Below are 144,179 nucleotides of genomic sequence, written 5' to 3'. Positions count from 1 at the left end.
GCCTGAAAGGAGGAATGAAAGCTTTTTGTGATGAGTGATTCACATGTCTGTTGTCAGCCTCTCCTCACCCTCCCTAGTAAAGTTGCAGAGCTGCTGCCTTGCACAAGTCCTGCTGAAGCTGTTTTCCTGTGCCTGGTCATGCAGCACATGAGAGCTCTGGGCTGATGTCGCAGGCAAAAGAGGCCTTTATGTTCAAAATCATGCTGCTAGCCTGTTTTGCCCAGAGACCTTAAGGTAGGCAGCAAAACTGTTAATTAGTTAGAAATATTCACAGGCTCCCAGTAAGTGTTTTAAGTTTTATTTGGGTGCTGTGTTACCAGGCTGCTCAGTGAAGGTGAGGTTTCCCTTAAGGCCAATTGATCTCGTGGTGAACTGCCGCCAGATCTGGCCCCTCTTCTGCAGTTCCACAGTCACATCCCCTTTGCCATCCAGCTCTGGCACAGGATGGGCACTCTCTGCAAGAGTAGCTTTCTGCTGGTTTAGTTTCTTTCATGAGCTCAGTGCTCATCTGCCAGGCACCAGAGAAGCATGGTGGGAACGTGAAGCCAGGAGCAGGTAGGGGTAGACAGGACCATTCCCATCAGAAGTCACCGTAAGGTCTCTCTCTGCTCTGGAGATCAAGGTTTATGCCTTTTTTGGTGCATTATTCTGTGCAAAAGGCATGAAAAAAGTCAGAAGAAATCTGCAAAGAATCAGAGAATAGGATGAACCCAGTGCTGCAGTACTTACAGAAAATTAAAAACTACTGGGCTAAGGTTAGGTACTGTGAATTCCAGCACAAATAGAAGGTAAATGGTGTTCACTGCACAGGGAAAAATGAACTTGTATCTTTTGAGTGAATTGCTTTGACAAAAGTTGCTCTTTTTTTCCTTACATTTGGTTAGGTTTCCTTACATTTGTTCAGGTTAAAAAAATGCAATATGAACCACAGTAATGCTTTTCCAAATATTGTGTAAGCTATTTGGTTTACTGCCAAGAGGGCATGTAATGAAAATTAAAAATCTAATGATTACCAAAAAACCCCACTCTCTGCATGCAGTACTACTGGAATTTATTGAAATAAGAAGATACATGAAAAATTATTTATAGATTTTGTGAGGTAATGAAATACAATCAGAAAGACACATGGGGAAATATTTTTATGGAATATGGTAATAATTGAAAACATTTGTGACATTAGCTGAAAGATAAGAAATATTCAAAGAATTATTGAAGGATTTAACACAAGAAAAACATAGACTTAGATTTAAAATGTAATAGTCCACAAATTTAACACATTTAAATATTTTTAAAATATATTCATCTGGAAACAGCCAAAATTGCTGAGAAACTGTGTAGCTCACAAAGACACCAGCCACTTCAAAATTAAAATAAGGTAATGACATAAAATATTTTACACTGTCTCTGTGGTAATGAGAGTAGTTTATTTTTCAGAATTAGAAAGAAACTCTTTGGAACATGATGTTCCTTTGGTAGCAGCACCTGGTGGGCAGGATTTTTTTAATAAGCGGTTACCCCTGTCTTTGGAGTTTATGATTTATTTTGGGGTTTAACAGCAGAATATGCTGGGTCCACTTGGTTTTTCCTGTATTTTAATGACAAGCATGAGAAAATGAGTAGATTCCTGAAAAAGATAAATTAGAGGTAAAACACTGCAAGAAGAAAACTGAGTTTACAATTAAAATTTATTAAATAGGCTAAATTAATTACCAAATCAACATAGCAGGTAATCAAGACAAACTTTGTGGTTGACTCAGGTGAGGATTGTATTGTTTTGCTTTTAGATTTCAACTTCTTCCGCCTACAAACCTACCCAGAATCCTGGCTGATATATTGCATTTGCATCCCAGAAGAAGGATGTTGGTATGTCTTGACTATACAAACTTTACTGAATATAAGAATTGGTACTAGTCTTAAGTATCTGTCAAGAATATTTTTCTAGTTCTTTTCAAGGAAGCACAGATTTATGAGGGCCTTGTATGATAATGCTTTAACATTTATGCCAGAAATTATATAGTACAGGGCTTAATATGTAAGTCGTGTCTTTCCAGAGTGAGATGCTCATATAATTAATGCTTTATATGAGTTTTATGGAAATTTAGACTCCCTCAAATGACAATTCCCAGCTTCTAATACATTGAGCTCACTGATTAGAACTCAAAATCAATGTGATTAGCACAAAGTTTCCAAAAAGATATGCAGAGAAGAGAAGATTTCAACTCCTGGGCCTCCTAGTGTGTGGGTACCTCATTTCAGATGCATGCTAGTAAGTTTTGCTTCTCTGCATGTAGAAATTCAAAGTCTACTTGGCAGTAAAAGGAAAGGAAGGAGAGACACGTATCAGGGACATGCGTGGGACTATCAGTGGTGTTGTCATCATGGTCCTCATAATTTTGTGCTACAAGAGGCATTGGATAAAGTATATGAACAATCCTGAAAGAAAAAAATGGTTCATTTACTTTCCAATGAGTACTCATATTACCTGTGCTTCAAGCTTTGTGTTCCTTCTACCCAAAAATTTGCAAAAAATTCACCACTCTAACCCAAAAGGACAGTGCTCCACCCAGCGAAGTCTACTCCTCAAGCATTAAAATGAGAAAGAGAAGGCTCAAGAGATGTGAATGAAAGTAAAGTCCCTGCAAAGAAGGAATGAAGTAATGTGTGAGATACAAAGGAGACTGGGAAATGGGAAGGTAGACACTGCACTTGCAGGGTGGGCAGTTGCTTACTGGGTAAGTGGGTTCATTGCACATTAAATTCTTGCAATATTATTTTTATTTTTATGTTCCCTTTCCTCAGTATCAACTGACTTACACTGAATGTAAGGAATAGTTATTTATTTTGACATTAGGTACCTTGAGACTTTGGGTCTGACTTGAAATAAATAAATTCACATATGCGGTGTCTCAGTTCTTTGGAGGACCTAAGAGATGAGTCTGTCAAGTTGGGCAGTTCATCAAGAATATCCTGTGTAGGACCTTTGGTCTGACTTTTAGAAACATAGCTAATAAAGCTCAACCCTGAACCCTCACATGTAAATTGTCCTCTGGTCCTTCTGTTAATTTTTCCTTTACAGCCTAAGAAATGAGTCCAGAAAGTAATTTGTAGCCGTTCTGTTTTGACAGAAACAAGATGTGTATGTTCCAGTGAAAAGGTTATCAGCAGGGGGTTGTTAGGTGGTTTTGCAGGAAAAGCTGTCACAATTCCCTGGCTCCCAGCAAGTCTTTTGCTGTTTTCAAAGTTGTTGAACTTCAGAAAAGTGGTAATTAAAATCACTATCTAAAATCTTCTGCTTGTCATTCTTTCCAGGAAAATACTTTCTCTGTTCATGTATCATTTTGTTTTCCTAACTGCACAAGATTTTGACAAATATTTACCTAGCAAGCAAATAGTTAAACATGACTTTTCTTGTAAAACTGGATTTGGTGGCAGTTAAAAACTGACCATTGATGGACACTCAATTCCTTTGTATGGGTCAGTTTGTCAGCCTAAATTCTCTTTGTATCTTCATGTGTGCTCATGTAAAGCAAATACTGCATTTTCTGCTTACATTAAAATATCAAAAGTGTAATGATTTCTTTCTCCCCCGTTCTGAGCTACTGTAGTAATTCTATTAACTGCTAAAAGTCTGGTGGCACTTTGTAGTGCTGTCCTTGCTGGCTTAAGAATACCACATCATACTCATTCGCATTAGCAAGGCTACTCACTTCCTTTTTATATCTAAAATCAGTCAGCTTCTACAAAGAAATCCCTCATTGCACATCTCAAAATGTATTGAACTGGCTAAAAGATAGTCTCAAAAACTTCAAAGTAACAATCCAAGTAGGTAAAGAAAGGCTGCTGAAGTGATGCAACACTAACAGTTTTCTCCTTCAGGATTTACTCAAAGGTAATTCCCAGTACAATGACATGCAGCACTTTTATGGGAGCTTTCTCATGGTGCAGTAGGACAAGAGACACATGCAACCCTTTTCTGTATAGACACTGTAGGTCATATTTCTTGTAGTAAAAAGGATGATAAAAATAATGACAGAAAAGGAAGAAGATTACCTTTGGCAAATAAAAGGGAAACCCTGAAGTGTGTTTATTTGACAGCAAATTCTGGAGGTAAATGAGCTCTCTGCTTTTCCTGTCAATTTCTCTATTTTACTTCTCGCCCCAACCCTTGCTGCTTGGATGCAAATGCTTTCTTCTGTTAGACAAAAAGAGAGCACACTTGGTTTAAAAAAAAATTCTAGGCCATTGTGGGTTTTTTGTGTTTAAACACTTACTTGACTTGGTCTATGGTGGCACAGCTGTCAGTTGTACTTCCTTCTCGCCTCCTGCAATTTTGTTTGATGAAGAGATTCAGGCTCACTCTGTTCAAGAGCTAGCTGGCCTATAGAAAAAAGGGCTCAGAACTTTAATAACTGAGTTACTTACATAAATATTGAAAACACACTGAGCTTCTAGAAGGAAAATATACTACCTTTCCAAAAGAAGTCCAGGATCAAATCCAGTTTCCTGTGCAGGATTGGGGGCCATGCAGCAGAAACAGGGAGCCATCTACTTTAAAATTTCTGTTTCAATTAATAGATGCCCACCAAGTTCCTGCAATCAGTATCTATTTCCTGCCAGCCTATCTGTGTGTCACATCTCATGGAGCTTGTGTGGGAGCAGACTGTGGAGGCCTCCAGTGCTCCTGGATGCTTAGTTCAAGCTGCCATCCTTGGTTTTTCTCACAGTGCCTCAGATTGAATTCCTGGCTGTATTTCCAGAGATTTCTGGAAAATCCTGTTCCTTGAATGTGTCAATTGCACTAGAAATATCTATACATATGTTTTGTGTTCTTTAATGATTACAGACATGTGGGTGACTGTGTGGTTCTGCGACTCCATAGCCAAACTTAAGAGACTGAAAAACACGAATAGATGTAATTGCCATCTTAGTTAAGTTTTATTTAGTCTTTGTCCCCTAACACATGGTAAAAATTACTGGAAAGAAGATTTTGAAACCTGTTAGGAGAAATTATGAAAAGCATGTTAGAGGAATCTAAGTGGCTTAGTGTAAAACAGGAGATACTTAAAGACAATATGAGACTATAGCATTTTTAGAGCCAGTGTGAATGTATGTGGTCAAGGAGTTTTCATACCATTTCCATAAAAATACATTCTAAACTGTTATTTTCTTCCTCAGTTGGCTCATATACTTAGGAAGACTCTCAATTCAGTTCATTGCAGTTCACCTTCAAATCCCAAAGCTGCATTGTTCAACGAGTATTCTCATAAAAGAGAGAGAAAAAAAGAATAAACTGTGATTTATCAGGGACATCAAAATACAGCACATTTTGTGGATATAATGTCAGACTAGACATTGTATCAAGCTGTCCACAGTGGCTTTAGAATGATCTCTACATTTCAAGAATCCTGAAAGAAAAGTTGACTCATTTCCCAGCATAAAGTTAACTTACATCCAAAGTGGTGTTGTGCTGGAGGAATATGACATGCTCATAAAACAAGTGACAAGCAATAAAATTGTTTTCTGAAAGGTACCTAAGTTCAAATGCAAAAGAGAAAGCCACCACAGAGCTCGCTACACCAGTTGTTACTTTGCACATGACTCAGAGAACTATGTGTATGCACCTGGTGTATAAATCCCCATCCAGTGAAATGTGAAGGTAAACCTTAATCCATAATTATAAAGTTTTAACAAGTAAAATATGGTTATAAAGCACCCAGCAGTCAGGGAGGCATGAACCTCTCATGGCATGGCAGAGATGAGTGACTGGGGATGGCAAGAAGAAAGAGAGAGGGAGGAGAGAAACTACAGCAATCACTGTAAAACAGTAACATGTACTTGTAATCTTTAGGATCAACCAGGACCTCATTCTACAACTGCCAGAGGTATTGTGAAAATGCTTTGGAAATTAAGGGCAGAGATATTAAAAATGCTAATTAAACTATTCTCCTTGTTTAAACGGAGCCATTGGAATTATGTTGGCAGAATTAAATAGCGAGTTATTAGAAATAGGTTCACCTTTTAAATAGGCAAAAGCTTTTTCATGCTGAATATATAAACTAGGTCAGCTCTCATTTAAATTCTGTAATGCTTAGAAAAGGATGCCAAAGGGAATGTGATTTATAACTGGATCCATCTGGCAGATCATAGAAAAAAGTTAGTGTTTTAATTACCATTGCTTTGTCAAATCATAAAAATCACAGAAATGTGTAGCGAAAGGGACCTAAAATGAATCTTTTATATGCTCCAGTAATCAAGTAAGATTATACCTCTTCTGAGAGATACTTGGCTGAATCACAATCATCCAGGGCTGGGGATTTTACTATCTTTCTTAAAGCCTGTTAAAGCCTTTTAGGACTTTCTTCTGTGTTAGCCTTAAAAAAGGAAGGTTCTCTCTCATATCTGCCTGATACGTCAATTTCTGAAAATTAAGCTAATTATTTTTTCTTCTAGCTTTCGTAGACACAGAGAACAGCCACAATACTCCTTTATTACTGCAACCTATACAAAAACATCCTTTCCTCAATTATTTTCTAGGCTAGCTGAACCCAGTTATTCGAATTTTTTTTGTAGACCATAGTGCCAACAACCTCTCCAGCTGACTAACCTCCTGTACCTGTCTGACACACCTTTGACAGATTTCCCCACAGTTGATGAAAACCCCTTATAAAAGCCACAATGGTGTATTTCCAGAGCTGTTCTACCTTTGAATATCAGTATGTTCCAGTGGCAGGATCAGGGAGGCTGGAGGTGGACAGAAGCATGATACTCCGTTGCTGCCTTTCCTGTCCTCAGTCTGCCCCTCCACATCCAGCACTGAGAGGTGGTTTCAGCTGAAGGCCACAAGGATGAAGGGCAAGGACTTCTTCCCCTCTTCTCAGTCCTGAGGCTACAGAGTCCCGAGAGAATGGGACAGAAGAAGTAGGGGAAATTAGGTGGCCTTGAGAATTGACAGTGATTTCAAAGGCTGGCTGAACTGAACAGGGCAAGATTCTTCTATCACAGCTCTTACAGTTAGGGTCAGGATGGAAATTTGTGTGACATATACGAGAGGTCAAATGATTGCCTGGGCGTCATCCACAGGTGACAACTAAAAAGTTTAAGTTCTGTGTCCTAGATTCTTATTTTCACAAAGATTATTAAGAAACTGGTACTTAAGGCTTCTCAAACATTTTCCATCTGATGGCATCCTACTAGGTACCTTCAACATTTCTGGTATTCATTGTTCAGGCTGAAATGTGATATCTTTTATTTTGTGAAGGTACTGCTTTAGCTAAGCCAGAATTACTCTGTTTCTAGTGATCATACTATATATGCAAAAAGAAAATACCTTTTCCATCATGAAAAACAAATGTGTGATTGCTCTTACAGAACTCTAATATCACTGGCTAAACAGAAGGAATGAGGTTCACCATACTTGTTATTTTGGGTTAATATTATTCCATTTGACAAAACTGTGAAGATTGAAAGACATTTTTTTCATTTGCGCACACTTCTTAAGAATTGATTCTCTTCCTGTTGTGACACCTTCTAATCCTTTGTCAGTGTTTTATCTTCCAAAAAAAAAAAAAAGAATTTTGGATGGACAAAGATATAGAAGGAAAGAGACTGAGTGACTGGATAGCCACAAGCAGATTTCCTAAGGTTTTCCTAGGGGCTGGAGCATGGAGCTTCTCCACAACATCCCCTTTTCCTCTGCAGCTGGAAGAGGGCACAACTGGGAGAAGGTAGCATGGCCAGACCTGTCTGAATGCTTGTGTGGTGCCTCCAGAGGTGAACTGAGCTTTTCAGACTGACAAACCACCCTCTGGATGAAAAACTTCCAACCTAAACTGCCTCTGACACAACTTCATGCCGTTCCCTTGAGTCCTGTCACTGTCACCACAGAGAAGAGCTCAGTGCCTGACCATCCTCTTGCCCTCACGAGGAAGGTGTAACTGCAATGAGGTCTCTCCTCAGTCTCCTCCAGGCTCAACAGACCAAGTGACCCCAGCTGTTCCTCACGTGGCTTCCCCACAAGACCCTTCACCATCCTTGTGGCCATCCTTGTGGCTTAATGTCCTTTTTATATTGTGGTGCTGGAAACTTGGGCACCCAGTTCTCAAGGTGAGGCTGCAGCACTGCAGAGCAGAACAGGACAACTATGTCCCCTGACCTTCTGGTGCTGTGCCTGATACACCCCAGGACATTTTACTCAGTTCATTGTCATTTCTCTTAAGACACTTTACTGCCTCTGTTATAAATAGTTTTTAGTTTATCTTATTAGTGTTTTTAATTCTTCCCAGCCAAAGAAATAAACCTCACCCCTCTGCATCCTCTCATGAGAAAACAAAACACACCCCAAAACCCCTGTAGCTAGGGGCTTTCATCATTGTAGCTTACTTTATTTTACCTTATTATTTTTTTGAAGAATTTTCTTTAGCGTGTTTTGTGAAATGCTTTGAGATTGCAGAGGGAAAAGTCTTATGTAAGAACTCAGCCTTAAAAGATGCCGAAAATGCTCTGGCCAGTAAAGCACTTAAACAGGTATTTACCTCAAAGTGCATGGGAATACCCCAGGGCATAAATATCTTAAAGCTAAATCCATACTTCTGTGCTTTGTTGGATCAAAACCACAGCTCTCAAATCCTTGCAGGACTGAGCCCTCATGCTTTTTGTTTTTATAGAGTATTTGTTTACTGAGTTTCATAAATCTGACTATTTCACTCAGCACAAATAAAGTGCTAGAGAAAGTTTCCAAGACTGTACTGCCTCACTCTATATCATTTCAGGTCAGTAGAAAGCTTTATTTTTATAAGAATAAGACCAAAACTTCATGGTTTGATAGATTCCTGTGGAAATCCTGTTCATCTATCAGACAGATAATAGATGTACTGAAACTGAACAGTAAATGGTCAGAGTCTGTGTCCTAAAGTTATACACAAATAATAATTCTTGTTGCTTAGCAAAAGCATCCAGAGATGTCCTGTGCATTTCATAAAGAAAGACAGAGGGAAACCCTTCCCTCAAGGCATTTCCCACCTGTATGTATGGCAATGCACCAGGGGAGCATCATGTGTAAACAAGGCTGTGAGAAGGGAAGGGGAAGATGAGCTGGGAATATACCCACACCTTAGGGGCACAGCACAAGCCCTGCAGAAGCACTTATAGCAAACAGCGTCTCTCATGGCAGAAAGAATGAATTAACAGCCTGCCACGTTGGACAAAAGAGGTAAGCCTTCCTTTCTCACTACTTCTCAAAGATGAGAAGGTAGACAATATCATAAAAGGCAATAGATACAAGCGGCAATTAAAAAATAAAGAGGAAGGCAAACTTAGGAGGCACAACAGAATCAGGCTGTGGATTTCTTCCTCGTCTTAGAAAAGCAGAAATAAGAAAACCAAGAAAGTACTCTCTAGTAGGCTTTCCTGCTAGGCTGTGACTGGAGTTCAAGAATATGCCTGCACTTACCCCATACAGAATGCCAAAGCTGTGTGTGATGTCTTGATAAATCATATCAGCGTTGCTGAGGGTTTATTTTTAGCGCAGTGTTAACTATTGCAACTACCTGGATGTACTGTGAGAACTTGCCAATTAACTTCTTAGTAATTATCATTGGTACTTAGCCAATAGTTACACTCATGAACTCCTAATCCACCTTTTACAAGCATTCAGGGTTTTTTTGGTTGAGGGTTGATTGGTTGTTTTTTGGGGTTTCTTAAATCCTTTTCCTTTGTAACCTCTATGTGTGGAAAACTACTGGTCTTTTCTCCTAGTAAGGGTTGTTTCTGCCCTACAAAATAAAAGCTGCAGAACCACAGGCAAGATCAGAAATCAAAAAACTCGAATAACTGAGAAGAAGCTGAATCAAAAGAGTAGGAAAAAATACAGTACATGAGACATGTAATTTTAGATAAAGGAAAAAGTAGTAAGAAAGTAAGTGTATATTAAATATTAGGAAAAAGTTTTTATCAGTCTGTTAAAGAAATAACCATCAAGTGTGCAGAAGAAAATAGTATTCATGAGTTCTAGTTGTTGTAGTCACTCCTTAGACACAAACTCTCTTCTAAATGAAAAAAAATAAATTATTTTTGGCATAGATCTTCAGTTTATCATAATATTGAACATCCAGACAAATCACTCTGCAAGAGATAGATGGCAAGATCTTTCATCTGCATCTTTGCACTCTAAGTCCTGCTATTCGCAACATAATTCGCACTCAAAGGAAATGGAGGTAAACCATGACAAGATTTCTTTTTTCCTGAAGTGCATAGATCTACAACAAGTTTATGGCTACAAGTAGTTTAGGTAGTAGTTATTTCCAGCATTCAAAATGATGACAATTTACTATTCTGCTGAAAAATGAACAGGAACATGCTTCTTGAATTGACACTGTCAAAGATCCTTTTTTGTGTCATAGGGACAATGGCACAGTGACTGTTGCAGCCACTGTATTCTATGTTGATGACAACCCCGTATTTTCACTGTATTAGGTCCTAAAATTCTGGAAGACAGAATTATTTTATTACAAAATACACAAGGTAATTGTAAAATTTCTTAAATTTTTTCAGCTACTAACTTCCTCTTTAAAAGCTAGGCCATGGTTTACCGGTTTATGTTTTTTATATATTCCAGGTCTTGCTTTACTCTTTATGAATTCATACAGTACCCCCTTGTACACATAACCTCTTTGAAGTCCAAAGAAAACTATTAGCACTTAAAAGAGCTTTGGATCTAGCAAACCTGAAATTTAAGTCCTATGAAGTGAAAAGTCCTATGAAGGTAACTGTCACGAGATAGAAAAGAGAAGAACTATGGACATTTTAAAATAAATTCACAGTAAGCATTAGCTCTGCCTTTTTTATATAAAAGAAGTTGCATTTTTTTCTCTCTTCTAAGTTACTTTGCAGTTTGTTTCAGTGGTTAGTAATTAATTTTTTTAAATGACTGTGAGTAATCTACAGGGATACTTCCTCTCCTGGATATCCATGAAGCAAATTACTTTATTCTATTTGTGATCTTTCTGTTTTCCATCGCTTTGAACACAATAAAATGCTGCATTTAATAACAATTAGATTTTCTGCAAATTTCCATGATAACAAGTGATCAATATTTTTTTTTTTGCCAGCAGAGTACATCGATGAGCAAATGCCAGAAGCCAGGCAAGTATGACAAATTACTGCAAAGATCAATTCATTATGATTCATTATGACCATTATGATTCATTGCACAAAAAGTCCTATATTGCCACTGTTGTTTCATTGTTTTGTGAAGCATTGGCTGTGTGCTGTGGACCAGATCCCGATGAAAATTACATCATTAACAAATCTTTTGCTGATTTAGGGAATTTTATGCCCTCTCTTTAATGAGACAAATATGAATGATTGCAGATTAATTTAACAAGCAACCCCAGATCTTCTTCCAAAGTTCCGCTGGTTTGTCTCTTGTCTGGGAGCACAGGCTGCAGCAATGGCTGAGAGATGTGAACCACCTACCCCAGTGGTGGCCGATGCCACCACCCAGAGGGAGTTGCTGAAGGGAGAGGCTGCCGTGCAGACCTCAGGCTGCAGAGGTGCCGAGACCTTTCTCCTGGGGCAGGGACAGTCAGCAGAGCTGCCTGTGAAAGATGTGCCCAGTGGAGGACCTCCTGCTGCAGGTGGCTGAGCTGAGGACGTGGTGAGAGGGCTGCATAATGCCAGGGAGGCTGAGAAGGAGTTGGATAGCTAGGTTTAAGCACAGCCTCAGTCAAACAGCCAAGAATTCCACCAACAGCACACACAGAAGGGAATGAGGGGGCCAATAACGCAGAAGAATGGAAGTTTCCAACAGCAAGGACCTGCAAGAGGAAGAGGCTTCCCCCAAAGCCTGATGTGCCCTTGCAGAACCGCCTCACTGCTTTGCAGGCTGAAAAGGAAAGATTTATCAACTCAGGAGAGGGGATCTGCAAGTGAGCTGGAGAGGAGCTTTTTTACAAGGGCATGTAGTGATAGGACAAAGGGGAATGTCTTTAAACTGAAAGGGGGCAGGTTTAAATTAGATATCAGGAAGAAATACTTTATTGTCAGGGTGGTGAGGCACCAGAAGAGGTTGCCCAGAACAATTGTGGATGTCCCATCCCTAGAAGGGTTCAAGGCCAGGCTGGACGGGGCTTTGAGCAACCAGGTCTAGTTGCTGCCCTTTGGAGAGGTGTTGGAACTAGATAATCTTTAAGGTTCCTTCCAACCTGAGTCATCCTATGATTTTATGTAATATTTTATTCTTGGTCTGAGTTTCAGAAAAAAAGGAAATCTTTATTCCTAACAATGTTCATTGTAAAGATGTATGCCTGTCATGGTACCTTGCAGTGGACAAGATGAAGTGGTGGCAAATAACAATTCTATGCCCAAACTTTTGGGGATTGCAGAATTTCTGTTTTATTTGACAGTGTGACTACAAAGTGCAAGTGAGATTACAAAGTGAAAAAAAGAAGGTATAATAGAGTGAGATTGCTTATGTGTAGATCATAAAGTCCAAAGGAAAATGGCTGTGACTTGTCTGGCAGAGGGATCTGGATTTTTCACCTCTGATTCTTCTGAGAGTATATCTTGGCTGTTTACAATCAACTTCAGATAATTGTGGAAGTAAAACCATGAAAGCATTGAAAAATAATACACATTTATAACAGTAGAAACTTTTTTTTTTGTTTAAAATAGAGATTCATTCTCTCTTTTATGTATGAGAAATACAACATAACCTTTACGGTATTAATACTCTCTGTGAGCTGAATGAATTTCTGAGATTTTACAATCCAATCTGCTAGATAGTTTAGGAATTAAAATTAATGGAAACTGAACCCTCTAAGAAATTTAACACCTGTGTCAGACTCTATTCCTACCTCAAACGAGCTAAGTAATGGAATAGCACTGATGCATTAAATTTCCTATGTGGTTAAGCTTATTGAGAAAAGGTGCGTATGTCAAATATGATGAAATTTTATAATTATTTACAGAAAAAAGCATCTGTATCTCACTTCCATCTTTGTTAGTTTCATATGTTGTGATGCATAGGTGGTGTATCATTGTACCTGTGCCTCTCATGTCCTACCTTGTCCATGCTGCAGCTGGCTGCAGTCCTGTCCCAGCGGCTCCACCTATGTTTGTGTAGACCTTTCAGCAGAGTTCCTTCCACTGCCACAATATTTCCTATGGAATGGGCTTTATCATTTTTCCATTATTTTCAACATTTGCTTGTTGTTCCTGGTAAGAAAAGCAGAAGGTCCAGTTACCATTGCATGTGCTAACTTTGCACACCATTCTTTTATCTTGCCCAAATTCAAATGGAAAGAAATGGTGTGAATAAGAGACACAAAAAGACTGAGTCTGTATCTGATTCAGCCTGCTTTTAAGGCTTTGTCTAGATCTCAGATGTCATATTCCTAAAAGATATCCTCAGTAAAACAGCAAAGACACCCCTGCATGAGATTAACAATTCCAAGATTTCCGCTGTGTGAGGCATGTCAATATTTTCTTATTTGATTTTCTGTCACAAGGAGGAAAGCCAAAACAGAGAAATAGCTAGTGTATTGAAAGTCTATTTACTTTTATATGTGAAATAGCAAACCAGCTACATTTTAACATTTTCTGTTTTAGAAAGCATCTATTTAGCCCCTACAGCCAGCTCACGCCCCTGTGGGAATCATACCTCAGGAATCCATGAGATGTTTTCCTCCTGCAGAACGTCTTCCCTGGTGAGCTGTGGTCTCATCTGCAGCCTTGCCTCTCTGGTACTTCCCAAGCAGGGAGGTTGGCACCAAGTCCAGTGTGATGGGGACTGACCATTTCATGGGCATGTAATGGAAAGTTGAATCAATGCAGAAATGGGATTATGAGCACAGAATTTTGAAATACCTAAGACAGGCATGAAAATTTACTCATGCTATAGGTCATGTGGATTTTCCTGACAGCAATATCTACAGAAAGACTATTCTTTCTGATGGAAAATTTCAATTAGCTCTCACTTTCTTACAGAAAAGTCTCTTATGTTTAATTTTTACTAACGCCTTGATGTTATTTTGTATTACAGCATTACATAGTGTTATGGGGATTTTTGCATCCCAGGTCACATAGCTAAAATACAGACAGATAGCTACAATTGCTCTCTCCTTAGCAGTGCTTGATTGTACTGTAAAAATATATTATTTTAATCATCTTAAGATTTATTAAAAAAAAATGCCTCTCTGCAGTTTAGGCAACAAAACATTTTTGAGGGCAAGCTTGTAAATGATACAAATTCAGAGGGCCACTGAAATCCAAATAAAAAGGGATTAAGTTAAAAGATATGCAAAATTGGATGCTGGGGTTTTGGGTCAAGCCCAAATCTAAATTTAATGAAAATGTTTATGGCTAAACACTGATTTAAAAGTCTTTTAAATGTTTCTTTTAAGGCTGTTTAACATGTACTGTGACTCAAAAGCACTTGAGTCTCAAAAGCACCTAATTTAAAACACACATTTAAGAACTGTTGATATCAAATCGATATATTTTGCAACCGTTAGGTACTTTTCCAGCCATTAAATCATTTTAGTGTTCCTGTCACTTCAGTAATGTGAATCCATCGCACCATGTCTTGGACACTGTCTGTTGCTTGTCTTAGGAACAGAGAAAATGGATCTCTCCAAAGCTGTCTGGAGTCCCATCACTGTGGGATGCTGGCAGCAAGTGCTGTTGAGTAAGCCTACGTAGATTGGGCAGTTCCTCTGAGAGGAGTAGTAGTCATTGAGGGGGAGGAGAGAACAGGTACCACTGGTTGAGAAGGGAGGTGAATGTTTTTTTAGCCAGAAAGATCTCTCAGCAGCCCTGCTGGTCACACATGCCTGGCTCATTTAGAGCAAGTCACCCTGCAGATTTTGAATCAGTGGCATGTCTTCTGTGCTTCACTCTCATTGCTGCTCCTTGCTCTTCTGTTTTAGGTAGATCTACTGTCTTTATTTTCTGTTATTCTACAAAGGGTCTTCTATAGATTTGTGGTAATGAAGATGAAAAAGTAGCAAGCTGCTGGGGAAGTGTAAAGGAAATCTTTTTCTGGATATTCTTCAAACAAGCTTAGCATTACTCCCCAAATAAATGGACTCTGGCAGACTTAGATGCCGTTTCAAGTATGATAACCCACCTCACTCTTACTGCTCATGGCAAAGATATAAATAAGGTCAAGAGGGACTGTGACATGTCAGGGCTCCCTTTGGGAGTGACTACTGTAACATATTAAGGTCATGTCAAGGGCTAAGTGTGAGAAGTAGTGGTGGAATTTACCTAGTGAAATGTGCGCATCTGCATTGAATCTGATCATCCCTGGCTCCCTCTGTGATCAGTGAAAAGAAACAGGCACATCCAGAGCACATCCAGGGCACAGCTCTTCTTGTCCTTGCAGGGACATTCTAACCTACAGCAGATGAATTATGGCAAAACAATGTTTAATTTCCACTCTGACCATTCAGGATAGTGACTTAGGTATACATTTTAATAATCTAAACACTCAAATTACACAGGCAACAAAGCTGACCAGAGAAAAACTCCCTAACTTCTGTAGCTTACCAGCAGTTTCCAAATGTTTTTTCAGTCATATCCCAACTTGTGACTAATCCTCAGCATCTTTTCCCAAAATATCATAAAAGAGAATTTTGGAAGAGCTGAGGTGGTACAATACCTCCTTCTGAAAATAACAAGTTACAGCTCTTTTAAGAAAAATTATGCTTGCAATGAATTCTGGGAGACACTAATTAATTTTTACCTCTTTGTTGGGTTAAGTCATATGGTTTCTCCTACAAAGTGGCAGTAAATAAATGAGCCAAGCTAGGATTTCCAGTCATGTCTTTCTCGTGTGGTTGCTTAGGGCTGCCACTGATTAGCTGAGGAACAGGAGGCTTCCACGTGTCCAGACAAGCCAGATTTCTGACAGATTTTGACAATATGAGCAGGAGTTTAGAAGCTGTAAGGTATCTAGCCTTGGGACAGTCCATAGGACAGGATTTTCATGGAAACAGAGGACTGTTCCTGACAAACAAGTTTGACATTTGGGCACAAGCAGACATAGCGTTTCTTTTTTTCTTTCTGTAAACATTTATTTTCAGAAGAGACTTGGTTTGCTTGCAAACTTGTTGTGAAAGACTGAAAACCTGAAAAAGTTAATGTCTCAAACACTTGGCAGAAGAGCAAAAGAATGTTACAATGCCAACAAGATGACTGGATGCAATTAGAAAAGAAGATCTTGTGGAAGCAAGATAGCACTTTTCTGGGGCCATCTTCCTTATCTTGGGTAACTAAACAAAAAACAAGTCTGAGACAGCATTGTACCCAAGTGTCTCACAAGGAAGAGGCATGTCAAAACCACCAGACATCCTCTGACCCCTTTCTAAAAAGTTTGAAAATGACAAAATTTGCGTCTGTGGGGACCAGTATAAATAACTCAACTCAGAGAGATTGTGTGTGCACCCACCATCTGATGGACCTGGGCCAGACATGACACTGGAACCAACCTTCATCCCTTTCCCTTCCTTTCCCTTTCCCTTCCCCTTTCTTTCCCTTTCTTTCCCTTTCCTTTTTCCCTTCCCCTTCCCCTTCCCGTTCCCGTTCCCCTTCCCTTTCCCCTTCCCCTTTCCCTTTCCCTTCCCCTTTTTACAGGCCACTCAGCCCATCAAAAGGTTTAAGGTTTAAATGTAAAAAAGTCATGAGCAACACGTAGGGAATTCGCACTGTGAGAAAACCCCAGAAGAAATAGGTTGTGTGAGGGATGAATTTTAAGGCAGAAATACCACAGTGTTTCCATGATTGGTAAAGCAAACTCAGATTTAGCAGAAAAATCTGCATGTCACATCAGACTAAAGGGTGCTGCAAAAACATAGAATCAAAAAAAAATTACAAATGAAAATGGCAACATGGTTGGTCTGGATATTTTATCTATTTTTGGTTTTTCAAATTAAACTGGATTTTATGCATTCCCTTATCTGAGAGGCAATGCTGGTGACAGGATGCCTTCCAAAGCATTAAAAGATTAAGCATTGTTAAAAAAGAAATAGTAAACTGTAAAGGCCTCAGGTTCCTTGAATTTCTGGTGAAACAGAAACTTTGCAAGGACTTTCAGGAGCTGCATGATTTTTAGTGTGCAATTACCAGTGGAGTGGCAGTTCAGAAATTGCATATGATGCTCCACTTATGCTTCTTTTGCTGCTCTGGGTGACAGCAGCTGGAATAGCAGTGTGTTGCTCAGGCATCATTAGGTGACAGCCGTGCATGGAGTTCTTAACTGAAAACATGGTAAACCTCTGAGTTCCTTGCTTCAGCTTACTGAAGATAGCAACCATTCATATGGATTCAAAGAGATAATAATTTCATGGAAGGGTAAACTAGTGGTTTCCTAACTACACAGAAACCACATCAGCCTAGGGAGGTCTCTGGAACTGAAAACAGCTGGAAGTTTGGAGCATATTAGAAAGAAATATTGTATATGCATTTCTTGTTCTCAGTGTTTGTTCAGGCACTTGCCAAAAATCCTATCTGAGTACACAGTTGTTCGCAACACATATCTGCATTTCTCATCTCTTTCATATAGTAGTTGATATCCTAACAGCAGGGGGTTTTGCCATTTTTAAGAATGTTTGTGATTTCACAAATGTTAAAACAAGGCAAAATAGTGAGTTCTGGCTGCTGCCAGGATCCTAGAATACATTGCGCTTGGGGGAGTGCTGGTACATTTTTCTGAGCAAAGGGATATTGCCTAAATGTCATTTCAAAGTAAAGTCAATCAAATTAAAATCAATGCAGGTCTTTACTTCTAAGGCTCAGAAGTATTAATATTATTCACACACACACACACAAATTGGAGCAATCACATTCTTGAGTGATAAGGTAATTACAAGACAGAGTTATGATGCAAATAGCTGCTCTCCTCATATAGGTGAAAATTTCAGAATCACAGTCTAAAAGTGTTGAAAAGCTGTTGAAAGCCTTAGAAACCAAGATAGTAAAAGGGAGGTATTTATGCCTGTCAGGGAACTGAAAGAAAGATTTATCTCAAACTAGCAAAAATATCCTGGAAAATAGCGATAATAACAGTAAATTATCAGGAGGGAGTACAGCAACTGTTTCATAAACTCAGTGCCCCGGTTTTGTGTGCAGTGTATGTGTCTGCTGCCGCTTGTGAATTCATGCAGTTTATTTCAAAAAAATCAAGAACAAAAGATTAATTATTGTCTCTATCTGGCATATTAGGCAGCTGAATACGCTTCAGATTTAGAAAGACTTTTCACATTAAAAGTGACTTTAAACATTACAGGAAAATGTTTTTGGTGTTCCTGGGGACTGTAAAGCATTCTGTTCTGAAAGTGAGATACTAATAGAATATATAATTTTTTATATATATATAGCCATTTAGTCAACCTCCAACTTTCGTGTTGAAATCCACGTGAAACCACAATGAAAAATTTATTTTACTTCTTTTGCAGGCTCCAAAATGAAATTATAAATAGACAGACATCAAGGCGTTACGTTCAAAAGAGTAACTAATTACTATTTAAAAAACCTATCTATATAGTTTTAGCATAGAAACTCCTGTAGAGTGACAAATCATAGTTTCAAATTAAGTAAGTTGTCCTGTGACACTGCCTCTGATTGCAGGGCTTTTTGAATTTATGTTTGTTACTTTAATGTCAAATTGAAGAAAAATTGTAATACATACTAAACATTCGTAAATATACACGGATTCTGGCTTTTTGATTTTGTTAGAGGCTGCAGGATCCAGTGAACCTGAGCACCCAGGGGCTTTCTTTTGCTGCCAGCTGACTCTGGGCATTCCTGCAGCTCTGCCTCCCCTGCTATGGCCAGCAGTGACTCTGAGCAGGTTGTGGGAGTTTCCACTTGTTAGTCATCCTCTCATTCTCGCTGGACCTTTGGGATTATAGCATTTAGCTTTTAACCAGGTCACAAATTAAAATAAAAAATCATTCTGACTCCTTCTAAGCCTGTTTTGACAAACTTCAGGCCCTAGAACAAGAAATGTAACTCCGTATGTAATGGACTGTGAACATGCTGGGGAGATCAATCAGTGTCCTAGGAAAGCTGAATGCCTTGGATGCAATGTCTCTCTTAGGTGTACATCCCCTGTGGACTCCAGGCAGTGAAGTAGGTCTCGGGGTGCAAAGGAAGGCCCAGGTTTCAGCTCTACCTGCCATCCAGACATGTGGGGTTAGGGAGGTGCAACCTGCAAAATGACTAATTTATTATAATTATTATGTTGCAATTGCAGCAAAGTTTTGATTAATTTTTCATTTCATTCCTTTTCTACTTCTTGCTTTTCAACCCAGCTTGCAAATGAATCATACGGAATGTAAGAAATAGAAAATCTGCCATTTTTCTTTGCCTCCCAATGCACACACTCTTCAGAGCTGCTGTAGTCTGACATCATTATGACTTTTTTAGCACAAAAATAAAACAACTTTGGAAACATCAATTCGTATTAAGGGAAGTCTCAGTATTTGTTGCTCCTAGTGGATCCTACTGCTCCTGGTCACAGTGCTCCTTAGAGCAGTTTGAATCTTCCACAGCTGCCCCTGGCAATACTCAGCCATGTCAGCCTCTTCTTAACAGCAATGAAAGTGAGAAGTAAAAGCTTTAAAAATAATTGGAATAAGTTTTAAAGTCTAGGAAAATGAAGGAATAAAAATTAGTTAAGGGAAAAAAAATAAAAGTTTAATCATTATCGCACACACGCTTTGCTGCTACAAACACCATCTTCCTGACTGCTGATACTCATGTTGTTCATCAAACAGTGGGCCCAGTAAACAGTAACCAAACAGGATAAAAATCATTATCAATCAGATCCTTAACCTCATCACATCAGGACATGATAAAATAGTCTTCCAAAAAAGGAATAAAATATGAATAGCCTTTTTCCCCCAAGCAAATAATTTGAGAAATATCAATTACATTTTCCAACCTCTCTTTGTGGGAACTGTTAATGTCTTTGATGTTACTCTTTCCATTACATCCCCTTTCAAGCTTCAGAAATATTTAATGCATGAATTCTGCAGAATCTGTTCAGGAAATGGTTTTATTAAATAAATGTGTTTTACTAAGTTCCTAGTCATTTTATGTTCACTTTCTGTCGGTATACTTATAAAAAATTTAACAGTAAAACTCTTTTTGAGTCACTTGAACATCAGTTCAAACTGTCCGCAGAAAGGATTTGAAAGGGAAAAGCAGGCTGAGCAAGAAAGCTGAGTAGGGATTAGGTTGGTGACACCAAGAAATTTGGTCCACCAGCAGGACTTGCAAGGTGTGGATCTGGATTTTGTTGCTGTCAAGACTCAGCCACCACCAGGTATTTATTCTTCACAGAGTCCCTGAAAGCCTAAATCATTCTGGGGAAAGGGGAGATAAATTGCCCCCTTCAAATACAACTCTACCTATAGACCGGCATTCAAAGGCATATTGTGCAGCGGGGAAAGTGGTTCTAAATTGTTCAAATCCACAGTGAAGGTGGAAATATCTATTTCGAGACATTACTGTAAAAATGGTGGTGTGGCTCAGCAGGATCAAGACTTCTCACAGTGGGAAAACACAGTGTAGAGCTACAGGTATGAGAAAATACCCATTCCTGATGGTTTCCACCAAAGCTAAAGCTAAGTGGGATCCCCCTGTGACAGCCAGTCCATGCATAGGTGACTGTAGCACAGATTGACCCAGATGTGCTACTCGCTTTTTTCTCCAGCAAAACTGTCAGTTCAGCTACTTTACACTCCACTCCACTCCACTCCACTCCACTCCACTCCACTCCACTCCACTCCTATAATTTGAAACCAATTTGTATCCATTCCAAACTATTATAGCAAATTTTCCAGCTGGCAACTTCATTAATAAACAGAATAAGCGATTTTATTTACTTCACTCAGTTTAAGGTTTGCCATTGGTACTTAAATCTCAATTGGACAGCTGTTTCTACACATGCCCAGTTTGAAGGAATGGAAGTGGCAGGTGGCAGTAGCAGTAATTCTTGCTTCCATCAGGCTTCCTGCAACTCTAAGTGGTTTTGATTAATGCCTGTGCTTATCACTTTCTATCCAAGATCACTCATGTATCAGAGCAATCTGATTGTGAGAATGAGTAAACAACCATTCCCTTCACCACATAGACAACTCTAAATTCAGGAATAGATGAAATAAGTCATTTTAAGGGCAAGAACATTGGGTTCTTTGTGAGTTTTATGTACACTGCTTGTCACACACTAGGCGTTTATTCTTCCTCAGGGGCAATTCCAAGAGGCAGGCTCTTCAAAAGAGATCTTACTCCGTAATAAAATTTCTGAGAAGACACACATTTGCCCCTCCCACCTCCAGGTCTCATATCCTCATTACAGAGTGTACCACTGGAAAAATTATTCTTTCATCTGCAATGGCTGCTGAACTGGAGGCTGTATGGCCCTTAAATAACTTGCTGCAATAATTCAGTCCATTATTAAAAAGTGTGGTTTTATATGACATTCTCAGGAAGAGACAGGAAAACCTACCAAGATTCAATGGATAACTATTTGGACCTATAAATTTTAAACTAAGACTTTTCAAAAAAGAACACACTTTTCCTCAGCTATACACTTCATATCCTCTGTTTCTCAGATGTATTTATCGCATGATTTTGACAGAATCTAATGCATGAAAAAATCTTCAGTGGAAGAATCACACAGCTTGAAGGCTTTCTGCCTGTCAGTAATCCCTATTATGTTCTGAAGACCCCCATGGCTTCCTCCAACATCTGCCTCCAGAAATAACAATCCTTTTAGATAGAGAATTTTGAAGAGCAATAATCTGAACAGTGGATACAGCCAACTACTTTCATTTTAACAAAACTTCTCACTTTTCAAGGAATATCCTAAATTACTATACTATTGGAAAAAAAAATAGGACTCACTGTCATGACACTTGCACTTCAATGGTACTGTGATTTTACTGGTGTCATTTGAACCTGGGATCAAAGTTTCATTTTATTCATCATGGTTGACACCACTTCCTTTTTCTAGTATAGAGTGAGACTTTCTAACTCAAAGGAAATGCATTAGAAAAGGTAGCTATCTTTATCAAATTCTACCCATGATCCCCTAAGAAGAGCTTCTTTGTGAAAACAGTTTCATGAGCTGTTCAAGAAATTTTCTTCTCTTCAGAAATGCATGTAGTTAGGCAGCAAGATATGCCCATTGTGTCTTGAGCTTTCATGTTCAAGAGATCTTTTCAACATTCTGGTCCTAAAGGCTTTGTGTGTGAATGAATGTTTGAGGTTTAATCCAGTGGCTGAGTTGCCTAAATTTCTGAGTTGCCTAAATTTTCTACCTAAAAATGTCTTGCACAAACTTTGTGATGAATAACAGAATAAAATCAATTGGATTATACCTGCTCGTCAGCTGTACTTTGCACAATGTTCATTTGTATTGAGTTTATACTATTTGAAACTACTGTCACCAAGGGCAAAGGTGGGAGAAGAGGGTCCTCAAAGGGTGATGGCAAGTGGCAGCTGAAACAGAAGGATCAGGGCAATTAGTGCTGCTCAGACTACACAGCCATGCTGCTGTGGCACAGCCGAGAAAGGCAGACTTTTTCAGACTCCATCATCTTGGAAAAGCTTACTAGAACTAATAATAAATCAGGTATCCACTTGTACATAAAAATGAAGTTTTCTTCTTGGTTGTTTTAACAGGTTTTCTTCCACCTCTGGATGCCAAGCCAGAATTTCTAGGTTTCCATGGAGATAATTAAAAAATATTTTTTTTTGGACTTAGCACTTGTTTTAACAAGAAACCTTCCACCTCCAGAAAGTTGGAGCAAGATAATATCTTACACTCATAGAACATGAATCACAATGTACTTAAAATAATATATAAAGATATTACATATTGTATACAGATAAATTAACATTAATGGCACGAAAAAAGTTGTCACTGTATTTTGAAAAAAATGAAAGCATTCAAAATATTATGTTTCAACTTTTTCTTCTGTTTACATTATGTTGCTTCAGCAGAAATGCTTTCACATTGTGCCAGGGGAGGTTTAGACTGAAATTTAGGACAGGTTTCTTCATTGAAAGAGTGGTCAGGTGTTGGAAGAGCCTGTCCAGGGACGTGGTGGACTCACCATCTCTGGAGGTATTTAAAAGATATGTAGATGTGACGCTGAGGGACATGGTTTGGTGGTGGACTTGGCAGTGCTGATCTTAGAAGTCTTTTCCAACCTAAACCATTGTATGATTTGATGTTTCCTGATTATATTATTGATTTTGGTCATGTGGATTATTCTGTAAGTATAAAGTTTGCATTAAAAAGTTATAAACAGTGTGGAAAAAGTAGTTCGAAACTGATATTTGAATGTAACTTATCTAAAACAAGAATAAGGTCAAAAATTGGTATTTTGTCATTAACAAAATTTAAAATGGTACATCCTGACTTTTAAAATGTCATTGAAATGTACAGTCAGCAAAAAAGTAAAAAGAGTTTATGTCAAAAGGAAGTTTTAAAAGAAAAATGTTACAGGATTTTTTTCAATCTCTTGTTCCAACTACAAAGCACATTTTTAAATTGCTTTGAGATACTGGGAGAAAAAAGCTATATATATGTGTATATATATATATATATATATACACATGTATACATACATATACATAATATATGTGTATATATATATATATATGCACATGTACATCAACCAGCATAACAGATTAAACTCAACTCTCCTCTGGGAGTGGGAAAAGCAACTGCCTGAAAACAGTTATATAGAAACAAAATACTGCTTTTTGCTAATAACTAAAGGATACCATCACAGGTTGCCTGGAACCTGTTAATTAGATTTTGGTGCCTCAGTCCCACACACAGACTCAGCAGTGATCAGTCTTCTACAATCCCAAAATCAATAGTTACTCCTATGAATAGTGCAAAAGTCCCATGACAGCTGGGGCTGGGCTGCAGGCATGCTCGTTGTGCATGAAAAATTGAGCAGAACAAAGAAAGAGAAAGGAGATCAGGAGTGGTTTGTGTGCTCTGCATCTTGCTCTAGTAACTAATACCTCATGGTCAAATAGATTATACTATTTATTTTATTTTTCAAAATGTCATAGTATTGTCAGTTAAACAAAGCATTGCTAGGGTAATGTTGGTCTCTCTGGTTTATGATATATGGTTATAAATTGAAAACACAATACTGGTCCGTGACAACCACAAGAAGTAGGGCTCTTGAATCCAGATGAGCAGCTGAAAAGATGACATTTTAATATTGATGGTAGAACCAATTTAGAATCAAATGTGAAAATAAACACAGAGCTGCAAATGGAAAATGTAATTAGAACACAACCTAAGCTAGGAATCAAAGTTAAACACTGTCATAAATAGAGTTTTCTTTCATCATGTCATTATAAACTCCAACCATCTGTTCCTTGACGGCGATGGGAATGCTGTGGCATTAACAAGAAGTTATTCACGGGAGCAAATGGGCTGAAGCAGGGTCTGAGGAGAGGAGGAGGGTTTCTGCTGAGGTTATGGATTAGTAAAAAGAGTTTGCAGAGGATGTGTGCATGTAATGCAAAGAGAAGGGATGAGAGCACAAACTGAACATATATAATTTTTCAACCTTTAGGGCAAGGATGTGCAAAACAGAAAATTCCCTTTGCAACCGAGATGACAATTTTCAGATTTGAAAAAGAACATGGAGGAGGAGGAGAGGAGAAGCATCCCATGTTTGGGGGAATAACTGGCAAAACCTGATGCAGAAATACAATTTTTTTCTGAGCTATTTTTGAGTCAGTCAGGCACCAGATTGGAATTATGAGTGTAAATAAAACAAGGCAGATGTGCAAGGGATTATTCCTGCTGTGAGGCATCCTGAGACTGTGGGATGGCAGGAAAACCTTCCTACCATCAATTATGTGGTGGCACGAAGAAGGGCTGCCGCAGGACAAGCAGAGGTCATGCTGCAGGCTGCAGCATGGTGAACTTCAGCTGCTCAGGAAATACACGATATACCTCGGTGATTGCATTATACAAATAAATTGATACTTGATGTTTTTGCAGTGGAGCTGTAAAAGCTTATCAAGTGGGACATTATTAACCACATAAAGGACATTTGTTGGGGTGTTTCCTGTACTCAGTCTAGTCAGTAGATTTGGCAGCTGCCCTCATTTCCTCCTCATTGCGTTTTTTTTCTGGCGGCAAATTCAATCTGCTCTGTGGCACCGCAGTTGCCATATGCTCCTGGCCTATTATTTCACACCAGTGCATCGTTTGAGATAACAGCAGGCCACACATGAGGAGCCCATGGACTCAGGATACCCCGTGCCTCCTGCTGCCTTTTGCTGAGCCTGTGCAAAGGCAGGGACACAGCTGGGTCACCTTTAGCACAGCTGAGCGATCCAGACTGTCTGTGTGCTAATAAATAATGTTCACAGCCACTTTAAAACTAACAGGAATATTAAACTGAACATTCAATTGCCTGCCTCACTTTCTCAATCACCTCTCCCAGCTCAAGAGATCTAATTGAGATTCTTGCTATCAGATCCACCATTTCTGAAGCCAGTTCTTTGCACAAACTGGATTTATACCCTTTCTCATTAAGCTCATTTTTAGTCCTTCCTCAGATTTCTCTTTCCATAGCCTACTTCTGACCATCCACTCTGCCTTTGTCATCATAATCCAGAAGTATTCCACTAAAATGAAAAAAAACCTAAGCATTTAGGTAAGATCCATGCCTAGAATGTTTTCAAACTTCACCTCTCTCCCCATACTGGTGACCCTCTATATTTTGTTTTCCTCTTTTAATTTATATGACTCAAAAAGCACTTTCTATTCAATGTAACTTTAAAAAATGTAAGGTAATTGCAGGCTATAATTTATCTTACCTTTTGGCAGTCCTTACCTGATGCTGATGCTCCCTGACCTCTGACACTGAAGGTGATTTGAGTTAATTTATGGTCACTTTGCTGTGAAGCAGCCTGGAGTGCTCACACAAATTCAGTGTTTTCAGCACCAGAGGAAATGGCTTCCAGGTGACAATAGCCATTTGAACCACTTTTGGTAGAGCTATGTGAACATGATTGTTAACAGCAGCTGGTGTTTAACAACTTGGTAAATCAGAGGGGTAAGTTTAGGCTGGCACCCTGCAAGAATAGATGAGAAGCAGTACTTTATCTGAATATACTGCCTGCTCTTTAAGGGTCTAAAAATTTAAGCAAAGAAAACTAGAACTCAAAATACGTGGTGACATTGGTAAATACATATTAACTGCATTTCTGACACAATTATTTTTCTTCCTCTAATATCGTACAGTGAATGCTGAAGGAAGCGGCTGCAACAAAGAAGACAGAATGACATATTCTGCTCATTTAATTAAAAATTAGCAAAAGAGATTGGCTTTATCAGTGTCAAAGCAAACATACTAACTCCTGAAGGAAAAATCCTACATTTATCATTTATGGAAAAAGAGAGACACAAGGAAAAATTATGTATTAAATTAGAGCCAAGGACTTTAGGAGTGGCTAGCTGGTCTAACTACAAATTAAACAGTGGTGTTAAATAATTTCTATTTTTATTTATAAAACTCTCTGAGCAGCTGAATTATTTATATGCTGTACTACTGCAGAATGTTATCCAGCCATTTTTCTCAGATGCATATAGAACCCATGCTACACTCTCACATCCCAAATCTGAACACTGTGACAGCTGTCTAACAGTCCTAGCAGATTTTTAGGCATATTCATGTAATAAAGAATATCTCTAGCAACTACAGCTAGAAAAATATCTGCTCCTGTAAAAAAATATTCTTCCAACCAAAAGACCTCTTATCTGTGTTTCTTTCTAGTGCTTCCTCAGCCAAGAAATCTGTGTGTGGTGTTTCAGTTGCACTGTCACTCCCCAGCTTGTGAATCACCATGAACTGCGGATTTTCAAGACTTTATAGGCATCAGGAAGGACATAACAAGAAAAATTAAAGCTTTCATCTGCACAGTTGTAGCAGGGGCTTCCCATGACATTCTGATAAATACAGAGTACCTCAGCATTGTGATGCCTTCACTCATCAATTTTTACAGCATCATTTTGTATATTTAGGTATCTTTTTAGATGCCACAAAAGTTCTTTTTTTTTTTTTTTTTTCCTTTCTGCCCAAGATCGTTTGGGGTAGTTTTTCTCAATTCAGCAGTTAAGCAACTGTTCCATCAATCTCAAGCTAGAAGTCCCCCTGAATAGTCCTTCCTCTCTTTCCCAGGGGTGGGCAGTTCCCAGCTCAGGAGGAAAATGGATACTGCATGTGTTATTTTAGGGACATTCAACATCACATCCTGACATGGCCTTTTGCAAAGAAAATTGTTCTGCATAGTTTATTTTATTACTTTCTGGGATTACTAGTGTGTTCTGAACTAGAAAGCTCAGTCTGTAGTTCAGAAAATGTTAAAATCATTAAAACTATTTTCAACAAGCTCCTGGAAAATGCATTTAACTATGCAAGTAGTGACAGAAATGGTCTTGGACCTGGAAGCTGTGTTCCTAATGAGGCTCCTTGGAGCAGCCATTCCAACAGAAGTGGCTGCCAGCCTTCAGAAAGGGTTGGCTCTCCAAATGCCACTGAGGGAGGCAACCAGCAGACCAAGAGGATGGCAGAAGAGTAACAGCACTTAAGGCAGTGGGGAAAACACTCTTTCAAGATGAGCACAGGATCAGTTTTATTGTGTGGCTGACAGTAGCCATTTCAGAGGTGCTCAGTGAGAACAGCAGGGGGCTTTAGGGGAAATTTGATAGACAAACTATAGGTGGCACTGTGCTAGAGATAAATAAATTAGCCTGGATATGACTTGGAGGAAACTTATGGAGCAGTCAACAGGCTGATCCACAGGCAGATGATCTTTGCAAAGGGCATTTTTACAACCAGACCAGGTTTTAGTCAGCCAGGCCTGAGAGATGGTGCCAATGGGGACAGAATGAGGGACTCATGTTTATTTTGGATGTACATCTGAACTCAGGACAACAGTGCCCCTCATCCCACCTTTCTGTGGATGGGAGAAAGCTGTTCAGCCCATTCATACAGTTCTGGACAACTTCCCCTACAACAGCCTCAGCTATAGATCTTCTGAGCCACTGGGTTTCCAGTTGTCCTGGGAGCCCCAGTCAATTTGTCATATCTACTCTGTTACCCAGGGAAACTATTCTGTTAAGAAGTTTTGATGATCTACTTGATCAACATAGATATAGTCCTGACGTTCCCTCTCTCCCCTCTACTGTTACATTTTTTTCTAGGTGAAATAACCTAATACATGGAAATCAAGCAGCAAAGAGACAAAGAATGACTCCTGTGACCCAGTTCTTTCTTATCTTCCTCCTTTGCTACTCACTCACTCAGAGGCAGATTGAATACTGATCTTTTTCATGTCCATAATTTAGTAACCTGATGTAAATGCCTCTTGTTCTTCAAGACTCGACCTGCAGACAATGTACTGAGAAATGAAAGGACCTCCTTGGTTCTGCCAAGTGTGCAGAGGGATCAAGGTCTTGAATGTGGACAGAACTTAACATTTGTTCAGGTCAAAAATACAAATAACATTTGGAACCTGCATCTCAAGGAGGTGATAAATGCTTGTAAGATCAGAGCTGCAGCTGTTGACTGTAGCTGAATACTACACAATGAGATGAATACTCATCCCAAAGACAATAGAATATTAAGTGAGCCTGAGAAGAACCAGAAGTAGTCCTCGGAATTCAGAAAGTATGAGCATAAAGTAAAAACCATTAAAAATGGAGTTAAATCCCTTAGGCCTTTCAGTGGAGATTTAGATAAAATGAGGGGTTTTTCATCATGCAATGAAAGAAGAAATTTATGGGTAGCTCTGTAATGAGGCAAGGTTTATGGGAAATCCAGGACTGTCACAAAGTGAAAGGGGTGCCCTGTCCCACCTGGGTGCTCAGGAGCCAAAGCAGCCACTCATTGAAGCAGACTCTTTCAGCTCCATAGATGTTACAGGTAGAATCATAGAATGCTTCGGGTTGGAAAGAACCTTACAGATCACCTGCTTCCAACTCCCTGCCATGGACAGGGACACTTCCCGTTAGACCAGGCTGCTCAAAGCCCCACCCAACCTGGCCTTGAACACTACCAGAGATGGGGTATCCAAAACTTCTCTTGGTAACCTGAACCAAGGCTTCACCACCCTCACAGTAAAGAATTTCTTCCCAACATCTAACCTAAATCTACTCTTTCAGTTTGAAGCCACTCCCCCTTCCTATCACTACATGCCCTTGTAAAAATTTCTAGATGTCTGGTGCACAACTGCAGTAATAAGTGTATTTAATTTCAGAAACCAGTCTGTGTTTCAGGAAATAAATAAATGTCAGTGGTTTTTTTTCAACCTTATTTGGATCCATAACCTTTCAATGCTGCCGTGAAGCAGGTTTGAGGGACAACTCACTGACCCACATTCTTGTGGAGGCGTCTGCTCCAGGCTGGGGAAGATGGTGCCATTTCTTGGAGCCATGTCCCTCCTCGTCCAGGACAGAAGGCTCCAAAGACCAAAGGACAGTAGGATGAGGCAAATGAATTGGCAATATCCAGTACTACTGTAGACCTCACCACGCAGGAGTGTAAGGGAACCAAATTGTCGTAGGTAAGGATAACTGTCCTTCAGGAGACTATTGGGTAGAATCGGAAGACTAAGAAGATTTTAAGCACAGAAACCCTGTTTTAGGTTCTGAAGTTGCCCTTCATGTCCCTTCATGGTTTTGAGAACTAGTGTACCTGAAAACTGGTTTGATTTTTGCAGTTTTACCTGCTGGACTAATATAGACGTGGTAGCTTTACCTCGCTCATATAAGCGGGGATTTGTTCCAGGACTCAGAATTATACCAGATGCAAACATGAACTTGCACTTGAGTGCAGTCACGTGCCTTTTTTACACAATAGCCACACTCGTACAAGCAGAATGTTGTTGTCTGGATTAATCCTGCCTTAACACAGTGATGCAGCACGTATTGTGGGGGAGAGCTGTCCTAGCCAGCAGCCACACTAAGCTCTTTTTCCAGCTCAAGTTTTCATCGGCTCACTGAGTCCACAGAGCTGGTGACAGACCCTGCTGAAATGAGAGAGATTCAGTTAAAGCTGTGACATATAGTACTGAAAGAGGTTTTTCTGTGAGTGATCAATTGCTTTGCTTTGAGAGAAAAGGTTTGTGTTTCCTGAGGACAGATGCAGAACAGTTTTTAACATCAGTGAAATCCTGTATGAGCTGAACCTTTGCCACAAGCCTATTAATAGGAAGGAAGGCAGGCAGGCAGGCAAGAAGGCACGAAGGAAGGCAGGAAGGAAGGAAGGAAGGAAGGAAGGAAGGAAGGAAGGAAGGAAGGAAGGAAGGGAAATGTACTGATCCTGTTTGTGTCTGGCAAACCCAGCCAGGAGCAGCAAAGCATTAAAAGCAAATATTCAACTGGAAGTACAGATGCTGAGAGCCCAGGGAGAAGTGTGGTGATTGTGTTCATCATCACCAAGCTCTTCCATGACTCCCTTGGGGTGGTTGCAATGACAACACCAAAGCAGACAAGAATGGTGAAAGAGTGGCAGTTTTAGACCAGCTGAGGAAAAGATGCTTTCTAGAGAATAAAAAAAGCTAATGGGAAAAAGCACTGGCATAATTCCCTGAAAGTGTATTTTATTTATGACATTGCTTAACAAACACAGTACCATTAATAGAATTAATTTAATTGACTCTTTTACTTAAAAAGAGTAATGGACATTAATTATAAATGGTAAATGGCAGAGAATTTATTTGGGGACTTAAAGTAATTCTTAAGAGCTGAGTACAGGTTTATGCATGTTTAGATTTATGTGTAGAAATGGGGAGTCACCTTTGACACTGGAATATGTCACTCTGACTCTTAAATGGCATTATTGTGCTCAGGTCGCAAAACAAAGAATAGTTCAGACTCGTGTTAAAGGTAACTCAGGCAAAGGGCTTTACACACTTCAACAGGATCAACAAATGTAATTAGATTAGCCAAAAAATTGAGTGAACACATTATAAACGATCCCTTAGTAATGTTATATTTCAAGTTTCCTGACTGTTTACATAATAGAGGAGATGCATCCACCATCACAGGGTGAGTCAGCTTCTCGTCTCACTAATGGAGTACATCAGGGTGTAGAAAGGTTCTGGGGAATAACATATTTTGTGCCTGTGATATATTTTAAGATCTATACTAGGAAATATTGCTAAGGACAATTGGTCATTTTAAAAGGAAAAAGGTGGAAATGGAGGGAGGGAAAGATCATTAGAGGTTGGATATAATCGCTTATTTATGCAAAACCAGGAATAGTTGGTAAACATAATCAAACCATGTAAAAATATTGCTCAGTATTCTTTTTCTGAAGTAAAATAATTCTTTACAGCAATATTGGCAAAAGAGAGCCAAATGCAGGTGAGGATCTAACAGCAGAAAAGGATCTAACATGATTTCTTAGACTTGGATCTATAGGATGCCTTTTGTAATTCTTGAGTCTGTTTTATTTGGCACCATGCCTTTATAGCATAGCTGCTGGAGAGTTTTAACTGAGACTACTTAAAAGGATATGCTGTTCATGACGTGTTAAGTGGCATTTCCCCTTTGGCTAATTAGGAGCAAGTGTTAATTTTTTTGATTTGTACATAGCCAAGATATTCTGTGAAAGTGAGCTAATTTCAGTCCTACTTCACATCAAGCATTATTCTTTATCTGAACTCTAGCTGAAGAACCCCAGGCCAAGTTCTCACTTATGCCAGGTTAAACAAAAACTAAAGAAAAACTCAATGGAGAACCAATTAAATAGAGTGGTAGGAACATTTTTCATCTGGTATTGTTAAAGGTATGATCTTCAAAGATGCTGAGCATCTATGTGCAGCTCCTCTGACACCGCGAAAGCTGCAAGCGATGGCTTTGCCATGAGACCACTGGAGTTGGCAAGAGTTAACATGGTCACTGGCCTGCTCTTTCTTGCAGGAAATAAGAGGTCTTTTGCTTTTGTATGTTTAAATTCTTGCTTTTAAGCAGTGACTTATGATTTCACTTCTCTATGGATAAATCTCTTGTGACACTGTGTTCCTATGGTCAAAGCCCTCTAGGTCTCACGCCTGTTGGAAGAGCTCTGCAGTAAGTGATCTCATACATTTAGGATGGGGGAAAAAACCAACAAATTGTCTCCCACAGCTAAGTGATCCCACCAAGTAAATCAGGCACATTGGAAACAGAGCTGCTGGGCTCCAGCTTCTCCAGGGACTCCAAAATTACACTGTCTTCACTCCTGGCTCCTGGCTCTGCCCCTTCTCCATCACACTAGTCACTTTCACCCCACAACAAACAGGTTCTGCTTCATTTTCACACCACCTCCATCTGTGTCTTCACCTCTTATATTAACGTAGCCCCAGTGTAAACTTTCCACTCATTATTTCTCCCTCTTTTTCTTCTCCTGACTTGTCTCAGCACATTTCTGTATTTCTTGTTGCTGAGGAAACTCTGCCCTTTTCCTCAGACAAAGGGAAAACACCTCCAGGGCTCTTTTCCTGATGTTTCTTTCTGTATCACTCAATTTCTTTCTTTCTTTCTTTGCTGTTGTTTCACGAAGAAATGTAATAATGAGATTAAGACATGAGAAAAAAAAGAGAAGAAGAACACAAGACCAGAAGGGCTTGAGCAGCTGAGTGTGTCCCTCTCTTTTTTCCCAGTCAGGTCCTATGAAAAGGGTACCATCAGTCCCTTTGCTATCTGCTGGGAAGGGAGCGCAGCCAGCCTCATTCCCTTCGCCATAAGGCAGGAAAACTGCTAAATACCGTGAAACAGCAGCGCAGTCTTACCCTGTCAAAGGCTGAACCCCTGCTATATGCTGCTATGGGCTGCTATCTGTACGAGAGTAAGACCACAGGTTTAGGCAAATACGCGCATTTTCCCTGACACAGCTTATCCATTTTGAGCAATTCATAGGACGCTAATTTGAGTAACTGAGTACAAGGATAATTAGCAATCATGTCAGTGATAGTACATTTATTCAAATTAAGTCAAATGTGAGTAATCTCTGGATGTTTTTTTTTTAGCCAGCACAGAGGAAAATCATTTAGCAGCTAATTTTAGACTTGTCTGAAAGAGAAAAACAAATTCTAGATGGTATTCCTGCTTTACATGTTAAGAAGACCCTGGGCTTCCAGGAATAATATTTTAAAAATATTCAGAAAATTAATTTTCTCATTTTTCTGCCCAGTTATGGAAGAAAAGGTTTTGATCCAATTGGTCTCCTAGTTTCTTTTCCCTCCTACTCACCTTGTGGGTGGGATGTCTGCTCTCCACACCAGGGGTGAGGAGCCATACTGCAGCTTGTTGCAGGCATGGACACTTAAGTTTACAGCCATTTGGTTCCCTGGATGTGGAAGTTGCTTGAGTTGATTTATAGCCCTTAGTGAGTATTTTTTGGGTAATACTGCAGCTTCTCACTGATGAAATTCCTGCACATGAACTCCTGTGGGACTCTTGCAAGTAATTTTTCTGCAAGTATTTTACTGCTCCTCTGGCAAAGGGCGAACACAGGCAGAGAGGTACCACAGCTGGATGCCAAAGATGGTTGATGGATGGACTCCAGGTAGGGTCCTTTCCAACCAGCCTTCAGTTTCTCTGGGACCATGTGATTGTGACCTCCCTCTTCTCAAATGAGACCTTTGCACCTCACCTTTGTACTGGCCACCTCCATCCAGGTGTACAACTTGCCCTGGGTTTGCTGTGCCCTGCTGGCCCATGGTGTCTGCATGCACCAGCAAGCAGCTTGTACTGGGGCAGTTCTGCATGGTTTGAAGGCCTCATACGTGGCAGGAAACCCTGGTCCCTCATGCACTTCCCGAGGGAGGGTCCACACAGCAGTCAGTGCCCACCTTGCACATGAAGGTTTCTGTTCTTTCTTGAGACCCTCCCCTGTCAGATCCCTCTGCTTTGCTGATGGCTTAGGAGGGACAGGGCTTCCCAGGGCTCTGGCCAGGCTGTTGTTGCTGTCCGCATGCCCAGGGCACAAGACCAAACTGCTCTGTGTTTCAAGAGCAGCTGGGACTAAAGACATGCTTTTACCCTCCTGTCTGTCCCCTGAGTCTGATCTCTGCCCTGAAAGCCACCTCCTGCCCCATAGGGATCCTTTCTGAGGTACCAGGAACAGGCTGGGTCTGGGATGGGCTGCCCTGAAGCTTTCCCCAGGTTTGAGGTAGAAACAAGACTAGCATCACCTCCACTTAGAGTAATCAATTGGCATGCGCCAAGGATTACTGCAGGAATCAAATCAAACAACATTAGTTAATTAACATTAGTTAATTTGAAAATCCTATAGTACATAAGTTAGAATTTAGTGAGTCCTACCCATTTATTCCTTTATAATGGGAAGGTATATAGTAATATGAAGTCAACACATTAAACCAATCCCATTTTAGTTGATGTTTCCAAGCAGAGATTTTTTCAAAGATTTCTACCCACCCAGTCCCTGATGAAAACCCATGTGTGCCACTGGTGCTGGTGCCAGGACAGTGGGGACGTAAGCAAGCTGGGAAGAGTGTTCAGCATTGCTCTGATTTGGATGAAGGATGGCACACCTTCTTCATCAGGACTGCCTCTGCCTGGTGTTCTTTTGCTGGGCTCACTTTGCCTTGAAGGAACAAACACTGGCTTTGCAGATCTTTGAGAGCTCTAGGGTCCTTTCCTTGATTTTCCTCAGAGGGTAGCAGAGTTAGATTCTGTTGTGCATACCTCTATTAACTGCTTTAAGAGAGATTCACATCTTCAAAAGAAGCCCATAAAACATGCAAACAGACATGCATTATTTAGAGACAGCTGCTGCAGTAAAGACCGTGTGCAAAGAATAACAGAGCCACAAACCCTAAGCACCACATCCTCATGGAAGTCTCTGCGGATGTAACCCTAAGATCCCATTAGCCTAATGGGACTAAATACATCCAGTGATTTTATCATTTTGCAGTTCAAAACTCACTTTCTGCCCTTATTTCCATCTGTTTGGATCAAGCCTGGGAATTTTTTCACTGAGAGACAGACTGGCTCATATTTGGATCAACATATTTTTCTGAGTGCTTGAGAAAACTGTTACCACATGCACTGAGTCCCAGATAATGGACAATGACAGTTTCGGACAGATTTGGCCTAACAGTGGAAAAACACGTTATCAGTGATGGCTTGTACTAATTAAATCTACCTCCCTAGAATCAGGCCATATGTGATATTGATTTGTTCAGTCACAGGGTTTCCCACTGGAGATATAATGATAATGCAGAGGCAGCATGCTGAGTGGCTCTCAGCAGCATATCAGAGCAAAATACACAGCAGACACACACCACCAAGAGGCAGAAGACTGAAAAAAAAAAGCACTAGGCAAAGCTCTAGAAGTACCACTTATGTGACCCTGATGAAAGCTCCGAAGGAGAGCTCTTTGTGTGCTGGTTTAGAAAAGCAAAAATCTGTTCAGCTTTCCATGCCCAAGGCATTGCTCTTTGGGTAATTGCTCGCTGAAAACCAGTGACTGTTTCTGTTGCATTTTCTGGGTGAAATTGGAGACCAAGCAGTCACTCAAGTGAGCAGGAGAAGGGCTGATCCCTGTAGGGGTCTTGCGAGACACTATTTCTTGCATGACCATGTATAAGCTGAAGTAGAGTGGCAGTGGCCCCAGGCACAGGCATTTATCACCCTGCCAGACACAAGGCATCACTTCTCACCATGAAACCACAGAAGTTACATGTTCTTTTGATAACTGAGCACTGAGAAAAGCTCAGTGACCTTTAGATGTTTGGACTCACTCCAGTCTGCACTGCAAAGGTGACGGAGGATGTTGCATGGGCACTCCCACATGGGCTGTTCTGCCAAACCAAACTGAGCTGAGTCCAGAAGATCCAGAATGTAAATTCTGGTGTTAAACCCATGTTTCTCGTCCCATTCCAGGGCAAAAGTTAAGATGTATAATTTTGAACAATATCAGAATGAACCACTTCAGCACTTGCAGAATCAGAGTACCTTGTTTTGGCACACTGAATTGATCTTGTTGCTAAGTTCATTTGATAGTTTCCACTGCTTCATGGGAATTTCAGCTCAGGGTTGATGATTACCTTATCTCTGTAAGCAAAAGGATGGAACAAATTCAGGATGCTGTGACCTCCAAACACACTCAATGGGACAAACCATTCTCTATAAACCCTGCCCCATGAGAGGAAAGAAAAGGGAAAGAAGTTAGGACTCCCTGAACCCTGCAAACTCAAGACAATTCACAGAACATTGTGACTTACTTTAAGTCTGTGAGAAAAGAAAAGATATTTTCCCCAGGAAAATGCTGGGGTTTTCCTAATAATTATTTTTCTTTTAAATGGCTTTCTAATCAAAGTTTACAGGTCTACTCTGATTCTGAAAAAAAGAAAACTATAATAAGAAATTAAGTTTTTCAAATCTTCATAATAAGTTAGGAACACTTCTCCAGCAACAGAAACATAAATAAATGTATGCCTATTTTCAAATTATTAATTTAATATTTAAATACAAACAAAACTCTGTTTCTTCCTTTGATGCAACATCATCTTCCCCCTTAGAACCAGATGAATGGACAGAAATGAAGGAGAGCTATGAGCTGCTAATGCGTCACTTAGTTTCCAGCAGTGCCTTAAACAATAAGGATTTAACCTTGAAAGACTGTAGAGATGGGTGAAGTTTTTCAGTGAAAATCAGCAAAAATCCCTTGCTTTTCTTGAAACTTGCAGGAAACCCGAGGAGCTTTTGTGAGATCCACTTTCTTCCCATAAAGCATAATATAAGAGGGACTGCACAACACTGAGCTTGAACAGCATTCAGAGGAAGAAAAAAGAACTCCAAAGCTACCAGGCCATAAGTATTCTGCTCTCTGTTACTTGATAAAAGGGTCATTTCAAAATAACTCCAAGGTTTTCACTAAACCACTTGCAGAGACATCCATAGGCACGAGGGAGGTTTCAAGAGGGCTTTCTCAAGGGTTTCTGACCCTGTGCCCATTCCCATTATCCCAGTGAGGGCAGAAGGTAGTCATCCAAACACAACACCCACAGAGATGTCCATCTGGGCAGAAGCTTAGCTTGCATGGCATCTAAGAGATGAACTGAACAGGCAGTACCTCCCCCTTTGAACGCAAATCTGAGCCCCAGGGGTAGATTTGAGCTTGTTACATTTGTGGTGGATCCCTCCCCACCACCTCCTCAAAGGAAAGCATCCTGTGAGCCTGATTTTAGTTTGTCATAGGCCATGAGGCGGTCACAGTGCTGGCCATGGCAAACAGCCTTACATTAATGTGTGAGATAAGACCATGGGCTGTGCTGTCTCACACACAGCTGAGAATGTTGCTCCCATTCATCTTCCTTTCCTTTTTTTTTACTTTGAAGGCAAACAGTTCACCTCAACTTTGAATCTTGAGTGTAAATTTGGCTTTCCTTAGCCTTATAAAATATTTTAATCTATTCCTTTCCAACTGCCAGATATAGCCAGAATTACCACTAATGGGCTACAATACATTAAGTTTTATGACTTGATGACTGACACTGTTTATAGCACAGAGGTTTTCATTTATGTACATTCTGTTTGTCTTGATCCCCAAACCTCTAATTTACTAGCTAAGAAGGGCTGCCAGAGCTGATATAGGGAGTAGTATTTAAAATACATTTGTCATCCAAAATAAATCTGTGATATGAAGTGTCTCTCTGGGGGTTCCATAGAAAAAGAGTTATCAAAAAGCATTTTTTGCAGGAGCTGTGCAATTATGCAGCTCATGTATACGTACACAAATGTATATGTGTACCAAACAAGTCCTGAGGACTCATCTACCATACAGAAATAAAATTTACTTCAACCAAATGTATAGTTTTCTGAAGCTACAGATTATTCTAGTGCCCAGAAAAATAAGGTAAAATAAAATGGAGATCCACATTTCAGTAAAGGTTATTTGGTTTCATGTGTCTAGCTTTAGGTGTCTGTGGCTTTACTTTCAAATGTACTGCAATCCAGAACCTTCCACAGACTTAACCATACTTTAACAGCCATGAAACTGTGGTACCAATTGACATCTACAACTATCCCATCTCATTCCACACGAAGTAACTTGCCTGAGGTCATGCAGGATTTTGCAAAAAAACCCCTAAATTCACCTGACTCACATCCTCTCAGTCTCTATGGTTTTTCATCACCTTTGCTAGGAGTGCAGCACAGGGCAGTGCTCTGCAAGAAGGAGATGAAATACCCCTGAACAACAGGCACATGCAGGAAAATTTGCCAAAGGCCTTGAAAATCAGCTGAGGAGGCATTTCATGGGATGACCCAAAACAAGCAAGGATGTAGAGATTGTCTGGAAATCTGAAGGTAGAGAGAAGAAATTTTTATGGGTCACTACATTTAGAAACCTTGATCAATGATAAACCATTACTGGGGCCTGGTTTTGAACAAAATTTTGTTGAGAGTCAAAACTAAATTGTCATAAAAAAGGGATTTCAGTGGACATGATGAAATACAACTGAGATGCCGTCAGTCCTTGAATACTTGAGCTTATGTAAATTTTGTATAATAGTCAAGCATGATATGGAGTAAAGATCCATATTTATCTATACAGTAACATTTGGGTTTAAAAATGTAAAGGAAAGCCATGTGCTCCAAAGCCATGCAGAGACTTGGTTTTACTTTGCAGATTCAATAAATTGGTCACTTCAGTGTTGCACATTTTTTTTCTAGGTAGCCCTTAAGAGGATCTTACTACAGTAACAGAGCAGCTGGTCTCACACGATTTGCCTGGGTCTCCTTTCCTTTTCACTGCAGATGTTAGAGCTCCTCCTGCACCTAATGCACGTATCCTTTCTGTTCCCTGCTTTCCATGACCATTTAGCCCCACAAAGTCCACGTGTGCCATTCACCCCTTCCCAAGGACACTGGCATGTCTCCTTCTAGTGAGGTCCCATCTCACCCACCTCACCCTTCCCCAAATTGTGCAGCCAAGCCTCCAGCAGGGCACAGGACTCGCACTCTGTAGCACATTGGACCAGACAGTAACTAAGTCCTTTCAGCCTTAAAGCCTATGGCTGAATACAGTGATATCCATAAGGAGATGACAATTGAAGATGGGAATTTCATGTCCATTTCAGTACCCAAAGCTGCTGCTGTGGTACCAGGATAAGCTGGGCTGGTGCAGGCTCAAGCCTGAGCGGAAGAACCATAGGGCAGTCCATTCCTTTTGGCACTCAGGAATGAAGACAGGCACTTGGTGCACTGAGCTGGAGATTTAGTCATAGCAGAAAGCAAACCAGCCTCATTTCCTGGGAAAAGGATGTTAAAAGTAATTGCACTGACTACGGAGAATTTTTCTTCCAGTTCTGAAGAGAAATTATACCACTGCAGTGTTCAGGGGTACTGAGTGCAGAGGAATTAATTGAAGACAAAATAGCAACTGTGTATTGGTCTTTAACAGCCTGGGAAACTCCCCCCTTTTCCCTGGATTTGTATAGCACTGAGTTGTGCCTCCTTCTGTAAAGCTCTTCAGCTTTGAGTGTGTTCACCACAGGTTGATAATTCTTCCTTCATGGTAGCACTTGGGCAAAATCTCCTAACTGCCTTCAGCATTTATATACAGTGACCTTAACCTCAGGTAAGGGAGTGGTTATTAAAAATACAGGAGGCAGATTTACAAAGGTGCTGCCAAGGGCCCAAGGTGGCTGAGTGCTGGAAAGAAGGAAAACACCACATTTCATTTTTTCAGAGTATTCCTTGCAGCAGGCACCAGTGGGAGCACTGACACACAGTGGACCTGGGGTGCTTCTCTGCCTTGACCTGTCAACCAATGGCACACCTATCTTCTCTATGGGAGCAAAATGTAGTGAAATATACTGGTGTGTGAGGGCATAGACTGGCAAAAATGGCAAGCAGGAGAATAAATCTGAGGTGCTCTGGGCATTTTCTACTTCGCGGGTAGACTTGGTTTAAAAAAGACGGCTGTGTCCATGTCAAGGGCACACCAGGCTAGCTGGTCTGGGGTGGGTGACTAAAGTCCCCTCAGCCTCCCTGCTAAATCTGTTTGAATGGTAGGTTCATTAGGCAAAAGAAAAAACCAACCAAACAAGCTGGGGACCAGAGGGAGAAAAGAGAGAGAAAGAAAGGGAGAAATAGAAAAGAGCAGGGAAGTAAAATTCAAGACTGCATGAATTTTCTAAGGGTCTTACAGGCCTTGGGATTTGTTAAGCAATCCTGGTTCTGAGAGTTGACTGGTGTGAAAGTTTAGAGTGTTCTAGGAGGAACTGACAGACTTGTAATTACCCCTGAAGGACTGATGAAATGTGTGGAGCTTTGCAGCGTGCCTGTGAGGAAGCCCCACCAGGTTAATCTGCCTCTGTTGCTTTTACAGAGCATTTCCCTTTGCCTGTCTGACAGGGCTCATCCACAACCCTTGACAAACAACTAGAGAAAGAAAAGATTGTTATATTTTTCAACCTGTGAGTAAATCTCCTTTCTTTATCTCCCTTATTCATAAACAAAATTGAGATGCTTGCCCAGCAAAGATGATAATGTTTGTTATTCAATAGCTTATTGTTGAAAATTTCTGTTTCCTGCTGCTAGGAAAAACAAAGTCTCATAATATTCTATTCAATTATCTCTTCTAGCAAGTCATTTAAATGTAAGGCTTTTCTGTGGTTTTGTTTGTAAACAGAGTAGGGTGTTAGATGAGCTGTGGACTGGTGCTGCCTGGGCAGAGTGGTGGCACACAGACGTCAGAGGCACGAGGCTGGCTCTCGAAAGGGGTGCTGGGCACCAGGGCCTCAAGGTGTCAATGGCCATTGGTGATCTCCAAGGTAGTTCTGCTCACAGAGAAGACTGCAGCATGGGCTCATGTCTCCTTAAATAGTAAGGGATTCAGGGATAATGGTATGATTTTGCCCAGGGAGCTCTACATGCCTGTGAGAACATAGCTTTTAGCAGTATGAGGGGTTACACATGGAAGTCTTAGCCTTTAAACCTATTTTGAAAATAATTAGAAGGTCACAAAGTTATTTGAAGCTACTTTTCTCCTCCTTTATACATTTTTAATTATATTTGGTAATTTCAGATGGAAGAGAGCTCTTATGTAATGTTTGGATGTGTACTTCTTGAATAATTAATTGCACCCTGAAAGGGATGATTTGGTCAACCCAAACATGATTTGTTATTTGTCTAATGTGGGATATTTCCATTTGTGCAATAGTCATTGTGTGAGATAAATTACAAAGACTGCATTTTAAAATAAATTCTAAAAATAAAGAATTAAGAAAGTCTTGCTACATTCCTCACAGTACATGAGATGTAAAAGCCCAGTATTCACTAACATACACCACATTTATTTTTTTACTTCTGGCTCACAGTTACTGTGACAGGGGATAAACGACCCTCTACTGCAGAGAAGTGCTCTACATCCACAGCAATACAAACAGAACTTGTCTAAACGTTTCTCAGTATAAAGATAGGTAACTGCAGCCTTGTCACCTGCGTGGGGACCCCTCACATTTCTTTATCTCAGCAGATCCCGCAGCCACTCAGCCAGTAGAGAGGAAGACCTGGGATCTGTGGACTGCTCTTCCAGGCGTATATGTACTCCATCTAAAATGAAACATCTTCAACAGCAACCACTGCTGCTCCAGAAGTCCAGTGGCTCCAGAGAGCACAGAGTGTTTCTGCCTAAAACTTAGAGATGGGCACTCTGTCTGCCTCTCAGATGACTCCCCAGCTGGTGGGTAATTCTGTCAGCACCGTGTGCTTGGGGAATGCAAAGCTCTGTGCTCTGGGCAGTATGAACATCTCCTATCATCATGAGTAGGTGTAGGTTCACCTCATGTGTAAACCTCAGAGGAGAGCTGAAAGTCTGGATGTTGCCATACCATCGTGATTGAGAGTGCTCTGGCTGTTCTCACTAACAGGTACTTGAATTCTGAATAATTTAGACAGAAATAGCGGCAGTGTGAAGTCTAAACCCAAAAATTTTAATCCTGGAATCCCTTTGGGGTGTTTCAGCACAGGTGAAAAGGGCATTTCAGAAAGGATTTGGCCAACCAAGGCATGAGTAGCACCTGAAAAAATTACACAGGACAGTATAAATCATTACCTGTATGCTCCCCTGTATTGTACCAGCCCAGGCATAGTGCAATGTAAATACAGGATCTTAATGGTGGTGACTGTGTAAAATCAGTTCCTTGGAGCTATTAACACTGAGGTTTGACAGAATCATGGGTCTTTGAAATAGGTCTTATAAATGTACATATATATTGTAGAAGAACACATACCTGTAAATTCTCTTCAGGCATGCACTCCACACAGATTGCTGCTGAATGTTTTTAATTTTTTTTTATTTGTGGATAGGAGAAGAATTTATCATGGTTATCTCAAAATCTGCAATTAATCACTATTTTTACACCAAGGAGGACTTAATGGAGGACAGAAAACATTTTAGAGGGTCAGGGATATTACAGAAAACAGTATTTGTATCTTACAAATTTAAACATCTTCTATTTCCAAGTTACCACCCATAGGTCAGATTCCCAAGAGCTGACTAAAAGTAGTTATATTGCTCTGCACTCTGTGGTGGGGCTGCCATGGAGCTAATTGTCTGTTCCTGAAGATACAAACCTGCTTTGAAGATATAAACTGGCTCTTCAGTTCTACTGGGGCATCTCTGGAGAAATGTATTCATTTTTTTCTCACCATGGAAGCAATTCCATGTGAACATTTAGGGAGACAGATGCCTGCACCCATCCCTCAAATGTTTTAAACCCTCTGCTCAGCCTCAGCAGCAAACACTTTCCCTCCATTCTTTGCACTGGGAGAGAGGCTCTGGCAGGAGAAGCCTCAACCTGACCCTCAAAACACTGACACTTTTAAGAGCAGGCCACATTTTTGCTGGCAGGATGAGGACACTTCCACACTGGAGTGTCAGGGAAGCCACAGAGCAAGTGGGTTTTGGAGGAAATCTCTTCCCCAGCACCTCCAGCTGAAGCAGTACAATCTCTAGGGAGGCTGCAATAACAGCTTATGCCGGATACTGGTAATGAACCCTGCGAGGGGGCGAAGGGTTAATGGAAAACTGACTCTCCTTCACATGGAAACGATTTAAAACCTGCAGATTACAGTAACTGCCCATTGATTTTTAGTGGGATGAGGGCAGCAGGAGGAACATGTCACATAACTCATGGCTGGTACTGGGGGACTGATGTGCAGAACTGGAGAGCTTGGATCAGTGACGGTGGCTGGAGATAAAACCAAACAGGAAAGGGAGGCAACAGGAGAGACGGCCTGAGCAGTGATGTAAGTGATGCAGACAGATTGGGCAACTTCCTACGGGGGCATGATCCTTGGATAGCACGGCTGGCAGAAAGGTGCCACGTGCAGGGTGCCGGGGCATTGAGGAGCTCGTGCGTCTCTCCAGCTCCCAGAGCTGCTGGCACCACTCCTGCAGGGAAAAGAAATGGGACTGCGTGGGGAACTTGCTTTGCATAGTTGTGTGGGTGGGATGAACCTCGAGGTACAGGGAGTCACAGAGGTTTTGTGCTGCTGCTGACAGGAATTTTAAAAAGCAGTAGCATTTTGTATAAATGTTACATTTGAATCTCTTTGACATTTTCCCCTTGGTGCTAATTATTCCCAGCAGCTTCTCACCCATGCAGCAAGTGCCTGGCATTGTGACAGTTATTAAAAACCTGTAAACAGGCTCTGGTGGAAAGTGCCTGGAGTCACCTTGCCATGTTAAAGAGAAACTGTCAAATAAGCAAAACCAAATTGAATCTGAACCCCACTTAGGCAGCTTCAGAGACTTCTCAGAGGCAGAGGCTCAGGTAGGATCTTATCAGTAAGTATGTGACAGGAAGGTGTAGATTAGATGGAGCCGAAGTCTTCTCAGTGGAGTCCAATGACAGGACAAGAGGCAGTGGGAACAAAACACAGGGAAAATTCCCTGAAACACAAGGAATTCCAATTAAACATAAGAAAACCCATTTAAACTGTGAGGATGGTCAAACACTGTCACAGGTTGCCTGGAGAGGTGGTGGGGTCTGCATCCTTGGAGACACTCAAAAGCCACCTGGGCATGGTCCTGGGCAATCAGCTGTATGTGACCCTACTTGAGCAGGGGGGATGGACCAGGTGACCTCCAGAGGAGCCTGGGCTGCTCTGCAGTTCTGAGTTTCTGTGTGCAAATGTGCTGTTCCTGTTGAGAAACAGCTCTGAGAGGCACCACCCGAGGGGCGTGAAGTACAAGGGATCTGCTCACTCAGAAGAAGCTGGTACAGCACTGGCTCCAGTCCTCTCAGGAGTGTGATTAATGCTGTTGGGAGTCAATTAAATACTCACCTGGAATAGGTATTTCAGCCTAGCTAGGGCTGGGTTCCATCTTCATGATGGCATTGCACTGGCTCAAGATGCCATTGATGTTTTGGCTCCAAAGCTTGTTCATTTTCTCATATGAAAAGTTGCTTGGTTTATTCGGGATCCTAAAACCTGATTCAGCAAGGAGCTTGGCTGGCTGCCCTGCAGAGCCCAAACTTTAGGGCTTTTGCCTTTGGCATGTTTCTCATCTCATAGGCTGTGGTGAACCACACTTAGATGGCATCCATGTGTGGCCCATGGTCCAAGTGTTGACAACCATCTGCTTCTGGGGTTCTCAGATATTGTCACAGAAGAGGAAAGCAGAGGTTTGAGAGATTCTCTCTTTTCACCCATGGTCTCTGAGGTGGCTCTGGACTTGTACAAGCACAGGAGGCTCCAATACTCTGTAGGCACAGGAGCTGCAGCACTGCTGATAATCACAAGCCCTGAGCCCTGAACTGAACTTTGTGCACATGCCAGTATTACACAGAAAGAGTCATACTGAGCTGGGACAAAGCATTCATTTCAGTGTACCTGCCCAGGGTCAGGCTGAAGTAATTCAGAGCCTTAGCTTGAAGATGTTTCTTGAAAACCATTGTGTTTATTAGCCATTTACAGACCTTTCTGCTGTGATTTTGTACAATCCAGCTTTAAGCTCTTTTAGTACTTCTTAGTCTCTGCTCAGCTGATGCTGTCAGGTTCTGCAGTTCAGTTTTGTGCTACAGAAAACACACTTGCTGTATTAGAACTACCCTGGCAAGTTTGTTTTCTATCTCTCTGTACCCAGGCTACAAAAGAGAGAAAAACCACTCCCTACCCCGCTTGTGCTCTTTCAAATGGATACTTTTAGCTTGTTTAGTCTTTCATGGAACAAAAGACTGTCCCAAAGTCTTACAGATCCTTAACACCCTTTGCATTGTTTCTGTCTTTAGAAATAAAATGGAGCAAATTCTGGAATATGTTACTTTTTAATCTGAAAGGAAAGTATTTCCTACTTAAATGAGTGCCGACAAGCAAAGAATCTGACTCAGCTCACTGAGTTTAATGTCTGCATTCAAAATGCATCTCTTCACATGGGATACAGGCAATGGAAGGAACCTGGCTACATTATCACTTCTTGGGGTCTCTTCAGTCCTGCAGCAGGGCCCTTCTGCAGTTCAGTCCTGCCCTTTCCAGCACATGGAGAGACGCAGTGCAGAACTTACGATGTTTGCCCATGGAGCCAAAAGCTACATTAGCCATGTTATTTAAAATAGGCTGTAATTTCAACTGTTTTGGGATCTTGCCTGTGGGCAGGTGGATGGTAAGGTAGGAGTTAACCCACCCACTCAGAGTCCCAGTTCTGCAGCGGCCGAAGAACAAGAACAAATTCATGCACAAGGAACCAAAGCAGTCAATTGCAGTATGAGCATGTCCATCCTTAGGGTAAATCCACAATTCTCTATTCTAGAAGGAATGAATATGACAGGAAATTCTCAGAAAGGTTTACTAAGACTGACTCCAACATGGAGATCAGTATTGACATCCATGAGCATATGGCTGCATACAGTAATGTGAGCACAAAAATTTGCACAGACTTTGGTACCTCAGTACCTGTCTTTTCTGCATTTCTACAATCTCTACCCTCTTCATTGCAACCCATCTGATCTTCCAGGATTTTCACTCAAGAAATCAGAAAGATTTTAAGAAAGAAGTGGCTGAATTGCTAACAAAGGTCACAAAACCACTCATAATAAGCAACACCTACGGTAATGCTGGAAGGACAGCAAGTATTTTACGAGTTTTTGAAAGACTGGCAGAACAATTATGAGCTTCTAAAGCAAGGTTTAAGTGTTAATCATACCGCTTGGGTGAACAAGGGGCAAGCCATAGTAGAGGTAAGCCAGCTCTTATAAAACAAAATCGAATCTTTTCAGACATTTGAACTGCACTTGACAGAGTTTCTCACAAGAATATAACAAGCTGGTAACTATAGTATGATTATCCACATTTTATTTTGTTAAAAATGTATTTCACTGTTTATTAAGTGTGAAGTCATTCCAGTATTAGCATTTGTAGGCTCAGATGTTTTAGTTAAGATAAAATCCATCAACAGGAAAATTCTAGCCTGAAGAAACAGCAACAGAAAGAGAAACAACAAATTAGTAACTTGGTTTGTCAGGACAAGAGATAGACTTTTTCAGCAGAGCTTCATGGCTGGGCAGAATGAGGCCATGGGACCACAGCATAGGCTGCATCAAACCACAGCACCTGGAGCACAGCTCCCACTCTGCTCTGTGTAAAGGGCTCCCTCAAGGAGCTTGCAAACAGAATCTTTGCAATGTAAGAAGTCTTAAGAAGTCTTTGGAAAAAAAGGCTGGTGAACTGGCCAACATCACCCATCAGCACTTGTGACCGACTGTCCTTAGAGCTACCAATGCCCCTGGAGATACAGCTGAGCTTGACCTGCTCCAGGCTATTACTTCACGTTTGTGTTTACTCAGGGTTACTCCTCACATCATTTCTGCTGCCTTGCTAGCCTGGGAATGGCTACTTTGAAGGAGGACCAGTGAAAGCTTTCCTTAAGACCATTGAGGAACTCACGAGATCTTCAGTCCTGCAATGTTTCCATTCTTCCTGAGGGATGTGTGCTGGATTTCCTGCCATTCTCCCAGGCTTTTGGGGAGCAGGTAGCAGACAGTGTCACGCAGCACCCCTGTGAAGATGGGGTGCAGTGCCTGTAGAACTAGGGCAACACGTGAGCTCCTGCTATGAGGACCTTGATGGGGTTCATTATAAACTGTCTGATTAGACCTTCATCTGGAGGATGTCCCAGCTAGAAATGCATAAATGAGAAGTGGGCACAAACCAGTTGATGATGCACAACAACCTTCCCAGCAGAAAATTTTCTTTATTGGCTTTTTATTAATTAACAATCTGCTTACACTATTTTTTTTTCCTGTAAGTTGAGTGTAAAATATTAACAGCCTAGTGCTTTCAACTTTCCTGGAGTTGTTCTGTTTAACAGTCAGGCACTTAAGCCTTCGGACTTACAAAAAGCATTGCTTTAAAATTTTATTTCTCACAGGAATAGCTTAGCATTGGGTTTTTTTTTAGCTTACAAAAGCAGCATGCCTATAGATTTTCCATAAAGAATGTTTCATTAAACTCCATTGATGTAATTTCCCATCACTCCTCTCCATGCCTGTTTTCCAAACCAGTTCTTCCTTTCTTTGAAAGCAAGTCCTTTAGGCCTCTGTATGCATTTGCATAATGCCTACTTATCTTTTCATCTTTAAATAAATTATTTCTACTGTTTCTTTTCCCCTTGTGTTCAGAACTAACCAGTGCACACACACTCCACCAAAGCTGTTTCATTTTGCCATGCAAATGCAGGTCCTAGAAGAAATCTCATTAACTGATTTCAGTGGAGGTACTTCTGTTTCCTGGCTGACAAGGGCACAAATAAACAAGTCAAGAGAATCTGCAAAAGCAGGTAGATGAAAACAGATTGTTCACCTCTCTCTGCTTCCTCTAGTCCCACAGGTCTCTCCCTGTAAACCACAGGCTGAGATTTGAAAAGCATGAGGACTTTTCTTCTCAGGACAGAATTTAAATCAAGCAGTTACACAATGGCTACCACTATGAGACTGTGTATTAAAAAACCTATTCTTTACACATGCATATAATGTGTCACAAATTGAACTAGAAAAATTAGTTACCTACAAATCAATATTGAATCTATTCCTTTGCTGAACGAAACAATTACTTAAAGCCCTCAATGTGACTGGGGAGGTGAATTTGTTCTATACTGACACAGATGTGTGCACAGGGGTAGTACAGAGGGTGAAGCCACCATGCTGATGTGCTGATGGGACCTCAGAGCCAGAGCTGCACCAGGCAGCACTAATGGAACAGTCAGGTGCTCTTAGATTCCTCAGCCAATGTATAATGAGGTGACACCCTCAGGGAGCATTTTGCTCAGAATTCTAAATTTCTCCTTTAGTTTCATATCAACAAGAAGCAGAAGCAATTGCATTGAAGCAAACTCAAATATATTTATTATCATGGTGTTCAATGCACAAAAGGATTCACAATTTTACAGTGTTGCAAAAAGCAAATCTCTTACTACTTCTCCATGTTTCTTGGTAATGCAGTGGCACTACTGGCTTTGGAGGTGCTCACAGAAGATAGTTATGGCAGTCCTTACACACAATGTTGATCCCACTTTCCAGGAATCTCATTGAATGGTGTTTCAGGCCTCTGGCTGAGACATTCTAGTTCCAGCCATGATAATGAAATCCGTGAGAAATTAAGGAATTGAAAATAAGGTAATTTGGACTCCTCCCTTCAGCCATTGGAGCTGGTGTTAGGGCAAACTCTTCATGCACAAAAAGAAAGTTACCCAGCTTAGAAGCTGCCTCAAGACTCGCCCATTTTCCTAATCACAGAGGAAGAGACAAAGGTCAGGTCCTTTTGGGTTCCTCCATGCCTGGGCCATCTGCAGATGTAGGGAAATAAAATCAGATCCACAGCCCTCATTCTCAGTTTTGATCAAATGTGGGCCTCAAATAGTTTGTCATTCTTCATTTACATATCTGCTGTATTGAAGGCACTAGTATTTCAAGGGTTTTTTTGGCTCCTGGAAGATGAACCAACCAACCAAATTATCAAAAGAATTCTGTCAAAGAAAGATCTTAATACATGGAAATTTTTTATGTTATAAACATTAAAAACAAATAGTCAGTAATGATTCCCAGATTTTCTTTTTCATGCCACAACCCTGCAGTGTCCCAGAAAAGGAAACTTCAAGCAGTCAATCAACTTTGCAGCCCTGTTTTAATCTGCCTGTTTTCAAGTGAGTTGTGAATGCCTCTTCTATTGATTTGCTTTAACATTACACCATTTGTAATCCACTTGATTTTCATTAGAGACCTTAGTACTGTTCAGGCTCATTAACACACAGTTTTGTCCTTAGCTTTCAGCTAGTAACAGTCATCCTGAGTCTTCTAAAACTAAAGTTCACATACAAGGCTTCATATCTTGTTTATGGAAACTCTTTGTGATCCTTTGCTTGAAAAAATCTTATTTAGTTGGTGGACCAAAAGGTCACTTGTGTCATGCTGCTGCAGTGTCTCAAAAGTCAGAGTTCTGGGGGCAAAATACTTGAGCAAATTATGGCTTTGTTGCTTTCAAAACTATGGAAACTAAAATCAGAAGTCTAATGCTTACTAATACCTCCAGAAACCTTGCAGTAAAACCAGGGCTAACAGCAAGAGAAAAGATGGACTTTAGGATAGCTACTACTACATTTGTCAAACCAGAAGTAAAAGTCAAGCAAGCAATCAATCAACGAGTCAGTGACTTCCAACATCTAAATAAGCAGTCTACAGGCACAACACAGCCTGGACCCAAATCAAATCATCTTTTGTTGATCTAGTCTGCCTCCACAGGGCCCAAGAGAGATTAAATATCACCAGTTGGAAGTTGAACCTGATTGGACTGCATTGCAAGACCTGTGGGGAATTTGATAGTGACATGTGTTTTGTGACAGCAGCAAGGCTCCTAGTCACGAGGTGTTCATCGAAACACCATTTTCCATTTGCACAAAACTAGAAGCTGAAAACTGACCTAATCTGGAGGTCAGGATAGAACATGAAAAAACCCTAAAGATTAAGCCGCCTTTTAATAAAACTGACAGTGAACACAATTAAGGTGATGAACTTATTTCACTGGTGCTTAAAGAATCCTGTACTTGGCTCGCAGAGAGGAAGGAGGCACAAAAGGTTAAAGAATGCTTTTATTCAGCTTTCAGCTTTCACAGTTCTAAACAGTAAACATAATTAACAATTCACCAATGGTATCAGAGAACATAGTCCTGGTATCAGTAAAATGTCTACTGTTTAAGGCACTGGTAGTGGGAAGAAAAAAAGACATAACACGGATTGCTCTTTCTTAATCAGAATTTGAATCTGTTATGAATACGTGCTTGCTATTCAGTGCTTAGAAACCCACAAGCTGCATTCACAAACAAATGTTTATACAAGTTCGGTAATTACCGAGGCTCCCCTACTTCAACTCTAGAGCAAGTATTGCTTTTCTTTAGAGTGGAATCAATTTTTAACCTACTAAAATAAACAAAAACACAAATTACTTCAGCAGTATGGCTTTAAGACCCTGTATTTGGTTACAATATAGCAAGCCAAGTTAAATGACAGCATACAGGTGCCAAATACTGTCATTTTAAAACAAGCAGTTTTACAATATAAAAATGAGTTTAGAACATACTATAGCCAGTTTTTGTACAAACATTCTTACAAAACTGAATTACTAAAAAGAAGTCAAGAAAGTTTTAAATATGAATCACACTTTACATGTTGTATGCATAAAATTACTTATCCTGATGATATAAATTAGGAATACTACAAAATTTTTAAAGCTGGCATTCATATGCTATTGAAATGCACACATCGGAAATACTGAAGTGTTAGTTCTGCCAAAATCCTTAAGAGTCACTCTTATATTTGCCAGATTGATGTACAGTGACTTAGGTTTCTAAAGGAGCCACAGTGACCTCCCGTGGCCACCTAAGAAATCCCTGTCCTTAACCTTTTTTTCCATTTTGTACATGGCATTCCACAGAAGTGCCAATAAACTTAAAAGGTACAACAGTGGTTTCGTGCCTGGTCCAACTACTCCAGGAAACTACAGTATTTCTAACTGCAATGAGCATAAAGGAGCACAGCCTTCACACAATCTAGCTCCTGGTCACAGAAAAAAAGTCAAGTGTCCTCTACGATTTATCGAGAAACTGTTCCAGAACCTTTTAGAGAACTGTTTTCTGTAAGTCAGTGAGAGATGATGTTTAATAGATGTTCAACACTTATTCAGTATTAGGCTCCCAAATAAATAACTTCAGCTTTTGAGAGAGCAAAGGAAGGAAATGTAAATTGATGCTGTCTGAACCAAGTCCAAAGCAGAACAGAGGTGAAGTTGTACAAGACTCTTAAATGTGTGTCAAGTTCATTGGTATATAAAGCCCAGAAACATTCTAAAAAGAAACCAAGTGGAGGAAAAGAATCCTAAAGTCATTTAAGTGCCTTCTTCCATTGTTCTGAAGGGATGCAAGCAACAGGAACAAAACACTGACTTCCCATGTCATGAACAGATGAACAACATGAAAACAAACCAAAAATCACAGTAGTGACTGTCCCTCATCTGTAGAACAGTAATTAACACTTACATTCTTCTACTGCTTATAAATCCTCTCTGTTATATCCAACTTTTTTTCCATTATGTGACTCTTCTGTGTTTGGTGCCAGCCATGTGAAATACACCTTCACTGGATCGATATTCCAATGCTTGTGAAATGATACTGGAATTTGGTGAGAAAGGTAATCTTTTGGGTAGTCCATCGGCCTTGCCTAAGATGGAAGAAAGAAGCAAAAGCACTGGTACTTAATGATCAATAATAATTTTAAAAAGAGAAAGTATCACTGCTCAATGGCCTCTGTAACAGAACAATGTGGCACTGACAAAATACTCAAGATGGTAACAAGGAGGTTTTTACATCGTTCTATTAAATCAATTGACAAGGCATTAGTTTACATCTTCAACTCACACTGGAGCCATCATGCTAGGAATGAAGTACACTGATATTTAATATGCCCTATTTCTCGGGATATGAAATGTCCACCATCTATGCAGTCAAGCAATAAACAGTGTAGTTGGTACGGAATCTTTTTAAATATGCAGTTTTGGCTCAATAATGACAAAATTATTTTAAACAATATTCTCTTCCTCCTTCTAATGACAGTTGTCAGCACTGCCACTGTGATTGTAGGCTCCTAATAAGGCCATAAGCAGCCAAAATACATGGAGTTTTATGATAGGTAAAAGTTCCAAACATGGGATACATTGTGGTGCCAGAAAACTGCGTTGTTGTTCTTTATCAGGCTATATCAAACCAGAAAGAATTACAACACAGCTACAAGATGCAGCTGCTGTCCTAATGCACCACATGTATTTCATTTTCTCTGGCAGTTCAGTGGCACATAAATGCACCTTTACATAAACAATTCCCACCCGTAGTGGTCCCTGGAAAAACAACTACATTTTTGCCACTGGAGTTTTTGTAAAGAAAAATGCATGGAAGGCAAACTTTTGTGTTTTATATCTAAGGAAAAAAAAACCCAAACAAGAGGAAAATTGAGTGATTTGGATAACAAATAATTGATTTGATGCCTAAGCTGGTAACTGATTCAATACTGCATGCTTCACCTACTTATGGTGGTATTTATGAATTCTCTATGCAGTTCTGTATACATCACAGTCATAAAATTAGGCAACAGAATTTGACATTATGAAATCTGAATATGTGTTGTTGGTGTTATGGGTATTTTTATCCTGATATTTAAATGACAGAGTGCTTATTTTTAAAAATTCCACTGGAGAAATCAAGAGGGAACCTATATCCCTCACAACTTTTGAAAAACACTTTGAAGAACGTTTGGGTTTCAAGAACCTGAAGAATTTATTTTGGATAGAGAGAGTTTTTACACAACTGAGACCAAAGATTTTTGCTGTTTGAAAATTAATCAGCTTATTATTAAGCTATAGACACAATTCTGGTGTTTTGATAATTCTAAAATAATGATATCTGCTCTAAAAACTTTTTTTTTTTAACTAAAATTTGTATTTGGTATTCTAGAAAAGCCAAATATATTGCTTTAGCCCCGATTTCATATTTAAGACCACAATTCTGGCTGCTTCTCGACATGGGAAGGTTCCTGTTCTCTTTAAGAGTCTTATCATGTCAGAAAGCTCTGGCACAGGTTACAGAATATGTATGTATCTAACTCAGCAAGTAGGCAGCAGGAAACCAGTAAGAGTGAGCAAACACATCATAAGACTTTCCAAGAATGAAGATATCTTTGCTTCTCTTTCATAATCCATCTCAGTACAATTTTAGATTCACATACTTCAAGGGACATCACACATCATAATATTTCACTCAAGTCCTTAAGAAGTTATTTTCTGGTTGACAGAAAATCCAAAATTGGTTTTCTCATTTCTAAAATATTTTTTTCACAATAGTGGAATTTGTAGAACAAGCACATCCAATTTTTATTCAGTGGTTTTCCCCCAAGGGTTAACTCTTGTTTGAGGGATGTTTAATTAGAATTTGTTATAAGTAACAGTAAAGATGAATTAGAAGTCAAGTGCAATTTTCTGTGTGGAAAATCAAACTCCTAGGATTTCACTTTCAAAGTGATTCAGTATCAAATGCACACTATTAAAGATTACAAGGAAGTTCTTTGGTTTTTTTTTAATAAGGACCATTCTTACAAATTTAGAAAATGAGTTCTGTTCTGACTCTGCTTTAATTAGGTTGGTTTGTTGTTTTGGTTTTTTTAACACTTCTTCAAGCACAAATTATTCAATAACTGCTGATTTTATAATATGCATGACTTGTTTTCTTTCTGTACTGAAAGGAGTAAGCAATGATAAACAAAACAGGAGAGTAAACAGATATGATTTCTTTACACGGACAGGGAATTAAAATATTGAACAGTGTGTTCTCAGTCTTCCCACTTCTCTAAATAGTAAATGTAATGAGAAATGTAATCTTAACATAGGAAAAGATGACAATTTAAATAAGAAACTCCCTCCCTCCACTGACAGCTACTTTGAACGACATGGTAATTTACTAATTCTCAAGTCGCTTATTATCTTATTTTCAGCTCTTATTCAGGTACGCAGGTCTTCCCAGTTTTTCAACTAGATCAACACCTGAAAAACATCAAATGCTACACTCATTTAAATGCTGATTTTTAAAAAAGTTGTGCACTGTTTGGGAAAAAAATCTTTAGTGCTTCTTGTTCATACCACAGAAAAATTTGGTTTACTTGGCTTACAAGGAAGAAAATCTCTATAGGCCTCAATGCATCATGTTTTCCACTGTGGCACTACAGTTAGCTTGTTAAATATTGTGGAAGACAGAAACAAAATTCAAATCTACTCCAGCCATTTTCTCCCAAACTCACATGAAAATTATGTTTTGTGAGCTCTCTTTCCCATGTGCTAGCATAGAGCAATTTATCATATTTATACCATTCTTCAGAATCCACCACAAAACCAATATTTTCATATTTTAAATCTTCACTAATGAGATAGTTCAGAATAGTAAATACTGAATCAATAGAAAAATTAGGTAAGTAGAGCAGGCAGATTTATTGAAAAATTTTACAGTTAGTTCTCCATTACCTGAAGAAAAAATTATTGTTGTAGGTTTTTTTCCTTCAGAGGACATATGACAACTATTCAAAGCATGTGGCTCCTAATTCTATTTGTTTTTCAAAATTCTCACCTCTGACTGCATCTTTAATAAAATATAGTTATAGATTAGCTAAAATATCATATCAACTAGCAAAGTATTGTAGTAATCCATGGTATGAGAATGCTCTTATTTGATCAGTCTTGTTCTGCTGGGAACCAAGGTAAAGCAGCAGCATCATCTTGGTTAGTGTTATTACATATTGATCGAGTTTGAATATTTATGACTGTTTTATACTTAGAAAATGAAATACATTTTTAATACTCAAAAATAGCTCTCTGACCTGATGAAAAAGTGGACTGTGTGTTATAGGGATTCCTAAGCCACTGAAACACATTCCAAGGACCATATCATCAGGGGCATCCATGCTGTAACACCGGCATTTGCTAGCAAGCAGCTTCTGAACAGCTGTTCTGCTGAAAACCATCCTGAATTTAAAAAAAGCACATGAAATGTATAAAACTACTAAAGACACCAAATAATTGTAATTAATAAATATTGCTAAATTATTTTAAACTGCAAGACCAAATGTAGCCCTCCAATACAACATATTTGAAATTCAAAATTTGAGGGGTCAGAACGGACAAATGCCAGAGGCATTTTCTGAAAGATAATTACTTTTTATACTGAAAATTAATTACACCAATTATACCCATTGTTGTTATTCCAACAACAACTTAGCTACCCACCATTTCTACTACTGCAGATAATTCCTCCTAAATTTGGCCTGGACTCAAAAGGAATATTCTCCTCAATCTCACTCAAACGTGAGAGAGAAGAGTTGGGGACTCGTGACCAGCATGTGTCACTACACAGAAGGTGTGAGGTGAATTGCAGACATTTGGGGAAAACATCACTGTTTCTGTTGAAAGTGATCTGTGTTGTAATTTAGAACATTTGCACTCAAAACAGGAACTAATGTAGATCTCAGTAGCAGCTTAAATAGATTACCCTCCTCCACCAGTGATGTAACTGTATCCTCCTGTTCCCAAGCCATAGCCGTAACGCTCGCCAAGGAATACTGGTTCATTTGGGTCATAGCAGCTGAGCAATTTTCGCAGTCTGAAGATACTATAATATGAAAAGCCATTAATAAAAAATCTTGTAAACATTCATTTTGGAACAGACATTGCTACCCTCAACAGCATTCTATTAAATAGCACAATGATGACAGGAGAAATTCAGAAATTCTACCCAAAAAAACTCCCCCAGAGATACAAACTGCTAAACAGAAATTTATGATGGGTTATTTACTATGAGATATGACTGCTGAATTTGGTCAAATCATGAACAAATTAGCTTAAAACATTTTTTGAAGTAGGCAGTTTGTCAGCAAAACTGCATCCCATCTCAGAGAAAACATGAAATTATACTTTCCAAGCAATGTTAAGATCTTTGCAAATTATCTGTGAACATCTACAAATTGAAAAGTAAAAAGGGTTGGTTTAGTTATATGAATATTGCATTATCCACAGTTACACCCTACTTCTTCTGTCACATGATTTAATGTAAAGTACTGTCTTGAACCACTGTTCCTAACCATGTGATCCTGCTCATTGATCACTGTGCCTTTTTTGCTTTCACTGCAGTGTCAGATTTTATGAGAATGGGATCTAATTTTCGAACCAAGGCAAGTTCCAGAACACCATTCTGGGTAGCTCAGACAACTGACCTGAGCTTATGAAACCTTTCTTCTGACACATTTCTGTGAGAAACACATCTTAGAAAGGGTATTAGCAAATGACTATACCCCCTCAGCTCAAACATACCTATACTGAGGAATCACAAAATGTGGTGTATTCAGACTATATGATTACATGATAACACTGATATGCACAGTTTTAACCAAGTTACAATATTGTTTTTAATATCCATTAAAAGAATACTGATGGAAAGTGACAATTTTTTTTCTTAAAGTAATATAAAGCTACATAACTAATAAAATAGCTGTATCACTTAAATAAAGAACAGGTGAATATTGCTAAATCTCTTACTGACATGAACAGTGGTAACTCCTGAAGTAATGCAATATATACCTTATCAGTGTGTCATCATCCACTACAACTAACCAAGGGGTTCTGGGAGAAGTATGATTCAAAAACCTTTCCAAAATGGCAAAAGTTTTCCCACAGTGACCTGAGAAAAAGAGAAATTAACAGAATATACACTTAAATAAAATAGGAATTAAATTAAAAACAAGCTTTATTCCAGCTATCTGTCAAGCTGTTGGACAAACTGCTACTCTTAATTTAATTAAAAGAGTTGTAAAAATGAGAAGACTATGATAGAAACATGATCTGCAAAATACTCCAAGATACTGTCATAGCATTTCATGATGCATCAGGCAGATCCATTGCTTTTATAGAAATATTTAAATGTATATTAATCTACTGTACTCGTCATTGGCAACTCAGGTCCTGATCACTGCCTCTAAGGAAAGGTCTCAACATTTATCACAAGATTATAATGAAGTTCAGAGGTAAGACACCCTTTGCTAGGAGTGGAGAAGTGAAACACCCTTGTTCAGAATAAGCAGGACATGATAAACAAGAAGTTTCAGACCTCTACTGAATCTTCTTTAGATCTCGGACAAATCTCATTTCAGTCAGTCTTTATTCATCACAGTTGATTATCTAATGTAATTAGATATCAATATTACATTTACTAAACAATCATTCAAAATAAATTGTATTTGAAGCCACTTCCAGTTAAAATATTCTGTGACAAAATGCAGTAACTCTATGCTTAAGAAATGAAGGAAGTCCTCACTTTGGTGATTTTCTGAAACGGTGAACTTAATGCAGACTGATATGAGAACAATTACAATATTAAAGCCAAGATTTCTATATTATATTCTATCACAAAACATGGAAGCTCCCTGGCATGACTAGAACTACTGGGCATGGCTTCTACAAATGATCCACATGTGCCCCACAAGCTTGCTGCCTCCTGAAAACACTCACTGCTTGCTCATGTCCCTGTGCACACAGAAATCCCTGCCTATCCTTTCTCTGCCTTTAACAGACAGAAAAAAGGGGCAGAAATAACCCAGAGGTCAGAACAACTGACCTAGTGGGCCAGATAAGGCTAACAGGCCACTGCCTGGACACCTGTAATTCAGAAGGTAATACATATAGGCTATGAGCCTAAGAACGATGTATCAAATGAAAGAAAAAATCAAAACTAGTAAGCTCAAGAAAGCCATCATATCCATAGCCTTTTTTGTATTCAAACACAAAGTAAATTAATTTAAATGCCTATTATTTGCTATAAAAAGATGTTTCAATCTTAACATTTAATTTTTGTGCTTAAATCAAGGCATGCTATGCACCAGCATATAATATCTGAATACCATATGGCATGTAATTTATGCTCAGTAACCAGTTGGCACCGCCTGAGATCTTTTGAAATAAATTTATGACTTCTTCACTGTTGATGATCTTACACAAAATCATCAATAACTGTAGAGTTATTACTCTTACCCCAAGTAATAACAGCAATTTGTTTTTCCTCTTGCAGTATATCAGTATACCATGCTTTCATAATCTCAGTATTTAGGTTTCTGCTAAAATGAACATGTTAACTACACAGGGGGACTCTGAATGTATTTTCCATCCATTTCCTGTGTCAAGAGCATTCTTTTAGTTTAGGTTGCACATATGTGCTAGAGAAATACAGAATTTCTAAATGACATACTTGACATGAAAGACACGTATCATCCATAAAACTTCACTTCTTCAGTCAGTCATTTGTGCAAAACTGACAAACAGTCAACATCTCACCTCTGTCAGTATTAGGTATGCCTAAATCTATAGTAGGAATGGAGATGTCTGCATAATCACTGTAGTATTCAATAAGGGCAGCTTCTCTTTCCCAAGTCTGCTTTACAACTGGTACTGCAAAAGAATGATTGACGTTCAAACACAAGTAACTTGATTAAAATAGATACTTGATCCAAATATTCATGTTAAGCACTTCTTGTTAGCCACATTCCTTCACATGGTAATAAAATGCTGCTTCAAATACAGCAGCATGATTCTAAATGTTCATTCTATTTTCTTTCCTATAACATTTAGAGAGAAAAAAATTTTACATTTTTATGAAAGCCAGTCAGGACAGTTTTATTTAAATAATAAAAAAATTCTATTAAAATATGAGTATAGTTTCATAAAACTATTATTCATAATAGTAATTAAAAACTGTGATATTTACATTTTGACTAACCAAAGCATGGAATACTTTTACACTTGCTATGGTAGGATTCATAGCACACATCAGCACAAACACTGTTAGAGATCAGTCCTTCTTCCAGTATTGAAATGCCACATTTTAATCCAACGGTACAGTGTATCACATATTCTGAATCAGAAACAGACCAAATGTACCTTTTGAAATACTACACTTGTGTTATACACATCCCATCTGACAGCAACATCATATTAATGCTCAAAAGCACCTGTCTCTGGAGACACACACAGGGCATTTTATAACCATTCCTGTTACAAATGTATAAATATTTATTGTTTCATTTATAAATAAGAAGCATTTGTATAGTTTATAAATATAATACAATCAATTTTGATCCCATGGAGATTCTATTCAAAGGAGGATTTCTTAATGCTTCTCTAAAAGAGCAACCTTTTTCTCACTAGTTTGCCATTTCACATCAACATTTAAAATTGATCACACAAAATTCTAGTAATGATGCTACGAGTGTTTAAATTACATCCAGAAGTGAATAAATTACGGGTAACACACACACACAAAAAAAAATCCAGCCATCTGCAGGGTGTTTAGAAGAAATCCATCAGATTGAAATAAGGGTCTCTCTTCCATCCTAAAAATGAGGAGTTCAGGCCTTAGATGAGCAAGTACTCTGAAACACTGCATTCTGCTGTTAGTTTCTCTGCTTTATGTTCTCTGGCACCATCCAGGAGGTCTCACTGGTAGCAGGTAGTGCTTTAAATGGAGGAATATTTATGTAACTTCCCTTTGCTGCTGTACATTTCTGATGTTTGCGAACAACTCATTTTAGCCCCCTGCTAAAATCATCCATCACCTAATTTGAAGTTTGTTGCCTACCTAGTTGCTCACTTCCCTCTACTCTTGAGTACACAGGATCTATTATTATTGATTGGCCAACAGCCAGTTTGATAACAGTTACCTTTTAGCTCATTTTAGTGTTAAGACAGAGTAATAAGAATTCAGCGCACTAACAGAAAGGCTCCCATATTTGGAGAAAAAAAAAATCACTTTTGTAGCATTTTGAAGTGGTCCATACTGCTTTTCAAAGTTCTTAAAGAAAAGTAAAAGTGTTCTCATTTTTTTCATTAAAAAATCCAAAGGGAATTATGTACAAAAAAAAAAATGTAGAGGCAGGAAATTATTTTCTTATTCTGTGGAAATGTTCTACTTAAAAATGTTTCCCAGAAGAACAAAACCAAAAGGTTTCAGAAAACGAGGCCCCAGAGCAGAAGCATCTCAAATACACACGAGCATCCAACCTTCCCCTCGCAGAAGAGATGCACCTGTAAAGGTTGTTTTACCTTTCTTCAAACAAGGACCTGAAACTCAGCAGGGTTCTTTAACACACAGAAATATTTGCTGTTACAGACTGAGCCTTTCTATTTCTTTGGTGGAATCCCCCCTCCTTCTATAAATGAAGAAAAGTTCACTGAAGCAAGGACTTGAGTCTCACCTCAGTTGAAAGGTCTGGCAAGGGGGTTTTAGCTGAAGCATCTTTGTCTTTCCTTTGCTTGTCTTGATGGAAATGTCACCAGGCAGACTAATGTCTATTGTAAACTGAATCCCACAATACTTTGTAATTTCTAGCAAATTGTTTCTTCCAAAAAAAACAATTTGAAATTTTGGACTAGACGACAATGCAAATATTTATCAATATGTATTAATACTTGTGATCACACCAAGGTTTTAATACCACTAGACATATTTAAAGGTCAGCTCTAAGCTGTTAATGACATTTTATTTCTGCTGTTTCTAGAACCCTAATGCATGTTTGCAGTCTTGAAAATTTCTTTTATAACTACAGATGGTATGTGTAAGAAGGAGAGTTGTATCTGAAGTAAATTCTGAGGTAAAATTTAGCTGCTTTTAAAAGCACATCAATTTCCAAGCCTTGGTGCTGCATTAATGTAGTTTTTGGCATACAATAAAGAATGACTTACCAGGTAAAAAGAGCTCTCTGAAGCTGGCATCCATTAATCTTTCAAAATCTGGAGTAAGATTATCCTCTATTGCATAACACTGGAAGCTGTGAGGAAAGTTCAAGAATTTTCCTCAGTCTTCAACAGGTGTTTCTTGAAGGATGTTTATGCTATCTTTTTGAGGCCTCAAGTTACTTTCTGACTTTCTAGGTTGGGGTTTTTTTTTTTTTCTTTTTCTTTTTTTTAAATTTTGATGTTAAAAAATTAACATGGATCCAGGAAGGAGAACTCTTCAGTGAACTCCAGTTACAGGACAGTCAATTTTGTTTTGTCAAAAGCTACTTTTTTTGTTTGTTGTTTTTAGCATGGTGACTATCACAGCTTGTTTAACACTACAATTTTCAGATGGAACATGCCACAGTGCTTCACACACTCTTGATCTGGGCTGCTGGTTGGACAAAGTACTACATATGACCAGATTCCTAGAAGGCACAAATTTTCCCATTCCAATCATTATAAAAAACACGTGCATGTGGAACAGCTAGAAGCAAGATGACAGACAGCATAAGCTGCTCCATCTTTTACTGGAGAGGAGGGCAGGACAAAAGGAAGGAGATGAGGGACCTTCTAGCTTGTTCAAATTTCTAAATCAGCCATCAAAGAGCTGCACAATTGCCACTGCTAGTACAAAGAAGAGAAGTGAAGCAATTATCTGGGGGAAACTCACTGAAGGATATTAATAGCTGCTGTATTAATTCATATTGCAACAGTTCCAATTTACAACAATATAAGCTAACTTTATGCATATTTAAATGTAGGTACTCAATTCCAAGTTTTTTGCCAACAGTGACTAATGATGAAACAATTTTTTATCTTGAATGTTTCACAGCACTTCTGAGGACTCTGAACAGCAAAAAGATTCCATCTGAAGGATAAGCTGTTTATAATTCCAAGACTTTCCTGTTTCCCAGTCGATTCTGCAAACGTTTAGTCCCAAGAGCTACAGAGACAGCATATATCAGCTTGCTTTTGAAATATTCATTTTATGAACTTTATTGCATAGAACTACTACCTTGACCGGCCAGCAACTTACTTCTGTCACCGTGAAATTTTCGACATGTTTTTACAGCAACAAAAACATCTTCTTTATTCACTGGCTCTCCCTATATGAACAGAACAAAAATTAATCTTTTAAGTGCAGGCTGTGCCTGTAGTATATTATAGGATATGTATGTGCATACAGATAATAAAACAGGAAATATCTTTTCATATTATAGCCTATCAAGCAGAATAGTGTTCTAGTGATATAGAAATGTACTTCCTGGTGTCTCTTGAAAAAAAAGGTATTGGTTGTTTAAAATTCCTGAAATAACATTATTGGAAATTTTTTTCCATTGATGCAGTACTCTAACGTGAACTAAAACACGGATCATTAGGGAAAGACCATGAGTAGAAGAACTTGTTGAACTAAGAATGATTCATCTGAAATACAATGTTTTCTTAATTTCTTTGAAATTAGTCACTATGAGAACACAAGTTGTCTCACACTTGGAAAAACCAGCTTACATGCTACACACTAGAAGTCTTTGAACTTCCTCAACTGTAATAAACCATTTGACCACTTTGATTTCTTATCCTTTTTGGCACCAAGAGTTTTGCTCTCCTGGAAGCACGGAACACTTTTGGCCTCTATCTACACATAACTCATAAAACAATAATGTATTCTCCTAGAGGTGGAAGAGATGGCACCAAATACTATATTGCATTTTATCTTTAGCCTGAACAAGTTTTAGATTCCCATCCATAGGGAAATTAAAAAAAAAAAAAAGTATCATCTATACTTCAGTCTCTGACTGTGTAAGGAGTGTAAGGATAAATAATTTATAGGTCATGTGCCAACCAAACATTGTGGTACAAAGACTCATTAAAGCATATGCAATATCAGTTGCCAGGAAATTTCCTGTGCCACGGAAGCCTGAAAGCATATCCAAAATACATCCCAGATAAATGCCAGAATAAACTATTTTGTCAGGGTTTTTTTTAGCTTACTGAAAAATATTTTCTCAAGTTTTGAGATTTTTGAACTCAAGTATTATGCATTTTAGTACGAATTTTACTTCTACTAAGCAAATGGTATTTAAAATATTGTACTTACACAAAGTGGCAGAAAATTACTGAATGTTGTTGCACAGTGATCAACCTTATACGAGTCCACATCATCTGTGCAGAACTCAGGTACTGGAGTAAGATGTGGTCCTTCCCCTTTCTGCCAAATGTACAGGGCAATCTACCAAAATTGGAAACATTTATATCAGTAATTAAACTAGATAAAAATTTTCAGGGCGTACAAAGAAACCACATTACAGGACAAACTTAAGAGGAAAAGTGAAGAACATGGGATGGTGTAGCAGATTTGTCCCTTAGTTGATTAACTAATTCCTCCAAATTCTGCCTGTGGCACCACACTCAGAGCCAGGTATTGGCTGTTGGCTCTTCCTGTTTCTTCCCTCATCATTCCCTGTGACTGGAAGGACAGAGAACACTAGTTATGCTCCTGGGTCCTTTAACCAATTGACCCTGTATTAGTTTGGAATTCAGCCATTCAGAATTAATGTCTATCACATGAACCCACACAAAGCAGCAATGCTCCTAGACCACAAAGAATATTTGACAATTGAAACTGATCATGAATTATTTACAAAAATTCACAATATGCTAAAATTTCCCACTGAAAAATGAAATCTTCAATAGAAAGCCTTAGAATGGTGTGAAGCTATTTTATTTCAGAGGTGAGGTTAGAGTGCTATTTTGGGTTGTAGCACAGTATGACACAGGGTTACTAAAAACAATGGAAACAGATTTATAATAAAAAGACAAAAATAGTCTTAATCCTAGTTCAAATCTAATGTACATCACAAAAAATTCTGTTACTCAATTCCAGCTTTGAATAGGCACCAGGGAATATGCTGTATATTGTACAGTTACAAAAAGTCTAAGCAACAACCTACAAATGAGCAGCAGCACAACAAAAAATACTTTACCACATCTGCAAGATATGGAAGTGATATAAATGTTATGGATATAAGAAATAGGGACTTGGAAAGTAATAGGGTAAAACAAACAAAAAAGAAATAATAAAAAGGATGCAAAGCACAACAAAATATCAAAGACTGCAGGCAAATGTTATTAGGACTGTGTCAAACGAAAATATTTCTTATAAACTTAAACATTACACACAATCATTAAGAACAACAGATTATATTCTTTGATTTGTTGTCAATCTTGATTCACACAAGAAGAGCATAGATATAAAAATGGTTTAAGATGGAGAAGATGGTGATTTATTAAATAAATTAGAGGGAATGGAATTGTCTCTAGGGAGACATGAGACTGCACAGAAAGAATAACTACAGGGCTGAAGCAGGTTATCAAAGGCAATAAATTTGAAATGAAACATATGCAAAGACCTGCTACAGAATAATAAGTGGATAGAAGCCATTTTGTTGGTTGAGTGATCAGTTGTTTTTTTACTAAGCAATCTGTGGCCCATAAAAGGAATGTCTCTTAATGATCTTTTCTTATGACTTTGTATTTAGAGACTTTGTTAATGGTGAGGTAGACTGGAATACTGGGAATGTATGAATTATTTTGTCTTTAAAAAAAAATTAAAATAAAATGACTTTGTGAAGCCCAAAATCTTGCACTGAGAAAAATTAACAAGAGGAAAAAACCAGCTTCTTGTCTTGTTTCTCACAGCAAAATGAAAGCTGAGAGGGATCCAATTGTTTTTGAGAAATACATCAGTCAATGAGGGGAAACTATGTAAAATAGTGGTTTTGCACAAAACCAAATTAATTTAAATATGCTACAAATCTATAGTATATAAACACACTGTAGATTTATGTAGTAAATGAGGGGGTTTATGACCATTACAAGATCTGAAAAAGCAGCAGCAGTTTTATGTAAAGTTGGATTTTTTTCTGGACCAGAACAACAGTTTATAGATGACTTTCAGGAACAATAAAATAATTAAAATTGCTTCAGTGTCACTCATAATTTCAGGCCAAAACCTTAATCCTGTTCTTCCTTACTTCTTGTTCTTCTTCTTCCTTATTCTTATTCTTAATCTTAATCATATTCCTATTTCAGGCCAGAAGCTTAAACCAGATTCATCCCCCTTTTCCACCCGTGGCTCAGAAGTTCACTTTGGTGACAGTTAAAAACCCTGGACAGCACAAACATTTTAAATGCAGAAAAAATTAAAAAGCTTCCAAAAATGATACTCAGATACTCTTTCAGAGCCTCCTTCTCATGTTCCTTTTGGTCTGAAATACCTTCTGCCTACCTTTTGAAACAGTTTCGTGCCAGAGACAAAAAAAAGTCCTTCCTGACTTCCATGCTGCAAGTTGCAGCACTGATTGCTCACACAAAGGTTGGTTCCTGAGAGTATTTGCTGCAAACCCTATCATATTTAGCTCTGAGAGTCTGATTCAGAAAGTGAATGAGGGTGGCAAGTATCTTTATCTACTAAAACTCACTTCAGCTTATAGTTCACGAATTGGAATTCTCTCTCTTTCCTTACAGAGCAGTCCTTAGAAGGTATCTTAATATTTAGAACCATGTATGCATTCATTTATGAATGCAAGCTTATTAATGGATTTTTCTATGCTTAAAATATAGTTTTAAAGTATTACAATATTCTAAAGGAAGGAAATCTAACATGCCACTGCAGTCAAACTTTTTAGCAATGTTTAAGAATAATCTCCTACATCCATTATGATTTAAAAACATTCAAATATACAACCTTGTGACCTTTTTTCTACCTTTTTTTTCTGCTTACCTCATGCTTTAAATCTATTGTAAAGTCTGACTTCAGTGGTTCGCTCTTCAACTTCTTTGCAAGCCTATACAATTAGAGATGAAAAAATTTAATCAAGCATATTAAAAAAATCAATCACTAGTGCATGCAGGAAAGTGTGGCTGATATTACTGACTATCTTATGGGGGAAAAATAATAAATCACATCTCTGTATTTACTGCCTCAAGAAGAAACTTATATTTATCATATAAATCCTTTTTTTTTTCTTTTTAATCTGAGCAGTGTCTTGATGTTAGTATTAATTTTCAGCACACACATTTTGATACACTCTTCCTGACCAAAAGAAAGTTCTCATCTGGAGTAGATGGAGAGTTTGGCATAACATTTTCAACAGATTAAAAGCAGCAGTGCATTTGAAGCTCAGTATTGATCAGCATCTCAAACTGCAGACAATATTCTCTTTTTGTGTATTGCAATGCACAGTATTTAGGGACTTTCAATTTATGAGAATATCAATCCTTGCTACAAAAAGATGCATCTGAAATCTATGAACTTTTCAAATCTCATTTGAAAGCATCTAAACGTCTAATCTGAATTAAATATCTATCTTACAGCAGGAGAAACACTTCTAAAGGGCAATGCAAACACTCTAAAACCCAAGAATAAAACCACTGTCTGGGAGAGAATACATTTTTAAAATTACAAGATGGTATTGAACTACTTGAACAACTAGTACTGGACAACTATTAGCTAGTTGATGTAGGCAGAGTGAAGGAAAACAAATCACATGCACAGCAATGATACAGAAATCTATTCCTGCACTCTTGTCTACTAGTAAAATCTAAAGTGTTTATAATAATTATGCTTGGAATATGTAAAACAACAGAGAATAAACAGGAGAGATTAAAAATTCAATTCTTACTTGTTAACAAGTGGAATGCTAAGTGCCCAACCAGCAGCAAAATCTGGAAATTTAAAGACTGTAGGATTTTCAGCAAAGGCATAATGGTGAATTATTGTAGATTCTTCATCATATAATGCTTTACCTAAAAACCACTCCTGTAAAGGAATATAGGAAATAATTTTGTTCATCTACAGCATCCTTTTAGTGAAGATGACGACTGCATTCATGCTGAATAAAGCAAACCTGAAAACAAAAACAAGGGAAGCATATTGTTCACAATAAATAATCTGGACAAAAATTGTACTTGGTAAGAAATTAAACTAAAGGTAGCTCTCTGAAATCAAATACAGGCTGCATTTTCAAACTCCAGAATATGCCCTGGATTCCACTTGTTCAAAGAACACTGAATCCCAGAGTCATAGAATGGTTGAGGCCAGAAGAGGCCTCTTCAGATTATCTAGTCCAATTCCCCTGCTCAAGCAGGAGCACCCAAAGCAGGTTACCCAGGACTCTGTCCAGTCATGTTTTGAATACATTCCACAATCTCTCTGGGCAACCTGTTCCAGTGTTTGACTTCCCAAACTGACAGCTCTCTAGACAAGACACTCCAAAGCACTGTATTCAGGAACTTCATACATATCAGTTTTGAATTTCCATCCACCTGGCCTCCTCTACACTAGGGAACTCAAAAAGAGATTTCAGCTGTCACACCCTCACTGTCCTACCACAACATTTTAGGATTCTCACAGACAAACTGTTCTTAAGACAGATCTTTTACCCCCTTTAGTTATCAACAGGTACTAAGTCATTGTTGGCTATCCACATGGGTTATTCATTCTGGACATCTTTGGGGCTGTAGTCTACCACCCTGCTAGGATGACAGGAAGAGGAGTGGCACATACAGTTTGGTTTAACCTTGCTGCTGTTTTCCACTATGAAAGCACAGTTTGAATCAACCTACTGTTGGAACACAGCATCACAGAGGGGTTGAGATTGGAAGGGACCTCTAGGGATCACCTGGCCTAACCTCCCCTGCTCAGGCAGGTCCAGCTATAAAGCACAATGCTCAGGACCATGTCCTAATGGCTCATGAGTTACCTCCAAGGACTGAGACTTCACAATCTCTTTAGGCCAGTGCTCATTCATCTGCACAATAAAAAAGTGTTGTCTGATGTTCAGGTATAATTCAGCATCTGAGCGTTTGCCTTGAGGTCTTCATCTAAATAAGAGATTCCTCACTGGTTTTTAGTTTTCCTGCAGTCAGTAATGCCCTTGGTTATCAACACAGGTCATTTTCTTAACATTCCTCCACAGTCACTCTCAATGCTTTGAAACATTTGTTTTCACTCATTATTACATTCAGTACTACATTTGGATCAGTCTCAACATTTCTGTTACTAATCTCTACATATCCACATAGAAAAGCTGCAGATTCATCAACAATTCACATGCCCATTGCAGACCTCTTAATGAGATAAACGTATACCAACTTTTGATTATGCAGATTGCTGAGACTTTAAAATGAATAGTGAATGAGATCATTCTGATATAACTCAGCTTAAATTTTGGGCCTGATGGACTACTGCTGTATACAAGGAATGGACAGCCACACTAAGATGACGATTACTATGTACAAAAGCAAAATGTTTCATTTTCCTTTTATTGCAGGTTGGAATGTAATTTGTTATCTTATTAGAATCTGTGTGTAATGCAAAGGACAGACACTAAAGCTGGCAAAAGGGCAGCATCTAGAACAAAAATGTTTGTGTTTCTATTCTGAGAATATCAATTACAAGTAGGTGTTTCTGAAACAGGAAAAAAAAAGGATATTCCAAAGGTCTGAATATATTCAGTCCTCCATTTTGAAGACCAAGTGTTTTAAAAGGTAAGATCTCTGAATTGCTGTTATTATTATTACCATTTTAGAAAAGAATTGTGAGAAAACACCACAAGGCCATGTGCCTGAAAAAGAAGTAAATATGCTAAAGTGAGTCCTGAAGCAGAATTACAATAAAGAAGCAAAACATATTTCACACAGAAGATTTTGGCTTCTTTTATTACAGGCAAAGGACTGACACAAAGGTGATTTTTTTCTGAACACTGAAAATTCTAAATATTAACACCTTTCATGTCAGTTGCATTGCCAAATTTTCTTTGCTCCTTGGTGACTGTGCTTCTATTTTGTTCAGCAAGTCTTTTGGTATTGTTTCTTTGGTATTGTTTGGTATTTCTTTGGTATTGTTTCTTTTCCAATAGGTACAGAAGACTTATCACCAAGACAAATCAGAAAGAGAATGCAAGTAAAACACCCTACTATTTTTTACATCAGAGACAAACTAACATCAGGCATTCTATCTGACGATAATCAGAATTGATAACAGACAGGAAAATGGGGAGAAGGGACCACAAAACAGACTACATTCATCTTTTTATTGATGGTACATATTCACAGAAAAAATGGTTTCTCTGCTCGATTTTAACAGTTCTTTGACAGTTAGACAGGTGTTTGTACTGCTTCATGTTACATACCTTGCTCTCAGCCTCAGCAACAGAAATCCATCCCCCTATTAAGGTGTTTGGACACATCTTTTCCAACATTTGGCAAAATACACTCAATCACATTCAAAAAAAAAGTCAAATATCTAAATTTTTATTTCACCTTAGACTTGTCAAATCTTCTGAGTGTTTCTAGCAGTTTTATAACTTGTATTCTTGTATCTTCTTCACAGAAGAAAATCCATGAGGAGTTCCTACCATAGGTAACAGAGAAGCTAAAAAAAGAAATAAACATTTTACTAATAAGGTGGATTATAGCCAAAATGGCACATTCAAGGCACATTCCCCAAATATAAATAGTTTGCCATCAATTCTTCATTTACACAGAAGCAGAAAATTTTACTACCGATTTAGAATTACACATCAAAGGACTACAGTGAATAGATAAAGATACTGACTCTGCAGCTACCTATTCATAAAGCACCAGCTATTCCAGAAAGAAGGGAACAGAGATACATAAAGAATTTCCATTCAGAAATGTACAGGTCTAATAGCCACCCATGAATTCTGACGTCCGTCGATAGCAGTTTAAGTTACCTTCCCCTTCTTCCAAGGGGCCCCACCATTGGCTGTCTGACAGCATTGCAGCCACTGTCAAAATGCCTAATGAGAGCTTTTCTCACAGCTGTTGGACACTGATCATTCCCAACCTAAGAACTTCATTAGCTTTTCCAATACAGTGAAACTGTACAGATTGAAGGGATTCCTCACAGATAGCAATACTCTCAATGCAGGATTCCCGACTCCCTCAGAAAAAAGCCACTCCTTGTTTCTCTGCTCCTCCCACCTTCATTCTTCCACTACTCATCAAAACAAAGCTGTAGTAATTAATAACATCCTAACGGAAAAAATCTACAATCTTTATTTGTCCAGTTTCCTCTGCATGGCTTTTACATCGATTCAATTTAACAAATCATCTGAGGAGAGGGATAAGAAAACCAGTACCTATAAACATCACAGTCTGCTTTCTCCACAGCACTTCCTACTGATAAAATCAGCAATGAAAAAACCAGCAGAAATGGAAGTCAGCAGAAGTAAGTAAAAAAGTTTGATTGGATCATTTATGTTTTGGGGAATGATGTTTGCCCAAAATAAACCCCAAAGACCAAAACCCACTTGAAAAGCCAAACCCATCATCTGAGGAAAACTTAAGCTAGAAAATGTGTTCCCTGCCTCTGCAGGTATTGAAATAACATGCTAGAAGCACCAGATGGTTGCCAGGTGTTAAACTAGTTCAGTCTTTTTTCATCTGGGACAAGTTATTGTGCTTATTATTTGGGCTGGGGTAGAATTAATTTTCTTTACAGTATCACGACAGTCATCTTCCTGCTGAGCTACCTTTCCTCTGTGTCTTGCAACACTATTTGACTATTCACTACTTTCTGCTTAAGACACTTAATCTGCTAAACTACAGTAGCCAGAAGAACTCATTCATCCTTTCAGCTCATAAAAGCATATACTTGGTGCATAGTCAACACTGAAATCCAGCCAATTCTCTGCCATTCAGCCAAGCAAAAAAGATACAATCAATTTGGAAAAACACTTCCTAGCTGTCCCCTCTAAAACTTGCCAAACAAGTACAGAAAGGGTATCAGATACACCTCAGGTTTTTAAATATGTACAGTACTTAATACCCTGTGAAGTCTGCAGGCTTTTCTCTCACACGTTAGTGCTCAGCTAGAACTTCAAGACAGAAATGTGTGGATTTACATGAAAGCAGGTGGGTGAAGTGCAAAGGGAAAACACAAGAATGACCCCTACAAAAAGAATTACTGCATCTTGCGAATACAGCACACATAAGTTCACAAAAATAATTATCAGCTCATCTAGCTATTGATGGACAAATATAATGATTCCCAAGGCTAAGTACTTAAGGTCTCCAAGAGAGTCTAATTGAGACCTCAGAGCAGAAAAGTTTGGAGTTCAGACTACAAGGGGCCATTGGAGATATCCAGATAAGATCCTGTTTTGGATAATTTCTTAAAAAGGGATTTCTTCTCTGCTGAATGAACATGGTTACTGAGAAGAAATGTAGCAGGCCTTCTGGGCACAGTAAGGATTCTATGTCATAAGATATCCACTGATTGTATCTTCTGACATTACATATTTTGTCCAGCTTAACGTGTGTCCAAGAACTAAAAATTAAGAATTTTCATAATTGCTTAGAGACCTCCTTAAAAATGCTGACAACTACAGGACTGAGAAAAGCTGTTTTTTCAAAAGCAGTTTTCTGATACAGATGCACCTTATATCACAAGTAAAAGCATCATCAGCTGCTGCAGAATGGGCCGACCTCCCTTCTTCCTCTTTTGTCCATTAAGAAAACAAAACAATAAAAGCTTCAAAACATCAACATACTTCCAAACTGCTCCATGTCTTCATTTGCCAAAAGTACTAAGTGAAACAGTACACACAAGAAAACTCATACTCCAGAAATCTCAAGATGGAAATCCTCTACTTAAGATTCCTCTTCTGATTTCTAAAGAATTCTCTTCTGCTTTCTCATACAAATGAGCATTTGTATTTTTGCTTTTAGTTTTGTTATCTTATAAGAGCTATATCTGTAAACCCTATCACCAAGACATAAATAATTAAGAAGAGGAACTGCAAGGTCATTGAAACAGGAGCTAAGCAGGGGAAAAAAAGAATGATTGATAGTTGGAACATCATCTTCCAGTTTTTTGATTTACTTCAAATCTCTTTTGCTGTTTTTCACAGTTTACATATATCTCAAAGACAGCCACTATACAAACACTATTTTCATGTTTCTACACACAAAGCAGAAGGAAAAATATCCTGTCCTGCAATCATTCTGATATGAAAACCTCACCCTGAATAAGTCTACTAGATTACATGAACTAAATTAAATTTCAAGAGGCTGCAGATTTCAAATGCAAGCTTCAGGCAAAAAGATAGTCTTCAGCATCATGGAGCTTGAGGATTTCTGAAACAAAGTCATTGTTTCCTGACACTTTGCAAGATACTACCACTACTACCATATAAATGTAGCAGGTCTTCCTTGAAGCCATCTGCATAAGCTAAGAAGAAAACATATTTGAGATTTGAGATGACCTGTCTTTTCTGATCATACTAATATGAAAATTGGCCATATAAGCATCTAAAAAGATGCTGAAACCTACAACTTCTCACTACAGAGACATACCACCTCTCACAAACAATAAAAGCAATAAAAAACCCGAACAGCTATTATGATACATCAAAAAAAAAAAAATTACTCCATTCAGTCAAGTAATCTGAAAGATCAAAATTTCTGTAACACTTCACACCTTACACTATAAGAACTGGGGACCAAATAGAAAAATGCACATTTAAACAAGTTGTTTCTTTAGACTAGTTTACTTCCCTAATAATTTTTACATGCCCAGTGATTTGAGGAAGGTAGTTGCTCAGTTAAATTCTATTATTACTGTTCTTTTATTTAAAATAGGTTCCTCTGATTTAGTTAAGTTTATCAGAAAACTGCTTTGTAAAACACAAAAAAAAAGAAGTACAGTAAGAAAGTTAAAATATAAGGTTGCAACTCTCATTAAAAAACTTTGCTTCTGAAAAAAGAGGTAACTAATATATATATTCTTGGTTACAAAAACTTCTGAAAATAACTGACATTCATTACACTTACTCTCTCATTAATGGCAATATTGTCCATGCACCTTCATGTCTGTTGATCTGATGAATAAGCAGAACTGTAGGCAATTCCTTTAAGAAAAATAAAAAAATTCCCATTAAACTTGAATTATATATACTTTCTTCCTAAGTATCAATTAATCTTTAAAAAATTATTCTGGAATGACTACTTAGTTTTCATTGTTTTTGACTGGCAAGTAGCGCTGAAGAATAGATGACTTAGGATGGTCTGAAACAAGGTGACCTGCAATTTAGAGATAGTGCCTCTTCCAACTCATAATTTCTTAATTGTCTTTTAGTTATAAAGCTAACAGACTTCAAGTTAAATGCTTTGCATAAGAACCCATGTAATCAATATACCATAGTAATCTCCTTGTCATACCATAAAATCCCATACTGTAAAGAAGTAATTAATGTACGGTATTCTACAAAGCTTCCATCGGACAGGCATGTTACACACAGCTTAAGTGAAAGTTCTGACACTCTTTACTTTGAGCTGAGCTTCGACCTGTCACACTAACATCATGACAAAACCCATGGATTTACACAAAAATCAAAATGAGGAGCCAGCATTTTCTTCTTCCTGAAAGATCAAAGAAGCTTTCCTACGAAGAAAAATATTTCTCATAAATTCCTTTGCTCTTTTGTTACTTGAAACCTCTTTGATGTGGCAGATCCCAATGTCTAGCAGATAAGCTACCATTCTGGGGTAGTTTCCAAAAAACCACCATTTAAACACAGCTTTCTGATAAACTAAACTGCACAATTTGTAATACATGCGAAAAGCTGGATACAGATACATCCCTTAATACACACACAGTACCTCACTCCATCAACGAGTCCAGTCCTCCACTGCAGCATCATTCTGCCTGGATGTGACACCAGCTAAGAGAAGGGAGAGGTTCCCCGCTCACCTGACAGTCTGACAGGGGGTTACTGCCCACAGGAGCATGGGACTCAATACAGGATTCGGGGGAACAGCAACTTAGGCTGGCACAAAACTTCACATGAGATGCTTAGGAAAGAGGAAAGGGTCAGGTGGTGGGTGGTTTAACTCCAGCTGGAAATTAAGCACCAAAGAGCTGCTCACTCAATGCCCCTCTTTCCCCACCCTCGCTGAAACCAGGACAAGGAGAAAAAAACATTGGTAAGTACAGGGGAAAAAGGGAGCTGGTCACTTGTAACAAATTACTGGTCAGGACAATTGTCTGGCCATGCCCTGCACTGATCACTGCAGTCTGTCCTGTCCTTAAATCCCACTTCTAACTCCTGGGCAGGAGGCTTTGTGTGTCTGTATTTGGAGACCTGTGTTCCCACAGCCAGAGAGAGGACCATGAGTCGTAGGGGTGCACCTGTCTCTCCAGGCCCTAATCCTTTTCCACTTACAGCTTGCATATGTCAAACATTCCTGCTGGATGAATGCTTTTCGTGAACGATGGCATTAATATAAAATTCACATGTAAACACAAAAACAACTTATTTTCTAAGAAAAGCTCTAAGATAAAGTTTACACTATTTGCTGACTCTGTCAAGTTTACTTTAAATCCTTTTTAAGGGCAGTTAAGCACAGCACCTAAAAATACATAAAACCTCCAAATTTCGTATGCTAAAGAAAACATCACTACTGCTCTAAAGAATAACTGTATCTCCTAGGAGTGCATTAACCTTACACAAAAACAAGGATTTATGCTATTGGAATGGCCCAAATTGAAAAGAAACAATGCCAAAACTTTAATTTGGAACAGGATATTCACCTGCATCTCAAAAATCAGCATTTCTGATTTATGGTTCCAGTTCAAGCCAACCTAACAAATATGTTTCTGCTTGTTTTCAATTTACTGAAAAACCAAAAGTTCAGAGGTTTTTTTTGTGGAAGTGGCAAATCTCAGTCACAGTATGCTCAACATCTTGTATTTCACTAAAATGTAAGAATAGTAAAATTTACTTTGGTATAGTTTTATTTTTATTGATTTTATTTACTTAATTTATATGCTTATTTTTATTTCTGGCATAAGTTTATGGTAAAACCGTAAAATTATGTTTACTTCTGCAATGGCAGATAGGAAGATAAAAGAGCAGACCTCTCTCTTTACAAGAACATTTATTTTTACCTGCAGTTACACTAGTATTTGCAGGCAGCCATGCATTTCATGTACAGTAGGATCCAGACAAAGAAAAAAGTAGTTAATAATAATATACTCAGTGTCTCTATCACACTGAAGGCTGAAACTGGATTAATTTTAGATAAAAACAGCATTTGCCCATGCAAAAGGAATGAAGTGACATAATCTAAGTAGCTGTACCACATGCTCAGTTATCTCCTCTTTAACAAAAAGCCAGCAATTTCCTTTGTGCAGAGCAAAGGAGTGAGGATAAAGAGAAAGCGCTCTCTCTTGAGCTAATTCAATACTTTTACAAGGTATCTTTTCTCTCTGACATTCTCATAAACCTGCTCTCTTTCTCTACAACATAAAAATACATGTCCTGCATGATCCTTTCCTTCCACTCACTTCTACTCATGCATCAATTCTAATTTAATAAAGGAGATGCTTCAAACACACTGTGCAGGTAAAACAGCCTCTTTCAAAAATACTGGAGGATCTCTGTTGCTTTTCCTCCCTCATTTCATGTATTCTCACTTTGAATCTAGTGGAACTGGGCTGACCTATTCATTTTATTTATGCTGTCTTCAGTACAAGGACAGAAAAAAAAGCAAAATGTAGCTGGTGCCAGCTTTGAGGAGCAGAAGGGCACGTGCAGTCAAGGTAATGATATGTAACTTACACATTGTGTCTGTCTGTCTCATAAAACTCTCCTACAAATGCATCCATGGCCTGTACTGCATTCACTGGTAATTCTAGCTTGAAACTACTGTTTTCACCATTACAAACCACATCTGTTTTCACACATATCAACATTTTACATATGACACAAGTAAAGTATCTTATAATCTAAACTAAAAAATTTAATCACTTTTTGAAGACTGAGAAACTACCCTCCCCACTCTCACAACTGAGCTGACTCTAAAGGGCAAAACCAAAAAATGGAATTGCTTGTTGTGATCAGAAATACCATATAAGACATTTTTACTCCAAATGCCACTTACTCTATCAGCATAGTGAGATCAGCAATACCTGCCACAGATTACAATTGCAAACTCTATACAAACAAAAAACTAAGTGTGAATAAAGGGGTTAGATCCACATTTTGAAACCAATTCTAAAGACACAGCCTCACACAGCCTCATTTGTACCTTAAAATCATTTAGTATTTTTTATGCAAGTTGAAGTATGAAGATGCTAGCAACACAATCAATTTCACAACAAATAATTGAGAGAACTCTGGTTCTTTAATGTAAATATTGAAAGTTCTCTTCATTAACATGAAAAACTTGGAGGAATACTATATCCAATAACAAAAAGGTAATTCATAATAAAATAATTAAGAACTAAGTAAGGAAATTGTTAAGCTGAAATAAGTAGCTGTTTTCTTTCTGCACTACATGCAATTTCATATTAATCTACCAAATCCTATATAAGAAATGTGCAATTTATAGAGAACAAAACTGTACAGTGTAAAAACAAAGAAAAATGCTAAGGTTTCACAGACTACAAGGCCAAAATGGGCATCTGTATGCACCCAGGGTGGCAGAGATCACCCCCAGCTAAACCTGGATTTCCAGACTAGGTCACATCCTCTATGACCCTCTAGCAGAATTTTGCTTTGCTTTCCTACAAAATAGTTCACTGAATTTCATCTAAGCATAACCAAACCTTGCCCCAAGTGTATTGTTTTGTGGGAACATGCTCTATTAGAACACAATTCAAACTAGATCTTGCTCAGCACTATTAATTGTATGCCCTATGTGACATGATTTTGCAAGTATGACATAGAAACAGATCTGGAACTGCGGTGAAATGCAAAACACGACAGTAATGTGTTCCTTGTTATATTACTGAGTCACCTGATCAGAGCAAAAAGCAATCTTGTAATACACTAGAGAAAAATAAAGTAGTGTATAGGAATTTGCTCCTAATGAGTCCAGTTTGCTTGTATCTGCAGGTGTCTTGCATATATCCCTGTGCTTTGTGAGCTTATTAAACTGCCTCATGCAGCCCAGAGACGGGGGGCAGGAGTGGGGATCTTAAACCCTGAGCACTGCTGCTGAACTGCACAGCTCCAGAATTAGAAAGGTTTTCCTATCTCTACGTACCCTACAAGCACATAACAACGTTTTCCCTACTCTCATCTTCTTTTCAGTAATCAATCCTAAGACACATTCAGAGCTAGCCTACCTTCTCAGCCTTCCCTTGGGAGGTTAAATAAGCCAAGCTCTTACAGACATGTGCTGTGACTACTTTGATAAAGAAGAGCTGTGAATACATATGAAGTCTCCCTACAGTTTTATTTTCACAAATATGCCAATTCTGTAGACATCCTGAAGGATTTCTAAAAGAAAGTAATAGCAATAGTAAAAGAAAGTAATAGCAAATCTCCTACCTCTAAACCCAGTGGGTCAGACAATTGGGTGGGAATTGCCAGCTTCAAACATTACACCGAACACTACATCTTCTCTATATTCTAACAATTTGCTTAAATATTGAAAATTACAATACACATTTCAAATATTTTTCATGTTTTAAAGACATAAATATCAATTTTATCAGAGCCCCATGTCCAGGAATCCAGGACAAAATATTATTTCAATAATTCCATTCAAATAAAACTCATGGATGATTTAAAGTACTATTTTACAACACCACTGTAAAAGAACTTTGCTTCTGTTTAACACATCAGTTATTTAGGAGCTTCTCCAAAGTTGTCTAGTTCTTTTAATTCCTTGCTCTATTTCTCCCTTTAGGCTGCATCCATAGAATTGTAGCATAGTTTTGAGTTGGAAGGAACCTTTAAAGCTCACCTAGTCCAAACCCCTCCAGTGAGAGAGACATATTAAATCACATCAGGCTGCTCAGAGCCCTGACCAGAATGATCTTAGATGTTCCCAGGGATGGGATATCAACCACCTCTCTGGGCAAACTGTCAGCCTCACTGTAAAAAATTTCTTCCTTATGTTGAGTCTGAATCTATTCTCTTTTAGTTTAAAAACTTTACCCTCTTCCTTACCATTACAGGCACTAAAAAAATGCTGTTCCCTTCTTTATAATCCCCCTTTAAGTACTGAAAGGCCACAATAAGGTTTAAAAAAAACCCATGACAACAAAACCCATATTCCTAATAAAGCATAGTTTCCAATAATAATCTTTTGCTCCTCAGGAAGCCCAAAGTAATAAAGTATAAAGTACTATTTTCCATTAGAGGAAACTTCTACTTCTGTCCTACTCTCAGATGCCTGGTTATCATTTTCAAAAAGACCTGAGTTTTCATAATATATTATGGGTATTTCAGAGAGCTCAGTGAAATGCCATAGTGTTACCCTGCTTTCACAAATCAAGAGCAAGTACTTTGTGCAAGTCTGTCATCAAATGATCTTACATTAAAGAAAACATGGAAGCATTTACTTAATTGTATGGAAAAAATAACTAGAACTTAAAATAATCTGAAGTGTTCCTGACAGTAACTTCAGAATAGAGGCAAAGACAACAAAAAAACCTCCCAAAAAAACCAAACCAAACCAAAAAACCCCAAACAAACAAAACAAAACAAAACAAAACAAAAAAAGATAAAGCTTTCTACGACAATAATACCCTGTCACAAAACCCTATAATTATCACTGATTAAAGTTTTTCATGTAGGAAAGATGCTGGCAGTCACTGATTTTGTATTTTACTTATTTTTGACAATAGTGGGAGTGAGTTTCAGCAACTGTATTACCACATGGCCAATTCCTAACATGCTGCCTAAACTTCCCCCAACTGGAAAATCAGTAGAAAGTCCAGTAAAGTTTTTTGTGATCCAGAAATAATTCACCTGTGCTCAGTAGTAATCAGTTACTTTGATTTGCATTACGTTGATGTGACACTCCAAGATTTTCCTCAACTATTGGTTCAAATGACCTGCAGCGAACCATCATACAAAAATTTATAAATGTGCCTATGCTTTCCAGTAGCAGGAGGAAAAAATGTGTTGACAATTGCCTCCAACCTTGAATTGATCATAATTCAGATGACCAGAACATGAGAAAACTCAAGAAATTACTAAAATGAAAATAAGTATTTCCCCCCTCAAATATACGTTCATCAACAAATTAATAATGTGCCCCACTCCTCCCATCCAATTAGTAAAAAACCATGGAATAGTTCTAATTTAATTTACCCTGGGCTACATGTTGAACTTGCTAAATAAAAAGTGTAGCTTTGGAGGAAAAAGCTCATTCAATATGAAAGTTATCACCAATTTAGTTTGCATTTAATTTTCTTTTTCCTCCCCTAGGATCCTCCATCTTCCCCTTAGATATCCCATATCTTCCCTGTTCTGTTCTTTTGAGAGCTACTGATCACCAACATCACAAATTAAATACTATTTTGTAACGAGACAAATAAAAAGATATGGAAAAAATTCTTGAAAAGTTTTGAGTGCTTATTTTAAATGCTACCACAGATGTGTATAATAAAACAGTAGCCTAGAATAACAACAATATATTGCAGTAAAGTGTCATTTGTTTGGTCTTCACTTGAGTGAATAAAAAGCAGTGAGGAATACTTTCTCCAGAGCTCAGAGTTTACAAGAATTCTAAATAAATGCAATCATACAAAAGACAGACATGAGGTATACAGTACATAGCTATTATTCATGAAAGCCAGTATTAAAGATGAACCGCTATAATTATGTTGCCAATTGGTCTGAGTAACATCTTCATTTAGAATGTGTTTAAGACAGAATTTTAGTATTGTAGTTGATAATATTAGTGTGTAAAATGAGTTTTTACTTAAAAGCAAAATCTTTCTCAATCCCAACCAGTGCAAAAAAACATTTCAGGCTGGATATTAGGAAAGATTTCTTCACTGAAAGAGTGGTTAAGCATTGGAACAGGCTTCCCAGGGCAGTGGTGGAGTCACCATCCCTGGAAGTGTTCAAAAAACTGAGCAGATGTGGCACTTCCTGATAGGGTTTAGTGGGCATGGTGGTAGTCAGTCAAAGACTTGATGATTTGGGGATCTTTCCCAACCTTAACAACTTTATGATTCAAGCAATGAAATTTAAGCAATGTATGGGGTTCAGCTGATTGTTTTAATATCAGCAAAATCAGCAATATAAGTAGATTTTTTTATCCACAGAAAGCCTGAAGCATCTTTCACTGACAGCAAGATTGAGACAGTTGTCTCCCAAGCTAAATCAGTGTGACACATGAGGGAGCAGGTCCTTTCCCCACAACAGGCTCTGGCCAAATAAACCCAATGTACCTTTTTTAACTAGGAAAGAAGGGAAGGAACAGCAGAGTAGAAAGAAGCTTTCACAAGGCAAGAAATTTGGTGTATGTATTTCAAGTACTGGTATAGATGCTCAGGAGAACTTACAGGAACAAAACAACTGTCACCAGGTAATGATTTTAATCTGATGATTTAGCAATTCTAGTCTCATGTATACTTGAGCACTCTATTCTGAGATGACTGAGCAATTTTAATACAGCCAACAGCACTGGAGGAGAAAGCTTTATAGCAATCTCTTATTCTTTACTAAGGAAAGAAATACCTTAGTAAAATGGGTTCATTCAAATCCTATTAAGTATGCAGAGATTGCTGCAGGAGAGGCTGAGACACTTAGCCTAAAGCACTTTAAACTTCCAAATTTCTTGTATATATTTTGCCCTGACATGACAAGACATCTCTGTGAGGTGACAGGTCCTATTTTCTGCATTAAAAAAGCCAAGGCAGTTACCACACATTTGACTGGTAAAAGCAGCTATATAAAAATGGTATATGATGTGTAAGGCAGGGCTGAGGGGAGCCCATTCATCACTACTAAAACATTTAAAAGATCTCATTAGTGCAGAATTATCCAACTTCTACAAATTCCTTTAAATCTGCTAAGCATCCATTAGAGGAATATGATCCTGTTCACCTTCCAGCACTACAGTGTAGGTAACTTTTACATTTTCAGCAGTTAATGAGCTAGGCATCAATTCTGCTGATAATAAAGCCTAGCAATTGTCAAAAGGATGCCAGTACCTTTGCAGAATGAGAAGCAAAGGCATATTAGAAAGTCAAAGATCAAACAATTAAAACAAAAAGCCAGGAGAACTGCTGGAGGAAAGCAAAGAAAACAAAAGTCACTCAAATGTGTAAAGCCCTGCAAGTTGGCCTCCAAGAGATTTAAGACAACTCTGAAATACATTTTCAAAACTAAGCAGTACACTTTTCCTGGAACAGTTCAACAGAACAGAATTTAGAAGCATTTCAGAACATGAGCACCCAAATATTGAAGCCCCAGAATGAGCACTTTAAAATGCAAATCCTAAAAGGAATGAAGCATTATGAAGAAAGACAAAGAAAAATGACCAAGAGAATACTGATATTAGGCAATGTATGCAAGCAGAGTAAGTAACACAACATAAAACAAACACAGGTGCTAACACAGATAAAAGGTGGAAATAGGAACTTTATACACTGACCACTTAAATACACACACTTATTAGGGTTCTATATTGCAAGCTCTCCCCACATAATATAAGTGTCGTCAGATTTGGAAAATAAATGTAAATATTAAAGTTATGGATGATGTTACAAACACAAGAACAAATAAATCCTTGCCAAAAAAAAAAGGAAGTTGTTGCTAGGAAGGAAACAAAGGGCACACTATTATTTTAAACAAAAACCCGAAGGGAATCGATCTAGTAATACTGAGAAATCAAAAAGTTTAAAGCTTTTGAAGTTAAACCATATCTGTTTTAATTATAAAAATAGAGTTGATCTTGATATGGTGGAAAACCTTGCCATAAAGACAACCTACTGTAGACACAGAGATGGAGGGGCAGGTCAGAATGTAGTCCAACACTTCACTTAAATCTGTTAAACCTTGTTAAAACCGCAAGATCAAAAAATGAATCACCTGATCAGCCTCAGCTGGAAAGTGGCTTCCATGGAATGGGAAGCCATTACAGGAGGGAGAGAAGTAAACAGGGTTTTCATACTAGAATCCTGAATTTAAGCAAGTAACTGAAAATTGAAGCAATAGGTATATTATGCATTGCATTGCATTTATGGCATTAATTTTGAAAGGTCTCAAGCAAGTTGTATCTATTTTATCTAAACATACAAATCAATTTAATAACAACTCAGTTGCCTTGAAAAAGAAGTTTTTCCACTAAATTTTCTAACTACAACATTATTAACTTGCATGTGAGCTTTACAATAAGTTCAGACCTAGTCCAAGAACTACTGGGAAATTTTAACGACAGAGCTTGTTGTAGGTCAAGAAGAGGAATGTATGCCATTCATTTGTGGAATATATCTATCATGGAATGAAATAAGGAGAATACAGCCCAAGAAAAACATTTTCAGAGTTGTTTCTATCATAGCCTGATAGTATTGAAAATTTGAAAATTTCAGGTGAGATATGGATGTCAGAATATAGTGAATTCTGAATTTGTTGTATTCTGAATATAGGAAATAGTATTAAAACAATAACAGAGGAATACTTTAGAAAACAGAACTTCAGCTAGCTTCACTCCAGCATCTGAAATCAAATGTGAAAACAGAGCTAGGAAGAACTTCAGGAAATATTAATTCACCCAGGATGTCTCACTAGCAAATTAAGGAAAGAAAAGATAACTGCCTACAAACTCCCTGAAAGTAATCTCTCAGAGATGGCCAGAACATCAATAGGAACAATTCTAAATTGGATTTAAAGAAATTTGGAGATATAAACAAGAGAATTTATTTGGAGAAATAAACAAGAAATTTGGAGACAGATAATTTCTGATAGGAATGTGGTGATGGCTTAACATACATACCTCAAAATTGAAGCAAACTAATTTTACTTTTTTCCCCCTCTCCAATCCTTTAACAAAGAAATCTTCCGTATTATTAAAACAGTGCATGCTGCCATCAGTACAGCCTAGGCAATTAAAAATAACAGGTTTTTAAAGCACACAATCCGTGCCCAATGGTCACTGGCACCTTGGCAACAGATACTGTGGCCATGAACCTAATGACACAGTAACACTGACACGGGCACTAAGAGGCTTTTCAACACCAGAGATCAGCAGCTAAGACACTGAGTTACAATTAATTTGTGTTGAAAGGAGAAAAACAGAACCTTGTGTAGGCATGATCTTGTAAGATAACGAAGACACTGAACTTCTGAGGCACAGACCACTGGCACAGGCCAGCTGGGTTTCTGATCATCTTTGTTCTGGCTGCGCTTCAGGAAATAGGATATTGCAAAATTGTTTTAAACAAACAGGAACAAAACTATAGGATGCTCCTAACATTTGTCACTTGTTTTCACATCAGTCAACTGGAAATTGGGGGACTAAAGAAAAAAATGGTATTTTGAAAGTTTAATGATGATATTAACTAAAGCAAGCACTTACTCATGAAACATAGTATACATCCATTTCCTACATACAGTTCCACACTTTGGACTGCACTTGTTTCATTCAAACTGATGTTAATAATCACTACAGTAACAGTCTCACAAAACTCACAAAATGAGCAGTACTTCCCTTTATATGCAGAGGTATTTTAAATGTGTGAAACTTCATTTCTGTGTGATGTCACAATATACACGACTTTGCTAAAAACAAAGTAAGCCCAGTAGTAAAAATACTGCAAATCAGAGTTACAACACTTCTATAAAATGGAATTCATACTTCACATCATCTATTACTCACATGGAAGTATGTGACACTCATTTTCATTTTCCAATACTCCATGGTAAGAGTTTTAAAATATTCTTACATTATTGGTTTATTGTTTTGTTGTTTTGGTTTTTTATTTTAACTCCATAATGAACAGTATTAATTTGCTATAGTTCTTTTGGTAAACATAGGACCCCATTTGAACTCCAGACTTTTCAGGAAAAATTACAGTTTTTTGAATTGGCTGAGTGTGTTCAACATAAGAACCCTCAGACCCAAAGCAAAAAAACCTCTTACTCTACCAGACCAGTTTTCATAGGGAAATACACAGACTTTTGTCTTCTAAACAGTGTCACAATGACGGGCAATTAAAAAGCACTGACTGCATCTAAACCGGTAATTTTTCCAAAACTTTATTTACCTGTGTTCTCATTTTAAATGTAATAGCCGAAAAGTAATCCTGATTTTGAATTTTTTAAGACAGAAAGGGTGTAGTCCCAAATATTACCATTTTATGCTCCCAACAGCTTCCTCACTCTTATTCAGTGCTTCTTACGAAGGTCTAGTTTACAGAGGTTAAATGTTCAGGAATCTCAGGAAATTAAGAAGATTGGTAGAAACTGTAATGAATTTTTGCCATTGTTAAATTCTAGCTGAAGAGTTTTGGTTAATGTTCAATAAATCGCTATGGAAAATGCTTTTAAGCAAGAGCAAAATACTGACATCTACTGGTGACTGCAATTACAGATTGGTTTCACATTAAAAAAATGTTTTAAGTACACTGTAGAAGCAAATAAATGAACAAATCACTTGTAAGCATTAATATCAGTTACTTAATCCATTTTGAAGTGAGACATATATGCTAGTTTAATGAAGTAACACAAATCTAGCAGTTGGCTTCCATGTCCCATTTTAAAACAGTAGAAAATAATTAATGAAACCTTATGGACTAAACATCTACTGCTTGGGCCTGTAACAACAGAGGAGTGAACCTGATAATTCAGTCCTTTGTTTCGATACAGCAGTTGTCCTTGAAAACACAAGGATTTAACTGGTTTTGCCCGAAACTAATAATTTCATAGGTATTCTTTGCAATGAAAAATGCTAACTTCAAATGTTGATATACAGGATTGCAGAGATTATCTGCCCCATCTCCCTAATCAGCATTATTGGGTCATACCTCACTGTGGCATTGTGAGTTGACCAAAACAATCAAGGCATACCAAGTACCTGCTGACTATGACCATTGATTCTTTTCCTGTACACTGATGGCTTTCCCCTTTCCCCAAATTTCAGATACGAGATTTTTGGTGGGATTTCCATCACTGATTCTCTTAAGTCACCATGACTGCTGTTGAAGAGGTAACTTCTAATACTGGAAAAGTATCACCATTTCAGCATTCCCTTAAAGGCATCTCCTTAATTAGGCAATAAAGTTTTTTAGAAGCCACATCAGTTTCAGGTACAACCTTGATTACAAGAAGATTTTACCTCTCTCCCACAAAACATATGCCTGCCTCACTGAAAACATTTGTACTTCCACTAACTGAACTTTTCATTATTCATATTCTGCAACATCAATTACAGAACTCAGCTAAAATCCTTGGGTTTAACAACTGACACCATAATCCTCTCTGCACACATTGTATCTGAACACTTGTCTCAATTCCGAAGAGGACTCTGAAAGAGCAGAACTCTGCAGAACAAAGGCTGTTCACATGACTGATTTCATTAAAGGATTAAAAATTACATTTAGAATGGATTTAATTACAACAGGTTTGATAAGCTTGGATAAATGAAGCCTAAAACATCCAGCAGTCTGATTTAGGCACTACAAGACTAATGTACTTAAGACAATTTACATTAGACTTCTTTTTCCTTTACAACAAAGAACGTGGAAATGAGAAATAGGTCAAATAACCTCACAGCAAGCCATTTCACATCAGGGGATGTGTGCCACTCTTAAATTTTTCTTAATTTTATAAAAGACAAAGAAAATAAAGTATTGTTTATGCACACTGAACTTCTGATATAAGTTTCTTAAAAACATCTTCTCTCTAGGCTTAAGCTTTACAAGTCAAATTTCACATTAGAATGTTAAATACAGCATGCAGCTCTCAGGTCAGCATGACCCACCAGCAGGTCAAGGGCAGAGTGCTCAGGCTGCAGAGGGGTGGCAGAGCAACAAGGAATAGTTAGGGAAGGTGCTGCATCACTGAGGGACAGGGGCGAGGGAGGTGTGGAGGACTGCTGCATCCAGAAGTGGGGAATCCTGCCTTAGGATTTTAATGTCCACACACATTTCTGCTCTACTGCCATGATGTCAAACTTGTGCAATGAATTCTGACATTACAGCAATGAAATCTACATTACAGCAAATTCATTTGCTCTATTAAAATACTCACCTAAAATTATTCTAACTAATAATTAAATTGTTATGTTTTTCACTTCATAAAGACTACATCATTTTTTTCTTTTTTTTTCCATAAACACACTACAGGCATATTGGAAAATTGCCTTCTTCCAGGTCTTTCTTATCATTTTTGCATCAAATGTCATCCAAACAAAAACAGCTGTTACACAAAAAAGTTGATAGTTGAAATTAGAAGTACTGATAAATCACAGCATACAATCAGTAAATAACCAGTGAAATAATTTTCTTATAAGCACACAGAAAACAACAAAAGAAATAGAATGGATTTGATAAAAAGGAAACAAACCTCAGTATTTTTAGTAAAATGCAATAACAGCATATATAACAAGGTGCACTTTATATTATCTCAACATACCTTTCCAAGATCTACAGCCTGTTTCAAAATATCTCTTTTTAGATCTTCTGCTCTCTTGGAATGAAAAGAATTACTTTGACTCTGGATGACAAATACAATTCCTTTTAATTCTGTAAACAAGAAAATAAGAAGATTTAAAGATAAAAGAAGTTATTTTCTGATTTGCTCCAAAGCTAGTGAGAACCCAGGTGTGTGTGGGAATCTATTACCCAGTAAGCTATTCCTTTAATTATACAAACATTTCATGAAATAGTAAAAAGGCATTATTTAACACACACACAAATCCAAACCAGCCCTTTTAAAAATTCGTTTATAAAGAGCATGGCATGACTGGAAGATGTGCAGCAGTTAACAGTAGTCACACTCATGAGGTTGCTTTTCCTCCAATACACCAGCATTCCTTATCATCAGAGTTAAAAGGTGTTAGTCAGAGACCAGCACCTCCCCTCACTAGGAAATGCATGAACATGAAACAGAAAAGATGCTTCCCAAACAAAGAGTTTAAAACCCTACCCAGAAACGAACATCAGATGGAGAAACACACTCATGAGAACACTAAGTTGATACTCTTATCTAATATGACAGCATCAGTATCTCACAAGTCTTCACAGTGTTTTAAGGCATCATAAGTAAGAACTTCAAACAGGAGAGAAGACTGCAAGAAATTTAAAAGACAATAATGAAGTAGCTTTGCAAATGTTTATGGATTATAAAAGTGCCTGTTATAAAGTACAACAGATCATGACACAGGTGGCCAAATTTTCTTGACAACAGTAGATAGAATAATCCCTCAATACTTAGAAATCTTAGAAAAACAGGAAGATATGATCCCATTCAGAAGCAGAGCACAGCAGACAACAGAGGATGAGAAAGGGAAGAGGACAGATGCCTTTTGCAAAATTCTTAACAAGTTTGATCTATGCTGTATAACCCACTCAAGACCATTAACTAAGTAACAATCAATGTGTAAGATGAGGAGTAACACATGATACTGCAGCTTCTGTTTGTTTGGCCACAAAAGGCTGAACTTTACAGATACTGTGTAGAAAGTGTACCAGGAAACTCAGAATACAACAACTTAAGACAGCACTACAAGGAAAAAAATTAATGTCCATGAGATCAGTACAGAATGTTGAAAATTGTGGAGAAGAAACAAAGTTCAGACCAAATAAATTATATGCTAACTTGGCAAATAGAATAAAATGAGTGAAGAACAGTGGAACAAAGATGGAAGAAAACTGCCCAAAGGAAAGAAGCAATGACAAGGAAAAAGACTAAAACTGAGCCCATGAAGAAGGATCACAAGGAGAACATTGTGAACAGAAAGAGCATTAACCACAAATATCTGCACTAAGATTATGGAGAGATTGCTATGTCCAGGACCTGAGGATCGACTACATTGCTTTGTTCCTCTGAACAGTTATTTGTTAATTTAGACCTATGACAGCTCAAAGCTGCAGTAAGCTGCTTTTCTACTTTTCCCTCAATATTACTTTCCCTCAATTTATTAGCATATTCATCAAGACATTGTCAAATTCTGGGAGGTTTCTGGTGATATATTGTGGAGATTGAGTAAGCATTGGTTCAGGTATCAGTATTCATTTCACATTTTTCCTACACAGCATAGGAATTAACACTGTTCATGCTCTGAACCACCAAACAAACTGCTTAAAAATCCTGTGCATAATAAAAACATCTGAATAGCAACTAATTGCTACCTAGCAAGATCTTTGCTGGATTTCCTGTGCAAAAATTAAAATCGGTGCAAAAACTGAAACTACACTTTGTTGATGCTAATGAGAGTCAAAGGGCTAAATCTACATGCACAACACCAAAAACATCCACAGAGATAAAAAACAAACATTACCTTGTTTTTATATAATTGCTGTTTTAGTACCAGTATATTTACAGATATGGAAACACTTAGTTTCACTTATGGTACACTTAATGACACCTGTGACATTCTACAACAGAATACTTTCTAGGAATAAGATAACATCTACTTTGATGATTAAATCAAATGGAAATAGTTTCCTTTGCTACAGGGAGTTTAAAGTAGTTAATAAAAAGACATATTCAGTGTATGAAAATGTCAAAAGAAAATAGTTATAATATTAAACACCTAAATTGTTTCTCAAGCTGAGAAACACTTAACAAAGCAAGAGAAAGAACAGTCTTTTGAAAGATTAATATCCAAAAGTGCTACTGATGTGTATATAACAGTTCAAAAGAGAAAAATGAAGTATCAGGGGAACTAAGAACCATCAGGAACTATACTCTGTTTCAAACTCTTACATCTTACCTACAGGAATGGGTTAAAAGACCTAAAAAAAAACCAAACCCAAACCAAAATAACGTTATTAGGCAGAGGCAAAAAATTACGTATTTTCATACATCAGACTAGCAGTTCATCCAGTCCAGGATATTTTCTTTAACCATAGTAACAGGAAAGAGTACTCAGAGACACCACAAAATGTTCACTTTCTCCAGTGCTCCTCAAACTCTAACAGCACTGACAAATGTTATATTAGGAAATGCCAGAAGACAGGCATAATTAAGCAGGGTCCTTTTAGAACAAGCAGAGCCAAGTCCTGAGGGTTTAGCAGAGTGAGAAGTCCAAGGTTATAGTGCAGAGAATGTAAGTCAGGTCTGTTAACTTTTTGCCAGAAGGGCATCAGACTCGTCTTCAGAAAAGGCAGAACCCTGCAGAATTTTTATTCTCATTATTTATCACGTGTCCAGCAGCAAAAAATTGTTTTACCACTATTTTACCTATTAATGTTTGACATGCTTCTTAAATACTTGCTTCTAGATATTACAGAGTTATTATAACTTGTTACAATCAATTTATAATAACCCTAGTTATTACAAGTACAATTAGAGCCTAGCAGAATGGTAAAATTCAGTTTCATCTCAAATTGTTACAAGAACAGCTACTAGGTATCATCAAATTTTATTTTAAACTACAGTGCGCTACAAAAAGCAATTCACCCGTTTCACAGTGCAAGTGTGCATGTTCACAAAAAACTTAACTTCAAGAACTTCAAGTACAATCAAAGATTTAGAATTTTCTGTTTGATGAAACTATATGAACCAAGAAAAGAAAAAGTATTTGTGAAACAGCACTATACTCTACTTACCTCTGCCTATTTTACTGATGGTTCTACTTTTTTCAGTCTTCTAGAAGAAAGAAAGAAAAAAACCCAAGTAAGAATACACACAAAACCTCCAATAGTTCTACAGAAAAACACTGGGAGTCAAAGCACTCATCAGATTATAAATGTATACATAGAGGTTTTAACTCAAAAACTAATATGAAAAATAAAGTAAAATTAAAAAAACCCCAAAACATCAAGAACTGCAACAGATATTACATGCTATTATTCAGAAAATACAGTAAGAGTAAGAAAAAAAAATAGAAAATGCTTTGCCATGACTCAATTTATACCACAACTTTTTAAATTATTACTAACAATATCTTTTTTTTTATAATGCATCTCCCAAGCACTAAGTTTGGAATATGGAACTCTACAATAAAAACACACCTGTTCGGTGTGAAAAACCCCCCAGCACACTCTTATTCACTTAATCTACTCTCAAACTTCTATCAAAACACAATTCTTCAAGGACTCAAATGCAATTTGTATCAAGACAAATATCAAAAGGTTGTTGCACATAATGTGACTCCACCGGCATTTACTCAGGCATCACAAACATTTGTGACGGAATTTTAACAGAGTGCTGAGGAAGAGACAACAGTGACACTGCACTTGCATCATTAACCAGGAAACAAGACACACACATAAAAATATCTTAGGAGCATATTCGATTGCTTCTAAGTAACAGAGATGGAGTGGAAAGGTGTGGCTTAAGAGAGAGAGGACTGGAGAAAGAGCTCTGCACTGCCTAGAAAACTGTACAAAGGAAAACAGAGCCTTCATTTGTTGCACAATTTATCCCAGGTGACAGCATCCCAGTGCTTTGCTTTGTCCACATGAAAAATCAAACTCATCTTTACTAATTGCATAAGAATGTCGTAGGATTTATCTCAGTTCAAGTGTTTCAGGACTTTCAGACAGAAATGCCATACAAGGCACTCCTCGGTAAGAAGCTCATACATAGTTTTCCTACCCTTGAGCCAATTTCTATTTATAAATACCTAGCCCCCTCCCTTTTTTTAAAATATCAGATCTATGTAATCCTTTTAGCTCTACTTGCATCAGATGATCTTTCCTCTGACTTTTACACTGAAATGAATAAGCTCCAACTTCCTTGGTAGCCCTCTGTTAAACCTTTTCAAAAATTACTGCAATTGCATCCATTCTTATGACCCTTTTTCTGCTGCTTGGGTCAGTAAAGTTTAAAAGATTTCTTATAAACACTAATTTTTTTTGATATCTATACACAACACTGTCATTATAGCACAGTAAGTTAACATTCTAAGCTAACCTATTATCAGAGAAAACATAGGAAGATTTATTTCCTGTGCAAACAAAAATCTATGTGTTTTGTGGTACACAGTGTGAAGAACAAGCCATATTTACAATTATTTTTATTAAAACACAAAACAATTATTGCTGGTTATATTCCTGTTAATGTTTTTTTTAAAAGTGATGGGGAAAAGATATTTTGGCCTGAAGAGTTCTAGGAAGCACCTCTGACTTCATCTGAGGGAAGGTTTTGAAACTAAAATAGTAGGAGTGCCTTCATAAATTATATCCTGTATAAGAAGGATAACAGCTGGATTGAGACAGTAACAGAATTTATCAAACAGCAACCTACTAGTAATGCCAACAGAATGCCATTACCGAGCCTCCCAGATACACTGCGCAGATCAGCAGTTTGCAATAGGGATATTTTTCATTTAGAAGAATTACTGTAGGTACAGCAATCACCATCAAAACCAAAAATTACTTAGAAATACGTACTTCTGACTATACTTCTATTGTATTTGATGTCAGATCACTAGATCTAAATAGCAGCTATAGATTCTAACTCTTGATTCATTCCAGTACTTTTATTTTCCTCCCTTAAATTTCTTTTATACATACACAAATATCTGTTACAAATACATACACATATAAAAATGGTAGTCAGAAGTCTGTCAAAGGACATGCATGCATACACACCTAACACTCATTATGCTATTTAAAGCTAGGGCTAGCTCTGGCCATTAGTTCTCCTAATCTATTAATTTGAAATTTCATACCTAAGCTTTGCTTGAGCCGTGACTTGAATGGTAATATGTAATAATGCTAATTTGGCAGAGAGGCAGCCATTTCCCTCTCAGTGTATTACATATTTAGCAGAACCAAGAAGAAAGTAAAACCTATCTTTAAAATAATAAAAGTTATATATTCAAAAACTTTTCTCAACAGCAATAGCACTAAGAACTTATATGACACAGAACAGAAAGACATCATATGACATTTAGTACTACTGGAGTCAATGGTCAAAATAATCAATGCTACAGATATTAGGCTTTCTGCTCTGGTCTATTCTAGCTTATTTTATAATGTCTGTAAAATGTTCCTGCTCTAGCAATTAAAATTTATTACCTGCAGTACTGGTAGTTCAGTCTCATCTTCTGCACCTTCAGGAACTACACTTACAGCAAAAGCTGAAAGAAAAACCAGACTTTTTTCACATTACAGGAGCTCACTTTCACAACTGACAAAGTTCTACAGCAAAAAAACCCCCAACCCCCCCATCATTTAGGTAGATTTTTCACATTAAATGACACTGTATTTGTAATAATCTTTGTGAACATGAGAGTCTGTTCTTATAGAATTTATACATTTGCTGCCTGACAATTCCTATACCATCACTGAAAAAAACTACTCTTTGATATGAAGCCAATTTTTCTTGGCTTCAAGGCAAATAAATCCTTAAAAAAAAAATCTGTTCAGTCCAGTAGCTCACTTGATAGCAGCCTAATGTGCTACCAAATGGGAGACCTGGAGTCCACTGTTTTTAGGTTGAAGTTTGGATTACCAAAGCTTCTCTTGGAACCACAGAAACTGACAGTGGCTGACAGAAATTTCTATCAAAGTGAAGATGACTATCACAGGCTTCGAATGCCATCTTCGAACAACAGTCAAACTTGTAAATATATGAGACCCAAATAAATGTTCACAAAAAGAACAGAGCTAATCTGCACAGAAATAGTATTATCTTAAACTATTTATAGTGACACCACCTTTTGCATACACTTCTGGTTTGTATTAGAAAAATAATTGTAAAATGGGTTCTGGTGTTGCTTTTTTTGTTATTGATGTAGTCACTTAATCAATTTGTCTCAGCCTGCTCATTTGTAAAAGTAGTTCCATTTCACATTAGAAAGCCTTGCTAAGATTCTTCTTAAGAAATCTTTTTCTTAAAAGTACTAAAGAGATGCAAATGAAAGTAAATTGTTACAATTTGGAAGGAATTCAAGATACTATTCATCATGGTCAAATTGATGGTCTTCTTAAAAACTGGGGCAGAAAACAGATTCAAGTGGATTGTCTCACTACATATTTAAATTACTTATTGCTTGAAATTGACTTCAAAGTGAGTTGTTAGCCATTATCATTCCTCTGACACACTAGAAACCTACAACATAGGAGAGCAAGACAAGATTGTCCTAGGTCTAGGGAGCCCCATCTCTGAATACCTACATCCCTATTCTCTTCCAGCTGGAGATCAAATTTCATCAAGTGTCCATGAGCAGGGGTTGGTATCTCAGGTCCTGATTAACCTGAATCTCAAATCACACCACTAGATCCAGACATCATTCTAACATAGCAGACTCATGGTGCCCATAAATCAGAATCACAGAATATTCTGAGTTGGAAGGGACCCACAACTAACTCTTAAGTGAATGGCCAGTACAGGGATTGTATCTGTGTTATGAGCACCAGGCTCTAACCAACTGAGCTAATCTCAAGGTCATTTTCCTCCTTTTCTCCCAAAATAACAGTATTTAGAGATTCAGACAAGGAATAGCTTCCCCCACACAAACCAGATCCACACTTTCTTCTTGACACGATCCTAATTACAAGATCAACACAAAACATCCTTATTCCAGGAAATGTATTAATTATGTAGTATTAACCTGAAGAAGTATCACCTCATAAATTCAGATTATTCACAAGCCTAATTTTTAAGTTTTTAATATGCACCTGAAGAATGACACATGGAACCTAAGACAACTGTGATTGACAAGAGATGCTGCCTCTGTCACCACAGTGCATTCAATAACCCATGCCACACTGCTCCTAAGCTTTATACAATATTAATACACATGATCCTTGAAATAAATCAAACAATAATCAGATCACCTTTTTCACACTACATCTTTGAGAGCACAGACAAAGCTCTTCAGGGAATTAATTAAACAACCTACTCATCCTGGTATTACAGAACCACAGATTTGTTGAGGAGGGAAAGGATCCCTAATGGTCATTTAGTTCAACCCCCCAGAGTTGGGTCCTCAGGACCTTGTCTAGTCAGGTTTTGATTATCTTTTAGAACAGACTCCATAAACTGTCTGAGCAACCTCTTCCAGTGTTCAATCATTCTTAGATTTAAAAAAACCCAAACAACAAAATAAACAAACAAACAAACCCCAAAGAAAGAAGTAATTATGTTCAAACAGAATTTCCTGTATTTCAGATTGTGTAAACTGCCTCATGTCCTGTTAAGAACCAGAGTCTGGCTCTGTCTTCTTTACTGCACCCCATCAGGTATTTACACTTTGGAGGTCCTCCCTGAACCTTCTTTTCTCCAGGCTAAACAGCCCCAGCTCCTTCAGCCTCTTCTTGTCTGTCAGGTGTTCCAATCTATTAATAATCTTCGTGGTCCTTTGCTGGACTCATTCCAGTATGTCCATGTCTCGCTTGTACTGGAGAGGCCAAACTTGGACACAGCACCCCAGGTGTGTCTCACCAGTGCTGAGCAGACAGGAGGGGTCACCTCCCTTGCCCTGCTGCCAACACTCTTCCCACTGCAGCTCAGGGGCTGCTGGCCATCTTTGCCACAATGGCACACTGCTGGTTCATGATCAGTTTGCTGCACGCCAGGACTCTCCAGTCCTCTGCAAATCTGTTTCCCAGACAATGTGCCCCCCGTGTGCAATTTTGCATGAGGTGCCTCCTAGTCAGGGGCTGGACTTTGTATTTCCCTTCACTGAACTCTGTTTCCCAAGTTTCCTGTCTGCCCACTTCTCCAGCCTGTTGAGGTCCCTCTGAATGGCAGCACAACCAGATGGTGCATCAACTCCTCCTGCACATTTCGTATCCTCTGCAAATTCGCTGAGGGTGCACATCCCATTGTCCAGGTCATTAATGAAAGGTTAAACACTACTGGAGCCATCATGCCATTCATCAGAGCCCACCAAGTCAGATGGTTCATTAGAACACAGTGACTTCTCCCAATCACCCTCTTGTCCTTCGTATGTTTGTCTTGTCCTTCCTGTTTGGTAGTGATACCAAGGATTATTTGCTCTACCACCTTCCCAGGGACTGAGGTAGCACCAGCCAACTTATATTTGCCCTCCTTGAAGACCAGGGTGATATTCTTCTAGCCTTGAGGAATCTCCCCCAGTCACCACTACCTTTCAAAGATTATAAAGATTTGCATTGACATCATCAAACTCCACCAGCACTTGCGTGTGCTTGCCATCAGGTCTTGTGGACTTCTGTATGTCCATTTTGTTTAAATGTTCCCTAAACCAGTCCTCCTCCAGTAAGATTAACTCTTCTTTGCTCCAGACCTTCCCATGAGTTTCAGGGGCCTGGGACTGCTGAAGGTGAGTCTTAATAATACCAATCAAGGCAAAGAAGGTTCCGAGTTCCTTGACCTCTTTCATGTCCTTTTTTCTATCCCTGTCCCCCATTCATAAGAAGGCCTATTATTATTTTCCCTAGTCTCCCTTTTGCTGATACACCTGCAGAAGCTCTCCTTCTTACCTTTCACAAGTTGAATCCCTCACCAGATTCAACTCCAGGTGGGCCCTGGCTTTCCTAATGGCATACCTGCACTCTCAGACAGCATCTCCACGTTACTCTTGGGGTGACCTGACTGTATTTCCATCTATTGTGTGCTTCCTTTTCATGTTTGAGTTTTGCCAGGAGCTCCTGTTTGTGCATGTGGGCCTCCTGCCATCTTTGCCTGCCCTCCTGCATGTGGGGATGGATCACTATTGTAGGAGATGAACCTTGAAAATCAACCAGCTCTGACCCTGTCACACAGTGCAATTTCAACATTCACACATTTAATTTATTCAGCAAACCAATACATGCAATGAATGCTAAAGTCTCTCGCTATATCATTATTCTTATTCCCTGCGATTTCAGAAAGGCAGCCTCCCCTTCTCTTCCAACATTTAAACACATTAGAATGACTTGGTATCTTTTATGTTAAATATATCAGGAAGACTTTTTCCAGCTAATACATTTTAATAAGACAAGAACTGTTCAGACTATTTTTAAACTACTAAAGAACCATTCACAAAACAGACTAACAGACCCCTGAAGACACCACCAAAAAAGCCTCAAGAGTCTTCACCCAACAGTAATGAAGCTTTTCACGCACACAGACTGTATGGATTTATCTTAGCAACACTCTTCTACCTGATTAGCAAATCTGTTATGCACATCTAATTTGATAAAGCAGTCTTCAGAAATCAACTGTGACCAAGACTGTGCTGTTCTGCCTAAGCAACCTGATCTCTCAGCATGGAAATAAATATGCTCTTCTAAGGATTTACTGGGAAAAGGGCAGCAGGAGAAGAACATGCTGGCCTGCAACATATCAACAAAGGGACTGCAGGGTAGGTAGAAAATACAGTGCCTTGGTACAAGTGGACATCTCCAAGATTAATTCATTCACCTGCAGTTCACTTCCAAGGGGTTTCTGAAAAAGATGTTCCAGGGAGTAGACCACTGATAGAAATATTCTAACCCCAGATGCAGCTCATGGCCAGGTCACTTGTACAACACAGGCAGAAACCATAAATTCTCTGTGTGAAGGACATCTTTTTGTTGTGTGCAAGGCATACATGCACAAAGAAGGATGACCTATGTCCAGGAGCTATCAGATGCTACTACTCTAAACCAGAAACTATTCATGCTCGAACATCATTATTAATTCAGACAACTGCAACAGATTTCTTTCAGTATAACTCCCTAAAACACATTTCAATCTCTGGAGCTAGAGGTACCTTTGAAAAATCCAGAATTTCCTCTAGTCCTTTTGTGTTTTCTAATACAATGTAAGCATACCTCAGTAGGACCACTGACTTGCCATAGAGCACAGAGAAAATATATTGCAAGGAGAAACTTACTAGCTGGTAAAAGTTCAAGCCCTGTAGGTACCAGTAACCAAAAGACCAGGGTGATTAACTGTACAGTTTCTCATAAACAAAGCTACCCAAAGCATTAAAAAAACCAGCAAGGCACCATCTTAAATGCAACCTGTAATTTTGTATTTGTCATTTCATTATTTAATGCATTGTGTACTCTGAAGATTTTTAACACACGTTGTGCATTAACATCATGTCATCTGGCACAGCAGACAGAAGCAGAACATGTCAATCGCTAGTCCTACCCTCCTTTTGCTAAATGGCCAAGAACTGAGGATAAGAAAAGGAAAGAAATTTTAGAAAGACTTTAAAGTTCTGCATTATCATCAATCTTATCTTTATGTCTTTTGAGAGCAGAACTAAAATCCACTGGAAAAGCTAGACAACGTTTTTGGATCCTTTTAAAAACCTGGACGTGAAATATGAGAATTCCTATTCAATTAAATTCCTCCAATTCCTATTATTTTTGTCAAGTATTCCATTATTTCCATTAAAATTTTGGTAAGTAAATAGACTTGATTATAATGCTAGAAAATAAAACCCAGTAATTATTTTCATTGTTCAGCAACCGAACTGCAGGAATATGTGCAGAATAGAAAAAATGGATGTAAACACTGCAGCATTAAAATACAGTAAACTGGATAAATATATACAATTATATAATATCACATTTTATATGTAAACGTAATCCTTTCCTCAGTAATAACCTTTCAAGCATAAACACCTTCCAAACGTTTACAATTATATGTCCTTGAAGTGCAAATGATGTTAAAAACTGAGGACTTAACTCTTTGCTTTCACAGACTAATTCACCTGAGACAGAAAAGCAACACTTCTGTTATACTCCTCTTTTAGAGTCTGATTCAAGGTTGACTGACCCCAGAGTCGTTCCAACTACCTCACTGAGCTGTGGGTCAGTTTAAATGAGCTACAAAAAAGTAACAATTCTATGACTTAATATATGGCAAAACTATGACTAACAATAACCACTTCAAATAATGACAGCTAGTGATTATGTTGTACACCGTAGAGAAAACATTTAAAATAGAATTTCTTTGTACTTCTAATAATAATTTAATGAAAGGCCTATTTTTGTTTTGGTTGGGTTTCTTACCCCTTCCAAGTTTTCAAAGAACATAAGATTCTATGGATTGACATGATTCCAGAGAAAATTTGCATTGATGCTGTCAGTCAAAGAGATGGCATCTTCCATGATGAGACAGCCTGTGAGCACCATAAATTAGTTTCATGTATTTATATGCAAGCTTTTATAATATTTCTTCATTGTTGCCACCCTATCAGCATCAAAGACTCTGGTTTAGCCAGATAAGAATGAATTACAGATTCATCAACACAAAATAGGGAGAGAGCAGGGGAAGGAGGAAGAGGAGAGGGTGATGCAAGCAAATTTACAGCATCTGAAGCTTTTCATAAAATAAAAGCAACTACTTATATTTCTTTACACAAATGGCACATATGGGACGAAGGCAGCTGAAATCACCACTTTGAATCAGTGAAATGTCTAAATGAGTGCTGTGAACACCAGTATCTTTATAAGAGGCAAGCAAAGAAAAACAGTAGAAGAAAAAGCATCATCATGATCCCTTCTGATTGCCTAGAAGTTACACCATACAAAATCATCTGAACACATTTTCGCATTCTGTAAGCTGCCACCTGCAAGCTGGAATTTATGAAATTACTTAACTACTGACAGACAAGCTGTTTGCTTCTCTGGAAAGCAAACCAAATTATTTCTGTTTTCCAAGAACAAAGCTGATTGTTTTGCAAACTCCCTATCCAGGCCATCTCAAAAGCATGGGTTATTTGGGAAAGGATGGCTTCTGTAACATAAAAAGGTATTAAAAAACCAAAAGAAAACCATGATACTGCAGGAAGCTTCTGGTGAATAAATTCCATACAAGCATGAATTGAGACCTACTAAACAAGAATACAAGTGTTTCCACTTCTGCTTTCTACCTGCATGTATGTATGTATGCATGTATATACAATAAACACATATAGGGGAAAAAACTGAAGCTGCTATTCTCTGACTGTGATTACAATCTGTTTGAGGTTACAAGTGCTATAGTACCTTACTGGAGCAAAACTACTCATCCCAGAAAGAATGAAATGCAGCTTTAGGAAGAGTTGTAGAGATCAGGACTGCTCCAAAAAACAAGCTGTGTCAGTGAAAGGAAAAGTGTTTAGCAGAAGAAAAACCAAAATATCACCGTTTTACTTTGCAGAAAACGTGATTTATTAGTACCAGTTTTCCCCTGCATGATTTTGATGCACAAGCCATAGCAGTGAAAGAGAATCAAATCCAAAGGCTCACAACAAACTGACAAGCCTATGCTGACAAAGACAGAAATATTCAGGAATAGAAATAATGAGAAACAGAACAGATGTAAACATTTACTTCTGTCTCTTACACTCGCGCCAACAGCTCCCAACTCCAGGAGCCTGTAGCAACCCAACCGCTGACATACTACTAATCCTTCTCCTTTAATCTTCTCCCACCTGACTAAACACATGGAAAACATCTCTAAAACACAGTAGTATATGTCTTTCCTCTCGGCTGGCATTTCAGCCGGGCGGTTCTCCCTTTCCCCCCGCCCTGAGCAGAACACCCCGTCAGTGCGGCGCTGCCCAAACACGAGCACGAGTGCTCCGCGCTGGGTCCGGCGGGCTGTTCCACGAAGCTGTTCCCGATCCCAGGGCCGGTTTCCCCGGGGCAGGCTGTCCCTGCCCTCACCCCCTGGCCCCGCACACGGCCCCGGGGGCGGGAGGCGCTCCCGACACTGCCCCCGCAGCCGGCGCCGCGCAGGGACCCCGCGCCGCCCGGCCGCGCTCCAGCCCGGATCGCAAACAAACTTCGGGAACAGGGGCACCTCGGCTCCCCCGCCCGCTTCCCCGCGCGGGGCGGGACAGAGCGGGCAGGAAGCGGCGGCGGCTCCGGCGCCGCTCCGAGCTCTCCGGCTCTCCGTGCCCTCCTCCCTGTCATCACCTCCTCGGAGGGGCCGAGCGTCCCGGGTCTCCTCCCTTCACCTCGCCATGGCGTCCCGGCCCGGCCCCCGCCACTCACCCCGGGCGCGGAGCGGCGGGAGAAGGAAGACGAGGTGGGTGCAGGCAGCGAAGAGGAGCCAGCGGCTGCAGCCGAGCTCCCGAGACATCTTGGCGGGGGCCGCTGAGCCGCACGGCGGGGGGAGGAAGCGAGGGGCACGGTGCGCCCGGCTGCCCGCCTCTGCCGCAGGAGCACGGGCGAGCGGCCTCCGGCTGGTGGCGGTGCCGCCGTCGCCGCCTGCCCGCCCTCCTCCTCCTCCTCCCTTCCCCTTCCCTCCTCCCCGGCAGGACCGGCCGCCAGCGCCGGCGGGAGGGGGAGGCGCTCGGCGGCCGCCGCGCCCTCTGGCGGCGGCAGCGGGAGAGGCAGCGCCCTGCGGCCCCGCGCTGCCGCGGCTCCCCGCTCCCGGGGCGCTCATCGCGGGACGCCCGCCGCTCCCGGAGACAGGCAGTGAGCGTCCTGCCCGATGCAATCCCAGTAAGCACAGCTCTCCTAAGCCATTAACGCTCCTGAGCTGTCCATTGGCACGGGCTGCCCAGGGAGGTGGTGGAGTCACCGACCTTGGAGATGCTTAAGGAAAGACTGGATGTGGCACTCAGTGCCTTGGTGTGGCTGACATGGTAGTGTTCAGTCATGGGTTCGACTCAATGATCTCAGAGGTCTTTTCCAACCTAATTGGTTCAATTATTCTGTGAAATGTTACCCAGCAGGGTAACAGGAACATCATCCACCAGAGCAAGGGACCTAATTCATCTCTAAAACAACTCTCACAAACCCAGGAGAGCACGCGGCACCTTCAGTCTGCCTTTCCTAACTACCTGTGTGACCAGGAGTGGGGACATGGGGTGCAGCACGGAGTACAGGCATGTGACCTGAAGCACAGCCTTGACACTGGAGACTCCACGGCTAAAGAAATGCAGACCTGGAGCTGCACAAAATTGGTTTTAGGGGTAACACAGAGGACAAAGTAGATTCCACATGCATATATGTCACAATACAGACAGTAAATTTGAATGTAACAGAGCCACAGACCAATGAAGAAAGATCAAGAGTTTGAAGGCTTGTTAGCAAACAAAAAATGACCCCACATGAATCCTGGAGCAAGGAAAAAGAAACCATCCACAGGAATGTCAGATTTGTCGTAGTGAAGCAGTCCACATGCTGACAACTTGCTATAATATCCCCCATACACCCCAAAATTAAACTGCTGTCCTTCAGACCCATGGAAGCCACAGAAAGGTGAGCAGTGGTAGGACTAGAAACCCAGCAGTGTGTAGAAAATTTTCAGTGCACTGTTATTTCTTTTTCTGTAACAATTAGATCTGTATTAATAATTATTAGAATTTCACATTTCAACTACAGTAGCAAGAACCAAAAAATTCTTGGTGTATATCATATAAGGCGGGCTTCCTCTTTGCCCTTAAACATGATTTTGAGCGTAACACATGGTGCCCTATGTAACAATTCCTTACATGCTGGGTACACATAAACATGGTTTCCAGCCAGGTCTATTTGTACACATTTTTTCTTCAAATATTTTTCACACAGACCCCTCCTAGCAACCCAACCATTCAGTATGCACTGACCTCACTGGAGACAAATGGTGCAGTGTCCAAGCCAGCTATAAACTATTTTTAATCCAATAAGGCCAACAGCATGGGACCCAGCTTGGATCTTTCTTCAAAACTCTGCAACCTTTAGATCTATGGCATTCTCTTCCTGATGGGTCAAGTGGTTTCAATAGGACACCTTAAATATTCCAGAGAAGTGATTGTGAAGATGAATGGAAACCTTTTCACAGTGATAAACGCTCACTCCCTTAGCAAGTTCATCGAGCACATCTATATCACAGTAACTTAGTAGTAGACCTCACACTTTACTTTAAAAATACCACAATAGAAATATGTTAGCTAGACTTCTTTGGAGTACTCAACTTACTTTATGTATTTGCTAAACACACACCCCCTGATATCACAAGAGAAGGGAAAATGAGGCACAAGTGCGAACAACAACAGCTTGTTATTTGCCTTACAGAACAAGTGCTTGTTGCTGACATTCTGATTCACTAGATAAGTTACTGGCCTCAAGAATAATAATTCTGATGCCAACTAAGTAGAAACTTACATACTATTTCTCTGTCTGGTTTTATGTGCATGTTCATCATTACTGGAGAAAAAAGAGAGAAGTAAAAAGTTATCCTTCCATTTCTAGGACTATAACAATACAAAAGATATGAAACCTTTTGCTTAACATGTGTATCTGCATTTGCTTGGTTTTCCTTATAAGTTTCAGCAGCATTTCCCACCCTTTCTTCCATTTCTGTTTTATGCTGGTTTCTTTAAGTATTCACATCACAAGGATCATGCCCACAACATCTGGGATAAACATAAGACTTTTCACTTTCAAAGTGGTTAAGATATACCCATGTTCCAATGTTTCCCCATGCACCAAGTCTGTAAGGAAAAAAAACCTCAGCCTTTTTCTGAGATGTAATAAGTGTTTTGCCTTGTCACAAATAAGAGAAATTCCATTGTAACAACCCCCAAGAAATATGGAACTCTACCATGAACCTGGTGTTCTCCAACTGTTAAGAAAAATAACACTTAAGGGTTTTAAATCTTATATTTAGGGCTGTGAGGAGGAAGTAGGAAATAACCCTTTTTCTTGAATTCTACTCTACTTACACACTCAGATTGTGTTTGTTTGTTATACTAACTACCCCACTGAGAATTTCCATCTCAGGAAGGTTGAAAATAATGAACATTCTATTAAGGAACACAGAGGTTTAGAAGACCACCAAGCTTCCTTTCTTTATAGTATTACATGTATTTTAGATTCCTAAATAATACAAATGTAGCACTTTTGCTGTCCCACCTCTGAGACTAAAAAGGGGGGACTGCAAATACAAGTAAATACTGTCAGAGATATATATCTGTAAAGTTACGAATACCAAATGCAAAGGCTGGCTTGTGATTCAAAGGCAGTTTGCTCTTTTTGCAGGCACTGCAGCAGTGCCTCTGGATACCCTGGTGGCTTTGTCATCTCTTTCTATAGAAGGATTGTAATATGGGAAAACAGAGAAATTATGAACCAGACACAACAGCAATTACTGAGTTAGAGAACTTGACTGCAACTACTTTGTTCTTTTAGACATATGAGAAATGTTTAATCCAGGGATGACAGAGTTTTCTTAGTTTCTTTCAATAGCTGGGGTGGAAAGACCTTTCTGTCAGAGAGAGGCCTACAAGTCACATCAGTTGAGTTCTGTTCCAGCTCTTCCTCAGGCTTCTGCAGTTGGATCTCTCTGTCCTACTCAGGAAGTTGCGTAAGGAGCAGCATAACTTTAAGCGAAGACTAATCCTGCAGAAATGAGCAAAACCAATCCAAATGAGTTCAGAATCACACAATTACTTTTTGAATCACAACATGCATTTGGGAACAATTTCTCAGCTTTCAGCTACTCAAGGCAGTATTTCAATGGCAGTTCCAGTCCATTATTATATACCCTAAGATACTGATACCCTGGGAATACACCTACATTTGTCAAACACTAGGCAGTGACCTTGAACATGAGAGTTCTGATACTCTGCAGCGCTCAGATCTAAACTACACTCCCTTGTCCCCTTTGGACCACTCTAAACAGCTCTCCCTGGGAGAAACCTGCAGTAGGAGGGAAAGCCCCCCATACTCTAGACATGACTCAGTCAGTGACACTTGGCCTAGGACTTGCCCCATCTTGCCCAGGAGAACTGATAACGTTGCAGTATCAGCATGTGCATGCTGTAAACCTGACAACCAGAACACTGCGGGAATTCAGCGCTCCACTCAACCCCTGTGCCAGCCCACAGTGTAGTCTGAGTTTAGTCTCTCTTCTTCTTGGGTTAACCTGGGAAGTGGTGGCTCTTAATTAAAATTTGAGGACTCCATTTAAGCTAAATCTTACAGCCTTCAATCAAAGCTGTATAGAGAACTGGTGTGTGGCTGTAGCAAGGTGTCCTGGGAATAGAGTTCAACCAAGCAATTTTTCATGATCGAGACTGCTGTTACTAGATTACACACTCTCTAGAAAGGACCTGGAAAAACACTGGACGTGAAGTAATCAGTCACAGATTCTTATAAGATTGTAAAGATGGATCAAAGACAATTCCTTTCGTATGGGACAGTAATGAGTGCTTAACTGTCTCTGCCAGTCAGCTCCTGTGTCTTCTGGCAGAGAAACAGTGAAAATACCTTCTGCAGCATATCTTCTGGATTGTCCAAGAGGCAGAATATATACGCTCAGGGAAGGGAGCAGGACACAGGAATTTCAACATCTTTGAACTACAGATAAGAAACAGAAGATCTATCAAGCTGTGGAACTTGACACAGGTCCCCAGATTTCAAGTGATGAGATTGTGAGATGCTCCTGTCTACTGTACTGCACACAGTCAAGGAGAAACTTCTATAGGCAGATGTAGAGGACTGAAGATTTTCAGTCTTGATTATACACCAAGGGCATGTTGCCCACTCCCTTGGTCAAATGAACAGCTTGTCTAAAGAACTGTCAGACTTGCTGCTCTCTCCTGTTCGGTCTCCTGCTGCTTCCATCTGACACACAACTACCTCTACCAAGCACTGAGCTCTTTATATTTTCCCTGCTGAAATGTAGCTATTTAAAAATACAAAACATTAGTCCTAAACGACCTGCTACTGTCTTTTAATAAATTAGTGAAAATATTACCTTGTCAACCGAAAGTCAAAGTATAGATAAACAATAAGGGATTTAACTGAGCAAAATCATGTATGAACAAAATACTTCTGTTTGTTTTAAAAAGATTAGTGGCAGCATTAACTACTTACCCCAGCTTCTAATTCGTACAAGAAAAGAAACAGTGGTATAAAAAATCACCTACCTTTCTCAACTGTGTACTAAGTCATAGTGGCAGGGAAAAAAATGAGGCAGACTGTTCAAGGACCGCTGAAGTGCGTGGTCAAATAATGTCCTATGAATTTGTCTCTAACATTTCTGCTGGTTTGATGAGCTGTAAATATCATGATCACTCAAGTATTGATTAACCTGCATCATCTCCTGGGATTTGTGCCTCAGGATCTCCCATGTCTCACAAATAGCTTCCATATATTTTGTTTTGCCTTATTACAGCTGCACTGTAAAGCATGACAGTTCAGAAACCAACTTAAACGTTGTTATGACATCCCAATTTGGCAGCCAAAAAAAAAAAAAAAAAAAGAATTCCTGAGAGTGGAAGAGACAAGTAGTCACAGTTAATATCCAGAGATGCTCAGACAGCATGAAACATCTTAACGAGGCTTTAGACCCTGGAAAAATCCATCCTATAAGATGGTGGCACCAAAGACTTCGGCGTATGTCTGTCTTACAGCTTTTTATGCCAATAATCTCAAGAAGCACAGGGGCTGTGTACTTAGATGCAAACACTCTAAGCAGTGGCAGGCACACAACAGCTAGTTTCTTCAGCTGAAGCAGTTTTCTTTTGAACCAGCTCAGGTGTGCACAATAATCATGCTGTTGAACAAGCAGAGTTGGAAAATTGTGCAGCTTCAGAAGTAACTTTGAGCTGGGTGTTGGACCAGATGACCTCAAAAGGCCTTTCCCAGCTTAATTACTTTCTTATTCTGAGATGGTAGGGAGAAGAATAGAAAAAGACATGACGCCTACCTGACACATGCCTACAGACAAAATCAGTCAATTTTGGATATGTAAACTCACTCCAAGCACAGAAGTTGGTATGTGCTGCCTGTTGGGGCCTCCCACTTCGGCAAAACAGCAGTTTAAAGTCATTATATCAGTCATTATTAGAGGTAAAATGATTCAATTCTGAGCTTGCCAACCATCCTTGCTTATGAATAAGTCACCTAAAAACCATCCTTTGATATGAACAAAGCCACAAGAAGTATCTTCTATGTAATAAAAATAGATTTAATTGCCTGAAAAGGACTTCTGCATCCTGATCATCTCCACTCAAAGGTGGATATCTGCCTTGTCCTTCTGAGTGGCATAAGGGGAAACGAGGGCTGGAGTAGTTAACCAGATGAGGAGCTCATTGATCAAAACTGACAGGAGGAACCCGAGCACCCCTCATTCCAGAAATTTTCAGTTATGAAGTGGCCCTTAGGAGCCTTTACAGCCCGGTGTCACTTCAGAGCAACTGCACTCATCGCAGCCTGTATTAGCCTCAAAGCAGTTTTAGATCATGTCCACCAGCAATTGCTCCCTTAGGACTATTTCATTCTGCTTTTGATATGGACAGTCAAATAGGACTGGATCAAAAAACCACAGGATGCCACAGGTGGTACAGAACCATTCAAATACAACAACATCAAGTAAACATGACACAGGGAAACTACAAAAGTCAACAGAAGTTAAGAGTTTGATGGTGACATCATACAGGACAACATTGCCCAAACCCTCAAAACACACAGTTCTAAATTAAAACCACTCAGTTAAGAGTCTGGAAAAACTGTTTTGTGGCCAAGCAGTAGGGCACACTGGGCATAACAGCAGTACCAACTTCTTACGTAGCTCTACGGAAAACACAACCAATCCTAAGAAAATAACCATGACATGCACAGTGAATCTCAATAACAAGCTTTGTGTAGACAGCATGGAAAACAACTAGTTTGCTGAATTTTACCTAAAAAGCTGTAAAAAACTTGGTGTACTGGGTATGGCCAGGATGGAGTTAACTTCCTTCATAAGAGCCCATATCATACTATCCTTCCCCCCAAGTTGAGCAGGAAGTTGTGAGAGGACCCAAACTGTCCAAGGGCAAATTCCATATCATATAAAGTTCTGCTACCCAACAGAAGCTGGGTTAGAAGAAGGCGTGTGGGTGTGTGACCTCTGAGGTAGAGGCCTGGAGCATGGCTAGGCACTGCACTAAGGGGTGGTGAACAGCTGCCTTGGCATCCCTTGGGTCTTTCCCCTTCTTTTTCCTTCATTTATTAAAGTCTCTTTATCTCAACCCACAACTTTTGCTCTCCTTTTATGTGCTGTCATGCTGGAGGAGGAGGAAGAGTGAGGAAGTAGCTGTGGGGGCATTCAGCTGTTGGCCAGGGTCAACCCACAACAGTTGGTAACAATCTCTTCTAAACCCACGACAATCTGATCTTATCATCACCTTTATTTGGCAGTGAATTAACTGTAACAGATTGTAGTCTGAATAGTAAGTTTGAAAGACAAATTATTGTTTCCAGCAGATTTATCTACTACACAATGTACAATGTTAAAATCATGGAGTGGAATTGAAGAGGAATTAGAAAGAAATTTAAGAGGTTGTTTCATATCTGCTCACAGCAGGAAACAAGCCACCTCTCAAACCAGGGAGACACCAGAAATCAAAAGTATCTTTCAGTTGTGCAAGACATTGGCTCCCTGTTCCTGGCTGACACTGAGCTTCAAACCTTGTTGTAGCCAAAGGGTACTTCCTTCTTTTAATTTTTGGACATTATTTCTCATCATATCCTTAGTGGACCTAGAGAAAGTCCTTACACAGTTTTTCAGTACTTGAGACATAGTCTCATGTTTCTCTTCAATTTCTGTTCCCACTAAAAAGAATAAAAAATTAGAATGCTTCCAATGTTAGATCACCGGTCCTCACTCATTCTCATAGTGTATATTTAAGGCTTCTGTCTCACTTTTCAGCTCTGAAACGAAGTTATCTGTTTCTGCAAGTTTATTTGTGAGGCTCTAAAATAAGAATGAAAGGTCTTGAACTTAAAGAACTGCACTGCGATCAGTTCTAGAGGAATACAAACATACAGAGCTGCTCAGATCACACATTACAAAGAGATAATCCAAGAAATGTATTTTAATGATCTGCTCTTTAATTGTGCAGTTGGCTCAGATTCTAGTGAACACATTCTTTACAAGGCTTAACAGTGGAAACTTTGACAAGCAGCAGGTTCGTAAATTCTTTATAGCAGATACTACTGATACATTATTTGATATTGTTTCTGAAACTGCAACTGGCTGGCAACATTTTCAAAGACTCAGAAACACCTTTATGCAGATTTCTATTTATGCTAAACTTCTATCTTTAGGTTGACCAGCCAGTGTATATGGAAACAGGGTTGGGGTTTCTTTAATCCAATTTTTTTTTTAAAAATCACTATTATTCTTACAGCTTTCATCAGAATGCCTTCCCCCAAGTAAGTTAGTACTGGATGCTGATCTACATAACTGACAGAGCTCTTCCATAAGACTGTATGAAACAACATCAAAGCTTAATTCTGCACTTTTGCCCCAAATACAGACATAAAGTAAAAATTAATGGAAATTCTGCATTTCTTTTTACTGTCTCATTCACTTCCACAGTAGTAACCACTGTGTAACTCCTCAGACCATTTTCAAAATGCAGTCTCTGACAGTTTAATTAATATGGAGACAAAATACTATTAGTTATCTACTGAGTACTTTGCTCTGTACAATAAATTTAATAAACCCTGGGGAAAAAAAATCATACCAGTGTAAGGAAAGGTATTTTTTTTGTATGTTTTTATACCAGTCTCCTGATTTGGGACAAAGTTTTTGTATCTGCCAGGAAGGAGATCAAGGTCCGATTAAAAAGACCTAAATACATCTTAAAAGTAAACCTAGAGGAATCTTGACCATACAGAAACACATATTGGTATCTGATATATCAGCCCTGCTGTGGACACAAATCAGCTCTTAATTAAAACATAGTTTTAAACTGAATTTTATTAAAGACAATAAAACACACAGGTGCTATTCCTACTTTTTGCATTAGTGTACAGCTTCATCACAGGCTGGCTGGCGCACATGCACATGAAAGCAGTTTGGCTGTACCGAGCATCTTTCCATTTCAACACTTGAAATCAAAACACCGCTTCCCTCAACTGAGCAACATCAGTTCTTGGTTAAAAATCCATTACTATTTAAAGCAAGATGACTGCTTAAAATCAAACTAAAAAAAGAAAAAAAGAGAGAGAGAAGAAAGAAGGCAACTAGTTCTGCAGTCTGGCTTGCCTTATATAGTTATGCTAAAGGAAAAAGGAGCAGAGCCAACATTGTGAAACTTAAGCTAGAAGGCAGCTATATGGCTTATGTGAGGCAATGGTGCCACCCAATGTCCAGAAGTTATACATAAATTTGTTTTTCTTTATTGATCCAAGAGCAAAAAAACCCCAAACCCAAACTCAACAAACTGTGCGTAATGTTATTAGTAATCATAACTGTATGCGAAAGCTTGGCTCAGGCATAAGATTAACAGATGTGGTAAATTTCTAAGCAGGCAAATATTTCTTTAGTTTCAACTTGAATTCTCTGTAAAATGAATATTAGCATAGGCCAGGTAAATCCATTCAAGCTGTCAAAACACTTCTACCAACATTTTCCTAAGGTCCTTGTTATTTTAGTTTCTCACTTTTTGAGCCCACTAGGTTGGGGCCTCTCACAGGGATCATTCTTCAGCATGTTTCAAGCAGTGCAGGAACTTTACTATTATACTACTAAAATGGAAATTTGTGCACAATAATCCAGTTTTGATAAACGGATTAATCCAGCCTGTGTTCAAAGACAGTAACTTTTTAGAAAGGCACCTGAAACTATAAATAAAGAGTATATAATATTGGAAAACTTTAGCAGGAGATCATTAATGACAATTACTGTTAAAAGTGCACATCTCACTTTTGTTTGGAATTTTGCCCTCATCCCCCTACTAGAGGAATATTGTGTGACTGCAACTGAAATAAAAAAATGCTCTAATGAGCGTATCTCTTTCTTGTGTAATTCTAAGTCTATAAGTAAATGTAAATGTTTTATACCACTTTGCAGATCATGTGTCCTGTGCTATAGAGCATTCTGCCAACTCTTTGAAATAATCTTTAAATGTAAATACAAAACTACACGAGGCAAGTCATGCATATTTACAAAAGTAGTCACATCACAAAAAGTATTTTTGTGTTAAGATCTATATCCCTGTATTAGAACGTTCTGATATTTTTTCAAATATTACTTCTTTCTATGCACTTGCTAGTTACTTATGCAACTATGGATTTGTGCTGCCTTATTTTCACTGTATTCATAACTGACAAGTAAACAAGCTCCCTTCAGAGGCCTTTAATTTTCAGAAAACACATATTTCTTAGTCAAGCATATTGATTTTTTTTTCTTAAAACAAAACAAAATGAAACAAAACAAAACAACAACAACAACAAAAAAAACAAACAAAAAAACCCCCAATAAAAACAACCAAACAAAAAAAGCCACACCAAAACCTGTGGTTTTGGATGCACCACCTTTGAGACATTCCTTGAAAAGGAAGAAATTTCACCCATTAATCACTCACCCTGTTGATCTTTAACTCTCAGTATTTCACCTTCCATCCAACAGATGTTTATAGCTTTCATATGAAAGCAGTTTGAAGTTTTCAACTCTCAGAATACATTTTATTAACAGATTTATGTTGTAGCATGTTTAAGGTAGACATATAACAGTTAATATGCTCTAAGTATAGCTATAGAGGTACTATAAACAAAGGAAAATTTTATAGTCCCCCATTTGTGGAAATTGTTGATGTCATGTGAATGAAAGTGGGGAAATCCTAGAAAAAAAGAGAAAAGTGTTTGATTTGTGTATGTATAGACATGGAGCAATGCACACACACTTTTAAAAGACTCTTTATTACACGGTCTTTCAAAGCATGTTTACTATAATCTGAAGTGTGTATATATTTATGTAGTTAGTTATCTTTTCATGCTGTCCAGGCCTATCTGCTCAGTCAGTAGATTTTCTGAAAGTTACTGGAAAAGAAAAATAAATTAATTTCTTAGTGTCTGGACAGAAGATCCTGGTGTTATACTGGGTTTTTTTTGTTTCGTTTCTTTTTTAAAAAGTAAAAATCTGAACAGTCTTTGAAGTGCTTTGGATACTTTCTAGTGAAAAAATGGCTTGGATTACTGTCAGAAATTCATAACAAGGACATGTCATACTAATAATGTAAGTGATATTTTTAAAACATTCTGCCAATGTTGAAAGCACAAGAAGTCTGCATAATCCGTGCACATCTAATTAGCACTGAGTCATATAAATGATACATAATGATTTGGCAGCATATTGCCAGATGGTTTGCCATCAGATCAAGTAGTAATAACTTACCTTATTTATTTCCATTCCCCCACCCCTTATTTTCATTTTCATCCATTTTCATTTCTCTACTTAATAATAACTTTCAGTTCCTTTCATTTCATATACAAGAACCAGTCAAAACCTCACTGATTTTTTTTTTTTTTTAATCCAGACTGCCTAAGGAGGCTTTGCAATCCTTCTGATTTTAGAAGTACTTTTATTTTATTAATTGCACTTAGGCATCGGAGAGTTTATACAATCTAGTTCCATATTTACTTAAAAACCATCCAGCTCTCTGCTTCTTCCAATTAGTGATGTGCAGCTGGTCATCTATATTAATTTTGTTTTGCACCATAATCATATTGTCTGATTTTCTTGTTTAAAACACATCTTGTGTCTAAGCAACAGGAGAAGAGGTTATGAGGGAATTATAAACATATAATCACTCACGTTACAGTATTTGACATTCATGAACACTCCAGGTTTAGTACTATTTGAATGTTCCTAAGCTCCATAATTTTGGATCTTAAAGCATTTATGGGACACTTGCCTTCCTGTGCTAAGTTTATTAAATACAAAGTAAATAAAGTGTAAATGTTCTTTTTCCTAAAATCTTAACATTTTCCAGTAGGACAATCCAGTTGTTTAAGTGAGTGGATTAAAACATCTGTACCTCCAAGGGAATAGAACGAAGAAGTTCACAATAACCTTGGCACTGTAACTTTTAACTTACCTTCTCCACCTTTGCATTGTTTCAGTCTTAATTTGCGCTTTTCTAAATACAAATAATGCTTTATCAACATCAGACACTATTGGTAGTTTCCCAGCCATCAAAGCAAACATTCACAGCTACAGGTTTTGAGGAATTCATGTTAACATCAAAAATAAAGTCTTCTCCATTTTAACTCATGTTTTATAAGCACACAGATATATTAATAGGCATAAAAATGAAAAAAACTCACAGGAAAAGGACATCCTTGTATGCAGATTAAAAAAGTTTTTTGGGGTTAAGAGTCTTATTCAGAGTGTCAGGAGGATAAAGCATTACCCTGTTGGTTACTCTGGGATTTGGATTTGCTATGGTGTGTGTTCAAGTATGGTGATCCATGGCCAGAGCTGCAAAGAGCCTCATTAGAATTTGCCAGGTGCTGAGGCTTTTATCAGGAAGCACGCAAAAATCTATCAAGTGAAGTTTATCTGCCTTACCAAAGAGCCTGTGCATTTTGTACAAAGTGGATATTCCCCACAGTAGGGATGCTCTGAACAGCTCAGCTCAGATTTCAAACATTCAGAAAGCAGTGCTCATTGATTGCTACGCTTCAGGCTGCTTACACTACCTCATTGGCGACTTATCCTCTTCAATTTTCCTCTCTTTCTCCAGGACAAGAATGTGGATGGAGGTATTAGCAAAGATAATACTGTAGAAATTATCACTAACATTTCCCATACAGAAGAGACCAAAAAAAATTTTAAGTGAAAATACAAGCATGATGTGTTAGCTGTTGTCTCACATAGTTGGATAGACTTTTGGCAACTCACATTATTTTCCTTGACACAATCCTATTTTTCGCTTGATTTACAAAATGTTTATAGACATTAAAGTAAATACCATACAGTGGTAAAATAGTGGTATGAAAATCAGTGTAAAGCAAGAGCTGAAGTACAGGATTGTACCACAAGGGTGAGACTACTGGAGCTGTCTAGTGAACTAACTCATATTTCCGGAGAACCACAGCTTGATAGGAATGTCAGTCTTTCTTTGGACTAAGCAATGACCTGAAGTGCTCTTTACCATTTAAACCTTAGCTGAGAACCCAAGAACAAATGAAGTCTAATCTCATTAGGTTGCATTAAAGACCTTCTCAAATGATGAGAGACAGAGACAGAAACATTGCAGAAGCTTAGATTGACCAGCATGTGCTATCATTAAGAGCCAACTGCTCACATTTACAGAAGGGCAGCTGCAGTAAAGCTGGCACAGGCAACTTCCAAACAGATTAGAACAATAGCATGGGCTGGAATGCAGCTCAACCCCCAAATGGAAAGTGAGAACATATATAAAGTCCCCAGATAAATGATAGAGACCTATTTGCTTGGAATGCAATGTTTAGATGTTGCCTGCCTATACTGGGGTGGGTTTTCCTGTTTTCTGTTTCAAATAAAATATGAAGATTATGTACAAAGAATGCTGCCTCTACTGTCCCAGCAGAGCTCCTGCAGATCTGTTTGGACCTCTGGCAACACAGCAGAAATTTCAAGCTCAATTGATTGCTATGTTATTTTCTGTGACGCTTGGCCTTCCACAGGGACATTAGCCCTGTGACACCTGGCCTTCCACAGGGACATTAGCCCATCCTCTAGTTGACTGAGGTCATGTTTTATAACGGTAACATTCCCTGTATAGACACTAATGTCATTCTATCTCTCCACCCCATGGCAGTTTACCAACATTAGTACTGGTTTAACATGAGATAATTCCTGTTCCCATGTCAAATTCAGTTTCTGAACACCTTTATTAATGTTCTGGTAGAGGCCACAGTATCAAATATGAAAATAATTTTTAAAGGCCTGATCAACTACCATTTTAAAGCACTGTTTGCACTGATGAAAGTCAGACTGTTCTTTTCTCCAGGTCAGAATCTGGGCATGTTTACAGAAGCCCTTAACAGTCACAGTGAGAGCACTTACAGAGCTAAACTCCCTACTCATACTGAGGAGTAAAGAAAAATCCACCTGAGATACATTTTGTTGCCAAACTCTCTCTTCATTCATCATAAGTTAAACACTGAAGTAGAGAGAATATTTGGGTAAACATATATCCTAACTGTGCAAGACAACCTTAAAAATTTGAAAAACATGGGTCAGTTGTTATATTCTGGTAACCAGCTACAATAGTTGGTGCATTGCAAAACCACAAAGGTTAAAATAGAGCATCCATGTGTAAGAATCCAGTATCCCACTGAACAACGAGAAAGCAGGAATAGCAGAACTCTCCTCTTTTCTTCCCAGCAGCATTAGGATCACAGACTACTTGACCAAGGAGAACATTAACAGAAATTTCACTTCAGGCCAGCATGTCTGTCCACCTGGACATCCAGAAAAGGCTGATGTGACACCCAAAAAGAAGGGCAGCACACTGGTTAACCTCAGTTCCTAAACTCACAAGCTTTCCAACACTAATGAACACCAGCAGAGGTTACAATGTTTTCCCACACGCCCCTACAAGAAGATTGACAGTCAATATGTAACCCTTCCTATCTCTAGTTTAGAAGGAAGAGACACGCAAGTCTTCACATTGCTGGAAGAAAGAACCAAGAGTTTTCAGAATCTTCTCCTAGACTTTTAAAATAAAGTTTATCATCTCATTTCTGCAGCCCTTGGTAAATCATGGTTTTAATGATTCCAATCCTGCTGGCTTTATCCAGAGCATCAGATTAGACAGACAGATGCAAGTGTTCTCACTGCTAAGCCTCATCAGTGTGTTAACCTTAGCCAGCCAATGCTGTATGATTTCTTGATGCCTCTTTGATCTTGTATTTCTTGGTTCTCATCTGTGATGAAAAGCAGGGGGTTCTTACTCACATCATAACATTCAAACTTGTCCCTTCACTAAGCACTTCCTGGTGGCAGCATGCTGTGCCCACAGTCACAGGGTTTCCAGCCTCCAGATTTGCTGGCAGCTTGCATCCTTTCAGAATGGCCCACACCACTGCATCAGCTGCCCCAGGCCCAGACTCAGGAACCATCTCTAGCAAGCACCTTACCAGTACTACCTCCCTCAGCAGTTCTTGTCTTCCCTCTACTCCTCCCCAATACCATTTAGAGCTCCATAGTGGGAACTCACCTCACAGACAGCAAGTCGCTACCAATATGTGCTTCTGCTCTAGGCTGAGTAAAAAAAACTCTATTCCTATACTGGGATTCCACTTCATTGAAGCCATAACTCAACCACTGCACTGCACCATCAGAGATGATGCCAGCAGAGTAACTTCCAAATTCACTGCTGAGCTTTTTCTCCCTTTAGAGAACAGCTGCAAATCTGGGCAAACAGTCAAGTTTTCTTCTTTTTCTATTCAAGGATAAACAGTGTATAACAAAAGAGAAAAAGCAGAAAGAATGTTTGGTATCTACTTTTATTACCTATGGCAACACTTAAACCACCAGGTATGCTCTGTGTCTGTAATTTGCCACAACAGGACTTTCTAAACAAGCACTGAAAATACTAGGTACTCCACTTCTTGTCAGATAAGGTGACAGCTGACATACCGGTGAACCGATAAATGAAAAGACTGGTTTTTCACCTTCAAGTTCTAGACAAGTATTATCCAGGATGCAAGGACTTTGGATGCTCATGAAGGCTGCTTAAGTACTTTAAGCATTTCTTTATCAGGATATTTAAGCAGCTAAATACTTTGATGAAGTCTGTCTCCTCATTCAAAACTGGAAATACATTATCATGAATATTTACCATGTCAAGTAAGGACACGAAACCTCATCAACTCACACACACACATCTATCAGGCCAACCTATCAGCTCATTCTGAAGTTAGAAGCTGCATCCTTAGCTAGTGACACTGGTCTCATGAATTTTTCAGCTCTGTGTCTCCTCTGGAGCAGGCAAGCACTATTTCAGGAGAACAAATCCTCCCCATGCACCCTCATGAGGGGTCGAGATCCCGCGAGCTGAATGTTACTCAACTCTGAGGCAAAGCTTTATCAGAAATTGCTGAACCACAGTACCTAGAAAGGGGGGCGGGGGGTGGGAGGTGGGGGTGGAAATATCTTGTCTCTTCCATGCAAGGACACTCAGGACACTGAATGCAATCGCCTCTCCCTGCCCTTTGTAACAGCCAGGACCTGAAAGGCAGCATCTAACATGCAGAGAGGACACAGTCTTAAGCTGTGCCAGGGGGAGTATGAGGCTGGACATTAGGAGAAAGTTCTTCACAGAAAGGGTGATTAGATACTGGAATGGGCTGGTGGGAGCCACAGGGAGGTGGTAGAGTCACTGTGCTTGGAGGTGTTTAAGCAAAGAGTAGATGTGGCACTCAGTGCCATGGTCTGGTTTTCATGCCTTGGTCATGGTTGGATTCAATTATCTCAAAGGTCCCTTTAGGTCAACCTAATCGATTCTGTGATGGATGTACCGCTGGCAACTGAAATCAGGATCTGTGAATCCACCATACCTCCATACGGAATGCAGAAGGTTAAGGCTTCTTCTAGCAGGGATGGGGTCCTGCACAAAAAGCTAGAGCTAGACAGCTAGGAGGCAATAGGACATATATGATATAGTAGGTTGTGGCACCCTGAGACAAAAGCCCTCTGCAGAGAACAAGTGATCTGTAGAATTAACATATTTAGTCTGGCAGCACAGAGGGGAGACACTTACAACAACGTGACAATCGGCCCTAGAGATGTTTCCCAGTGTATTAAGGTAGGGGCATTGCCGCGGAGAGCCGCTCATCTCCCGTTCTCCCGCACATTCCAGGCAGCAGGAGCCTCCGCCTTTCCCGGCCCCCACCGCCTCCTCCGCGCGGCCCCGCCCCTGCCCGCCTGGCCCCGCCCCGCCCCTCGCGGGGCTGGCGGCGTCCGCGGTCGCCATGGGAACGCCTGACGTCACCGCGCCCCGCGCCGCCGATTGGCGGGAATTGTTCGAGAAGGCGGCCGAGGGCGGAAGCGGAAGCCGCACGTGGAGCCGGTGAGTGGCTGCCGCAGTTTCTGGAAACTTCGCCTCATTGTCATATTTAAAGCGGCGGCGGCGCCGCTGGGTCCCCTCCCCGTCCGCCCGCCCGCGCACGCTACGGGGACCGGCGGCCGCAGCAGCACCGGGAGCGAGCCGGGCAGAGCGGGGGCCTCCCTCTGGCGCCGGGGCCATGGCCGTGGTGGGCTTTGATTTGGGCTTCCAGAGCTGCTACATCGCTGTGGCGCGGGCCGGCGGCATCGAGACCGTCGCCAACGAGTTCAGCGACCGGTGCACGCCGTGAGTGAGGGGCGCGGGGCGCGGGCGAGGGCCGGTCCATGCCCGGCGGAGCGCCCGCCGTGGAGGAAGGTGCTGGAAGTTTCGCGGTGGGGTGTGGGGGGTTCCCGCTCTGTGGGGCCAGCGCATTTCCCGGCACTCGCCGCCTCCGTACGGGTCCCCGAGGTGTGCCGGGGGGCAGGTACAGGGTGGCGGGGCCGGGCGGCAGCCCCCTGTGTGCCCCCCGATCCGCTGCGTGCCCGCGTGCTCCCCCTTCCCGCCCCGACCCGCTGTGTCCCCCTATACCCCCTGGCCATCCTGCCCCCCCCAGGTCCCGACCCGCTCTGTTCCCCTGTGTACCACCCCCCAGCCCCTTGCTTCCCGGTCCCGACCCTCTCTGTTCCCCAGCGTCCCGGTCCCGAGCCGTTCTCTGTCCCTGCTCCCCCCGGCCCGGAGCCGGAGCGCGTTCCGCGGGAGTGCCCGGAGATGGAGGGCTGTGCGGAGTCTGCTCGGGTCGCGGTGCGGCGGGCTGGGAGCGCCGGTGGCGGCCGCGCGAATCCCCATGGGGGCAGTCCTGGTTAAGTGGGACACGGGGGGAACACTCTCCGACTCACGCTGCGGTGGGATGGACTCTGCCAACTGCTCCAGGGCAGCTCTCCTTTAGTCAGAGGTCAGGTGGAGAAAGCCTCTGGCTCAAAGCAGGAGTTAGTTAACAAGTTAGAAGCAGCCAGGCACAGACGGGTAGGGTGTAGTCTGGCTTGAGCTCTGAATTGCGATCATTCTGTTTTACCGTTTGGATAAGCCATTGTGAAAAGTCCTGGATTTGAGCCAAGGCTTTAAGATGGATAAAAGTCTTCATGTAGTTTTTTTACTGCAAACTGAAAGAATGACACTTTGACGGAAAGACTTTGGTGTTTTATTTGCAGTAGTAGGAAGTGAATCCGTGACAGTTCTTAGTCGTTTTCGTTGTCAGGACCGGGTTAATTAGCCTGTTGTTCTTTCCAGGTCGGTGGTTTCATTTGGATCCAAAAACAGAGCTATTGGTGTTGCAGCTAAAAACCAGGTAGGTCATTTCCTGCTGCAAACTGTTGAAGTACCAGTGGGTGTAAAGAGAGTTGGCTAGGTGTAGTTGAAGCTGAACAGCTTCAGTTTCTTGTTGAGCCTTTTATTTTAGAAATGCTGCACTATGCTGCCATGCTTTCTTCAGAGAAATGTAGGATGTTTTTGCTAGAATGCTACTGCTCTCTCTTTCATAAATGTAATATTTTCCAGCTGAATGTGTCCCTTTTCTGACAAGTTAAGGTCATTAGGTTTCTTTTCCTAATGATTTTATATAGGATTTTCCTTGTACTTGAAGGAAAACATTTCAAATGCTGTATATCGTTTTTTTAAATTAGATGTAAGGGGAGAGGTTTGGCTCAGGTTCTTAAAGCTATTTAGGGTACCTTACTACCTTTGGATTTGCTGTAAATTAAATACCTCTGGTTTTGAAGGTGCAAGTCCTTATTTTGGATTTTTTTTTTTTTGATTGAGGTGCTCTGAAAGATTGAATGTTTTCTTTGTTAAAGTAGTATTTTCAGTTTAGAAGGAGAACTTAATTCCAACAAGTCTCAGAATATCGAAATGTAATGGTTAAATAAATCCTTAGGTATTGTACATTGTTACATAACTGCTGCCGGGAGATCAAGCATGCAGCCTCCACTGGCCTGTGCATCTCTCTCATGTAGTAAAAGGACTGCAGAGGGTTTCCATGGAGAGAGCACTAAAGGAGACTTTATTCCACTGTAATAGCTCTCCTCTTAATTTTGAATAGCCGAGGCAGTATGAATAGTTTACATGTTCACAAGCACATGCACATTCAGTTACAGGTTAACATTTGCAGTAATGAAGTAAATACATATGTTTGTGTTTTTTCCTTAAATTTCGTCTTAGCATTGCCGAGTTGACTGCTGACATTGTTGCAAGTCAGAAACTAGTATGATTCATTAGTATGCAAAAATGAGTTGTTACTCAAAATGGCAAATGATCTGAATCCTATGTACTCTCGAGCATGTTTCAGTATTGTTAGATTGTTCCAGTAAATGCTGGAAAGCATGAAGTAAGCTGAAAGTGGATTCTTAGATTGCATTTACAAATGTGCATTTGCAGTGATGAACACCTGTGACTTTAGTTACTTTCAAACTGACCTGTATGATGTGACTATATTGAGTCTTTCATGCCTGGCTCTCCTAGCAGTTGAAGCTAAGTATTTTTGCCAGGAGAAGAGAATGTGATACTTAAAATGATAAAAGATGACTGATCATTTATTTCTCTAGTTGTAAGTGGTCCAGTTTGGCTGATGACCTGAGATGTGAATTGTGTTTCTTTTGTAAATGTGGAAGTTTCCTGACATGGACAACTGAGAGTTACTTTTTGGTGTCCTAGGTTGTTGTAGCTACTTAAATCAAAGAGTACAATGATCCTTTTCATTAAAAAAAAAAGCAAACAAACAAAAAAGTCACACAAAATGATAAGAAAAAGGTTTTGACTGGTGACTTCTGCAATGGGATTGTGTGAGAGAGCTCAAATTACTCAAAGGTACTCTCTTTAACATTTGAGAAATTGCTGCTGGAGCAAATTTACTGAGAATTTCTGTTACCTTTAGGTAAGTGTGCTAGCACTGGAGATGAGAACAGTATGTTAGTTAACAGACCATAATTCTCAGCTTTCTTAATTGTGACTAAGCAGGAAGATATTAAAACATGCTACAGACCTAATGGCATACAATTACTCTAAAAATATCTTAAGATTGTTCTCTTAGAAAAGGCTTTGAGGTTAATGCTAAATTAGGCTATAAAAGCTTCGAGTGTTTGCGCTTCTCTGCCCACTACATGGTAATAATTCCTGCTGCTACATTCTTCAGCCGTACAGCTGTGAAATACGTAACATTCAAGTACTCTGAAGTTGTGGCTATACAAATAAATGAAACCATGCTGGGAAACAATCTTGGACACAGGAACCTAACTACTCGATCACATTAAAGTACTGAAATAGTGCCTGGCATGATTTTTGGCCTGTGCTAACTTGTGCTCGTACTATTAATTGCTGAGCACTTTTTGGTGATTAGAATAAACCAAGGATGATTCTCACTAGGGAGTCCAAGTGTGACATCTTTCCATAGACACAGCTGTCTGAAAGTTACTGTTTGTTAGTGGGAGTATGGCCTCCTTTTTTTGTCGGAGAGCTTTTCTGCAGGAGACCTGTCCTAGTTGAGTAGTTTTCTAATACAAGATGTAGCTCAAATTCTTCCATTTTGTGGTGGAAAATTTTATATGCAACAAGGAATTGATGCTTTTCTTTGAGGGTAGTGAATATTAGAAATCTTTCTTGATATGCTCAGCATTTGAGTTGCTATCATGCAGTCTGTTGGTGCCTGCCTAAATCTATCCTGTAGATAATAACACAATTCTATAATTTCTCTCTAATAAAATAGGATTAATTCTACTCTGAGATACTTGCATTGTCTCTTAGGCTGCTCTAGTTGTCTGGTTTCTGTTGTGCTTTGCATTTCTGATAATGAAGGCTTCTCTACATCACTGGTTTGCACTGGGGAGCTTACAGTGTAGTTTAGCATACACTTCAAGGTGATGTTGTTATCAAAAAAAGTTCCAAGTTGTCTGTGCACTGTATTCTTCTTTGGTCTAGTGCAAGAATTTGAGTTGCTGCTAGATGAATGTGAACAAGGAAATGAAGTGGTTTCAAAGTAGCTTAGGGAGGAAAAAGTAAGTCTTGAAATGTATGGGGACACTTAAGCTTGACCCTGAGTAACTAGGAGAGCATTTGTTTGCGCGTAATGTAATGATGTTTAAAGGGGAGGTAGTGTGGCTTGGGTTGGAGGGCCAGTTTACAGAGAAACCAGCTTCACATGTAGTTGCAATCTTTAATCATTTCAATTTGGTCTAAGTTCTGTCACTCAGTTGTAAGGTGAGTGGCTCTGGCCGCCAGCACAATCAGCGGCAGAGTGCTCCAGTGCAGTGCACGGGGGGGGTTTCCTAAACTGTGGGAATGTCACGGGGAGACAAGAGCTGCTACTGCAGTGGCAGTAGCTCATGGCTGGGTGGGGTGAGGAGCAACAACAGCGGTTTCCCCCACATATAAAATAAGCCCTTAGGGAGCGCTGGTGACCAGGGTGTGGCACAGCAGTTTGCAGGAAGGGTGCTGCGGCAGTGCCAGCCCGACCAGGGAGCAGTGGTGTCCACCTGGCAGAAAGCCACGGCCCCACTCAGCTCCGCAGTTGGCACGGCTGGCACAGCTGCCCAGACAGCTCTGCCAGGAACACGCTGCCAGTGCGGGATGGCAGCTGTGAACACAGCTGTGGGAGTGTGCCCGAGTAGAGGAGCTCTTCCACCTTAGTGACAGAGCTCTGGGGGGAGGTGAGCAGGTTGAGAACTATCACGGAGTGTGAGAGAGAGAGATGATACAGTGGGATTACACCCTGCCTTCCCTGGGATGCACCTGGGAGGCAGGCAGGACACATGATACAGAGGATTCCTTCCTCTTCTCTCCACCTGCTGGAACACAGTGACTTGGAGGGATAGGGAGCAATGGTGACAAGTTCCTGGCCAACACAGCAGGCACATCTCCTCTGTGACTACCCCACTTCCCCAAGTGTCCTGGCATAAGGGGTACAAGGCTCTGCAAGTAGAACTGAGTAATAGTGAGGATGGTGGTTCATCTTGCATGGGGCTGTCACCAAGATTAAGTTGGCCTATGTCAAAACTGCTTCCATGAAGAAAAAAAGACAGGTCACTGCCATAGGAGACTCCCTTTGGAAGGGAGCAGAAGGCTCAATATGCTGGCTGGAACCACTTCTTGGGGAAGTCTGCTGCCTCTCGGAGGTCTAAGTTCCTACCCTGGTATGGCTCTCAGATAATTATCCATTATTGGTTTCTCAGGTTGGCAGTGATGAGGTTGCACCAGGTAGTCCAAGGGCAATCAGGAGAGATTTCAGGGCCTTGGAATGACTGCTTAATGGATCAGGAGCACAAATAATACTATCATGTGTTCTCTATCCTTCCAGTTGCAGGAAATGAGGGAGGAAACAGAAAGAGCCAGCAGAGCAATACCTGCCTCTGAGCCTGGTGCCACTGGCAGAATTTGGGGACTTTGATCATGGGTCAGTTTACATGACAGCAGGACTGCTAGCAACAGGCAGAGTACACCTGTCTCAGTGGAGGGAAAAGGATCTTTGCACAGGAGCTAGCAGGGGTCACTGAGAGCTTTAAACTAGATTTGGAGGGGGAAAGGGATACAACCAAGTTTGCTAGAGATAAGCCTGGGGGGTACAACAGCAGTATTTGAGAGAGTGTTCTAGTGAGGTCCTTCTCTCTGCTGCCTCAGTGGAGATGGGATGGAGATCCATGTGGCAGCAGTGACACAAAGATTATTATTGATGTTAACCATGGGGGCTCCTGAGAATGGTCACGTAGAAACTGGGGCTTCTCCCCGCAAGAAAGTGGCAGGATGAATAGCCCAACCGAAGTGCATGTACATCAGTGCCTGCAACATGGGCAATAAAGAGGAGAAGCTGGACACCACTGCACAGCAGTAAAACTGACACAGTTGCCATTGTGGAGATGTGGTGGGATGGCTGGCACAACTGGGGTGTACTCCTAACTGGTTAAAGACTGGCTGGATAGTCAGGCCCAGAGAGTGATAGTGAATGTAGTTAAATCCAGGTGGCAGCCCATTACCAGTGGTGTTCCCCAAGGCTCAGTACTGGGGGGCAGCCCTATGTGATATTTTAATCAATGACCTGGAAAAGGGGATCGAGTGCGCCTTCAGTCAGTTTGGAGGTGATGCCAGGCTGAGCAGGAGTGCTGATCTGCTGGAGGGTAGGATGGCTCTACAGAAGGATCTGGACAGGTTGGATTGAAGGGTTGAGGCCCATTGTATGAGGTTCAACAAGTTCTGGGTCCTGCCCTTGAGTCACAACAACCTCACGTACAAGCTGAGGGCAGAGTGGCTGGGAAGCTTCCTGGTGGAAAAAGACCTGGGAGTGCTGTTTGACAGTGGCTGAACACGATCCACAGTGTGCCCAGGTGGCCAAGAAGGCCAGTGGCATCCTGGCCTGTATCAGCAATAGTGCGGCCAGCAGGACCAGGGCAGGGATTGTCTCCTTGTACTCAGCGCTGGTGAGGCCACACCTCCAATCCTGTGTTCAGTTTTGGGCCCCTCACTACAAGGACATTGAGGTGCTGGAGTGTGTCCATTGAAGGGCAGTGGAGGGGGGGAAGGATCTGGACTGCCTGCCCTATGAAGAGCAGCTGAAGGAGCTAGGATTTTTTAGCCTGGAGAAGTGGAAGCTCAAGTGTGCCCTTATCACTATCTACAATACCTGAAAGGAGCACAAGTTTTACCAGGGGAGGTTTAGATTGGCTATTAGGAAAAAAATTTTTCACCAAAAGATTTGTAAACATTTGAACAGGCTGCCCAGAGAAGTGGTGGAGTCACTGTCCTGGGGGATATTTAAAAGGTGTGTGGATGTGGCTTTTGGGAACATTGGTGGACTTGGCTGTGTTAGGTAAATAGCTGGACTCTATCTGAAAGGTGTTTTCCAACTTAAATGATTCTATGATTCTAAATTAGTTGACTAAAGTAGTAGGCTCTGTTGGTCATGTTATTGTTCACCCAGTTCTGTCAAGGTTTCAGAGATACTTTTATAATCCTTAATAAGTAATGGTCTAACTTATTAATGAGCTGATAAAAAGTACCAGGCAGTAATTACCAGCGTTAAAAGAAAGAGCTGTGACAAGGGAGTTAGCAGTTGTCTGAAAATTTGACCTGTGCTTGGGGACATACAGAACAGCACTGAACATTGCGGGCTGATTAAGAGTGGTTTTCTAACTATCCTGTATTTCTTTACAGCAAATTACTCATGCCCACAACACTGTATCTAACTTCAAGAGGTTCCATGGCCGTGCATTTAATGATCCTTTTGTTCAGAAGGAAAAAGAAAAGTTGAGCTATGATTTAGTTCCCATGAAGAATGGTGGAGTTGGAGTAAAGGTAAATCTGCAGTGTATCTTTCTGGGTTGTATAGCTAAATCTGAAGTCTTGCATTTCAGCACCTAGTCATGAAAATATGGGTTTCTTTTAACTACCCTAAAGGTGGGTCGTTTTAATCTTTCTGTTAAAGAAGAGCTTGTCTATGAAGAGACAGCTTCATCTTTAAATAGTGGATGTTAACTATCAAATTAAGGTTCATTTATGAATAATAAAAAGTTTCCCTGTTGGTAAATTGCATATCCAGCTCAAACACACCAGCAGAAAAACTGCTAAGATAATTACAAGGTCATATGGTTTTACTTCAAAGTATGACTTTCTGTCACTTTTGTGTGGAATGCATTGCAGCAGGTGGTTACAAATGCTTTAGAAAATAGTCAGAACTCTTCTTTAGGATAATTGCCATAAATGATGGGCAAGTGTGTCTTTAGTGGCCTGCCTGAAGTAAGTTACTTGTGAAGAGGTGTTCAAAACCAGCTCCTATCACACTGCAGGTTTGGCTGTTGCTTACATCAAGGACTTCACTGCTACAATGTCAGCTTTTCCTAGAATAGGTACAGTTAATAACATTGTCCATTTACAGAAATATATACAGTTCTGATAATGAAGTCTTGCTGGCATAACAGGGTAGCTTCACTAATGAAGACCTTAGCTTGAACTGGTCCCTCAAAACTTCACTGTAGATCAGTCCTAAGTAGTGAATAAATCACAGAATTAGCTACATTAGAAAGAATATTGACTAGAAAGGTAGTCAAGCTTTACAAAAGAAGAGGTTATTTTTCTTTTGCTGTTTGTGACTTGTGAGGTTAACAGATAAATTCAGACAGAAATTTTTGGTTTCCTTTAATCAGTGTACATAGGAGTCTAATGTTGGGAGTTCACTACTATGTGGTATTTTTCCTATTTTTATTAGACTGCTTGGAGAATGAATTAGTATTTATTTCTAGTTAACTGTGGTTCAAAAGCTTTAATAATTGATTCAGTAACATTCAGTAAGACTGGGAGGTTCAGGGAACAACTTTTCTATTAAAACCAAAATGCTTAATTTTCCCCCAAATTGTACTGAGTGAATAAAAGACAAGCGCTACTTTCAAGTATCAGTTGTAACATGTTATTTCACTTCATCATTGTCATGTATTCTATTGCACAATAAAAATGGTGATTCAAGAACAATTTTTGGTAAGAGAGCAATAAATAAACTTTCTGCTGAGCTTTATCTTGAGCTCTTGGTTGTTTTATGTGCACAGGTGAACTGTTGTTGAACAGTTCTTCCTTTCAGAGACTCCTCACATATTTGACCAGAAGGATAAAAATGCCAAGGGAGAATAGACAGCAAGTAGGTCTGGACATTTTTTGCATTTGGCAGCAGTTTGAAAATTGATGGCTATTTTTACTTAATGGTGTGCCACATTTTAAACTTGTGTCACTTTTGGCCCTCTCCTAGCCATTTCCTTAATCTATGGAGTTGATACAGTTCTTGCTGTTTTAAGACCGTGAGAATGGAATTATTGCTTCTATAAACACTCAATTGGGAAATTAAATTGTAAAGTGAAGTTCTATAATGAAATAATGAAGCATGTCATAATTCATAGAGATTAGCCAGCAGTGTATCAAAAAACATTAAATGTATGTAATTTTTCCTCCAATTGAACTGATGGAATTATTTCACCTATTCTATCCAGGTCATGTACATGGATGAGGAGCACATCTTCAGTGTGGAACAGATTTCAGCTATGCTGTTGACTAAATTAAAGGAGACTGCAGAGAGTAACCTGAAAAAACCAGTAACAGACTGTGTTATTTCTGTAAGTAACTGTAGTGCACAGGAGCATTGTCTTTTAACTTCAGCTATCAAGGGCATTTTGTTTCTATTCATGCAGGGTGGAAAAGAACTCTGCTAAGCACTTACAAAGGGATTAATCCTAACTAGCTTTAGAGCTTTTGTCTTAAAGAAATCCCAGGGCTACTTCCATATTCCAGACCCTGACTAACTTTGTACTAATTATTCATTAAAGTAAATACATATGTTTGTGTTTTTTCTTGAATTTTAAACAATTTGGTAACAACTTTGATAAACAATTTCCTTTGTTTATCAAAATTTGCTGTCTGGCAGCTGAAAATTTTAGTTTGTCCTGTTTATGTTCATTCTTTCAGCAACTTTGTTTTGCTTTTTTCAGTGTTATCACTGTACAGAAAATGACCTCAGATCAAGAGCAGTCATTCCATTGCAAAGCCCTGAGTATAAAATAACACCTGCCTCTCTGTTCTCAATGACTCTGAACAAGTCTGTCTCATGTTGCATCTAGGCATATTTAGCTCTTGTTATTATTAGAAATGTTGATTCTCCAGTTGATACCTGGAAAGCTAGTTCTTCATGTGTCCCTGGGGACATCAGAAGGCACTGTCCAACATCAGTGCTAGACATGTGCAGAAAATTTTCCACAGCGTATTCCTTCAGAATTTCTTAGCACTTTTTGCCCAAAGTAATTTCTGCCAAAATAGATTCTCTTCATTTGTTATCCCTTATTTCTTTGCATCTCTCATAACTGTAGTATTGCTGTACATTTTTAGTTCCCTCTTTACTTTCTTGGACAGGAGTACACCTGCTAGTTCTGATTAGGGTATTCCATGTCACTGTCTTCATAATACCCAGTTTCACATTTTGGGCCAGCACTCAATGTTATTAGCATTTGTATACAAATAACTCATTTGTTTCTTTCTTGCTAGTGTGTGCTCATGTAAACTAGCTGATGCACATTTAATTCTATCTCTGATTGAATAAATATTTGAAGTGTCAATTCAGTATGGTAGCTGCATTTTAGAGGCTTGCAGTAAGCATCTTCTTCAAAGAGGAGGAATAGATACAATTTTTAAATTAATACTTTTAAATAGCATAATGTCTCATTTTCTGGAAATAACTTTGTATTCTCACCTACTTTCTTCAGGTTCCATCATTTTTCACAGATGCTGAAAGGAGGTCCCTTCTAGATGCAGCTCAGATTGTTGGCCTAAATTGCCTTAGATTGATGAATGACATGACAGCAGGTAAGTAGGATAAAATAGCAGTTCCTGCAAATGACAGGTGGGGTAGAGGGTGCATTTAATTACACTAAGAAAAAGGGCTGACTTGAAAAGGCAAACATGAGACATGAATATTTGAAAAACTTTCTGCTCTTTTCTTGATTTAATGTCTTCTGTGTGAAGGGGTAGATGAGATCAAGCTCCAGTGATAATTATCTCCCTGAGAACTTACTTAGGAGTCACTGCATGTGCCTGGACTACTTGTTCATTTAGTGTACTGCCCAGATGTACAGCTGCAGGATTTAGGCACCCTTAAAGGAAGTTCCTTGATTAAACATCAACACCTCATAGCTTCCAAGGCTTTTTCAGTATAGTCAGGGTTTTAAACACACACATGGCTCTGCTCACCATTTCCACAACTCTCAGACAGAACCTTCCTGCCTGGGAGATACTCATTGGAAATACAAAATTGGATTTGGGTTTTGTTGTTAAGATGTTCTATGCCTTTGATTACTTTGCAAGGCAAAAAACCAAAAAAACAAAAAAGCCCCGAACAAATGCTTAGGGAGCATATACATGACTAAGGGAGTATGTTCTGCTTCTGAGATCTTATAGCTTATATTAATGGAATAAAGCTTCCATGAAGGTAATATACCTTGCGTAGGTGTATGTCTGGATTTGTCTTGATGCTTTTGATCTTATAGCTTAATGTTCACAGGGATGTAATGGTATGCCATTGGAAACCATAGACTGTGCAGATAATACCTGACACTTCTTTTGCAGTGGCTCTGAATTATGGAATTTATAAACAAGACCTTCCAGCTCCTGAAGAGAAGCCACGGATAGTTGTATTTGTTGATATGGGGCATTCTGCATTTCAAGTGTCAGCCTGTGCATTCAACAAGAGTAAACTGAAGGTAGTAAGATTAAATGGGAATAAAAGGGTTTATAAGCGATTAGAATCCAGTAGCCTGCCAATCTGCCTTGTTTTTTAAATTCTGAAATAATGTATAGAAAGTGGCAATAAGTCAAAAGTTGAAGGTTTTCACCAGTGTCTTTCACTTCATTAGAATTGTTTCAAACAGGCTGTACATTTCTTGCAATACACAAATGTAAGATATATATAATACAAGTGCTGTAATTCAGTTTGTTTAATCTAAATGAATGTGTGTATGGATCAAAATTTTGAATATTTAGGATTGTCATTTAGTTACTTAGTCTTATTTCCTCCTTAAAAGTGAAGAGCAATTTTTGGTTGGTGTGGTTGTGCATTGGAAGATAGACTGACGTGTCCCCAACGTTTTATTGAGGCAAGGGCTTGCTGATATTGGAAGACTGCTATTGCCTTTGATTTTGAGTGTAAGACTTAATAATTGTTCTTTCAAACCAGGTACTTGGCACAGCATTTGACCCTTTCCTCGGTGGGAGAAACTTTGATGGGAAGCTGGTAGATTACTTTTGTGCAGAAATAAAATCAAAATACAAACTAGATCCGAAAACCAAAGTTCGGGCTCTTCTTCGTCTGTATCAGGAGTGTGAGAAACTGAAGAAACTAATGAGTTCAAATAGCACAGACATTCCCCTAAATATTGAGTGTTTCATGAATGATACTGATGTATCTGGAAAAATGAACAGGTGAGTTCTGTTCAAGACAGGCATTTGCTTTGATGGCCATATTTTTTGAACATATTTTGAAACAAGTTTTTCTGTGTATGAAAGAAACTTAATGTGCTAAAGTTAAGTGTAAGTGCTGAATAGCTGTGGCATTTTTGTAATGCTAGAATAGCTAAGGCTGTGAAATGTAATGTTCAGCTACTTGAGTAATGTTTCAGTGCAATAAAGCATGCATAAGAAGCTTGGATTCTTTTTGTAGAATGATACATTCTTAAAACCATGGATTGATGCATGCAAACCAGAGGGCTGGCTGCATATTTAGGCCTTCTGCATATTTTAGGTAACTTAAATCCCATACTGCTCTTGAGACAGCAACAATTGAAGCTTTGTTTCTTTTTTTCTGTTTTTACTGTACTGTGGATATTGGTAGGGAAATGGGGGGCAGAAACAGTGCTTGTGGGAGATGATATGATTATGGTCCAAGTGTAAATGAAGTCTCTGTCTCTTGCACACTGCTAAGAGTGACGGGTTCTTTTTCTTCCAGTATTTAGGCAACAGCTTTTCATTATAAAGGAAGTGTCAGTGCTTTCTGATTTCTTATCTGTAACCTCTGCTGAGAGGCAAATATATAGCAGCTGCCCAAACAAAACCTTTATCTTATTTAACTACGTTGATAGTGGCCTAGGAAAATCTGTAAGCAGCTGTTTGTGTACTGCCTTGTCTAAGGTTGTCTCTTTGCCCTACTCACAGGAGTTTAGCTTTAAGTCTCTTTGCAGTGTAGTTAACAAACCTGGTCAGCATTGGTTTGGAAACAAATACCAGGCACGATTCTGGTGGGACAGGCATTCTTTAGTTAATTCCATTTTTTTCTTAGGTCACAATTTGAAGAATTGTGTGCTGACCTGCTGCAAAGGATAGAGATGCCTCTGCTTTCATTAATGGAACAAACACAACTGAAAGTGGAAGATGTAAATGCTGTAGAGATTGTGGGAGGAGCAACCCGTATTCCTGCTGTCAAAGAGAGGATTGCTAAATTCTTTGGCAAGGATGTCAGTACAACACTGAATGCAGATGAAGCCATAGCTAGGGGCTGTGCTCTGCAGGTATAGTACTAGCAACACTTGATGAAGTTAAGATATATTTCGTGGTAGCACTTCCATGAAGAATTAGTCAAGCAGTTATGAAAAATTGTAGAAGTGGTGCATTTTAAAGTACCCAAGGGAACATACATGTTCACTAGGTCTTTTTATGGGACTGTGATGTTTAAAAAAGTCCAGAGCAGTCCTCTCTGTTGCAGTACTTTATCAATGATGCTGGGTGTATTCTGTAAGCAGTCCACTCTCTTCTTCAGAAGAACATGATCTAGGGTTCTTTAATGCCAAAAATTTAAGTTGTTGTCAAGCTGAAAGATATTTTTACTCAACAAGGTATGAGGAGTATCTATGGAGAGCCCAAACTCCCGCAAGTTTTAATTTTCTGGTATCCAACTTGCCATCAATGTGAAACAGGCTTTATTCTGTTTCCCTCCCATTTTTACTGTTTCCAACTAGTGAACTGTATTTTACAAGCAAACCTCTCATTCTGTGTTCTTCTTTTTCTCCTTTAACTTCATGCCTTATTTCACCCTTTTCTTTGACTTGTTTCTTTATCTCACTAACAGCTTCCCATCGCCAGCAATCAGTTGTGTTCAGGGAAAGAAGCAGGACCCTTTAGATAAACACCACTTCTTTTAGGACTAAGCAGTGCCGTATTTCCATTCTTTACAGTCCTGGTATTTGCTTAGAGAGTTACCTTTGTTCACAAGCTACAAAAGGCCTGCTAACACAGCACATAAACACTTGTGGATGAGATTTCTGTTCTCTTATGATACTGCATTGAAATTAAGCATTGAAATAGTTCTGCTTAATAAAGTCAACACAGTTTTCTTGTTCAAGGATTTTTTGTTGTCTTGGCTAGTGGAGTAGAAGAATGAACCAACTTTAATGCAAGTTTTTTTGTTGTTGGTTTTTTGTTGTTTTGTTTTTTTCTTTTTAGTGTGCCATTCTTTCTCCAGCTTTTAAAGTGAGAGAATTCTCTGTGACAGATGCTACACCTTTTCCAATATCTTTGCTGTGGAACACAGAAGCAGAGGACACTGAAGGGTAGGTAGCTCAGACTACGGTTCTATGAAGCTTTTGACCTTCATAATTCAAGGGCAATGTTCTTGCTTGCATTTAAATCAGTATCTTGGCATTCTGATGTAGAAAACTCATAGGCCATGTACCAGAGGTGGTTGACAGGGGAGATTGTAAAGACATGTTGAAATTTTAACTGTAATTCCTCATATGTATAAATACAAAGATTTTTAAAAAGTAAGTAAATGAGCTACCAACCAGTATCTTGTCCTGCATTGCCTTTATCTGTTTGTCAGAATTAGGAATATAAAATCAACTAGATCGATTGCTGGGTCCTGATTCCACTTTGCTTTTTGGCTTTTCTTTTTTTTGTTCAAGGTATTCCCAATACCTGTCTTGAGATTCTTGGTTTAGTATTAATGTTATGTATTGTGTAAATATTGTGGGCTTATATGGGTGCTATTTATCTGTCAGAAGCAAGAATTTAACACCTAGCAAAAATTTAACATTTGTACGGGTAATTTCTTGTAGTTTCAGTGTCTTACGACTGACATCTGTTACTAACTGTGCCATGCCTGTGGGAAATGCAATTGCTGTCTAAGATGTAAGGAGCTCCAAGTTCAACTTTTGGAAAAATCATAGTTCTAGAGGGACCTGTTCATACCTTTTTTTCATGTTCTTTGTAGTGCAGCCTTTTTTCTTCTTGTCTGTTTTCCATGGAGGTGCAGGGCCTAGTTGTTCTCTCTCTTGTGAAAGCAGCCTGTGGGTTCACATTCTGGGTAAAGTTCTCACTTTCTCACATCTAGGTTATTGGATGAGATCTTCCACAGTTAGAAGACAAAAGCCTAGTTGGAAATTAGAATCAGGCCTGGCATAATAGCGGACAAGCCTTAGAACACGAAGTAAAGCTGGTTGTCTTTCTGTCGTGTTGAGGAATGAATAATAATCTGGTGTCAGGGTTCTCAACTGAGCCATGGAACATAAATGAGCAAGGAATTAACAGGGCTATAATTATCCCTTTGAGACTGAGGAAGGGTGCAAATTATGATTCAAAATACACAAGGACAATTTCTCATTACACTAGAGAACAGTAAATCCTTTTCCTTTTGCCGTACAGTAGTGAAGTATCTTTATTGGAATTGTTCAGAAGGGTAAATGTGTCAAAACATGATGTTTCTCTGAAGAGTTCCAACCCTATATCAAAACCTTCCAGCTCAAACACACTGCTAAAAGTGATATTTTCCCCTTAATTACAGAGTTCATGAGGTCTTCAGCAGAAATCATGCGGCACCTTTCTCTAAGGTACTTACATTCTATAGGAAAGGCCCATTTGAGCTAGAAGCTTTTTATTCTGATCCTAATGGAGTCCCATATCCTGAGTCAAAAATTGGTAAGTAATTGTCCTGGAAATGGTGGTGTCTCCAATAGAATGATTTGAGAACAAACAGTAACTGTATTGTGGTGCAGTATAGTTATGATGTATGTATTCAGATTTTTGTGTCTGAAGGGCTCAGAATTTTCCCATTCCAGAGGTAGTTGAACTGGTATTTTTTATTTTTCTTGCTTATAAAGTTGCTTTGGCTAAATGAGGAGAAACAAACGATTGCCCACAACTAAAATGTGGTAACTTAAAGATAACTTTGTAACTTTTTTTATCTTCTTTTCTGCTTATCACTAAAGCAAGCTAGGAATAATTGAAACATATCTCCTCATATTAAAAAAAAAGCATGTCTTGAATAACTAGTTATTGTTCTTACCTGTACCTTCTGGGATTGACATAATGCTGAATAACTTTTAATCATGGATACAGTATATATATATATAGTGGCAGCTACAAGACTAGAGTATTGATTTGTCTGTGTAACATTTCTAAGCAGCTCTTTTATAGTTTTTGACAAATGGCAGCACTTGACATTGTCGATACTTACAAAGAGCTTACAACATGGTTAGTTAGAAAAAGATGGTAATGGTAAAGACAGGCCAGTTAAATAATTGTTCTTGAGTTCTGGACATGCAATTAAGTGTTGTATGTTTGCATTCCATGTATTTTGAAAAACTAGGGACTTACTACAAGTGCAAGTAGTGATAGTACAAGGGGAAATAGCTTTAAAAACTGCAAGAGAATAGATTTAGATTAGATGTTAGGAACAAATTCTTTACTGTGGGGGTGGTGAGGCACTGGAACAGATTTTGCAAAGAAGTTGTGGGTGCCCCATCCTTGGAGGTATTCAAGGCTAAGTTGGATGAGGCCCTGAGCAACCTGGTCTAATGAAAGGTGTTCCTGCCCACAGCAGGGGATTTGGAACTCAGTCTTTAAGGGTGCTTCCATCCCAGGCCATTCTATGATTCAATGACAGTATTTTGTAGTTACAGAAACATCAGACTTCCTTTTGTGGTTAGCTCTTACCATAAAGACTGATGGTGGGGTTTGTGAGTGTTCAATTTATATGTCTTTAACAAACAAGAAGCTGTTAACAGTTAAAACTTAACAGTTCTGAAAACTGGTAAGAACAAACTGAAAATCAGACTTGTTTCAACTCAGTTGCCAATTAATTCTTTGCTCAGAACAGAATTATTGGTATGACTAATGGGTGAATTAATAGTTCTGATGAGACTGGCAAAAGGGAGAGCAGGTCACATAACTCCAGTATTATTGTACTTACAAGACAAAGGATTATGTTCCTTAGCCTATAAAATAGGCAGCTAAAAGCTTGTACACTTGTGGTTTAGATCTGCTGCTGAGGGAATGGTGCGTGCAAATGTGTATATTTGGCCTGTGAAATCGGGGAACTTGTACTTTGCAGCTAAGTGAGCATTGTAGTCTCCAGGTCACTCTTATGGTAATCTGTGCATAAGGAAAAAAGTCTGCTGTTAATGTCAAGGACATCTGATTCTTCATTTACTGTTGAACTAATTGTCTGTCTATTAGTTTCACAATGCTTGTTTCAAGTATTACAGTAGTTACAGAACAATTAGATTCTGCCCTAGAATAAAAGGTAATGGCAGACTTGCATGGATGTTAGAAGCTGTAAGGAAAGCCTCTAGAAATATTGTTTCTGTTGAGCAGTAACTTTTATTAGAAAGGCGCCACTTAACATTGGCATTAGGCTAAGCCTTTCAGCCCACTAGTAACACAGATAGCACCAATTTTGTATTTAGTGGTGTCAGGAGAACCTACTATTTGATTCATAAGATGAAGTTGGCTGAAAAGCAGTGTACTTTGGTTTTGTTGGGGTTTTTTTTCTGGTAGTACTGATTTAATTTGGGGGACCATGAGATTAGCACAGAGGCTTCATCAAATATTTAGAAAACAATTTGTCTATGAAAAAGGGAGATGTTTTCCTGGCTCTGTAATATTACCTACTTAATTCCACTGTGTGAGTTTTGATTCTTTTGGTTTTAGGTAGGTATGTTATCCAGAATGTGGCAGCCCAGAAAGATGGAGAGAAGTCTAAAGTCAAAGTGAAAGTCCGTGTCAATACTCATGGCATTTTCAGTGTGTCCACTGCATCTATGGTAGAACCAGTTAAAAGTGAAGAGTGTGAAGATGTCAGTGTTGAGACTGAAGTGGAATCTCAGGACCAGAGGCCTATTGAAAACTTAAGTGATGTAAGTTGACTTTTCTTGTGTGTGAATGTTCTTACTGATGAAAGTATGTTCTGCTGTTACGTGCTGTGGAAGAAAAATACCTTCACCTAAGGAAGCAAAAGGAGATTAATTTTAATATGTGTGTAGCTGCCAGGAAATGTCTTTACCAAGAACAGGAGACGATTTGTGCTATCTTGAAAGTGTGTGGATTTCAAAATCAGTTTCTGTGCAAAGTGCCAAATAGCAGCAGGTGGGTTGTTTGAGGGTGGGATTGCTTACAGCTGCCATAGTTATCCAACTGTTCCAAACAGGAAAACTTGATTTGGATTGTTAGTCATCCATGTGCTTTGTGTTGGAAGGATTTGTATGTAATCCTTTATATTAGTAAAGTTTTTTGAAACTTTTTGTGAAAGAGAAAGCTGAATTGTTTTCTACAGCATCGAAGGAGAGGGGAACACTGGGGAATAACGCACATTGTTATAGTCTACTTGATGTTTTAATAGTTTTTTGAGGGGGAAAAGGCTGAAAAGTTATGACTCAATAAATTAAAAGCCCCTTTTTGTAAGAGGAAGTGGTAATGTGCACACATGCACACAAGTATTGTGCAGCAAGCCTGGCACTGGTAACATTTTCCTGAAGTCCTTCTGAACTTGCTCCCAGTCTGTATCTCCATAGCTGAAGCGTATGTGTTTCTGCGTGTGCACAGAATGCTTTGTAGGGCACTTTGTACTGTATGTGCGTCAGAAGTGAAGTGCCCTCTACCTAAATGCAAGTGCACATGCCTTCTACATCCTTTGTGCCTGGGCTTTCATTTCAGAAAAATATCCAGCAAGAGAACAGTGAGGCTGGAACACAGTCCCAGGTACAAACTGATGGTCAGCAAACGTCACAGTCTCCCCCTTCATCAGAACCTCCCTCTGAAGAAAACAAAATCCCAGATGTCAAGAAAGTGAGTGACCCTTTAACTCTGTTGAAAATGTTATGCTATATAATGGTGGCTTTTAAAATGGTAACATATTTCAGGAGAAGTAAGGAACTTGGTGTTGGAACCTTTTTCATTTTCACATCTTTACTATTGTGAAAAATAATGTCTAGATCTTGTGATGGCTTTTGTAGAGAGTTGGCAAAAGGATTCCTGCAAGAAGTTGTTCTCTACCACTTCCCTCACTTCTTGCAGGGCTGTACACCTAGTTTATTTGGGTTGCAGACATTTCAATGTGAACAGCAGTTAGAGGCCAAGCTTATTAGGCCTGCTGAGGGAAGTTTGGATCAGGAATTCATAAACCTAAGAGGAAATAATCGATGTGAAACATTTGCCTGCATGTTATTGCTAGTGGTTTGGTTCTTTCATCTGTATGAGATGAAAAATACTTCGGGTTAAAATCTTAATCACTGTCAGCATCATTAGTGAACTGCTACGTTAGATGGACACTTCTGGAAAATCTGCAAACACACCATATATCTGTGAAATGTCCTTGCTGTAGCTCAGAGACTAGGATAGGAGGTGGAATCCCCAAAAGGAAAGTGCCTCATGAGTATATTTTGAAGATTCTAAAAGAACATGGAACAACCTTTGTGTGTTCTTTCTCTGAATGTATCTTTCATCACAGTGATACTTCATCAGAAAGAAGTCAGGAAAATTATCTTATTTTTCTTCTTTCTAACTCAGACAAATGAGAAGAAAGGTGATCAGCCCCCAGAAGCTAAAAAACCCAAGATAAAAGTGAAGAATGTGGAACTACCCATTGAAGCTAACTTGGTTTGGCAGTTAGGAAAAGATCTCCTCAATATGTATATTGAAACAGAGGTGAGTTAGTGTGGTGTAGACTTTCTTGTGTGCAGTTATTAACTATTTACGTGCTTTTCAAGGCAACCTCTGTTCTTGTACTGTCACACTGGAGTGTGGGCTTAATTAACAGTGAGCTAATATACTGTCTGCCTTCTAACACGTGATTGACAAATGCTTATCAGAAAGATTGATGTGTCCTTTATAGCAATTAGTATCAGAGCACTGATCTGTGGAATGACATCACAGATTTGTTTAAGCTGTTGCAATCCAGAGAAGTGCAACCTGTTTCTTCAGATGAGCCTACTGTATAATAATGAGAATTTCAGCAGTTAGGTGAAGCAAGGCCTCTGGGAGATTTTACAGGAGCTGTGCTTTGCAGAATGCTGTTTGAACCATCAGTATTTCTTAATTAAAGTGTTTTCTGTGGTATACAGGGAAAGATGATTATGCAAGATAAACTGGAGAAAGAAAGAAATGATGCAAAGAATGCAGTGGAGGAATACGTATATGAGTTCAGGGATAAGTTGTCTGGACCATATGAAAAGTTTGTTTGTGAAAAGGTAGGTTATGGTTTCAGGAACTTCTGTGAAAATACTGATACCAAATATCTGTGTTGTATACCTTGATCAAGTGTTCTCAAAGCCACCCTGGACATAGCTGCAAAATCAGAACTTCATTTGAAGGATGGTAGCCCCTAACCCAGAACTAGGTTTAGACTTTTCAGATACATATCCCCGAAAAGAAGTTCTGTCACAAATGGAATAAAGTTTTGTTTCCAGTTAAAGCTGGTGACTGGAAGGGCAAGCTGTGTTGCTTTATGCATAATCAAAACCATGAATTAGAGCTGCACCCCAAGCATTGGCCTAATTGAGGACAAAAGGCTATAAATGCTACCTATGCTGTAGATGTGTGTTTCTCAGTCCAGAAGCAGGCATGGTTTAAGTAACTTAATTAGGCAAAAGCTGCAGTAGAAATTAAATTTTTATATAGGAGGCTAATGATTATAATATGTGTATTTACCACTGTCCTGTTACTTCAAGACAAACCTAGTCGATTGGTGTGTATTTTGATGTTCGATGTGTTGAATTATATTGACACACAGGATCTGCAGGGATTCTCTGCCCTTCTAGCAGAGACAGAAGGCTGGCTGTATGAAGAGGGTGAGGATGAAGCAAAGCAGGTGTATGTAGAAAAATTAGAGGATTTAAAGGTAGGTCTGTCAATATGCCCAAAAAGCAAAATTTCCAAACTACTGTGCTAAACAACATTAATGAATCACATAACCATATAGAAATTGCTTTTTCTAGAAATTAGGTACTCCAATTGAAATGCGCTATCAAGAAGCAGAGGAACGACCAAGGCTGTTACAAGAATTGGGACACAGGCTCCAGTACTATGCTACAATAGCTGGGGAATTCAGGAATAAAGTAAGTGCCCTTTTTTTTAACCACAGTGTTTCAGTGAGCTCATTGGCTGGAGGGGCTTCAAATTCACTTTCAGATGAGCTGCAATCTACTGCTATGTAGGTCACAAATTTAACACCACAAATGTTTCCCAGAACTCAAAAAATCTCACACAGTGTGTCGTATCTTCAGTTGCTTGATAATTTTGGATGTTTTCAGGCTAAAGAGGACATTCTTATAAAGAGTTTAGGCTTGTGGTCTGATTCTTGACCTTTTTAGAACTGATCTGACTGTTTTTTTAGAAATGTGCTCCTCTTCCAGTTCTTTCAGGGACAAGAATTATTGTATGGTGAGAAGCATTAGTGTAAAACCTACTTGTAGATAAAGTAAAAACACAATTTTATTATATGTGTGTGTTTGGGGCTTGTTTTTTCTGTGGTGTTTTTTTTTTTGGTGTGTGTGTTTTGGTGGTTTTGTTTGGTTTTTTTAATTGGTATTTGTAGATTCCTTTTTTGAGAAGCATTCCTGTCTGAAAATTTGTTCCTTGGGTTTCAACTTAAAGAATTTTAATAGGACAGCTCACAACACTCAAACTAATCCAGTCTGAGACTTGAGTCAGAAACAATTATGTCCTCACAGCTACAGATTACAAAACTATTAAGTGAAGTCATTAGTAGTGTTATACTTAAAATGACTAGCATCATTGAAAATAGTATATTTAAAACTTGGTTGTATTTAAGTATTCTAAATATGGATTCATCAGTTGTGTTGCTGGGCAGGTTCTTCTCCTGATATCAGTTAATTGTGTAACTGTAGCATTGTAGGGAATGCTAAAGTTGAAAACTCTGATCCTTTCTCTGTACATCAGAATCTCACTGTTCAATCTACATTGGGCCTGGGTAGCCCCTCCAGAATGGGAGGGAATATTTTTTATCAGCCTTGTTAAGAATATTAAATTTTAATGCATGACCTTTTTGTGAAGCTTCTATGCCTTCTGTGAACCAGATTTCTTGTTTATTTTAGCAAAGGAAGCTTTATATTGGCATCTTTATTTCCTGTTGTCTCTTGCTGTAATGGATCTCCCTTGTGGCTAACTTCTATTTAGTTTGACCATTGGAAAAGATTTACAAGTTATAAATAATTGAGATAGTCTTGCTGGCATGACTTGATGACATTATTAACACTTGACATTATTAACTAATACAAAATGCTTGTGTTTGGACAGGATGAGAAATACATCCATATTGATGAGATGGAAATGATGAAAGTAGAGAAGTGTGTTAGTGAAGTGGTAGAGTGGATGAATAATGCTGTGAGTGCACAGGCTAAGAAGAGCTTAGATCAGGATCCAGCTGTGCATTCAAGTGAAATTAAGGCAAAGCTACAGGTAAGTATCATAAGAAACTACCTTTGAAGTTGGTGCTAAAAGTAGACTGGTAGCTATGTCCTTTGTCTCCCCCAGTTTCATCTTGCTGCTCTAGTGTTCTTGAAAGGTAGACAGTATGGAGAGAAGGAGATTCAGCAGAAAGCAGAGGAGCTCTAGTATACTAGAGTGTACTATACTAGTATACTATACTATATACTAGTATACTATACTAGCTCCACTAGTTCTGTGGAGCTCATTATTTTTTCTTTAGTCACCTTAAAAACTCAGGCTGTTTTTCAGTGTTTTACTGAGAGACAAAATAGTATTGAAAAAACCAGTGTGAAATCCAAAATACTTAGTTGAACTTTGCCCCCAGAACATCAGAAAGTATACCAATTAATTTATTTCAGGGTACAGTAAGTACTTGCCAGTTTGGAGTCAGGGGAACAAATGCAGAAGCCAATTTCAAGCAGTCTTTTGGACACGGGGCTTTTTGTGCTAGGGAAGCTGGTGACTCCTTAATGTATATTTTGCCCACATCTTTTCCATTTCTTTTAGGAGTTAAACAATGTCTGTGAGCCTGTTGTGACACAACCAAAACCAAAAGTTGACTCTCCTAAGGAGGAAAACCCATTAAGTGAACAGAGTGATTATAAAACTGAAGACATGGGAGAAGATGACAAGAATTCTGAAATGCCTCAACAAAATGGCGAATGTCATCCAAGTGATCAAAACACCATTAACATGGACCTGGACTAAGCCACTGCACTTGCAGCAAATTATTTCATCCCATGACAGAAGATGTTTTGGCTGTCATATGTGATAGGGGTGGGAACGCATTGTTTTGGAAGCTATTTATATTTTTTTTCTTAAGACTTGTCTGGGATATGTTATGTTGTGGGAGGAAGAATAGTAATAGTGTTGGTCATGACTATCCTAAAAGGAAAATTGCCTTGGTAACTTTCAGATTCCTGTGGAATTGTGAGTTCATACTAAGCTTCTGTGCAGTATTTAACCATTTGCATCACTAAAGATGAAAAGAAGCCCTTGCTTTGAAATGTACTGCTCCTTCAAAAGGTTGTAATCGAAACACTCGTAGGCATTTGTAGATGCCAAGGTAGTTTTCTTTTGTCTGGACATCTAATTGGGTATGTCAGAAAAAGCCAGTGTCTGTCCCCTTCATAAGGACTTTCCAGAAGAAATCCTCTGTCCTAAGGTTTTTGATTGTTGCAGTCCAAAGTACTTATCAGGTAATGAGATGGTGAAATGTGTTAGTAGCATGCAGAAACGCTTACGTTTCATCTCTTGCTAAACAATACATTTTTCATGTGGGGTACATAAAATGAAGGAAATGCTAATTCTGTTAGTGTTATTGTGAAGCTTTTTAATGAGCTTTGAAATAAAGTTCATTTTACCGGTATCTGCTGACCTCTTGAGTTTAACTGTTTTCAGTGCTTCTGCTCTAAGTGTTGCCCTCCTCACAGTTTGGCAGGCCATTGCTTTGTGTTCCTGCACAGGAGAGTCACAAACATGCTTAAAACTCTCATACTTTGCACAGAAACAGTTGTGCAGTGAGATGGATGTAACTCAGCCCCTTAGTGAGTTATGCCTCTTTCTTTTCTTTGGCCCAAGGGTTGTAGACACCTGAAAGAACCTGGAAACTTCACAAATGTTAGGGCATAGGACAGTGATTGTAACACAGAACCCTATAGCTTAGAAATGATAATCCACAGTTCAGAGTAAGGTGTTAAAACCTGGTTGAATACTTGGGCCAGGCTCTGCTTTTTGTTATAGACTAAACTGAAATAATGAGGTTTTTCGGCCCATTTGAGTGGCTCTGGTTAGACCTTGGTAAAGATTTTAAAAACTAAGATTTCCTCTCAAGTAAATCTCTGTAGTCTATTGGAGAAGATTTTTTTATGTACTTGGTGCAGGGGAGGAGGCTCTGTGTTAAACATCAAATTACACTAGGAAATATTAGGCACCTGAAATGCTGTGGGAAGAATTTTTCTTGGGAGCATATTCTCAGGGGTGTTAACTCTGCTGATGCATGGAAGCACAGATCCCATGTATAAGCATGGGGCACTAGATGCTTAAAGATCAGCGTCACTAAATGCAAAAGTGTTTTGGTTTGGTTTTTTTAGTAAGGTTTTTTTGTGGCTACACAGCAGTATTTTGTCTGGAACAACAAAACCTAAAGGAGAGAAGAGAAATTTGTGCCTCTGGAGGTACTGAAGAGAGAGTACAGATGAGAGGACTGGTGCTTTCTAGGGCTAGCTAATCCTGTCCAAGGCAAGTCTTTTTCTTCTAGTTGGTGTTTTTATCATCACCCTTCTGTGGGTCTTCTCACAGCCAGGGGCAGGAGCTCCACTACAGTTGTGTGCAGCTTCCCACAGTAGTGCCCAATTTTCTGCATTGACTGTATTGACTGTATATAACCCATTTGATAACTGGGTTATCAAAATGCAGATCGCTGTTACTGGCTGCTTTGAGCTGCCTGTTCTTCACTTCTGCTGATCCATTAGACAGTGGTGTACAGTTAATCAAAATATTCCTGCTGTTGCTATTCCCTTCCCTTTTCCTAGAGCTAAGGAATACCAAACTTCAAAACTATGTTTGAGGTGTAGAGGAGTACTTCTGTGTTGGTACCACTCGAGTGGTTTCATCAAGGGTTAAGTTTTATTAACAGACTACCGCTTGCTTATATTATTACTGAAATGGAAATGATGGTTCTAGCACCATAAAAGATATGGACTTCTATTGCAAAATCAGTAAGATGGCATAGCAGACAGCTTATCTTAATCAGAGGAAAGTTTGTAGAGACATTTGAAGTATAATTCTGTCAGAAGTACTAGTCCTGAATCTACAAAAAAAAGCTTTTCTGGTCCTGATGGGTTCCCACATGTTCAGATACCTCTCTAGAAGGTGCTGCTCTAATTTTCCTCTAATGAACCTTCATAAAAAGTCTGCAGTGAGAACAGACGAATCTGGAGTGGATTTTTTTTCAGATTTCTGCAGTGTTAACTATTTCATACCAGCTAATGGTGGGGCAAGTGATTAATCCCTTATGATTAAGTGGCTTATTTAAAGCTTTGCAGTGCTTGGGCTTTACCCTGAGGGAAGGGAGAAGGAAAACAAGAACAGATGAGTGATACTTCTCTCCCTTTCCCCCATTTAATGACTTTTCTTTCTAATATACCTTTTACCAGACACATGTGGAAATCCTGTGTACCAGTTTCACTTTGATCTCAGCATCAGTTGCAGGGAGGTGAGGAGGCTCAGGATGGCCATTCCCTTCATGCTGGCAACATATCAGAAGAACATGCAGCACCACAAGGCAGAGGTTACTGGGCAGTTTAATCTCACTGGCACAAGGGTGTAATGGCCTTAATGTTTTACTGACACTGCACAAATAATAGAAAAATTTAAGATACTGCACAAAGGTTTGATTCTTCTTTTGAAAAGAGAGAAAATGATAACTTAATTCCTCTAAGGAAAGCTTTTGCAATTCTTTTGACAAAGGATTTTTGATGCTGTGTGGTGTTACATTCACATATGTGTTTATCAGAGTTCCCAATTTTATCCAACTCTTTACAATTGCTTTGCTATAGTGGCATTCCTAATAGGGAGAATTTACATGGGTATTCAATGTAGTTTTATTTTTGAGGCACGGCTCTTCTCAAGCTGTGTTCTGAAATTCTTGGGATTCTTGACATATCCTAGAAAAGTGTTTTATAAATACAAACATTTCTTTCTTATTCAGAAACTCAAATGCCCCACTAAAAATGTTTAAGGTGATGTGAGTGGAAAACACTCAAAAAGGTTTTAATCAGATTGCCTTATTGGGTCATTATTAACCTTAGTTACATATATAAGCATTCCTTAACTGCCTTTGTCTTCCCAACATAATAGTCTTGTGAGTTAACTCTGTCTTTATTTTAAAGTTTATACACTCACAACACACATCAGATTGCCTAAAATTCAATCTTGGTCCAATTCTGAGTCTTAGATGACTAAAATTTATGTAAAATACATGATACTTTTCATAAGTGGTGTGTTTTCCTTTGCCATTGTTTTTTTCCAAAAGCTTTAGTGGAATGAAGAACTGTGAGATCATGCACAGAGAAACGTTTTTTAAAAAAGAAATTTTTAAAAAAATATTTAAGCCAAGAAAAGCAAAGATAAGGACAAAATAAATAATGAAAAAGGGTAAAATCCTAAAATTTATCTATTGTATAACCTGTTCCACACAGGTTTGATGTAGCATGTTTTGATAGACTAACACTACACAGACTGGCTACTAATGAAGTCCAAATGCTACATTTTAATGCTTGGTCAGGTACCTTGCCCCTCAGTGAAATATTCCTTTTATTATTTACTGCTCCCATTTTGTAATAGGTTTTACAAAAAAAAGGGGGTGTGTGTTGCAAATGATAGAGCCCAAAAAAGATAATTTCTCTGGAATACCAAACATACTGCATCATTCATAATGTTCTCATTTATCATGTTGGCTCTTTATTCCTGTGAATTAGGAGTGCTGGTTAGCTCTAGCAGATGAAGTCACTGGACTGGCAGGTGAATTGCTAAATTTGAGTGGAGTTTTTAACTTTGCTGTTACAGCAGAGCATCTGATTGTCAGGGTGTCTACTGCTCTGGTACAGATAATGTTTGTGTTCTATGCATGTATTTATGCTTTGTGTCTCCCTGTGATTAAGCCACAGCACAGCTCTTTGAAAGATATTCCATAAAGAGATAACATGTTTGTTTATTCCATGAACCTTGATCAGTTCCCCCAAACTGGTATTGATTTCAGAAAATGTTAATTCGGAGAGCTTTCAGCTGACTTTCAAAAGTGGTGAAGGAGGCAAAACTGAATAGAACAAAACAGAACTTTAGCATAAAATTTCCATGTTTTGTTTTTGTTTAAAAGGCATAGCAGGCATTAATAAAACCTCTTAACATCTGCAATTTTAGATTTTGGGATGTCTTACAAAGTAGCTTATAGTTCTTCTGGCTGAAGAAAGTAAAATTTTTTGACCGTGTTTTTCCTCCTCAGAACGTAAAAAAATAGAAAAAGCCCAAAGGCACCCCCTGGGGAATGGAGAAACCTCATCCTGTCACCTGTAGCCCCTAGTGATTTAAAATACAGGTGAAGACAAGCAGAAGAGGCAAAAGGAAAGTATAGGTCTAAACACAAAGTGTGGCCCCTAAGTCCAAGCTGTATGGGCTCACCCACCCATGGCTCCAGCAGGAGGGTGGTTAGGAAAGGCCACGCTGGCTTCCTGCAGGTATTCCTTCCATCTGCACCTGCTGCTGTGTGCCACTTGCTTAGCCCTTAGCATTACTTACCCCTGTGTTCTCCAGGCAGACTCCAGAGATGAGCTGTGCCATCCACAGGCAGGGACAGCAGGACTCTGTCTTCGCACATCACCTCTGA

General features: G+C 39.1%; 2 protein-coding genes and 1 long non-coding RNA gene across 4 annotated transcripts; 2 read left to right on the top strand and 1 right to left on the bottom strand.

Annotated features, from left to right (window-relative positions):
- Nucleotides 1–50,147: 50,147 nt before the first annotated feature.
- B3GLCT (beta 3-glucosyltransferase) lies at nt 50,148–99,983 on the bottom strand. Its single transcript, XM_048295007.1, has 15 exons — nt 99,768–99,983; nt 91,896–91,957; nt 89,478–89,517; nt 86,338–86,447; nt 72,785–72,861; nt 69,248–69,359; nt 66,607–66,743; nt 65,706–65,769; nt 63,021–63,152; nt 61,959–62,028; nt 58,484–58,597; nt 56,738–56,837; nt 55,653–55,772; nt 54,985–55,129; nt 50,148–51,789 (listed from the first exon to the last, which is right to left on the bottom strand). The coding sequence occupies exons 1-15, from the start codon at nt 99,853–99,855 to the stop codon at nt 51,622–51,624; spliced, it is 1,539 nt and encodes a 512-aa protein (XP_048150964.1). The 5' UTR covers nt 99,856–99,983; the 3' UTR covers nt 50,148–51,621.
- A 2,860-nt stretch (nt 99,984–102,843) lies between these two features.
- Nucleotides 102,844–115,820, top strand: LOC125321774. The gene is made up of 3 exons (XR_007201684.1): nt 102,844–102,856; nt 104,897–104,903; nt 115,730–115,820. It is a non-coding gene; the product is annotated as an uncharacterized LOC125321774 (long non-coding RNA).
- Nucleotides 115,821–116,583: 763 nt separating this feature from the next.
- HSPH1 (heat shock protein family H (Hsp110) member 1) lies at nt 116,584–140,162 on the top strand. Of its 2 annotated transcripts, XM_048295005.1 has the most exons (18): nt 116,585–116,827; nt 117,809–117,866; nt 123,710–123,850; nt 125,530–125,652; nt 126,793–126,892; nt 127,652–127,785; nt 128,259–128,503; nt 129,357–129,585; nt 130,517–130,623; nt 131,853–131,986; nt 134,000–134,205; nt 135,002–135,133; nt 135,854–135,991; nt 136,408–136,533; nt 137,076–137,183; nt 137,281–137,400; nt 138,602–138,763; nt 139,301–140,162. In XM_048295005.1, the coding sequence occupies exons 1-18, from the start codon at nt 116,721–116,723 to the stop codon at nt 139,499–139,501; spliced, it is 2,571 nt and encodes an 856-aa protein (XP_048150962.1). In that variant the 5' UTR covers nt 116,585–116,720; the 3' UTR covers nt 139,502–140,162. The 2 variants fall into 2 exon arrangements, with proteins under 2 accessions (XP_048150963.1, XP_048150962.1); XM_048295006.1 differs by lacking the exon at nt 135,002–135,133 and having other exon boundaries at nt 116,584–116,827.
- Nucleotides 140,163–144,179: the final 4,017 nt, after the last annotated feature.

Source organism: Corvus hawaiiensis, chromosome 2 (assembly GCF_020740725.1).
Source record: "Corvus hawaiiensis isolate bCorHaw1 chromosome 2, bCorHaw1.pri.cur, whole genome shotgun sequence".
NCBI classification, from domain to species: Eukaryota; Metazoa; Chordata; class Aves; order Passeriformes; family Corvidae; genus Corvus; species Corvus hawaiiensis.
The sequence above is the reverse complement of the archived record's forward strand: the minus strand, read 5'-3'. Positions and strand labels throughout refer to the sequence as shown.

Excerpts from the sequence above, each read along its gene's own strand:
- B3GLCT (XM_048295007.1), bottom strand. The coding sequence starts at position 99,855 with ATGTCTCGGGAGCTCGGCTGCAGCCGCTGGCTCCTCTTCGCTGCCTGC. Across the intron at positions 89,518-91,895 it reads CTGAACTACCAGTACTGCAG|AAGACTGAAAAAAGTAGAAC; the intron begins GTAATAAATTTT and ends TCTTTCTTCTAG. Across the intron at positions 86,448-89,477 it reads CATCAGTAAAATAGGCAGAG|AATTAAAAGGAATTGTATTT; the intron begins GTAAGTAGAGTA and ends TCTTGTTTACAG.
- HSPH1 (XM_048295005.1), top strand. The coding sequence starts at position 116,721 with ATGGCCGTGGTGGGCTTTGATTTGGGCTTCCAGAGCTGCTACATCGCT. Across the intron at positions 116,828-117,808 it reads TTCAGCGACCGGTGCACGCC|GTCGGTGGTTTCATTTGGAT; the intron begins GTGAGTGAGGGG and ends TGTTCTTTCCAG. Across the intron at positions 130,624-131,852 it reads GAAGCAGAGGACACTGAAGG|AGTTCATGAGGTCTTCAGCA; the intron begins GTAGGTAGCTCA and ends CCTTAATTACAG.